At 41.0% G+C, this 144179-nt stretch overlaps 9 protein-coding genes across 10 annotated transcripts; 6 read left to right on the top strand and 3 right to left on the bottom strand.

Annotated features, from left to right (window-relative positions):
• Positions 1-1228: 1228 nt before the first annotated feature.
• Positions 1229-7066, bottom strand: rpusd4 (RNA pseudouridine synthase D4). The gene is made up of 7 exons (XM_036530298.1): positions 6677-7066; positions 6201-6366; positions 5376-5580; positions 5162-5255; positions 4663-4813; positions 3078-3175; positions 1229-2824 (listed from the first exon to the last, which is right to left on the bottom strand). Exons 1-7 carry the CDS (start codon positions 7001-7003, stop codon positions 2624-2626), a joined length of 1242 nt encoding a protein of 413 aa, XP_036386191.1. The 5' UTR covers positions 7004-7066; the 3' UTR covers positions 1229-2623.
• Positions 7067-10307: 3241 nt separating this feature from the next.
• Positions 10308-14593, top strand: LOC118778679 (transforming protein RhoA). The gene is made up of 5 exons (XM_036530300.1): positions 10308-10394; positions 12961-13118; positions 13434-13554; positions 13671-13801; positions 13931-14593. Exons 2-5 carry the CDS (start codon positions 12963-12965, stop codon positions 14102-14104), a joined length of 582 nt encoding a protein of 193 aa, XP_036386193.1. The 5' UTR covers positions 10308-10394; positions 12961-12962; the 3' UTR covers positions 14105-14593.
• A 3088-nt stretch (positions 14594-17681) lies between these two features.
• Positions 17682-24596, bottom strand: LOC118779444 (transmembrane protein 43). The gene is made up of 12 exons (XM_036531567.1): positions 24331-24596; positions 23661-23810; positions 23430-23564; positions 23066-23160; positions 22708-22757; positions 22559-22628; positions 22379-22449; positions 22120-22247; positions 21465-21539; positions 20498-20599; positions 20193-20310; positions 17682-19323 (listed from the first exon to the last, which is right to left on the bottom strand). Exons 1-12 carry the CDS (start codon positions 24340-24342, stop codon positions 19121-19123), a joined length of 1209 nt encoding a protein of 402 aa, XP_036387460.1. The 5' UTR covers positions 24343-24596; the 3' UTR covers positions 17682-19120.
• A 3651-nt stretch (positions 24597-28247) lies between these two features.
• LOC118779236 (rab GDP dissociation inhibitor alpha-like) lies at positions 28248-34041 on the top strand. Its single transcript, XM_036531223.1, has 11 exons — positions 28248-28289; positions 29117-29224; positions 30142-30238; positions 30492-30626; positions 30727-30925; positions 31090-31221; positions 31327-31426; positions 31702-31873; positions 32472-32616; positions 33124-33178; positions 33898-34041. The coding sequence occupies exons 1-11, from the start codon at positions 28248-28250 to the stop codon at positions 34039-34041; spliced, it is 1329 nt and encodes a 442-aa protein (XP_036387116.1).
• A 2487-nt stretch (positions 34042-36528) lies between these two features.
• On the bottom strand, positions 36529-40851 carry ndufaf3 (NADH:ubiquinone oxidoreductase complex assembly factor). Its single transcript, XM_036531895.1, has 5 exons — positions 40740-40851; positions 38924-39119; positions 38715-38781; positions 37854-37954; positions 36529-37497 (listed from the first exon to the last, which is right to left on the bottom strand). The coding sequence occupies exons 1-5, from the start codon at positions 40826-40828 to the stop codon at positions 37402-37404; spliced, it is 549 nt and encodes a 182-aa protein (XP_036387788.1). The 5' UTR covers positions 40829-40851; the 3' UTR covers positions 36529-37401.
• Positions 40852-40963: 112 nt separating this feature from the next.
• LOC118779337 (NCK-interacting protein with SH3 domain-like) lies at positions 40964-55257 on the top strand. Of its 2 annotated transcripts, none has more exons than XR_005005030.1 (13): positions 40964-41337; positions 42713-42825; positions 43689-43899; positions 46386-46458; positions 47208-47776; positions 47897-48067; positions 48270-48356; positions 49044-49182; positions 49456-49536; positions 52143-52271; positions 52924-53016; positions 53649-53710; positions 54228-54299. XR_005005030.1 is itself a non-coding variant. In XM_036531390.1 (13 exons), exons 1-13 carry the CDS (start codon positions 41167-41169, stop codon positions 54768-54770), a joined length of 2226 nt encoding a protein of 741 aa, XP_036387283.1. In that variant the 5' UTR covers positions 40964-41166; the 3' UTR covers positions 54771-55257. The 2 variants fall into 2 exon arrangements, 1 of the variants encoding a protein (XP_036387283.1); XM_036531390.1 differs by lacking the exon at positions 53649-53710 and adding an exon at positions 54555-55257 and having other exon boundaries at positions 54228-54400.
• A 2517-nt stretch (positions 55258-57774) lies between these two features.
• Positions 57775-70546, top strand: LOC118778983 (solute carrier family 26 member 6-like). Its single transcript, XM_036530787.1, has 18 exons — positions 57775-57881; positions 58781-58920; positions 59436-59546; positions 60656-60831; positions 61258-61422; positions 61707-61859; positions 64190-64272; positions 64674-64821; positions 64998-65111; positions 65705-65782; positions 66126-66221; positions 67408-67514; positions 67637-67706; positions 68122-68214; positions 68512-68622; positions 69391-69534; positions 69674-69728; positions 70434-70546. The coding sequence occupies exons 1-18, from the start codon at positions 57799-57801 to the stop codon at positions 70544-70546; spliced, it is 2040 nt and encodes a 679-aa protein (XP_036386680.1). The 5' UTR covers positions 57775-57798.
• A 3386-nt stretch (positions 70547-73932) lies between these two features.
• Positions 73933-84216, top strand: mgll (monoglyceride lipase). The gene is made up of 7 exons (XM_036531962.1): positions 73933-74248; positions 78465-78571; positions 79160-79296; positions 79904-80014; positions 80820-80909; positions 81443-81658; positions 81761-84216. Exons 1-7 carry the CDS (start codon positions 74139-74141, stop codon positions 81863-81865), a joined length of 876 nt encoding a protein of 291 aa, XP_036387855.1. The 5' UTR covers positions 73933-74138; the 3' UTR covers positions 81866-84216.
• A 4090-nt stretch (positions 84217-88306) lies between these two features.
• Positions 88307-135271, top strand: LOC118779104 (cAMP-dependent protein kinase type II-alpha regulatory subunit-like). Its single transcript, XM_036530997.1, is given in 17 exon segments — positions 88307-88399; positions 88504-88613; positions 90005-90097; positions 90378-90505; positions 91492-91582; positions 91939-92056; positions 93727-93805; positions 103597-103847; positions 127186-127221; positions 127791-127927; positions 128046-128152; positions 128564-128717; positions 131315-131416; positions 131581-131655; positions 133070-133135; positions 134488-134626; positions 135050-135271. Coding segments are annotated over 16 exon segments (1806 nt in total). The 5' UTR covers positions 88307-88399; positions 88504-88508; the 3' UTR covers positions 135175-135271.
• The last annotated feature ends 8908 nt before the right edge of the window (positions 135272-144179 follow it).

The raw sequence follows: 144179 nt of genomic DNA, 5'->3' as shown, positions 1-144179 counted from the left end.
TAATTGTTTTGCACTCAACATTTTCTCATGATGTCATTGTATTTATAAAATGCAGTTTAAAGGCAGCTTTTGTACCATAAATCACCTCACCCCTTCATCCAATGAACATGCATGTCATCACTTCCTCATCCAACTCATGTGCATGAACTCACGCAGGAGCACTGAAGCGAGAAAAATGCTAATACACTTGCTAAGTCACACAGTACACCACAATGAGGTTTATCACTTATGTGACTAATTTCAATACCCACCCCAATCCCTCATAGAACCAATGTGGACTCCCAAGCATCACAAGCTGACAGTGCTGGTTTCGCACAGCCTGCGCCCCAGAGGTGCCTTAACACCTGAGCCACCCACATGCTTCTGCAGTACCTATAAGAGAATCAAAGTACTTGTACCTCTTATTCTCTCGAACCATAGGACAGAAATTACACCTGTGACAGGCCTGCAAGCGTTGTCAGGGCTGTATCTTCCAAGCTGCAGTTGTAGTCACTAGACACCAGAACAAATGACCATTACATTACATAGCTGTAATGGTTTGCATCTTTATTCTTGGTTGTTGTTACACAACACATCACTGTGTGGAGCATGCACAATTAAAGTGATTACCTCACTCATACATATCAACTGCACTGGCTTCAGTTTATTTTTAAGAATATACTTTTCATTCCTTAATACATTTCCTATCTAAAATGTCAAGAACAGTATTCTCTAAGAAACCCATGATGTTGTTTACCTGAAAGGCTGCATCACAAATTTGAACTGGCTTTCCTACTGGAAAACTGGCTGTGCTACTGACAAAGTGCTCTTAGTAAATGCTAAAGTGTTTTGGCTAACTATATGTATGGCTATACTATACACCAGCATTTTGTGTTAAATTTAGTTCTCCAAAAAATATCAATTCTAAATTCAACGAGGTTGTATTATTGGTATACAATGCCTATGTGTGTTCAGTACTAGGCACTGCACTATAAGAAGGAGGAAGCAGCTCATGAAAAAATAGACGAGGGCCACAAGGTATCAGACATAAATTACGGAGGTCCACACATGCATGTTGTGGGTCAACAAGTGTAATAGCTAATCCTACTTGATGTTGTTGTGTGATGGTCACATGCATAGGCTAATTTGGAACCAGAACACTGACAATTTTAATGAGGGAAAGCACTCACTTTATGTACTGTATTTTACTGTGACTTACATTTTCTACAGCAGAACAAAGCCAATTTGCTGGCAGAACAAAGCCAATTAGCAAGTGATGTGGCCAGTTTCAAACCCAGGCCATAGTGCCCTCAAGATCACCGCCTTACCAGCTGAGTATGTTGTAAGCGCAACTGTATTATTACCAATAATTACAGGTCATTGCACTCCATTGTGTAGAACAAATTATGAATGAGCTCAAATTGACTCTTCTGGTGCTGCCCAGTTGGATATTATCTAGTCTGAATAAGATGATTACAACATACAATGAGGTACGGATCTGCATGGTATAATACAGAGGTTGGTACTCAGCTGCAGAATGAAGTAATACACACCTCAATTTCCCATTGCAAAAAAGAAAAGCACAAGCCTGAAAAGCACATCAGACTACATACACCTAGCTTGAAACAAAGTTTCTGCCCCCTATAGGGGATCCAGTGACTACCTTAGATCAATGTTTCTCAGCCCTGGCTCTTGGGTCCTTGGTAAGGTGGTTTTCATTCAAGCTGTAGCTTTTCATGAATTCATTTTAGTTGGTCAGTTGTTGAATATTGACCTACATCTGATATTTCCACTGTTTATTTCCCATACACTTTTTGAACAAATTGTGTTGCTTGAGGTGTTTGTGTGAGTAAAAAGTAAAGATATGTTAATAACTGTCCCTCAAGCATAACTGTCCTACTTGGCTGATTAAACAGCTGCTCTCAATCAATTAGTAATTGGAAGATATCCAGCTTAATTTCTAAGGGGAGGAAATGCAAAAAATAATCACCTTAATTTGCACCATTTTATTAGCACTAACATACTTAAACTGATTTTTTGACGCAAGGGACTGGATATTCAACTGTCAATTGATGACAGTGCTAAATTAGTATTCAATTATCAGCTCATACTAATTAATTGAGAACATAAACCTAACAAAGAACCCCATTTCTTCTGAATCAGGGCTGAGATATGTTTTTACCCCACTTGTTTTGAGAGCTTTCTGTGTACTAATGTGAAACATACTGGTCCTCTGAAGGACATGAACAAAACTCCTAAGTCCAGACCTTCAATCGGCTTTTCGCAAATTTAATAGCAGGATCCATGTCTAAAAGTACTGCTCTAGCACAGCTGGACAGCTGTGGAAGTCTCGAGGAACAAGTTGTCTGTGTTGAGCATGACCAAGACTTGGTTATTTCTTTGGTATACACAAATCAGTTTGAAATAGTCCATACGTAACAGCCTAAGATAGTTTAAGCTGGGTTGTCCTGATGTCCACTCCCACAGAGGACCACCACAATCTGATGGTACAAGGCTGTAAGTTTAGGCGGTAGTCACATTTTCTGCTTTAAGGGTGAAAATGTGGACCACAACCCACCTGATTTCCATACACTCCTGGTAATGAAGGTTGAGCTGGGTCGAGGTTTGTGTGTGTGAAGCCTTGTCATGACGTTTTCTCAGGCAGGGGAATCTGTAGTCTGTGCAGAGTCTTGGTGAAGAATTTTGGCAGGGGACAGTGGAGGATGATGTCATTGTGTTCCTTCACCCCTGGCAGAGTCAGCTGGCGGGAGTGTAAGTGGAGAGGGAGGTACCGAGCTTTACTCTGTTCCAGACCCAACCTTCGCAGAACCCCTTCAGGTAATTTCTGGGGGGGGGGGGGAGGGCAACACAAACTTGTGTGAAAAGTCATAGCTGAGGCAAAAAGGTACGGTCATTGTTCATGATTGACTCCTCTTACCATACTAAAGTGTACTGTGAGAGTGGAAAAAGTGTGCTCAGCTCAGCTGAGTGGCTACTTATGGACCCAGCGTCTGGTTAACTGTAAGGTCAATGTGTGGTTACCTGTGAAGTAGGTACAATGTGTGGTTACCTGTGAAGTAGGTACACTGTGTGGTTACCTGTGGGGCCAGTTTGTTCCAGTGGGAATACTTGTGATCCCCCAGGATTGGGCAACCAAGGCCATAAGCCATGTGAACCCGGAGCTGATGCTTAATCCCTAAACAAAGAGGTGGGAAGGGGAATCACTCACTCCACCAGGGGGTTAATGTGCTGCTGCATGACACACACAGGCGCACACACATATGCATGCACGCACCCATACACATACACACGCACATGACACTCGCACAAATACAGGTGTACAGAATCACACACATCACACCTGCCTATGTAATTATTCATTTACATTTACATTTATTCATTTGGCAGATGCTTTTATCCAAACGACTTACAAATGAGGCAAAGTACAACACAAGAAAATGCACTGTAGTCACTTTCAGATTCGCACACACAAAGGCACAATCAGATACACACAACCACAAACAATCACATTCTCCCACACATACATTTTAAAGCTGATCTCACAATGTAGCTACATGACTCAGTCACGTGCTTATTAAACTGTTGTATACTGCATAACATTAATATCAAGGCTTTTGATCTAAAGCAGTTCGGCAAATTATAATGATCTATCCAAAAATAATGTACACAGTGCAGTAGGGCAGTTATCAGTAAGGGGAAGTAATCATAAACACTCTGAGAACACTCTTAAATGACTGTGGGCCACATGTAACGGTGCGTACGCACTAAAATCGTGCTGAGCACTTTTCTACACATAAACCGGTATTTGTGAAAAGATACTTCCCGGGAAAACAAGCGTACCTCCGCACATGGTCTCTAGGTGGTGTACGCATAAAATTTGTAATTTGCAGATTGGTGACACCAAGAGGAACTAACAGCGATGCAAGTAAACGGGTCTTGTGTCAATCATTGATGAGTGTTATCGCGCCAGGTCCCGGCACCAGGATGATGTGACTGAGGGGGCAGTTAAAAATGGCGAGGGGGTAAATCTTTTTATATAGTAAAACAGTAGATTATCATCCTGCTATTGCCTATTTCTGCATTTTTTTCATCCTGTGGGTGGCAATAGTGGCGTTTTGACTAGATAGGAACAATTCCCTACTTTACTTTTTCCATGTGCATTATGGCCATAATATGAAATAGGAATATATGGGGCAGATTGCCAGGTCACCACCTAAAATTGGTCTGGTGGTAGGTTTAAGGAAATTCATTGATTTAACTACGCAATAGTCTCTGAAAGGCTAAAGAACAACACAAGACTACTGTTTCAAAATCAAATAATACATTTATTTCACAGCAGTGGTGAAGCCAGTATTAAGAGAGAGGCCAAAAAACGAATAAGCGTGCATAGGAGCAGTGTATCTGCACCCGGCGCCACGAGGGGGCAAGAGAGGGCTTTCAGTTGTATTTTCTGCCCCCCCCCCCCCCCCCCCTTTAAGTTTTATTTACCCTATAGAAAAATAGCGCATATGGCTGTGTGAGAGTGCAAGAGCAATCGGGTGTGTGCGTATGCTGATGTGAGTCCGAATGTGTGTGCAAATATGAGTGTGTGTGTGTGTGTTCATCTGTGTATGTTTGATCGTGCATTTATCTGTACATGAGAGTGTGATAGTGAGTGTGTACCTGTAATGGGCTGGAGTTCCACCAGGCTGCAGCCTCCAGAGCTAGCCAGAACCCGGTACTGGGTCACAGCACTTTGGGCCTGCCGATTGGCCCGAACCCGGATCATAGCCTCCCCTCCTTCACTCACCCTGTATACTGGGCTGAGCACCATCTGGGGTGGAATATACACTTCAGTGAGGCATTATTCACTGCCTCCACATAAAACTGCGGTGACAAAATGTAAACAAAACCACAATATGCTGGTGCGACTGCCCCCTGCAGGTCGACAGAAACCTCTGTAATGCTACCTGCTATTACTGCCGTGTACTGATGAGGGCAGCAGTTTCCTTGAGGTTAATGGCCTACCAAATGTGGACAGTGTCAGTGCCCTAGGTGTGTGTGGATAGGCCAACTCACTCTTTTAATTTAATTTACGATACTGGATTAAACATGGAGGCTGAATATACAGCGGGCTTCAGGGTGTCTTCCTTGTTTTACCAGTAGGGGAGCCCTGACTTACCTTGTAGTGTGGCTGGGAGCCAGAGACCTCCTTCTCCATGATGGGGATGTCAATCACTCCCTCGGAAGGCACAGGCACACCCACAGTTACAACCCTGAAAGAGAGGAGGACTGGATTGTGAAGCGTTATATATATATAACTTATGCAGCTCCAGAAAATGCTAAATTAAAAGCAAAATTCATCTTAAACCTTAATCTCTTCATTTCTCTCTCACCAATACTTTTTCTCCACTTGATGAGTTCTGAAGAGTTCTTGGATGTGACTGGCTGCCTCCTCGCTCCTTGCCAACAGCATTGCACCAGTTGTCTCCTTGTCCAATCGGTGGCAAAGGTGCAGCCTTGATCCTGTGCTCATTCCCTCAATCATTTTGACAAGGACTGGCAACACATCAGTGATGCTGTTTGTGACTCCCGGCCCACCTGCACGAGAGTTATTTTCTCCATAAACCTCTGAACCATGACAGGCCTTGATCAAAGACTGAATCACACTGGGACAAGGTCACTGATCAAACACAATTTACGCCTACATACAGCCTGTGATTTAGTCTCAGTCACTGCCTACTAAGTGTCAGCGTGTGTTTTTTTTCCTCTGTCAGAAACTTAAGTGAATAGTATGTTTGTGTAATGCAATGCAAAAGTACATCTGATCATGTTCTTTCTGTTTATGGCCAGTACGTTGTCAGTTGTCAGTTAGCAGTCTTTTTCCCTTCTTCCCTTTCTAGTGGGTGATTTCTACCACCAGGAATTTAAAATCATTCACTGCTTTGGGGCGAAAATATGTTGGTTATGAAGTGAGGCACAAGACACTTAATCTCTTTAGTTTCAGGAGAAGGACTTAGGGGAGATTTGACTGAGTTTTTAAGGTATTAATAAAATTATTAAAATTAAGGATAAAGGCGTGACTAACTTTTCACTTACTTTATATGTGTTATTTCACAATGACTTGTGCTTACTTTGTGTTCTCCTATTCTAAAATGCTTAAGTAATGAACCTACATAAATGTGTGGTATCCTAGTTGTTAGAAAAACGGTACTGCATACCGTGTGCAGGTACTCCATATGGCTTATTGATAGCGAGGATATCCTGGTTCTGGAACAACAGGTCCTTGCGTAAAGCTTTAGCCAGCACATTCGGGTGGACGCTCTGCAACTGCTGCGACAGCTGCCTTAGTTCCATCACTCTCTTTTGTACAGGAGACAGCCGCGGCTACAGTGCGACAACCCGGAAGCCATCCACGGTCAAACACAGAGTGCGAGACGGTAAAAGAGACACCCAGACGAAGATATACATCGACAGGCGAGGACACAAACAAGAAGAAAACACGAGCAGACACAGACACACACTGTCATTAAATAAACACTTTCTGACAATAGACTTCTTTACTACCATTGACTAACAAATAACAAATTTACCATAGCTAGCTCGCTAGGTAGACAGCTTGGTTGCTAGCTACTCTAATGTTGGTTGACACAAATGTTTCACTGTTACTCTTTTGACTAGAAAAATAGCAACAAACCGTGTCTTTCTCCTCGGTTTCCTTCTTCTTCTCAAGCCGAATTTTCTGAGCCAAATCATCAGCTTTTAAGCCCGTCTTGCTGTCCACACCAGTACCTGGCGACTTCAACTGCCCAACTGTGGCGTACGCCCGGGTAATCACACGACCTGACCCCGGCCAGACGGCCAGACACCATCGTCGCATTTGGTCAACGCGCATAGGGTGCAGATGAGTACAAACAGGATCACAACGAACAAATTGGGTAAACAAAGTCCTTACACCCTTCATAATCTTTAGAACACGACATCCACGCCGGTCGATAATCACAGACCCTGCAGTGCGGAGCATGCTCTCATGTGACGCTCCTTTTGGACGTCATGTAACAAAAAATTCTATTCCAGTTCCACTTCATGTCGCTCTTCAGTGAATGCTTTGATGACCTTGCTGAACACCCGGAAGCAGTAAAGTAACATTTGTGGGTTTTTTGCGATCTGACTATAAAAGATGTTTTTGATCAATTACAGAGGAATGCTTTTGTTTGGCAGCCTCAATGAATAGAAGAGAGCAGTCACACTGACCTCTTGATCATCGAATCTACGGGTCATAGGTGAAAGAGCAGAAACGCAGTTCTGACCATGCTTGCATCACTTCCTATTGAGTAGTAGCCTTCGTGAGCTGTAGTATGCATGAACTGTCAGATGTTTACATGTTTCAGAAAAAAACAGAAAAACCTAAACACGTCAATTTTTATAAGGTGTCGTTTTTGGTTTGTAGTTAGGTGAGAATTTGGAGAAAATCAATTGGGTAGTTTGGTGTGTTGGTATCAGTGATTCTAATGGCGAGATGGAATGTTTAAAATAGTCAGATGACATTTGTTTGCTAGTGACGACAGCCGCATGGTTTTAGACGACTGCTGTGTGGAAATGCTCGAAAATACTGTGAGTCGTACAGTGAGGAATGGCCAGTTTCGACGATGATGTGTATCCACAGCGTTAGGTCCATAGGTATCGAATACCCTCATGTTCAAGTGACGCTCCTCGGCTAGGATTGGAACGCACTGTACTTAAGTAAAGTCACACTACGAGACAGGAATATTTATGGACCCACACACAGTTTTCACTAAATGATTTTCCCTAACAAGCAAATAACTGTTAGCATTTGTTGACTATGACCGAGAGTAAACATTTTTGTTGTACAGTTGCGCCGCTTGCTAACTCAAACATTTTAAAGCTGTGAACTTCGTATTACACGTTGTACTAATATGTCAGATAAATATAGATTACCGAACACGAAGGTTAGGGCGTTTAGGGTTTATGTAGGTACGTCTTTTGTATTTCTCAATTTTTGTCTATCGATTCCGCCCATAAAATCGTTATATTCCTACACCTCTGCGGTGGATGCGTGTTTATTAGTAATGTGCAAAGAGTGCATTGCTAGACTTTGAAAGAATCTGTATTTCTGGATGTTTTGTTATCCGTTATTAGAAAGTTGTACTGATAACACTAACATTTACAACCGACATATGTGTGGTCCCCGTTTAAACTTTGGGTTTGTGAGCTTGTCATAGACAGTGTAGACCAGTTGCAGTGATCTTAGAGGGGGTTTAAATCTCAGGTTTACACTGCAACACCACTGAACTCTATTAGGCCTGGAGGGGTCATTCCTAGTCTCATTTATTAAGAGTACCCTTTCCAGTTCTAACAGAGTGCAGCGGCCTCATCGTTTAAACCTGAGGGTGAAACCCCTACAAAGTTTGTCGCAATTGACCCTTTGTGTGTTTGACATGAGAGAGTTTGTATGATAGTCTGTGTATGTGACATGTCAGAGAGAAACAGTACGTGAAAGATGGATGGTGCACATGTGTGAAAGAGAGTTGCTGTATCTGTGTTTGTATATACAGTGCAGATTGTATTTATGTGAGTGTGTGTATGTATGTCACATCTAGATGGTATTTGTGTGTGTTTGTGTTTATTTGCTCCATCTGGGTGCTGCAGTAGCTGGTTTGAGTGTGGCCTTGCCAGACTGTGTTGCATTTGAGCAGAAGCAGCTGTTTGTAAAGTATGAAGGTGTGTGATTCTGCACCGCCCAATGCCTTTCCCCTGACAAAGCCCCACAATACATGTTCTAGAACACAACCAGCACCTGAACTGAGGGACACCCAACACCCCAACTGGCCATGTGCAGGAGGTGCCACAGGTGGATCAGTATGTCCCCATCTCCCTATCTTGGTTGACTGCATTCTGTTCTCATTTAACCCAGTGTATACTGTTCAAATTGTAAACTAGAATGAACATATCTGTAGACATCTACCTCCATGATAAACAAGAGCATCCCATACTTGCCTTGACACAGGAAGAGGTTAGCCCAGCATCCCCTACCCCCTACAGTGAGGTTCAGTTTTTTTTTTCATTCATCATTTGGATGCGACCCTGGGGTGTTCACTTTACAATTCTGAATTATTTTACCACCCCCCACTCCCAAACGTTCAGTCACTTGGCAATAACACATATTTTGTCAATACAGGTTTACAATATCAGCCATGATTACAGAAAATTAGCTGTTTGAAAGGAGCTGTTGAAACGGAGACATGCAAAAATCTTTCCAACATGATGGGTAATAAAATTCATAACTTATTCCACTTAGGTTTTGTGCAACAACCACTCAAACCATGAATCATTTCACATTAGAAATAGTACAAAATGAAAGAAATCCTTTAGCTAACTTGAGACAGGCAGCAAGCTAGTTAAAACAAGCCATACTGGCTGACTACAGTATTTTACAGAGATCTGGACAATATTCTCTTGGCTTTTGCTTCCCTTTTCAACCGATGACTCATTCTGAGTCAGTACGTCACATGTTGGAAATCATTTATTTTCAGTAAATGGTTAGACATTATCTCAACATTATTTATGCAGTAGTGTAATTTACCTAGCAGTGCTGTGGTTGAGATACTGTTTTGCAGTATCTCACTAGTTCAGATCTTGCTGAGGCAGGTGGTTTCATGTTTAACTGTAAGTCTACACAGAAACATTATTTATTTGATTTTTTTTCCCTTTTACTTAGCCTCCTAATTGTGTTCTGTTAAATGTAGGAGGACACACACCTCTGGTGTGAGGCACCCTTCTGTTATACTTATCCAAGAGTAGATCAGTAGCTGAATCTTAAATTAAACTGAAACCGAACTGATGATGGACTACAATCAGTGTCACATTATTACCAATCTAGAACAAATACTGTATTGATATGAAGCTGGAACCACCCACAGGCCCAACATTGCCGTTATTTGTCTATTACTAATAATTTGCTAATGATTATCTCCATAATAATCATCGGTAAATCATACATGTTCGATATCAGGTACTTGTCCGAGTAGACGCTTGTATAAAATCGTAGTGCACAGCATTATCCAGATTAGATTTTTTTCTCATATCGCTTCAATTTAATGAAATTGCTGTGTGGGAGTCGTGGCAAGTCATGGAAATGTGACATCCTCGCAACTACATGCGCTCTCTGTCAGCGTGCACTGCAGGCGTGGCTCGGACTCGTCGCCGCTATCCCGTCTCTTGATTCCCCGGCTCGTCCTCGCGACTACCTTCGCCTGCCTCCCTGCTTTTTATAGCAGAGACCGTGGACGCGCCTCTCCCGATGCGCGCTCATGTCAGAGGCGGTTTAATTCTGAGTGCAGGGAGCCGACTCGGTAAGGAATCATTCACGGTGGAAAACGGTACCTAAACAGCAGGTAAGATTACTTTCTTTACAAAGCCAACGTAAGAGGTTTGCGGAGGATCTCTCGGTGTCTATAAAAAAATGGACAAAGAGGCGAGGGAAAGTTTCATTCTCGTCGAATCTTTCCGCATCTTGCTCGCTATTTTCCTCTTCAGTGAATGCGACCTCTTTGTCGCTTCCGCCCAAAGGAGTCGGAAAAAAATGAGCTAGCGAGCTTGCTAAAACAAGTCGTTCCATTGTTTTCTTCAACAAACTTGCCTAATTATATAACGCTAATTATGACCCCACCTGCGATTCAGTTAAAGATTTTTACTCATACGTTTGTAGCAACAAAAGTTTTATAAATCAACCACGTGTTATCATCTGGTATTTTCTGTTTGGAAAGTGTTTGAAACCTGAAAGTTGTAGCGTTAGCAAGCGCGCTAGTCAGCAAGCTGGCCATATTAGTTCCCGTGTAAGCTAGCTAGTCTAACATCTAACCTTCAGGATTGTAGCTAGCTATCTTAAGTTGGTTTGTTCACCATTACCTGGCGAGTCTACAGCTTTCTTTGAGTACCCACACCTAAATGATCGGCCAGGGTGTGAAGTTGCCTAGTTTGAAAACTTCATGTCATGGCTAGTTAGTATAGCTAACGTCCAAGCCATGTCAGGTTAGTTAGTTGGCTTGGTAGTTGCTAGTTGCGTCTTTCTGTAAGAGAAAACCTTGAAGAATGTAAATAGACAAGCTGTGCTAGTAACATCGTAGTCAAGTAGGTAATTACCGAGCTGGCTAGATAGCTACCCACGCTGGCTTCCTATGAAGTCTTTGATAAGAAATATTCTCAGTACAGTTTAGGAGCTACCTGCAGACAGCAGCTAATCGTTCCCTAAACACTGCCCAACGTTAGGTAGTGTATCCCCCCGACCACACTGCTTCTAGGATTGAAATAATTGCGCTAGCAAACTCTGTTTATATCGTTGCCATCGAGAGCAGTCGCTTTGAATAGTTACACTGACAGTGAAAAAGTAAACATTTTTTACTAGTTATAAATATTTTGTTAGCTAACGTAATAGTTTTTATTACATGTGCGCTAGAGCTTGCCCAGATTGAACAGGTTAAATACAGCATGCCTAGGACGAACAGCTGGCTTCATTGCGATGAGTGACACAGTTTATTACAAATATACCGATTCGGGGGGAGTTGCGACAGACGCCCTGAAGGTTGCCCTGGCAGAGTACAGTAGAGACCACAGCCATCTGTTGATATATATGACGCCATCTTTGCTCGGGGAGCACGACCCAGTCCTTTACAAACTGAGGACAGATAATCAACATAGTGTCCATTAAAAACACTTTTCCACCAGTTCCCTTTCTTACAGTGAGAGAGGAAGTCTGATTGCTACAAGGGAACTGCCGTATTCACCCGAAAGTGAATACGTCTCTGTTTTATAATGGAAAAATATAAAAATCTATTTAACCCCCCCCCCCCCCCTAAAAAAAGTCACACAGTGCATTCTGTATTTAAGACAAGAATGAGCTGTATGTAGGAATCAGTGCACAGCAGGTACATTAAAATTATTTTATGGGAATCATTTAAAGCACTGCATAAATACTGTGCATTCAGATTTGAGGAGTTTGAGGTGAGAGAGGGACCTTATGTTGGGGCCAGTATGGTATGCACAGCAGTCATTTGCCCTCACCAATCCCAAGTTTCAAATGTTTATTTCATTTTCCAAACAATACTACACCAAATGTTTGGGGACTCCTCAATTTTCTTTGGAAAAGCCACCAAGTAAAAATTACCAATCTCCCTTTCAAGTAACAATTTATTTTTGGTACATGGTGAACTTGTGTGTCTATGTGCCAAACCATGTGTGTCATACTCATAAAAGTGATGGGCAGCACACAGCAGGCGTGCCTTTTTAGTACCATGGTCAGTACAGTGACACAAACTGATAAAGGGTCAATAATTGAAAGACCTTTAAGTTGAAAGATTTCATTTTTGCTTGATACTACTGACTGAGTGTATTAATCTGGACAAGTGTAAAAAAAAAAAAATGCATGCCTGTATGCCCATGTGTGTAGATGGGTTTGTATAATGGCATCTAGTTGATGAGTTGGACTTTTACCCTGCTAAATAGAGCCCTGAAGGTTTGCTGGAAATCCTTGGACTGTAGATGTGGGTGCCTACTCGTGCCAGAGGTGGTGTGACAACCAAACCAAAAGAACAGTTTTTGTACAGCCTTGTGTAAACTGAAATATACATTTTGCACAATAAAACAATTTATGCAAGAAAATGCTGCAGTTATTTGCTAGCTTTTACCTAATTTCCAGAATCTTGCTTGTCGTGTACCAGACAGGTCATTGATAAAAGGGGGAGAGTTCATGTAACAGTTAACACTTTAGATTGCATAATTTCTCATGCATATTGGATGAAAGTTATAGATCGTAAAAGGATCTCACTTTTTTTTTTTTTTTTTAACTGAGAGGGGTGTAAAGGACTGTGTCACGGCTACCAGGCAGATGTGCGTGTACGTGTGAGTGGGTGTGTGTGTCGGCATGTACACTGCATCTGTGTCTTTAACTGTTCTTGTGTGCAGGCATGGCTGCGATCAGAAAGAAGCTGGTGATTGTGGGTGATGGAGCCTGTGGAAAGACCTGCCTGCTCATTGTCTTCAGTAAAGACCAGTTCCCTGAGGTCTATGTGCCCACTGTCTTTGAGAATTACGTAGCAGACATTGAAGTCGACGGCAAACAGGTGAGCTGATTCCCCGCTCTCTGTTAGTCAATACATGCGCATACACCTGCTTTGCATGTCTACTGTTGAGGACTCTGATGGGGAACAACAGCATGTAACTTAAGGATTTTACAGTAGTCGGCTCCCTTTAACTGCATGCCGGGCTGTTGTATCCTCTATTTAATTACAGAACTGGAACTCTCAGTAAATTTGCTCTGTGTGCTATTTGTAGGCATCTCAAGTGATTTGCTTGACAGAATAATGGTGACTGCACTTGTGGCCAGTCAGTCATGTGTGCTGCTAAGGGTGTAGTCAGTCACAGGTGTGCTGTTACAGGTGGAGCTGGCACTGTGGGACACTGCAGGGCAGGAAGACTATGACAGGCTGCGCCCCCTCTCCTACCCTGACACTGATGTCATCCTCATGTGCTTCTCCATTGACAGCCCGGACAGCTTGGGTAAGCACCAGGACACCTGTAAATGTAGCCCCTTACCCTGTCTGATATTCTGCTCAACTGCACAGAATCTTCTGTCCTTCCATTCAGTTGTCTTTCTGCTTTCTGCTCCTGTACAGAGAACATCCCAGAGAAGTGGACCCCTGAGGTCAAGCATTTTTGCCCCAATGTTCCCATAATCCTTGTGGGTAACAAAAAGGACCTGCGCAATGATGAGCACACACGCCGGGAGCTGGCTAAGATGAAACAGGTACAAACGCACTGTCCTACATCCACTCCCTAGCCCATCATTGGGTATAATGTTAACCTTGTATTAAAGGCCGATTTTGCAGGATGTGCTTGCTAATAAGTGTCTCCTCCCCACCATACCACACCACAGGAGCCAGTGAAACCAGAAGAAGGGCGGGACATGGCAAACCGGATCGGTGCTTTTGGCTACATGGAGTGCTCAGCAAAGACAAAGGATGGCGTGAGGGAAGTGTTTGAGATGGCCACCAGGGCTGCACTGCAGGCGCGGAGAGGAAAGAAGAGCAACAAATGCCTTCTGCTGTAAAGGGCTGGAGAGGGCAGTGCCCCCCCAGACACAAACTGACTGTGTCCCTGGCTCCTGCTCAGGGAGATTCATCACACAGACAGTCTTTTCTTTCTTTTCTACCTGTTTTTAAGATGGTCATGGAAACGTTTCAGTATTTAAAGAAGGGAACTGGAGAAAGACGTTTTAGTGCTTTATTGCGTATCTACCATACAACGTGCCAACCTGCCTCGTGTGACCTGTGTGGTCAGGTGACCTAGGCATGGTGGTCAAAGGGGGCTGGCCCAGTGCCCACTGATGTCAGATCTGCCAATCAAGTGCTTGACCCTGCCCCTGGCTCCTTGGAATGTTTTACTCAACTAGTATTGTGTTTCCTGCTTTACCTGTAGTCTTTATGTACGAACACTTTTAAAATAGAGGGATCAGATCACAGATTTACAGGAACAAATACTGTATACAAATATGTATGTGTATATAAAAAGCATATGTGCATATATATACATATGTACACACAGACATGACTGGAAACTAGATTTGTAAAAACTTGGTAACTTTGTGTAATAAATAACTTTATAGAACAAATCTGTAGCAGTTTGAGTTGTGGAGTGAAAAAGCCCTTTGTCAGTGCACTCATGGCAGGGTTGCATGAGTGATGGAAGGACTGAATACATTTATATGCAGCACATTGAGTGCCATGTCATTAAGACTGTTGTACACAATCTCTCAACTGTCACTGGTGCATTCACCTCTACATTGAAAAATCGGGGAGCCTCTCGCCTCATACAGACGGTAGGAGTGTGCCTTTGCAAAGCTGTTTTCACTGTGCTATGTTCAATTGAGGCTGATCCTGCTCCTTTAAGGTGCACCCAGGCTTGTCCTGAGGAAGCTGGGATGTGCAGAATTTAGGCTGCATGAAGTTCCAGAGGATGAGCAGAAGTTTTCCTCTTGTGTTCATGCTGGCTGAGGACTAACTAGGCATAACCTCTGAAACGGTAATCCTTCTGTTACTTAGTCCTTCTTCATGCTTTTCTATAGCTAACCAGTGAGCTTGGGACACATAAATGCAATTCAGTTCACACTATCCCTCTGAAATGAGCTATGCCCAAGTGACAAGAGTCTGCGTTTATTTTGTTGCATTATACACAGTGTTGCAGGATGGTGTTTGCTCTGGCCGTATGCTCATCACGTTGGCAGATGGTAGCCAGTGGTGGGGCTCAGTAAGGCTTCCGTAGGAATCTGCAGCCACAACTTCAGCTGACATTGTACTGCTGGACACCCTTGAACTGGCAGCAAACATGGTGACTCAAATGAACATTTGTAAACAGACTGCTGTCATACACCTGGGGCTTCATGTATCAAGCATGTCTATAGAGAAAAAATGATTTATCAATAGGAAATGTTACGACGAGGTGGGAAATTTTTCAGGCATGCCTCTGCACAGTAGCTTGAGAGAAGTAGGTATTCCAGGTAGGACAATCCCTAGTTAATGGCTCATCATATGTGGTGTAAGTTTTTTTTGTGTGTGGGTTCGACCTTGTTATGAATGGGAATCTTGAGGTCTTGAAATCCTACGAATAGTTTCACCAACAGAGAATTTGAGTAATTTACCTTAATATTGTAGTAGTGCAAATACATGGCAGTCATATGTGTCATGACATTGGCAATCAGAAGAGATCGATCACTTCAAATCAGGGTGCATTTTCTTATCATTTATTAGCCATAAGTTTAAATACACTTCAGTGAAACAGTAACAACATTGTTGTGTTCCATGGTATTTTGTCAGGTACAGCATCAGGGTGTAGGATTTGTACCTCACAAAAACTTACTTCATTCCATTAATTAAAAAATATAGCAAATTACAGATGTTGTCAGTTACAACTGTGTTCCCAATTACCCCTGCAGAACATTCATCAATGGCTGTCAAGTGGAGGTCACGAAGTCCGCCTACATTGGCAGTCCGGCTGCACTTTACCGCTGCAATGCGTTACCTTGTTGTTAACTTGAAGTCGTACCATGTCTGGTTCTCATTAGTGATACATTGCCAGTTTGGATTTTTCGGTCGCCCTTGTTTGCCAAAGCAATATTTTATCACTTTGCAAAGACAAATATATCATTCTGTGTCTGTGAACACCTGTCTTTCTTTTCTACATTTCTTAGAGGCAATTTAATATGGAAAAAAGATTAACCTGTTGACGTAGTGCATTACCTTAAAATCGAGTACGAGCAATACAGCGACAGTCTGAGATATATCAACGTTGATTTTAAACCCCTGCGTGACCTGCTGTACACACGAATGATAAATCAGGAGTTTTTTCTTGCTACGCAGTCTGGCCTTGAGTCTGATTACAGGATCAAATAGATAATTTGATCAGGTTGATAAATGTGGACCGTGGTGTCCTCGCGCACGTTTTCCTCCCCATTATATTTCCATTAAAGTTATTACTACTATTTTTTTACTGCGTACTTATTGTCTTGCGTTCACATCCCAGTGAGATACGTTTGGAGTACTAATCCAGTTTTAGAAATGGCTTCTGCGATTTTTGAGGTTTAAGCATTAAGTTAGCAATGATAAATACATTCTGATAGAAATGACACGATTAATACGAGTTATTGCTTTGATCGACAGAAAACCAGCCCAACTATGCAGTCAGAGCTGTTGAACTGAGGTTTCCGTGAATAGGGAGTGAAACTGTGCGAAACTGGCACGCGTATGAGAGCTAAGCAGCTTGGATCTTGCAATGTCTTGAGGTCAAAAATATTTTGAAGTGGATAAACAATAGGTCGTGCAAAAAGTATGGGCCAGTTTCAAACGCTGAAAACATTGGGCGTAGCACAACACTGCTGAGAAGTTAAAACTGTGACGTGATAAGAAAGGACATGGTCGCAATAAACTCGTCGACCAGGGCACACCCCGTTTACACAATCCTCGACGGGGTAGCGATTTTTTTTCATTCCTTGACCGTCCACGGCAGAACAGTTATCGGAAACGAAAGCCGGGAACAACCCCTAGGATCTCCGCTTCCGCCTGGCGTGTCTGCTGCGGCTTGCGCTGTGTTCAGTGAGACGATCCGCACAGCCCTGCTCTTATATACCTAGCTATTTTTAGACGCAACGAATGAACCTATTTTTAACCAGTATGAGCTCATCGTAAACTGAGCCGCCCAGTCAGAGTGGCTGAACGAGTGAGGGCGGGCGGCGGAGGAGACACAGCTGGCTAAGTGCGTATTCGCTCGTTTAGCCTTTTACATATATCGACGAGGTGGGGCTGAATTTTCATGCGACTACCCGGAACTACCGAAGACGACCGGAGCTTTTATTACGTCACACAATACAGTGGCTACCAGGGAGCAAACAAGTCAAAGATTTCGAACGTGAAACTCAACATTAACCAAAGGACTAATAACCCACCCTAGGCTGTATGTTTGTGAATTGTGTATTTGTGTGATGACTGACGTTCTTTCTGTGTCATATTATTAAACCCATCAAGGTAACGTTGCCATCGAGCAGCATAAATGCAGACTCACACACACATGTCCATACAGTTCATTTATTTGCATGCATACAAATACTATGCATTTTTACAACACCGCTGACAGGGTACAGCCTTTCCTAAAGGAACGCACAGCGGTGTGCAGTACGAAGACTGTATCTTCAGCCAAATGTCCTGTATGTCCAAATGTCCTGCGAACACTGTAACCTAAACACACACACAACACACTTTCATAAACAGAATAAAACCACCCTTGCCCAATGCTCCTTTGTGGCTCTGTTGGATATAGCCCTTTTTCTGAGCAGAGACGGAGTACTACTTCTCAGCCATGGCATTCGCTGACAATGACTGGGAGTCCAGTAGTGGAACTTTATCGGCTTTGCTTTGCCAGGGAAGGGTGAGTTTTGATAGCCAGGGTTCATTCATCGTACCACTGTGGCTCGGCAGGTGCCCAGTCACTCAGATGACATCAGAGAGACACACCTATCCTCCATTTGGCGTTTGATTTCCTAGTGCACTGTGACTTGTAATGTGAACAATTATGGTGGTAGGCATGCCTGTGTATTGGAAGACTATGTTCATTAAGCCCTTGTTCCTGAGCAAATACAAAAGACATTGGTGAAACAGCCCCACATACAACTAGTGATCCCACAGTTAGAGGCGAAAAAAGGAAAACAAAGCATGTTTCCAGTGCCCTTTCTGTAATTGTGAAGAGCTAGCACCGTACAGCTATACCACACAAGACAACAATCAAATGATATTTCATAAAACATGCAAGCCTGTCACCACACCTTCTACAAAGCCAAAGCAATCACAGTCCACTTTACTTAAAACAATAATTTAGATATTTGTACAATGTTCAGAATGTTACAAATACTTGAACCTTTGTAAACAGACAGTATGTTTATAAAAATGTTTGGTCTGTTGCCATTAACGTGTCTCACTAACGTATCATGAAGTTTTTGTGATCACACTTCTTGATCACTTAATGTCTGGTGTTGAGCCAAAAAGCAAAGAGAATCATTTGCACATCTTTACCAAAAACAGCATAAATGAGAGCCATGTATAATTCATTCAGTATGAATAACAGGATGTATCATTTAATGCAATCCAAACACCAAGCAAGTTCCACTCAGTCATTGTGATTCAGACCCAGATGGCTGGACAGTGACCTTTTTTGCTAAAAGTTGTTGTGTTCAGAAGCTGGGCCTGATGACACTTTCTGTTCCAATAAATCATCTTCAACTCTTGCTTCATGAGATTCATCAAAATGTCAGACAGACTGAGGCAAAATGTTGAAGACTGTCCATTTGGTGTTCTGCACAATAAACATCCGCTAACATTTGGCAGCAACGTTAAGTCTGCATGTAATATTGTTTTTCTCTATGCATATAACTCACTGGGATTGATGTGCTAGAGGGAGGGGTAAACAGTACAGAAAGAGGCTGACACACCATGAGAAGGAGCTGATAGCACAGGGGTGAGGATGATCACAAGACTGATGTGCTCCGTGTTGCAAAATCCATTTCAAATCCTGGGGTTAAGGGTCACTGGTGCTTCTTGGGTGGGGTGCGGGTATGAGCAATGAGTATAGGCAGCAAGGCGAGTACAGCAAGCACTCCAGCCACCAGGGGGCGGTAGAAGAGCCAACCAGCAGCAATGGTGAGGAGGGAGAGGGAGCAGGACACACAGAGAGCAAAGAGCTTGAGCCCCAAATTCACAAGCTCCCTGAGTAACGGCACCCAGTCCACTGGAAACAAACAACATATTCAAAATCTGTATCAGCAACAACATCACTAGCAACATCAATATCAGTATCATTGACCACATTAACCCAACACACTAATATCAACAAAAAGTAAGCCACACACCACATGCATAAAACATCTTAAACTGTATGTCAGTGCTATCTTGCCTCAGTTGGATGATGTCCACACTAAAAAGGATGTTCATACTGCAGACCAGATGAGGGTGAGATGGGGCTGAAAAGGTGGCCCTACAGATGTATGAATAGAAAGTACTCTCTGTGCCCAGTGTATACTTACACTACTTTAGAGTGAACTGAATGTGCTTGACAGAAGCAGATGTTTATGGAACTTAAGCAGGAGACACAATGGCATACAAACTGTGTGACATCCCACAAATATAAATCATTTTAACAGTAAGTATTGAACATGTCCAGTCAGACAAAGTGTTGGAGAAAGAGGGAGAACTTCTGTTTTCATTTAAGTCAAACTGCGGTCTTTTTTATTTGGTAATTTGTTAGCTACGTGTGGATGAAAATGGCAAAACATGAGAGGAGTCTTATTCTGGCCGCAGGCTGAGCTCTCTGGCCCAAGACATCACAATGTGAGTGTGAAAGTGTTTATGTGTGTATGTAAGCCTGTGTATCGGTGTATAAGACAGACATATAAATAGTATACAAAGTATAGCTTTGTTAGCATGTGAAAATGTGTACAATATATTTAGAGCTCACCCAGAGTGTGAGTTTGTGTGTGTACATGTACTGTATACGGTGTGTACTATACTGGTGTATTAGAGACCACGCAGAGTTTGAGGGTGTGAAAGTGAAAGCGTGCGCGTGTCTGTGTGTGTGTATACTGGTCTATTAGACCTCACCCAGTGTGTGGAAGATCCTGATGGTCAGGCTGATGCCCAGGAACATGAGCGCCCAGCCTGCAGCCCTGAGAGCCCAGAGTCTCCTGGTGTTCATTTGCTGCTCCCGCTCAAACACCTCCTGCAAAGAGACAACACCCTCATACAACTGCTGCTCCTGCTCAGACCTCCTTCAGAGAGACAACATCCTGAGACACACACACACACACAGGAACGTAAAGCGACACTATACAAACGTGTAAGCACAAGCACATATGTATGCACAGCTACACACATATGTACAGACATGCACATAGACACGTGCGCACCTGAGCGGACAGCTCTTCCAGGTACAGAATCTCCAACTCCTCTCCAGACTTGGTTTTGAAGGGCCTCAGCTGGTCACCCCTCTGACTTGCGACCACACTGACCTGTGAAAAGACTGCAGACTGAGCTAATATTGACTTGATACATATCCTAACCACTGTACACAAATGCTGATGCTAACTTAGCCAGCATAAACACAAGGATCACAACCTAGCTAGTGTACACAACCACTAACCTTGACCAGTGTATACACACACACTGACCACAAGCTAACCAGTATACACAGAGCACTCCACTTATAAGAATCTCATCTGTACAGAGCAATTTGATTCTTAAAAGCACAGTTTCAAATAAAAGGGTAAAATGGATGTTTATGTTATAAATGTCCTTAGCCACGTTTGTCAAATATGGGACAAAATGTGGTTGGAATGCTCTGTATTTTCATCCAAAGCGTCATTAAAAAACTAAAAATGATAAGGTTATTTATCTGAATGCCATGCTCTAAACTTGTACTGTGCCTTCACCCACTCAATATCATTATCTAGAATACAAAATAAATCAATTATGACAAATTTGTACAATGTTTTTCTCAAAATATTTTACATGCTTTATGTGCTAGGTGCTTTGGAAATTAAGCAGGAGATAAATTCTCTGCACTTAAAAGGTGTTTCTCATGAAATATATGCCACTGCGCTCCACTTGTATTGTATTACATGATGTAAGCAAGCCAAAATGTATTCTGGTAATTGGTTGGCTTTTTATAATAGTTACAATACAGTTAAAACAGAGTTTTAAAATAATATTATGGAATGATTCTGTCCCAGCGTTTGTGATTACTAAATGAAGTTGATTTTTATGTCAGTATTTCTTAGCTAAGTGCACATTAAACATACTAACCATCACCTAAGTACAGTACACAAACAATGGCCACAGACTTACTGCTGGAGAACAGATATTCCCTCTACTCACCACCTGAGCTGGTCCTGGATATGATCCTTCTCCACTCAGACCAGCATAGGAGAAAGAAACTCTAACATCCCCTACCTGCGCAGTCAAAGCGGACATTATCAGAATCTACACAGTCTGCACAGAGCCAAAAGCATCAGTCTGCACACAGTCTGTGCAGAAAGAGCAAACAACATGCTTTAATTCTGCAATATGTATGTGTGTATTCATTACAAATCAAATGAGATTAGATTAATGTTGTACAATGCCTGTGTCAGTCCACATTTAAAGTACCGTGGCCACTCCTGGGTACCATACTATAAGAGCTATAAGTACACAGAAGCCATTGTACAAAAGCACAGAGAAGAACAACAAGGCTAGCTCCGAGTTTCAAACATACAATTTAAGAGGAGAAATTCAGTACACTTAATGTCTAATCTCAACAATAGGAGAGTCAGGGAAGATCTGACTGATGTTTAAATTTTTTAAAAGCAAAAGGGATTAATAAAGTGAACTACAGAAGCTATTTCAAGATTAGTTCTGAGCAGAACAAGAGGACATAAATGGAAATTATTAAAAAGTAAGTTTCACACTGACATTAGGGAGTATTTTTTCAAATTAGAGTTAAAATACATGTGTGAGTGTGTGTTTAAATATGTGCTTATTTCCATACACTGACCTCTGGCTGGCGGGGATGTGGCGTATGGTAGAAATAATCTCCATCAACAGTCAGGAAAGAGTCAGATGCCGGGGTGGGGAGACCCTCCAAACTCAACCTCTGGAAGTTATCGATCTTCTCCACCAATCCTGAGGAGCCAGGACAGAATTAGACTCTCTTTCATTCACACGCACAGTGAAAAACGAGCATGCGTACGCACACACACGCACATGCACACCGACCCACACAATCTAGCACATCATGAGTATTTGGATCATACCTTTGGAGAGAGAGAACTGGCCTACCCAGACATCTGGAGCAACAACAGTGACTGCCTCCACTGCCATAGCACTGTAACAGAAATGTAAATAAGGGATTCGAGTTAAAATTTCAATTGTTAAAAAATATTTGTACATAATTCCTGAAAACAACCAAACAAATCTTGTTTGGTATATGGTACCTTGGGTTAATGTGGCCAATCTCTTTATCAAAGTTCCTGCTGTTTATGAGCTCTGATCTCCATTCTGTGTCTAAAAGAGAGAAAGGAGAAATGTGCTTATGCACCATATGCATATGTGTGTGTGCATGCACATGTCAGTGTGTACTCACTGTAGGAGTATGTAGTTTCAGTCTTGGTCTCTCCATCTTCCTGGTAGTCTCTGTGGGGAGAAACTCACTCTGTGAGTGAGATTGTACGTGCGTGTGATTGCATGAGTCTGCAAATGCATGCAAGTGAGTTTGTGTGAGGGCTGAAAGAGCGTGTGTCACTAAATAAGCATGTGCATGCATTGACTGAGTGTGTATGCACTGAATAAGTGTGCATGTGAGTGTGCATTGAATGAGTTCATGTATGCATGTGAGTGCATATTTGTATGTATTAAATGACTGATTAAATATGGTGATCAAATGAAATGGTGATGAAAACCCTATCTGCTCTCAGTGGTCTCTCTCCCTGTAGTCCTCCTACCTGCTCTCCTGATACTCCACCCACTGATACATCTCCACCTCCCTCTTCAGCTTGACTGCCTGCAAAGCCACTTGGTAGTTAGGGTCATACAGAGGCTAGAGAGAGTGAGACAGAGAGAGCAAAGAAAGAGAGAGAGGTGTGAGAAAATGATAAAGTTAGTGTATGTCTGTGTGAGACTGAGCAAGAGGAAAAGTATGGCTCTGTGGTAAGGGTTTAATAGAGTGGCACACCTGCAGGGGACAGTAACAGTGCTGGGATGGTTTACCTGCATGGAACGGGAACACTAATAGGGCGGTATACCTGCAGTGTGTGTTAACAGTACTTGAGTGATATACCTGGAGGGGACAGCAACAAGGTTGTATACCTGGGCAGTACGTAGAAGGCCAGACAGATGGACCAGTTGATTATTGTTCTGGAGCTCCGGAGCAGAGGAGGACTGTAAAGGTACCACTTGGGAGAGGCCCTCATCTAGAGAGGAAGCCACGCGTAGCGCCCTGCCCTGCAGCAGGAGGGATGTGTCACTGAACATATGCACACAATGGCTACCTACTACACAGCAAAGATAGTTTCTAGTGTTAGTTTTAACTAGTTGTACCTCGTTCGTGAAAAGCACGTAAAACGAGAACGCGAATATGGCGACTCCCACGAGCATCCCTCCAGCCGTTTCACTCAGGCGCTCGAGGAATCCGGGCTTCGCCTGGCTGCTGACGCGCGTGTGCGCGTTCCTGCGTTCTGAGCCGGAGAGCTGCGGTTAGAAAAGCAGAGGCAGGTCACGTCTGAGCCAAACACACACTTTACAATCCAAAGATTAACGTGCCCTTTATCAGGCCAGACTGAAAACGCACTTAAACTTAATTCTTAAATGTTCCGGAGAAGGTTGGTTCAGACATGAGTAAACTGTAGTTAACAAGCAATAAAACGACCAACTTATGTTGCCTCTTAGCTGATAGACTGTAGATTTTTTTTCCTAGCGGAATAACTTATGGGTCATTTTCTTTCAAGCAAGCTACTAGCTGCTAGTGTGTATTAATTTCCAATTCTACAGTGAATAGCGTAACTTTACTGTCGAAAAGCAGCTGATAACATCTCCCAGCAGCTACTGATGGCGTAGGAATAACGAGCAACTTGAGTAACGCCAATTGTTAAGCAACTGTTTTTACTGTCCCTGAACTCTGATTTGACTGTAGCTTAGCAGTCAGATTGCTAACGTTCATTGCACTACAGAGTGTGTAGTTTAGAAGCTGCGCGGAAACGTCCTGCCGTACCGGTGCAGACATCGTCTTCACTTTAACGCCCACTTCACTTTCACTGTCTGCGGGGAGTCCAGTCAAAGAGAGGTGCGGTAGCTGGCTGATCACTGAAAACAGTGGAATGCAGTGATCCCTTCGGTCTAGTTCGATCTTCACATCGAAATTCGCCCTGATTGTATTTTCGTGAGTAGCGTTCTGAACCAGGAAACAACTGCCTCTTTCGACTACAGAAATTCAAACTGTACGTAGTTGCTTCGAACTTCCAAAAAACCGAAACTTAGTTTGTTGTGTGATTTGATTGGGTGATTCAAACATCCGCTTCTCCTGCCATAGTTCATTAAAGAATTTTGGGAAATGTAGTCATCGGAAAGTCCTGTCAGCGTTCGGCTCGACCAAGACGTTCTACCGACAGACCAACTTTCACATTTGTTAACTTTCGTGCCTTGATCACACAAAAAGCTGATGAGATCCACTTCTTATAAAAAATGAAGGTAGTAGAGAGTTTGTCGCAACATCTGATATGAAGCAGGGAAATTCTACAGTCACAGAATTATGCTGAGACCCAGTTTTAACTTTGAAATGTGTGCCAAAAAAAAAAAATCCGTTGCAAGGTTTAAGAAACCATACAATTCTATGCAGAAAGGCTCTGCGTTTTACTTTTTTCCTTTCAACATTTTACAAAAACATACTTACTTAAAGAGCTGTACAGATACAAAGTTTGGGTCTTGATCAGTCTTTCATGTAACCACATTTTCCAAGAATTCTGTTAAATACCTGTTCTGAATTAAGGTTCAAAGATGTCTGCGACAAGAATGGCAGAAGAGCGTTTGCTATGACATGAGACATTGAGTTTAAATTTGTTTAACTACAGTAAGTAAAGTAAATTAACCTCCAGTAACAGAAGGAGGAAAATGGAATGATGGTGTAGGTCCCTGATCCACAGTATACAGAAATGCATAATTAAGGATTTGAATGTCATTCTGTTAAACATGATACAGCCTGAATAAGCACACAGGGATAGAAATATGTAATATATACTCCCATGAAGGCAATAATGACTTCATTTAGCAACCTGTATGGAAATAAACATTGAAACAGTCATTTATAAAGCTCACAAACTACAAAAAACATAAATCTGCCTTGGAAGCTCATCATTTACCCTTTTTTCTCAATTGATGTGGTACATTTCTGTCTAAACTATTGATAATTTTTGTATAACTAATAGTACATTTTCATTGTTTTCACACAAATTATATAACTGAACACAATTTTACCCAGCACCTCATACAAAACTCTACATTAGGGCTCAAATTTCAATTCTGTTTGACGTCTTATTTACATGCTCAATTTCCATCATACTGATATCAGTTGGGTTAGAAAAATGGTCAGCTTAGTGTTAATGATGAATTGTTCACTCACCAATCAGCACACCATTATGTATTAAGTAATTGTTTAGTACAGTAAATGTTTTTTGGTTGTCTTTTTTGAAATAAATTGTGATTTAATCAAAGTCTGTTTTTTCTCCCAATGGATGTTCAAGCAAACATAAAACTGTCACACATTATACAGCTCTTCTGATAGCGACAAACTTCCACAAAGCAACATGTAAAAACTACATTTTACCACATTCACTCCCTTTTCACCGCTTCCAAAATTTTAAATATGTTTTTTAAAATGTTGCGTTGTTTTTCAAAATGTGTTTATAAATTGAGTTACGTTTTACATAAAGAACAAATTTATCCTTCATCACAAACAAAAAATTAAACACACACACACACAATTGCCACTGCAGTTTGAAAATGTTCTTTATTGTCTGAAACCTGTATTGGTCAGACCCTGAGAATCTGTCTTAGGGAAACCACACAATATGTGTCATTGCACTCTTTACTGATGGAGACAAATCCCTAGTTGTCATTTCTGTGGAAGTGCACAACATGTATGCCATCAATGGCAGTTACTTGTGGTACAGTTTTGTGTGATTTGCTGGCTTTGCTTTTGCGAGGTTCCCCTGCTGCAGGCCTGCACCCAAGTGAAGGGAAGACAGTAGCAGGTGACCCAGCTGTGCTTTGTGACTATTATGATTTTCCATTGTAACCAGTTTAATCACAGTAATTCTGTTACTGATTCTTTTGGTAATTCTGTGGTAACAAATTGTACATTTTAATCACTTAATAATTCTTAAAATTCATATTAATGAAAAAACTGCAATTTGTTTCCATCATTCTACTTGTTACTTCTGTGAAGTTCCATTATCCTCCTCCCTCATGAAGATGAGGAAAGGAAATTAGAAAATATCTTGAATATACAGTATGTTGGCTTTTTGGTCATAGGATGATGTGACACCAGGCAATGTTTCTTAAACTTACGAAAGTTAAAAAAAAATTGTAAATGAAATATGTGTTGTTATTTGTCTTTATGGGTCTTTATTTGATGTGCTCCTATGAACTTTACATTTTGGTCCTCTTGAATACTTTTACATGGAATTGCTCAGCAGCTTAAATACCCTTGACAGAGAATGCAATTCACCTGGACAAAAGCTATGAATTTAAGGGTATTTATTTGCGGAAATGTACAACATTATCTGAATGGGAAGCAGGTCTGCTCGGATCTCTGGCTGGATTTGGAGTTCAGTAGATTTGGAGGGGAGCAAGAGGTAAAGAGAGGGGAGAGGGTGGGATACACAGCTGATCCAACAGGAAGGAGAGGTTAGTGGGCTGTTTGTGCGTTGTTTGGGGATTGCTTCAGGGAGAGTAAGAATGGATATAGGAATTTCCTGTCCTCCCAAATTTCAGTTATTAAACTTTTATTGATGGTGGGCAGATCAGCTTTTTGTAACGATAGTCAGCTCTACATTTCTGTGCTACCCGGTGATGAATGTGCTGTCAACTTGCTACAGTACTATCTTATAGATATTAAACTATGGATGTCAAAAAACTTTAAACCATGACAAACTGGAGGCTCTAGTAACTTGTCTGAAAACACAGAGACAAACTATTCAAAAACCTAGGATCTCAGGCTCCAAATATCAGACATTATGTGAAACATCTAGGGGTCATATTAAATGCTGACTTGAACCTTCAGATATGTGTAAAAAGTATTACAAAAAGGTCTTTTTTCATATAAGAAACATATCCAGTAGTAGGCCATTTCTCACAGAGGCTGATTCAGAAAGGTTTGGTCATGCTTTTGACACAAGTATGTTAAACTACTGCTCTGTGGTCTGCCTAGACAACCCATTGAAAGCTTCCATTTGTATAGAACACTGCCATCAGAATTATTATCAGAACAAAAGAGTCCACATTATTATTATGAAGTCCTTTTATTGGTTTTCAAAGTACAGAATACTTCAGAACCTCAATATATAAGACATCTGTTGAAATGCCAAAACACAATGTCAGATCATCCAAGCTAATGTTCTCTGTGTTCTACAAGTTGATGTCATCGGTGTAGTGTTCTACAAGTTGAAGTCTCATGAGAAATAGGCAAGTAGTATTCTCTTCTCACACCCTCTCACTCTTGCTACACATGTATAGTATATATGTGTACTGAAAGGAAGAGCTGCCTGCCTATGAGCTCCACTCTCCTGCAGACACCAGTCTCTAGCAATGGACACTGTTTGCCTGTCACTCATATTCTTTGAGATGCAGATCTGAGAGGATTATCTCAGACCCACATGTCCACCTATGCATGGAGAAAATGACTCACACACCCTCTACCTCGACGTGTGTCAGACATATAGACACACGCTTTCTTGCTTGACACGTGCCGCACACACACACTGACGCAAACCTTCTTGCTTGACGTGTATCACACTCACACAGACACATACCTTTTTGCTTGATCCTTGTGGAGGTTCAGCTGCAGCGTTCCAGTCGCAGGAGAACTGTCTATAATTTGGATACAGGACCCCACCCCTCCAGGGACCCGTCAGCATGCAGGAGTATGATATCATCGTACTGGGGACAGGCCTGAAGGTGAGAGTGCTTTTTGTCTATGCATAACTATTTATACCTGTCTTCAGTTGTCTGCACTATTCATGAAAAGTATAGTGTTCAGGTCATAGTTAGACACAAACTACAATTCAGGCAGAAGCCTGATTTTGATGAGGAGTTGTATTTTACTGTCAGAGATAACTGCAGTTTAGCAGACAGCGATGACCAGAAATACAATAATCCACAGTTCATTCCATCTCAGACAGGACAGACGAGAGATGGGCAGAAAGGGAGATGGTGAAAGAAAGCAGAATTCATTTTCCTTAACTTCAAAGAAGAGATGAGGACGCAGAAAGATTTCTGAATTGAAAAAATGAATTATGGAAGATAGAGGAGCAAAAGCAGAGAGGTGGAGGGGGGACCAGAAATGAGAGAATGAGGAGAAACAACCTGGATAATATAAGAGAGATAAACTGGGTAATATTATATGAAGTAAACCTGGTCTTGACGTGTATATATAAAGCTATTTTGGATTATATAAATGTACACCTATTTTGGATTATTAGCATGTGTTGGGGAAATCCCCCCCGAACATATGGGAGGGTGGTGAACCCTCCAACTCTCGAGGGATGTTGGAGGATCAGGAAGCTGTTATCAGGATTAGCAGTAATCTGTCTACTGATATGCATGCTCCTCACGCTGAAAATACATGGTACAGTTATATATAAATATACAGTATACATATATATATATATATATATATATATATATATATATATATACACAGACACACACACACACACGCATGTCATTCTACACAACACCCACATAAACTACGTTTCTGCCCCCTCTCTCTGTCTCTGTCCCAGGAGTGTATTCTCTCAGGCATAATGTCAGTGAATGGGAAGAAAGTACTTCACATTGATCGGAACCCATACTATGGAGGAGAGAGTACCTCTATCACCCCACTTGAAGAGGTATGTTTCCTCCTCCACACACATACTCACACACAAACACACACAAAATCTTCAGGAACTTTCAGTTATTGAAAGCGAACAATTGCACATAATATGGAATAAATAAACAACATTCATTCTTTAAAGAACTATACACACATATATTTCTACTGTAGAAGGTGTTTTAAAATCAGTGTTGTAACATATGACTTTATAAAGCAACATGAGTGATCTAACAGATTTTGAATGATGTCAAGACATGGCAAAATTATTTAATGTGTCAAGGGAAACCGTGTTAAAAATCAAGACAGGGAATCAAACAAGGAGAACTGTTACAATGGCATCAGAAATGACCACAGAATTGACCCAGTCTTAACAACAACTGTATGTCATGAGCTTCACAAAGCTGATATTTATTGTAGGGCTGCCATTTGGAAACTGATTGTAACCAAGGCCAATAAGCAACAATGCACACCCTGGTACAATAAGCAAAAAACCTGGACTTCTGAGCCATGGAAGAAAGTCTGACAAGTCATCTGTACTCTTTTTCCTACATGTGGATGGGTTTATGTTTGAAAGAAACCCAAAGGAAGCTTCCAACCCACATTGCCTCTTTCCAGCTTTTAACATGGCGGTGGATCTGCAATTGTACGGGCAGCCATCGAATGGGAGTCATTGGGTCAGATTATTACTCTGCATGTTAGCATTACAGCCAAGGAATACAAACCCATTTTACACAGCCAGGTACATCATATGATGCAAACATTGTTTCCTCAAGATGTTCCAATATTCCAAGAAAATAACACCTCCATACACATTGCTCTATGGACTCAAGAGTGGTTTCATAAATACCAGGACACCTAATACAGCCTCCCTAATCACCAGATCTAAACAGTGTTACAGTGCTGTGTTGCATTTATCTGTCTCTCTTCTTCCAGCTGTATAAAAAGTTTCGGGTGTCAGGTCCACCCAAGTCGATGGGCAGAGGGCGAGACTGGAATGTGGATCTTATCCCCAAATTCCTGATGGCCAATGGTGAGGTGTCTGTATGAATATGCTTATAGTTGGAAAGTCATAATGTTGAGTTGTGTGAGAATATGTGTGGGAGAGAATGAGACAGAGTTTATGTAACAGTCTATGTCAGTAACAGGGCGAGTTGCTCTGTGTGTGTAAAAACCTGTGCGTAACAGTGTGTGCGTGAGTAAAGGAGTGTATGTGTTTGTGAGTGTAACAGTGTGTGTGTATGTAGCAGTCTTTGAGTGTGTAACACTGAGTGTATGGGTTGCAGGGCAGTTAGTGAAGATGCTGCTGTACACAGAGGTCACTCGTTATCTGGACTTTAAGGTGGTGGAGGGCAGTTTTGTGTACCGAGCAGGGCGAGTCCACAAGGTCCCGTCCACTGAGACAGAGGCCCTGGCTTCAGGTGATACTCATTACTTTCACTTTTCATACCTCTTGGCTCTCTCCATGACACCCGCTGATGGCCTGACTGACAGATGATTGATGGGTGCTGTTTCTATCAGATTTGATGGGGATGTTTGATAAGCGACGATTCCGGAAGCTGCTGCTGTTTATACTGAACTTCGAGGAGGACGACCTGAGAACTCATCAGGACATGGACCCTCATCGCACTACCATGAGGGAGCTTTTCCGACACTTTGACCTTGGGCCAGACGTCATGGAGTTCACTGGCCATGCCCTTGCTCTACACCGCAGTGATGAGTCAGTACTTACCTCTCTCACACACAGGCATACAGTCACACATACACAGACATACACACACACACACACACACACATATATATATATATATATGCACTTGCAAACACAGTTACTCCATAGTTACTGATCTCTCTTTATGGTGATGTTCTTCTCTGTATGTGCAGTTACCTAGACCAGCCTTTTCTCCAGACGATTAAGCGGATCAAATTGTACACAGAGTCTCTGGCACGCTACAGCCACAGTCCTTACCTATACCCATTGTATGGCCTGGGTGAGCTGCCCCAGGGCTTTGCCAGGTAACCTGCACTCTCAAGTTTATAAGACTAAAAAGCTCTTTGTCCCTTTCTCATGCTCAATTCAATTAAATTCTCTCTGTCTTCCTGCTTCCCTCTTTCTTGCAGACTCAGTGCAGTGTATGGTGGCACCTACATGTTGAACCGTCCTGTGCAGGAGATAGTGATGGAGAATGGCAAAGTGGCAGGCGTAAGGTCTGAGGGAGAGGTACGTGAGAGGAAAGCAGACACAGCCTTCACAGATTCCTCTGAGAGGACAACATTTCCATCTGGTTTTACTTGTTCTCCCTTCCCTCTCTATTTTTCCTTCTGTAACTTCTTTCTGCTCTGTTTTTCTATCTCACTCCTTCTCTTCCTCCTTTATCATTCTTTCCCCCTTCTCTTACTCACACTTCTTTTTCCATCTGTGTCTCTTTCCTTCTCTCTCTCACCCCTCTCTGTCTCTATCCTTCTTTCTCTTCTCTTTCTGCCTCTGTCTGTCAGGTCTTTCGCTGTAAGCAGCTGATCTGTGACCCAAGCTATGTTCCCGACCGGGTGAAGAAAATGGGCCGTGTCATTCGGGTCATCTGTTTACTCAACCATCCAATCAAGCACACCAATGATGCCAAGTCTTGTCAGATAATCATCCCACAAACACAGCTCAACAGGAAATCAGGTATTAAACTACAGCTCAACAGAAAGTGAGATAGTAAATTACAAGTCATTAGAAGGATATATAGGAAGCCACAGGTCCACTGGCAGCAGGGTAGTCATATTGAACTTGCAAATTAAGTCACACTGTAAATTAAGCTATGTCATGGAGAATATTAAGTTCTCCAAATTTCCTTAACAAAAATGTCCCATTGGAAACTCCAGTTTATTGCCCAATTTGAAAGCACTGTTGAACGTATATTTATATTTTTCTGTCTCTGAAATAGAAAAAAAATAGAATTTAGTTTTGAATTTACAAAGTTCAGTAATCAGTGACAGACAAGGTCATCAAAGTCAGGTATGACATCATGGAAACTTAGTTTTGCTCACTCAGTTACTCCTGTCCCTCTGTACTAAATACCAGCTATGTAAAGGACACTGCCAAATACTAACACAGAAAATAAGCAAGCACAATATAAAATGGAACATGTTATACAACGCCTTAAAAGTGAACATGGAACAATCTTAACCTAACAAAAGCACAAAGCCTTAGTGTGGCAATATAAAATCTTAATCTGAATGTCCCTCCCCCTTCTATCTTTCTCTCTCCCTTCCTCTCTCAGATATCTATGTGTGTATGGTGTCCTATTCCCACAATGTAGCTTCTGAGGGGATGTATGTTGCCATGGTAAGCACCACTGTGGAGACTAGTTTCCCTGAGATTGAAGTAAAGCCAGGACTAGATCTGCTGGAGCCAATTCTACAGAAGTGAGTCTCACAGCATGACAATACTTTCACAATCACAAATTACAATGATCAACATTACCACACTACATTATATCAAATATACCATCTAAACCAGAAACCACAAACCATAATCCAAACACAAACCGCAGATAACCATCAAAATCACAGCCTGAACCACAAACCATGATACAACCACAATCATAATCCATAATGCTATCAAAACCACAACCAAGACTACAATCACAATAACAAACCACTATACAATCAAAACCATAACTAGAACCACAAACCACAGTACAACAATAAATATGACCACAACCACAACCATACCAAGAAAACCACAGTTAGGTTCACAAACCAAAATGCAGTCACACCCACCACCAGAGCCACAAACCACCAGAACCACAGCCACACATCAAATACACAATTTAAACCAGTGGCATAGACACACAGAACAAGAACTACAACCATAAAACATGTGAATACATGTTTGAATACATTTTCATATCGACTGTGTTCGGTCCACAGGTTTGTCTCCATCAGCGACCTGCTGGTCCCCTTGGATGATGGAAGGAGGAGTCAGGTAATGAGCGGATTTGTTTGGTCTTTACAAGAATGACAGAGCTGTCTTTTATCAGGATGATCAAATTAAGGTCATGGTCAATGTAGGAAGTAATGTTCAGTGACCATAATTGCCAAATGGATTTCATACAATCGATAATCAATCAATCAGGAGTCTTTACTCAATGTTTGTGGTTGGTTTATTTTCAATTAAAATAATGAATGATAATGCTAAGATTAATGGATAGTGCTAGGATAGGATAATGCTAAGATTGTGATTAAAAATAAGAAATCCCTCTTGCCTACAATGTACCCATTATAATTATTTGAAGAGCAAAAACATTTGATTGGAGCAATGTTCCAACGGACTACATTTTTACCTAGAAATCACATTACAAATTTATCTGCAGTCAATGACCTGTCATTAAAATATGGACACAAAGTCTAAATGACTGCTAGCTGCTGCTTAGTAAGACTACAGTTTGAAAACTACAGCCTATAATTGTTCAGGAAGGCAGTGAACACATGCCCCGGAGATGACAACTGTACTCAAAATGTAGTTTGATAGCTGTATTTACTGCTCTTGTTTACCTGACTACATAAGTTAGAAGTTGTGAGCAGTGTAAATTCTATTTACAAAATAACTACAACACATTATGTTAAGCAGGTTGTGTAAAATTTCATACAGAGCACATGTTGGGATTGGCTGATCATTTCAGTGAGAGCCTTGTCTTCCCCCAGGTCTTCGTGTCCAAGTGTTATGATGCCACCACGCACTTTGAGACAGAGTGCGAGGACATAAAAGACATGTTCCGTCGCATCACAGGGTCAGAGTTCGACTTCTGCAATCTGCGCAGAGAGGATTGTGACGTCTCTGACGAGTGATTCACTTAGTCGGTGAATGACTGATCCCCGCGGATTCAGTGACAGTAGACTAAGTGACAGACAGATAAGAGATAGACCGATTCCCCCTTCCTCACAGATCTCCCAGCATGCACAGCTTGTGACTGCTATGTGAAGCTACATTGTCCCTTCACTCCTGATAAATAAATTCACATAAATAATTTTCAACTTCTCAGATTTTTCTCTATACATTTCAGATTGTGTGTGGTTACTGAAGTGTGTGTTTGTGTCTGTGTGTACTGTTGTGTGTGAGAAGGTGATAGACACATAAAGTTACAGAGAATCACAGTGAGGGATTAATGAAGATTCTAACATAAGAGCTTATGTCATAAGAGCTTATGAGAAGGATGAGGGAGGGAGGGGGAGGGGACAGAGACAGGGAGGAAAGCTAGGGGGTGGGGAGGGAGGGAAAGAGAGACAGAACCACAGGGAGAAGAGGAGGGGATTAACTGGATTGTACAGGACAGGCGTGACCACCTTGACCAGAATACTGAAACTGGATTACTCACAAGAGTTTCAAATCAGGATTAGAAAGACACATTTAAAATGAATTATATTCTACACAACGAGGAGAAGCATAAATGAATTAGTTGATAAAATGAAATTGGTTATAGTTAAATAAGAAAGTCAAACATTTACTAGATTGGACTGGCATGATCAAGAGATAACAAAAATACTTGCATGTATTGAAAGGTACTTACATGTATTGAAAGGTCCATATATTGTGTAAATAAAGTTGTATATAATGTCAGTGTAGGCTAATATGAATACACATGTGCATGTGAATATAAATTTGTGTATTTTGACTTCTTATCTATCATGTGTTTAATAAGTTAATATTAATTTTTCATGTAGCATTTTTCATATTACATTTGGGCCTCTGGTTTCGCACTGTTGTAGGAAAGTTTTAATTGATTTTGCTGATGTTTTGGGGCTACACAGTATTGAATGAATAAATACATACATAGATGGTTTCACCTTTCCCAAAAACTGGAGCCCACTCCCTCAGGAGTTGGAAGGGACACTTCAAGCAAACAGTACTACATATAGAGCGTCTGCCACTGATCTTGAGATAAACAAACCAGAGTAATGGTGCAGGACCACTGGATTATGAAGAAAGATGCTATTATTAAGTGGGTCCTTTGCCCTTAATTAAAAGCTCCATCCTAGCGGGAGCCAGAAAACAGAGATTTTGGAGATCAGAACTGTAGATGGTACTCTGAGTTAGAGGCAGGGGGGAAGAAAAGAGGGTGAAGAGGTCCCCTTTTACTTTCTAACACAGCCTAATGCATGTTTAACTTTTGTCTGTTGCGGGAGGATGTAGATGGATTCCACATCTCATTTTCAGTGTATCAGACAGATTATCTTTAATACTAGACTGTAGCAGGTCCAGATAAGCCTTAATACTTAACTGCACCAGGTTCAGAATATCTTTAATACTGGACTGTATCAGAGACTGTAAGCTCTCTCCTTGAAGTATCTGTGTACATGGAGACCTAGTGATCTGGGGGGGGGGGGGGGGGGGGGGCATGCCCAGACCCCCCGTCATGTCTCATGCTTTCTCAAAGTGTACAGTCAGAGTTTTACAATGGTGGCTATGGCTTCTCTGTTGAATGGAGTTTTATTGGGGGATGATGGTGAGGTCAGTTTTTCCTCTCTAGGAATTTGACTCCCGTTCATGACCTGTTGCAGTATGATGTGTGAGATGAGTGAGTAGTTTTTCCTCTTAGCCTCACAGAGACTTCTTACAGTTTGCTCATGGGAAAGGGGGCAATGGTGGTGTCTATCATTTGTTGCTAAGTCATCTCACTATATACCCCACCAACTTCAACAATTACTGTTCAAATAATATGCTTTTCATTCTAATGGCAGCCTGTTGGCACTGAATCAATGCAAGGATCCACAGTGTTCTGCAAGGTTCATTCTCAAGTCCTGTGCCATTTACAGATTAGTTTTGATTTCTGTTCTGTTCTTATACTCTTATGAACATGTCTGCAAGTTACACAGCTGTTTACACTTGGGAGCACCTGCTGCACCTGTGGCTGACCCATCCCATCCCAGTTCCTCATTCCTAATGAAAATATAGCAGAAAAAAGCAGAACTGTGAACTCTAAAAATCTGACTACGGAAACATACATGGACAACTTGGCCAAAACACCAAAGCCAAAGTTCAGCTTTTGAAATAAATCTTGCTCATATGTTGTGTGCAGACAGTTCTTATGCTGCTGAGCTTAAAACAAGTAGCGATACACAGCTTCCTGCTCATGTTGATAGGTCTCTTTGGTGTTTAAATCTTTTTGTTAAAACCTGTTCCACCATCTGATAGTCATTTATTAATGCTAACAGTGTCCTTTATGGGTTTCCTTTCCTTCAGCTTTAATGGAAACAGAATGAATGGTGCAGCATCCCACAAGTAATAGCCAAGAGCAAATCACAGAAATAAAACACTGAACAACAAACCTATTGCCATAAGATTTTATATAAATACAATACTGTATACAGCAGAAACCCCTTTTTCAAAATACATCGATGTCCTGAGAAGCGGGGCATTTGAACACCATGATCAAGCATCGACTGCACATCCACACCATCAGAGAAACTGTGTGAAAGTTTGGCTGCTACAGCGATACTGGGATGTTGTTGCCCAGGTAACCACCATGTCTGCTCCCTGCCCAGGTATTGGTAAGCGCCTGTCTAGAATTGTATCTTCACCATCAACACATGCCCACACAACAATTTAAAGAATAAGTCAAGCTGGCTAATTAATGATAGCTAACTCTCCAAAAGCTACATATATCGGATAATAAACAAGCTGGCTGGGGCTCAGGAGTGTCTCAGTGGTTACGACTATCATCTTCAGTCCCACGGCCGAGGTTCAATTCCAGCTGTGTCATCAGCTGATGACCAGTATCCCACAGTGGCAGAGTTCTGGCTAATCTGCCACTTAATTAGTGGCAAGCTGGACTACTTTACTCTTATTCATGTTATGCTCAAATTACATTTGCATCAAGGTAACCAGTTAACTAACTAGCCACCATGTCATTCAGCTTGCTACACCCTTGCAGTGGTACATTGTTCCCCATTTGAAACTTCTAAAGTTCTGTAAGAATGTTGTCACATAAAAGATGTGTGTCTCGGATTTCTAAGTGCATTTCATGGCTTTTGATTGTTTCTTTTCAGTATGGCATGGCCTTATGGAAATAGAGTCAGTGGCAATTTGGAACTGCAAAAGATGGGGATTCATCACTACAAAACATGTAACCCTTCAATCCAGTGAGCAAGTGCAAGTTGATCACTGTGTTAAATCCATGCTGTCTGTGGCATCACTTCCTGTTTGAGGTACTACTCCAGGATCACGCTGCGAGGTGGTGGGATCAGGCCAGCCGCTGTCATTCGACGCTCGCTAACCAGGAAGTTGAAGGTCGCACATGCATTGGGCTGGGATGGGTGGGGAAAAAACATTTATTTATTTTTCTATAATTTTCCATATTTAGGGAGCACACTGAGGCAGCTTTGATATGCTTTGAAAGGCGACTTTCAAGTGGTGTAAACAGTGTTCTATTACATTACATGCATTTAGCAGACGCTCTTACCCAGATCTATCATATGTAGATGTCTACTTCAAAACATTTATACACACAACATAAATATATGGGTAAGTGATCACTGCTGTGGTGTGCCCAGTGAGAGAGCTCTGAAATGCAGTCTGGTAAGTAAGTGATTGGCATAATCCTCCATAAAGCGGAGGCTAGTGCAGGGAGCTACTAGGCTATGAGAAGGAGTTGCATCCTTACCGTGTCCTGTACCTCTACGGCAATGCCCTTTGTCCTCATGAACTCTAAGACTTTCCCATCAATCCGCTCCACCCGACCTCCTGTGCCCAAAACCAAAATCTCTGAAGCAAAGGGAGAATTATGAGAAATAAATATTTGCTTGCTTTACAGATATTTAGTTTACTTTTTTTATATTTATTTAATTCACCCCTTCCTTTTGTCCAGATGTGACATCCAGATAATAGTCATTTACACAGTTTATAGTTATTATTACTGCTCCCACTTTAGTGGATACTTTGGTGCAAGATATATGTAATACAGTTGTCTTGTTTTCTTTGTTTTATTTGGGAATGCTGTACATGAAGTTGCTAGGCTATTCTTCCTGCTTGCAGTAATTTTTTTTATGTTTTGATGTTCTTCCTGCCCAGGGACTGCAAATGCAGATTAACTATATAGCTAAATCTGGTGCAACAAATGCATTGTGCTTGGTCCCTGCTAAATAAACTAAAAAACTAAACTAGACATATGCAGAAAGCCTATATTAATTTAGGTATTTGTTCTGAAAGTAAAGTGTATGTGTGTTTTTACATGCACACACCGTGTGTGGGTATGTGTGTTTATGCGCATATATTCAGTGTGTGTATGTTTATGTTTGCTTATTCAGTGTGTCTGTGTGTATCAGTAAATGTCTGTTCGTTGGATATGAGCATGTGCTCATTAAACATATGATCACATGACCATATTGACAGTGTGTATGTGAGCATCTTCAGTCTGTGTGTGAGACAGTAAGTATTTGTAAGTGTTAGTATATGTGTGAGTGTCTGCATACTGAGTCTGTGTATATGTTTATGTGTATATCAAGTCTGTGTGTGTGTGCCTTACCGATGCGGGGCTCCAGCATGTAGAAGAGAGCCAGGCTTTCCACAGAGATGTCTTTATAGCTTCCCACCTACAGGAGGTAAGACACGACAGGCTTATGTGTGGGTAAACATACACATGCACATATTTGTGCACACACACACACACACACTCTCTCTCTCTCTCTCTCTCTCTCTCTCTCTCTATACCTAAACCTCACCCCGCCAACTTACATTCCACTGCAGGATGCTGGGGGGCAGGACAGCACAGGGTCCCATCACCTGGTTGCCGTCAATGTTGAACCCCCGGGGGCTGTAGCTGTGGATGAGGACTCCACCTGCCCCCTCCTTCTGCATGACGGACACTGTGGTGCGCTGATACAGCTCATCGTCACTGGGACTCAGCCTGTGGGCACGTGACAGGAAGGGGCTGTGGGGCACACAGATGTTATTTAAAAGCCTGCCAGGACAATTACACACTATACTAAGAATTATAAGTAATAATAATAACTTGAAATAATGCTACTCAAGTGCAAGCATCTAAAGACGCTTGAATAAAATCACAAATGTACAAAATTACTGTAAAATTACAAATGATAAGGATTAATCTTCCCCTTTTGCTGACTTTAAAAGTTTAAAAGATTTTAAGATTTTAACTGTACATTAATATGTTTGGTGAATATCTGTGTGTTTATGAGGATCCTTGTTTTCCCATTTGCAACAGTATCAATTAAAGCTGATAAAATCACTTCACTGGCAAGTTGAAGCTCTTTAATTGTAATTATTTATTTGTAACTGTTGTCATAAGGAATGTATATGTAAGAAGAAGTTTATTGGTTAGTGATGCTCCCTCCTCTAATTGGACAGACTGCAGGCGTGTGGCTGCTGAGGAAGATCAGAAGTTGGTAATATTGCTGAGGCTCTAACCAAGCACTGACTTCTGGTCTGTGTTGCTTTTTCTCCACAAATTATCTGTTTCTTAACTGCAAAAGTGCTCCTAATCATTTCAGACGCAGTGCACTGGCCATCATCATAACAATACACTACAAACTACAAACAGGACCTTCACTTCATATAAATACAGTTACAAATGTAATGGGCGGCAGTGTAGCATAGTAGTTAAGGAGAGGGACTTTTAACCAAAAGGTTGCTGGTTTGATTCCCCACTTGCGTACTGCTGCTGTACCCTTCGGCAACGTACTTAACCCACAATTGTCTCAGTAAATCTGCATAACCAGCTGCATATCCAGCTGTATAAATAGATAACATTGTTAAAAAAAAGCTGTAGCCAGCATAAGTTGGTCTGGGTAAGACCGACTGCAAAATGCCAATAATGTAATGTAATGCTACCACTACATAATGCTGCAGTGCATTAACAAATAGCACCCCTTCGTATAAATACTAGGCTACTTTACATAAATGATAATGGTTGGGAAATCCCGACGTAATGCTGACATCAGACGTGAGCAACCGATCGACGACGTTATGCAGCTACCTAATGGCAGGCATGTGTCCCTTGAAGTCTCTCAAATCCAGTCACCTGCGTACGCCTTATCAAACATAATATTATTCGCGAACTGTAGATCAGCGACCCAAAGCTAACAGACCATGAGATTTTGGCTCTCCCATGATCCCATCGGACGTTACTTAATGAGTAGCGATCTTTAGATTTTTTTTTTGGAAGCTAACTAACGTTATCTTACTATTACATACATGCACACCATTAGACAGACAATTTCCGTGTGATTCTTGAATAATGTGAACTGTTTAGCCAATTAGACAGACGTTCTAAGGTATCTACTATGTAACAGGCCTAATTAATGTTATCTCCATCAACCTAGCTAGCTCCACGTAAGAACCAAGCAAAATGTTTCACAGTCATCAACATAAAGCGACGTTCAGCTGTTTAGCTACAATACGACCTTCCTTGCACCGAGACGAATAAGAGCCGTTGAATAGTTAGGTAGCTCGCCTGATCGCAAATGAATGACCAGACTAAAACCTTTGGTTAAAACCTTTTTGTTCTCAGAATGATAGTGAACATCGATACCTTGTAACAACGGGATATCTGAGCGGGCCCAGCCGTAGGCTGTTCGGCGTTCCCCTGAGGAGAAGTCGAGCACAGTTCACCACAGCCATTCCTACAGCGGGACCAGGAACAGATTGCGCAACTCGCGAGATGCGAGACACTCTGTCATCGATTATTAACCCTGCATGTTGAAGGGGCGTGCCCGTGTGTTATTTTACGTGTGCGCCCCCTGTCGAGTATTGCACAGGACACATAGACTGGATGACAAGCGGCGACATGAAAAAGTGCAATGGTATCAAAAACTAGCTTGCTAGCTAGCTACCCACGGGGCATTTTTAGGTCAATTTTATTTCTGATACCAGTCTGGAAAAAAGCTGGACAGCCCCTGAAATTGGAGCCGGCACATCGAAGGCTAGCCTGCTAAGAGCGGTGCAACTCAAAATCAGAGATGTATCGGTCCCTGTACGCTTTCCGATCCAAGGAGCCGAACTCCCTCCACTTCGCCGCAGGAGAAACCTTTCTGATCCTTGAGCGAAGTAATCAACATTGGTGGCTTGGATCGCGCTGCAGCTCGGGTGAAACCGGCTACGTACCTGCAAGCTACATCGAGAGAATCAAGGTAAACAGATATGTTATGCATCTGTCAAACGAACGTGGATAACAGCTAGCTAGCTATGTTCGCCAGCCGACTTAACGTTAGCTAGCTGTAGTTAGTGGTAGTGGGAAAAGTGACCCCGGACTGCCGTGGATCGAAGCCTTGTCTTCAGCTCGAGTGTAGTCAGCCAAAGAACTAATCCAGGAATGTATATTTTTTCTATTTCTAACTTTTGCACTGGGGTGATACATAATGTCAGTTTGACGTCACTGGTGTTCTGTGTCTCAACAGGACATTCCTGCAAACATCTTGTGTTGTCAGCTGTGTATATTCCTGCCCTGAGTTGGAGCTAGCTAGCTAATCGCAAAGATGCAAAACAAGCCCTCTCCCCACACCTTGCTGTGAGATTCATCCATTCTGTGCCCTTAATTTGTACTATGGACGCATTATTACAGTTATTGTTTTAGGGCTTTGGATAGCTCATTAACTTATGCTACTGCGTAGTCCTGACTCATACGGTCCTCTTGCTCTCCTGTTTGTTTTCAGGCCGCAGAACTGTCTAAATTAAAATGCTGACGTCACTCCACGAAACCAGCCAAAGTGGCAACATGTTTCTCTGTCGATATGAAATCAGCCTAAATTCGTTAGTTATTCTTGCGACCTTTTGCTGCGAGTGGCTCATGCGCATCCCCAATGCGATGGGTGGCGCGGACTTGACTGCAGAGATCACATCTGGAGGTCAGGGATTTCTAGAACTCTCCTGGTGCTGATGCAGGCGGAAAACAGGCAGATTGGATTTATTTACACTGTCTTACCACGAATATAGTTATTTTTTCATTTGGGTGCCAAAATAATTTTTCACTGCGGTGCTCCTCTTTCATTTGGGTGCCAAATGCCAATTTCTGTTATTACTAGTGTAAATGTGGTAAAACACTGTGTGTAAAATGCCACTACATCACACCAGACTTGATAGAATAATGCTGATGTTTTGCTAGTCAGGCATGGTGTGAGAGGGGTTGGCATTCTCTCTCCTCCCTGAGCTTTTCATGTTTTTGAAAATAATGCTGCAGTATTACCCTGTCTTGCAGTGATCAAACATCCAGTCTGCTTTTGGTGACTGAGATTCTGTGGCCACATAGCCAGACTGTTCTTGGTGACTGAGACTTTGTGGTGATGTCCAGTCTGCTCTCAGCTGAGCGTCTTTGGTGATGGTCATCTCTGCTCCATGTAAAAATGGAAGGGGACATGTTTGAAGTTCAGATCATGTTTGAATCATGCCACATCCCTTTCTGAAGAATTTTCTTGTAGTTGTTGTCAGGCTGTAATCCAAGTTTTTGAATATGTGGATTACCCCTACAACACCGCATTCTGAATGTGTGCTGGCATTCTCTCCCAATAGGCTCCTGAGCAGGATGAGGTTCTGCAGTCAATTGATCGGGCCATTGAGGGCATCCATAACACAGCAATGAAGAATGGAGGCAAATACAACCTGGAACAGAGAGATGTGCTGCAGTGAGTCTCTCTCTCTCTCTCTTTCTCTCTCTCTCTCTCTCTCTCTCTCTGTCCCTTTCCCCCCTGCAAATTCCATTACATTCTGTTCAGTTGAATTCAATATGCTTTTGAAAGTTTGTAAATTTTGCCAGTGTATAATATATAGAATGTAAAAGGCACATTATGTATTTAATAGCAAAAGCCTATACAAAGCACTGTCCTACTACTGCTGGCAGTAATAAAAATAATAATGATAACTGTAATGTTAAAATGATACAACTGAAAACAAAGAATTAAGCAGAAGTAGAGAAATTTAGACTAAACAATCTGTCAGTGTAGTCATTTATTTGTCATAAATGACTACACTGAGTACCAGGTGCTTACTCACTGTCCTTCAGCCTATGGCAGACTGATACTGTACTGTGCTGCATTGCAGTGGTATTCCAGAGAGGATTTGATTTTTTGTATTCTATATAGCAGCTGCGAAGCAGAACTGACCCAAAGCTGGTTTGTGTTAGTGTGTGTTAGTTTAGTGAGGTTCAGGACCAGCTGGCTGTGGAGAAACTTTTCATGACTGAGCTGTTTGGTTTGCTGGCCATGTATTGTAAAGAGCCTGTTGGACTTACTTTTAAATTCCATGAAAGTTGGTGCCCTGTTCTGAATTTCAATAAGAAATGGATATACACCTAATTTGGCCTCGTCTGTATTTTTAGTGGTGTCTCTTTATACTTTGAAGTATATTTTGACAGAGCTCTGCATGAAGGATTTTAAATGGATGGTTTTTCCCCATTTAGCACGTTCTTAAGGACTGTCTTTGTCTCTCCCTCTCTCTCTGGGTGTGCATTTCACGGTGCTTGGCTGTCTTTCCATCTTTGTGACCACAGGAAGTTGATCCACCACAGGAAGGAGACCCTTTCTCGTAGAAGCCCAACTCCTGCCAATCACAAACAAGGGCTGCCCTCATCCAGCAGTGACCTCTCACTTTGCCACACCCCACAGCCACCCAATGGACTGAGCCGGCCGTACGGGCGCCAGGCCAGTGAGCCAATATCGGAGACACCGGAGAGCGCAGAAGGAGAGCAAGGCCTATACCAGGTACTGTGCTCTGGCTATACTGTGACTTTCTCCATGCACAGCAGTATTCCACCAAAAAAGCTGTGCTGCATGGTCATCCTCTGTAGCTTGCACTGTTAATGCTAAATAAATATACACATCCAGGTGCTCAAGCACAAATACAGACTCATACATACACAGACATTCACTTGTGCACACGCTCTTTCACGTACACAGACATGTGTGCATGCACATGCACATACACTCTCACAGAGAAACACACACACACAGGAGCAGGGAACAGGATCAGCCCAACTGGTGCATCAGTGGTTATTTAGCACACACTGATTTGAAAATGCGAAATAATAGCGTGACGTACTTCCAGCATTTTACCCAGTCTGGATCAAACGTCCTGCAGTATTTGAACTGCTAATTGCAAGCAATATTTATACCAAGCTTGGATCCTATACCCTTGTAGTGAAGGGTGAGAGCAGTCACCCCACCCGGCCTCGAACCCGGGTCTACAGGGCACCAACCATGCCACTTTGACTGCGACGTCAAAGAGCCAGGCTCGTTGGTATGGCAGTGAGAGTGCATACTCAACCATGGTGACGGCACTCCGTCACACTGCCTTCCCCTTCGGGAGGTGTGCCCATGCGCTTCACGCACCATGGCATCCCTCACGCATTCCCCTGCCGTACTTCTCCCATCCCAGGGTGCCCCACTCACTAGTGCTTCACCCATCTCTGGGGTCCTTCACACCGGGGTCAACCTAACCTGGGGTCCCTCATACGGCTCACACACTGGGCACGCCTCCGATGGCCTCGCAGCCAGCCAGCCATCCCACTGCTGATACCATTTGTAGCGAAGGGCGAGAGCAGTCACCCCACCTGGCCTCAAACCCGGGGCTACGGGGCACCAACCATGCCACTTTGACCGCGACGCCAAAGAGCCAGGCTCGTTGGTATGGCAGTCAGAGTACATACTCAACCGTGGGGACGGCACTCCGTCACAGCCCTCTGTCATCTTTGGATTGTAAAACACCTAACACTTACCAGCTGAACCCATTGGGAGAGCAGTGTATACACTGAGTAGGGGTGTGTGGATGGATGATGACACCAAACATCGGCAATGCCGTACCTGATCACCAAAGGTTACATTCACATCTGTTACCAGCTCCCCAGTTGTTTACAATGTTGGCTCATCAGCCACATCATAGGACAATTGTCATTACTCATTTGGTCTCTGTTGTGATATTTGAGAAAATTGTGAGCTGCAGTCCAAAGTTAAGTGCTATATAAATCCATTCCCTTGTTATTATCATTGAGAGAAAATATATTCTACAGTGATCAGAGAATGCTGTGTCAGACAAATCTCTAATTGTGCTTTTTGTAGGTCCCACATTTTCTGCCAGCTGTAAGCAAAACTGGCAACAATAAACCAACAGACACCAAATGCTCAGGCAGTGCCTCTTGTGCTTTGTTTCCATTCGGAGTTAATGAAGTGCACTGTTAATGATAGATGTGGCGCTCCTAATGATATATATATGGTGTCTAACTGCCTTGAATGCAAACAGAACACCACACTTTTTTGTACAGTTCTGGAATGGGAGTCTGGGTAAAGTATTTCCTAATGTTAATCTGTCAAAATACTTGTTTTGCCCTAACATAGGGAGCCTGTGCACAAAATGGGCTATAATTCCTAAACTGTTTATCCGGTAAGGATGAAAATGACCTCAGATTAAACCTGACAGTATGCACTTTAATCCCAGTCTTTGTATAATTTCAAATCCAAAATGCTGCAGTGTAGAACCAAAACAAAACAAAATGTACACATACTTTTTGAATTCACTGTATATATATGAATTGAGAATGTTTTGAAATGATGAACAAACTCACCATGTTTGTGAATTTAAGAAACAAGATACATTGAGTGTAAAACCAAAAAACTTAACACATCTAAATGCACAATTGAGCACTCCATGTTTTGTATTAATAATAACAGAGCAGTAATTGACTGTTATTGCGTGCTGTTTTAAATATGCAGCTAAAATTCCTGTGCAATTTATCCATGCATGCTTTGAGTCCCTAGTATATATTGATATTGTTTTTATAATTAATTATAAAAACTGTAAATAATGTTCTTATTCTCAGTTTGTAGATCTTAATGTATCTTGTAATATTAAATGTATTTTACTTATTTATTGCTATAAATCTCGTATTATTGTAATATGTTTGTCTTTTAGCAGCTGTTTGCTTCTCTCCCTCATTTCATCAGAATATTTAGCTACTTCCTTCTTCCTTACCAGCATTACTCAGAACCTCATCAAATTGCTACCAAGAAGTTATTTCTGTGTAATAAAAACACATTTACCACAAAAAACACATTTTAATGCAGATGGGCAAAGGCTTTGTTTACAAAGGGGCCCACACTCACCCACGGGGAATCTCTCTTTCTGATACAGGCCTGTTCAAATGAAGCCTCTCGTTGGTGCCTTCAAAATTGACTGTCTGCTTTATGTTTTGCAGGTGCCGCCCCAGCCTCGCCGCGCTGCACCCATAACGCCTCCTCCCCCAGAGAAACGCAGGGGCAGACCCCAAGGTTAGAACCAACACCTCACCTGCTCTGAGTCTGTATTCACATACTCTTACTCCTTACCATACCTGATAAGATTACACCTCACATACTCTGACTGTACACCTCCTCTTCCTTGGACTCTACATTTCATGTGAACTTCATCAACACAGGCAGTTTTGTGAACTAATGAATAATTCGCTAAGTGACTGACCTATCAAGTTCCATTTAAGAATATTTGAGGTGGCTCACATTTGGATAACTTGTTGTAGAATATGATATGAAGCATATTCCTCTTTCAAAGATTGGAATTAGTCAAAAATACAAAGGGAGATTAAAAAACCTGTGCTACACTTACTGTTAGCGATCAAATTCTGTTGATAACTAGTTTAAAATGCAGAGTCTTTTTGGTTTGTTTGCTGACGAGCTGAGGACTGAAGACTGTCAAATAGGAGACTGTTTGATGAATATTTATTCCCCCCCCCCCCCCCCCCCAATTTAATTTCTTATTTTGAATTCCTCTGTTGTACTTTTGTAGTTATTTGATGCTTATTGCCCTGTATTGCCAATTGTTCTTTTTCTTGATGGCTGGGTAGGAATGACTTTTTATTTGCTTCTCCTTCCTTATTTCTAGTCCAATCAGAGGTTTCTTTTAGTTTAATTTTAATGTAGTTAAATGTCAATTTGTGTTACATCAGCATTTGAATTTACTCAGGATTAATCAGTGTTTGTTTTTGCAGGAATTCTTTCTTACTCCTGTGTTCTTCTCCTTGTAGAACCAGAGGTGACAAACAGCAGAGTTGCCTCTGCTGGCCCTGGGACTGTCCCTCCCTCGAGTGCTGGACCCTCCCCCTCAGTCAGCTCTGCCTCCCTGGACTCCGGCTCTTCCCACTCAGCTGTGTCTTCAGACGTCAGCCTTCCTAGTGTCGCCAGCACCCCGCCTCCAGTACCTAGCCGTGCTAAGGCCCCGCCCCCACCTCCCCCTGCCCAGTCCTGCTCCGACTCCCCCCAGCCTCCAGCCAATCCTACTCCTCCTAAAAAGGGCCCAGCCCCACAGCCCCAACCCCCCCCCTCCTCACAGTCTAACTCTGAGGATCAGTCAGAAGAGGCGTGCCCCCTGGCCCCACCCCCTGTCTCCGCCAGCCCCTCTGCCAGCCCATCCCACGCTGCAGATGTTCCCATGACAATAGGGGCGGAGCTGATAGAACTAGTCCGTAAGAACACTAATCTGAGTTACGAGTTGTCACGTGTGGCGGTGGGCGTGGTTGTGGGTCACCTGCAGACCACCCTGCCGCAGGCAGCTCCTGCCTTGGAACAAGTTCTCCTCTCATTGGTTGAGAGTAAGGTCAGTGAGCCTTCCCTGTCATTATTGGGTAGCAAGGTCCATGTTGTATTTTTGACACATTGCAGATGTAATTGTGCTTTCCATAGAGCTGACATTGAGACTGCTGTCCTGACCCCTTAGGACCTGAGCGCAGGTCTGCCCCAAGGCCAGGTGTGTCATGATGAGCAGCGTCTGGAGGTGATCTTTGGAGACCTGGCCCGACACCGTGAGGATGCACAGCAGCGCAGCTGGGCGCTCTATGAAGACCACGCCCTCATCGCCTGCTACCTAGAAGAGCTGCTGCAGATTCTGGTGAGAAATCCATGAACTCTCCAGGTGGTCAGCTGTGTTAATACGTTTGCTGATGGCGTTGTCTGCATGAGCCGTGGTGTTGTCATGGTTACCACCGGTATTGTCTGGGTCAGACGCCGTATTGTCATGGTTAGCGGCAATATTGTTTTGAAGGGTTATGTTGTTGTCATGCTGAGTGACAGTGTTGTTTTGCCGTCCACAGACTGATGCGGACCCAGAGGTGTGTAAGCGGATGTGTAGGGTCAACCAATCAGAACCCGTGCTGTCACTTGTCTCCTACTACCAGATGGTAAGACGGTAGTCATGTTGTGCTAGTCATGTACTCTGTAGTACTAACAGAGCTATGATTATGTGCTGTATCAATGCGTTGTTATACTAATTATATACTGTGTAAATGTTATTAATATACTCTAAAAGTATGTTGTAGTAGATATGTACATTGTTAAAATGTGGCAGTTGTATTGATGTATTACTGAAGGGTTCAACCAGGGTACAAGCACATTGCTAACTGGCAACATGTTTAACCACAAATATACTGGGCAATATCATCAATTTCCCTGTGAAATTAACAGATGCTGTCTGACAAACTTTCTAGCACTGCCGCCATGTTTGCTTCCACTGAAGTCTTGCATTAGTACGACTCAAGTGATACTCTGAAATATGAGACTTCTGTTCCTTGTAAAATCTTGCATTGTTGCAGCTCATGTCTTATTTCTAAATTGCTAAAGCAAGTCCTTCTCTGTGCATGTGGACAAGTATACAGTAGTGCTGAGCCACAATATGTGAATGTAATGTTAGCTTTAGTCAAGTGTGTAAAATCTTTTTAAAGCAGAACTTTCACTGTGATTTTATTAAGGTGAACAGTCTTGTTCTGTGGCTGTGGGTGTATACTGTATCAGTTTGTGACTGTAGTTGTATGCTGTACCAGTATTTGGCTGTGGGTGTATACTGTATCAGTTTGTGCTGCTGTCTGCAGGAGCACCGTGTCTCCTTGCGTCTGCTGCTGTTGAAGGTGTTTGGGGCGATGTGTAGCCTGGATGCTGCCCTCATCTCCACTCTCCTGAACTCTGTCCTGCCCATGGAGCTTGCCCGTGACATGCAGACGGACACCCAGGGTGAGCCAGAGAGGGGGGGTCTCTCTCTGCCAGTTTGCCCCCCCTGAGGTTGCTTTAAAATACAATTTCTAACAAAGTGTTGCATAAAACTTAAGACAAAATTAGGAAATGTCAGAACAGAAGAAAAAACTATTCACTTGAAAGAATTTAATTACAGTTGAAATAACAAATTGGGAACAAGCTTGGAAAGGGGGTGATGCTGTCTGTCTCATGCTGTCTCTCTGTGCCTCATGCTGTGTCTTCTACTGATTCTGTGTCTGTGTCTTTCTGCAGACCATCAGAAGATGTGCTACTCAGCACTGGTCCTCTGTATGATCTTCTCCATGGGGGAGCAGGTGCCATACCACCACTACGGTACGAGATCCTGAGTAGTGGTGTGGTTGAAGCTGGACAGAATGTGTGTGGTGCAACTTAGGCTTGACAGATTGTGTGGTTTAGGCTGGACAAATGACATCTTATAGTGCATCTAGTTTGGATAGTATAACCTTTGTTGTTTCTAGGCTAAGTACCACTCTAAGCTTGTTGTTTTTATATGAAACTGTGTTGTGTTTTAACTGTGTTTGAACTTGCTTAGCGCTGCAGGAAAGCTAGCACACACATTTGCGATCTCAGTACTATGTTTAGCACCTATATTCATTCAGGTGTGGTCAGTGGTGTCCTGTTTGTGTAGATTTTCATGCCATTTTATCAGATGCACTCTGTAAGTCCGTCTAGATAGGAGCATTGGTTACATGACTGTAATGTAATGTAATGAGATGATGTGGTTGAGGCTGGTTTATTGTAACAGAAAGTGATATTGGCTCCCTGGCCATTTTCACAACATTCACATCTCAAAATGCACGTAACACCATATACATTGCAAGCAACACCCATCAGCCTGGCTTTGTGATGTGTTACTTCAGTTGGTGATGTTTGTTAGCCAGACTTCTTTCCCAGGACAATGGGAAGGATAGCAAAGTGATTTCTTGGTCAGATTGGTCAAATTCTTAAATGCTTGCATGAATTAAAAGTCTGTGCATAATAGATATCCATGTTATTTCTCATATTACACAGATTTGCATAGAAATATAGTCTTCCAATTATAAATATTCATTTTCATTTGAAGGTAATGCACTAAAAGGTGAAGAGAGAGTTAAATCACAGATAAAAAAGTGATTTAAAAAAGTTTAATTGTATCACCAATGAAGGATTTGGTATTTATATACACAGTATGCACTATATGTGTAGGTAACGTGCGGTATATCTGTTTGTACTTATGCATATATTTATTTATTGCTGGTGGATGGTTCATTTTATGAGTTTATCCACCACCCACCAGCAATAAATAAATATATGCATAAGTACAAACAGCTGGGGCAAAATGCTCAGCGGTGCATTGTGTGATACAAGGTTGTGGCAGTGAAAGCTTAGTGGCTGAAACTTTGTGGTTTATAGTATATGGCTAGATGGCTCATGATAGCAGTATCTGTGATTATAGCAGTGTTTCCTGCAATGGCAGAGTATTTCCAGGATGGTACTAATGATTCAGGACCAACGTGGTGAGTTGTTCTGGATAAGAGCAACTGCCAAATTATTCTTTGTGTTCAAATACATGTATATGTATATGTGTATGTACATGTATATATTCTTACTTCTTCATTTTCTTATATGTTCATGTATACAGTGCCTATATATGTAATATGTATGTGTGTGTGTGTGTGTGTGTGTGTGTTTGGGAGTACAGAGGAGGGACTGATCAGTCCTTTTATGTACCAGAGGAGGTCGATTAGTCAGTCTTTTCAGTGATGCAGATCAAACAGCTGCTGAAATGCAGAATCAAGCTTTGCATGAAGAAGGTCACATCCAAATGTGCACTGCTTTCCTGGAAAGCTGTGTGAATGAACCAGAAGACATTAACAGTTTCGTCACTGTGCCAGAATGCATGTGTGGCACACAGTTACATTTACTATAATTAGTTGAGATAAGTTGCTAATTTAAATTAATATCTATGTGTGAATTTGTACTTGGATTCTTTTTGTATGCTTGAGGAGGGATACAGGAACATAGATTTTGTCCAAGGTATTACACACAAGAGGTACCATTATTTTATAAGATATGTTTATAAATCTCAGATATCTTAGGTTTAATTGATATACAGTGGGTCAGAACCATGAAGCCAGGACACAAAGATGGGGTCTGTTCCTTCTATGGTGAAGAAGTGAGGATATGCTATGCTGAATTTAAAATGGTTGTCTTATTGATAAGTGAGGACACAGTGTACCTTATTTATTTGTAAAAGTTGGGCCAGGTGCACCAATTTTGAGTCATGATGAAAAATACATAGGAATGCCTTCAGTCCTAACCTAAGTTATAATAATGCAGGTTGGTGTAGCACATGACTTCTGGTGGTCCAGTTCAGCATCACAATGGTTACATTCAGAGCTCTGTAGAGTACCCTACAAGTCCTGGAAGGCTTCATTTTTTGAATTGGGGTCAAAGGTAACAGTCAACGTTCCTCAGAGTAGCCTTGCTTATGTGATCTGACTGTTCTTATTTTTACTGCTGAACAAGTTAAAATATGACAAAAAAAAAGTGTGACTGAGATTTAATGTGACTTTTGCTGTGGAGAGTCTCCATGTGATCCCATTAAGTGACCTCTGTATGCATTTGCACAATGCTCCACCTCTTCTCCCCGTTTTTTCTGTGTGCCTCATTTATATAAGAAATATGTTGGTTCCAATTTTGATGCTGCACTTATTCTCTGTATATGTCAGTTTGATGATGTCCTAACTTTACGCACCACACTAACATTAAGAAAGAAAAGGAAGTTTAAGGAATAATCATTATTGCCAGATACAATCAAATAACATTCTAAAGTTAATAAGGCAGGGAAATATTGTGATTTTTTTTGTGTGTTTGGTGGAATTGTTTGTAGCGGTATGGAGTGTGTAAATCTGAAGAGCCCTTTCTCTCTGTTACAGAGCAGCTGAATGGAGCGTTTGTGAACTTCCTGTTGGAGGTGATTGAGGAGGGTCTTCCCTCTGACTCCACAGAGCAGCTGCCTGATCTCTGTCTGAACCTGCTCCTGGCCTTCAACCTGCATCTTATAGGTGAGACTGATGGGAACACCAGGCAGAAGGTACCTGTGTATCTGACACTGTGTACCCTCATAAAGAACATTTAGCATTGCACGTTTAGTCTTGGTAAAAATAAATAAGAGTTGACAAAGCAAACTGATCAAAGCAAAGCCTATATTCAGTTCTTTTGGGTATGTAGGTTTCTTGAGCATTCTTGAACCATGAGCATGTCCTCTTGTCTTTGAATGGGTCGCAATGTGCCCTGCTAATCTAAAAATGTGCTCTTAACTTGTTGAGGAAAACCTCCTTGCTGAAAGTCTGGAAAAGCCTGAGTCAGAAAGAAATGTACAATAACTCGTACATCTAATGACATGATAGAGTATGCTAATTGAATCACTGAAATGCAGCTAATGGCATCACTGGGTATGCTCATTGCATCACACTGATGCCTCCAACACTCCCCCACACCTTGCTCCAAATGTCATGTATAACAGTGTTTTCCCACAGTCATATGATTCTGTCAATTGGATGTCAATAAAACCTCAACTACAGTCTGTAGGTAGTATTTATACTTTGCCCCTTAATGCACTTATGATCTGTTTCCCTGATAAGCACTCACTGGAACACTCCTATAACAGGAGATGGTTACCAGGGTGAAGATGTCTGTGTTCTCCCTTTCTCTCAGCTCCAGACACTAATGTCATCATGCAGACACTCGTAAAGAAACACAACGTGAAAATTCTGACAGAGAAGATCTTACTGCTGCTCAACAGAGGAGGTGAGACCCTACATGTTTCTGTACATTTTCCATCTCCATTTGCTTCCTGTCATCATGCACATTCAGTCCCTGTACACTCCTGTCTTCTGTGCCTTTTTTGTCTTCTTGCTTCATAAGTGCTGTTCTTATTTAATGCTCCCTTGATGCTGCACCTGATTAAGTCAGTTGTTGTATTGTTGGACCTTGTATTGGAAATGTTCCTTAAGAAGCATTTTTTTTCTGAAAAAGCAAACATAAAACATTTCAGATAACAATTTGAAGATAACACTTTAATAATAACCATACACTGAAAAAAATGTAACCCTTTTCTTTCCTAATGTTTATTATGTTGTGAACAGAGGGGTGAATAGAGTTAAATGTTCCTTACATCATTTGTCTTTCAAAAGTAAAAAAAAAACCCTCTACCTTAAAAAACAAGGCAGGGGACATAGAAACACAAGTGTATGTAGGTGTGTTTGGATAGAAATAATCCATGCTCACTTGAAACAGGATCAGTCCTTTTTCTCAATTTAATGATCTAAATAAAGCTGTGCTTTTTACACCAGGTAGTTTTAGTTAAAATCTGTGAAAATGTTTTTCTATAACTTTTTATAACTGGACAATGGCCATGAACAGGCTCCATCTCACTACAGGGTTTCCTTGATCAGCTGGACCTTCATATTTGCCACAAATTGGTAAAAGTGATTCTTCATTGGTGAGGCAAACCTGTATATAGCTTTAAACTTTATCTTCTTTTTTTGGGGGGGTGAAAAACAAAAATAGACTTAGACCTTTTCTGTCTGCCTACTTAAGCTCTTTGGCTCTTATGTGCAGTCTGTGATTTAATTAAATCTGTCCTTTAAATCCTTGTCATCAGTTATATCATCATTTAGGCGGTTGCCTCTCCTGTTCACATTTTGTCTTTTGTGTCTTTATTTAAGTCATCTTGTGTTGTGTGAATCTTCACTTGTCTTATATAATATTTTGTAAATCACAAATTAAATATTTATTGGTGAAAATTTTGGTCATTTTTCAGGAGCTCATTTTTAATGTTTTTCTCCCATCATCGTTTCTGTCTTTCCACCTACCCTCCTCTCCCTCACTCTCTACTCTCTCTCTCTCTCTCTCTCTTTATCTCCCCATTTCTTTTTCTCTCCTCTCTCTCTCCCATCCCTACTTATCCCCCCATCTGTGTCTCTCCTTCTTTTCTCCCTCTCTCCCTTTCTCTCCAGATGATCCTGTGTGTATGTTCAAACATGCCCCACCTGCGCCCCACTCTGTGTTGAAATTCCTGCAGGATATCTTTGCCAGCAGAGACACTGCCCACATTTTCTACCACACTGATATGATGGTGATGATTGACATTGCTGTGCGGCAGATCTCTGACCTCTCTCCTGGGGACAAGGTGAGCTGGGGACATGCTGAAACGGACTTAAGACAGTGAGACACAGAGGTTCACACACACACAGAGAACATTTGAACATTGTGCATTTGACTGTTCATGAATGTTCATGAATGAATCCTTGTTCTTTGTGGCAAACCTTTCTGTTCCCTTCCAGCTGCGCATGGAGTACCTGTCCCTCATGCATGCCATCATCCGCACCACAGACTACCTGGAGCACCGCCACCGCCTGCCTGACCTGCAGAGGGCGCTGCGGAGGATCCTGGCAGAGGAGGAGGGAGATGGGCAGGAGGCTGCAGCCAGACATATGGACAGGCTGATAGTAGAACAGATCTATAAGGAGTTTCCTGAGATCAGTCTGGGGCAACAGTGAGGGAGAGGAACCCCACACACACTGACAAGATAAACAACACACAAACACACACACATGCTGACATGACCACACAACACACAGGGGAGGAATTCATACGCATGGATACAATAACACACACACACACACATACTTGCACTTGAATACACGAATACATACTCACATACACTGACAGACACACACATATATTAAGGTAAAACCACAAGAGCATTGCATAAACACAGTTAACACAACCACACTGATTCCCTGCAAAGTACTGTTTGTGTTTGTATGTATGCGTGTGTGTGTGCCTGTGTGTGTAAATGTTGTTCCATACTGTCCCAGTCTGTACAGTCTTCCTAGTTGCTAACAGTACGTGGTACTTGGACTAATGAAATTAAAGTATATTTTCCCAGTAACTGTTTAACAATGTATGGGTATTCAGAAAGGAGAGAATAACAAACTGTATTTTCTTAAAACAAAACTAATAAAACAAAGGAGTCATCTCAGTCACCAGTACTTCCTGTCTTGAGTTCTTTTGTATCATAAGCACAACTCATACACTAGAGGGACTCTTAGGGCAGCAGACAGACTTGGGATTAATCCACACTTCCAGTGATATGAGGACTACTTGTGTGGTGTAGGTGTAGGTGTGCGAATGTGGGCAGGTGTGTGATAGTATTGGCAGGTAGTGAGTATCTGCGGAATGGAGTATAACTGTGATCACTCTGAGTTCAGTGCCCCCTTTGCAATAGTCAATATGATGGAGATACTGTGAAACTGAGGGGGCAGTTTCACCCTTACACTAGGTTCAGGATAATGTTGTCGCAGTGGTATTTCGGTGAGAACAGAGGAGTCAGGTATCCAGTTTAGGGCTTTATTTAACGTGTGTATGTGTGTGTGAGGTTTCATGGGCATAGACTCACACAACAACCCAACAGTCTGTCCCATGGAGTTCTTTGTCCCCAGTGCTTAACCCCACAGGAACTGGTTCAGCACTGAAGTGGAGGAAGTCACTATAACTTGTATAGTGTCCAAAATCCTTGGCTCTGTTGGGGTTGCTATTGGTAGCCAATGGATATGGAAAGGTCAGAGGGCAAATGGTGACCTGGGGACTGTCCTTGGGGGTGTGCATGTGCTTAGGGTTATGTGTGGGGGTGCTGCTGATAAGGGGGAGCAGCAGGACAGGTTTGGGCTGGTTTGAACTAGTTTATCAAAAAGGTCTGTGAGGGGTGGGGGTAGTGTGCACAAACTGAGATGGACAAAGGAATGTGGCCCTTTGTAACATACTGCGTTCCACTTGACATTTTGAATGGTGTACATGTCCTTGTCTTTGCGCAACATTTCATGCCGTTTTGTCAAATGCACTTTGTATTTGCACATTGGAAGTCACTCTGGATAAGACCATCTGTTAAATGGCAAAGTGTGTTTGTTATCTAATTTTATTTAGTACTATGCTACTCACAAGTAAAACTACCACAAAGTTCTTCCGAGTGGGCAATTTCCAGGTGGGGAAAAAGTCCATTTTGTGACTTACCGCTGTCCTCAGTAGAAAGAAACCAATTTCTTCCACTGAAGTGGGCTTCTGGTTTTTCCAGTTCAAACATGGGTTTCAGGGCTCTACCTACTCCTGGAGTACGCTCCTTAACTGTCTGAACCATTTTTAACACAATTAACAGTTTGACACAATTAACATGTTAACGCCACATGTGTGTGCTGGATCAGGAGTGATCAAATGGGTGAGTGCTTTTGCGTCTGCTTGTCTCTCTCCCTCAACCCCTTCTCTTATCACCCCCAGGCCCTTAAATATGTTTTAAATTACCAGTCAGGTATCACCAAATATAAAGTTAACTGCACCGTTATTAGGGGTAATGAAGTAGTACTTCAGTAGTAATTCATGTACTGAGCAAAGAAAAACAAAAAAAGGAAACTTTTGCCTACATTGTAGGGGTCGCTTAAGTTCTTCAAGTTCCCCTATTGAATGTGGGAAGGAAACAAATTAACAAAAGTTAATTTTCTCTCAGTCATTATTCCAGGCACAGTTCCTTCAATGAGGTTCTTCTCAGTTCAATCCAGGTGATGACAATAATGATTGACAGGACAGGTAAAACATTCTCAGCTTATGCTACACTGTAACAGAGACTAACGCATACGTACGCACATGCACGCACGCACACGCAAGTTAGGTGACTAGGGGATGCCACTGTAGAGAAGCTGGCCAACACTTCTCTCACAAACAAGTAGAAAAGAGCAACAGGTTAAAAGAGACCAATAATTTATTTTAAAATACAAACCAATGACAAAGAAACCAACCTATGCACAGCACCAGCAGGGACAAAGTGAGCCTCTTCCCTGCTTCCCAGCCACACCTGTATCCATCAGGCATCCATTAGTAGGCCTATTGGCCGATGAGCCACACCCATTTCCCTTACAAATTAACACAGGTGAACACAATGACAATGAGTGACAATTAACATTTAGGTTCAAGGGAGAGGTGGTGAAGACATTTTAGACATTTTAACTTAAGAGCTTTCTTCAAAAGTGCTTAATCACCCCCTATTAATGAATGATAGATGGTCCCTTGCAGGCTGGAAGCTGTGTAGTCTAAAGTTCAGACAGGCTTTTTACTAAAAATACTGCTGCTGGCCTGAGCCTCTGGAAAAGAGCGTGGCTTAGTCTGAATGAATGATGCTGTCAGACTGGTTTTGTGGATCAGTACAGTCTAGCAAGTTTTTGTGTTAATGAGAACAGGATAGTCTTTCATTTGCAAATTTATCAGGACTTCAGTCCTGCCCTGGAACTTATTAGTTTATTCACAGATGATGTTTCCATGTCTATGTTTTTAGTCGAATTGTACATTTGTTTCCGTTTGTTTCTGTGATTAGGGATACAGCTATCTCCTTATTTCCGTCAGTACGGAAATAGCTATTTCTGTGTTTCTGTGGTTGCAAGAAGGGGCAGAGAAAAACCATTATTTCAGCAGAAGATTTAAACATATAGATCCGAAATGACGGAGGCGCTGGCTGTCGGCTGCAGAGTTCAGCAGGAGGTGATGAATGAGCTTCTTCTGGATGAAGTGGCGGAGAAAACTAATGTTAAACCATCACTTACGAATAAATTAAGAGAATCGCTGAGGTAAGACCGGCGCAACCTGTCAATGTGCCACATTCACCATTTATACCTACGAGGGACTTTGTGCGTATAGTGCGCGCACGATCAATCTGGCGATTATTTTAAAAATCTGTTCTTTGCTGGAATTTGTTCGAACTATCTGATCGGTGCTATGTAGCTCCGTGCTGAAACCCTGTCAGATGACACTGCTGGTCAACCTGCAGACACTGTGGAAAGTTGCCTATAACCAGATCTTGCTGGGTGATGGAAAGCTCTATCGGTGTGCTAAAATGCCGGCGGATGCGTTTAGACACAGCAGATGGCGCGCTTTTGTACACAGCAGAGAGCGTGTTTAAGATCACGTTGGACTGCTGTGTCCTCCACTCTTTCGCCACCCGATGAATGGCAATAAGAAGACCTATGCCCGAATCGCTCCAGAGAGCAGGTCTACGTGTCAGCGTTGCATCGAATAAACTGAGTGTCTTTGAGTCAATGTATGTCTTATATATGACCGCGCACCTTTTAAACCCCTGGCTTAAATCTGTAAAGTCTACTCCCACATGCTATGTGTCGAATAAAATTTCATTCTTAGAAAAGATGACAAACTTTTACATAAAAAAAAAAGATTTAGGCCAAGATATGGGAGTACTTTCAAAGTCATGCTTATTTATGCCAGTGCTCTACTTATTTTGTTTTGATTTTTTTTTTTCTTGTATCCAAATTTCAGAATTGTTTACTTCTCTCCCTCCCTTTGAAAAACTGACATTTATTGTTGTTCATCTTTTTTTGAAACTGCACATTCTAACTTCTGAGTCGCGTGAATGGCCGATGCTGCCAAAAGGTTATAAGGAAGATATTTTCTCTGACTTGGAGATGTAGACTGTGTCTCCGTGTCAGCGAGACTCAGTGTTAGTGTGTCCCAGGTGCTCTGCTCCCATGCTGAAGCGCTTTGTGTTGGGGTACATTCCTGTTCTCTCCTGGCTGCCCCACTACTCCATCCGGGACTGTGCTGTGGGGGACCTGGTGTCTGGCCTTAGTGTGGGCATCATGCACCTGCCTCAGGGTGAGTCAGCACATTCTCCTGCTCTCTCTCTATCTCTATCGCTCTCTCCCTCTCTCTTTCTTCTGTTCTCTGTCGTTTGCACTCTTTCCGTTGCACTCTTGTGCACCGGCTAATAATAATATCTGTTTAATGTCAATAATAATGTCTAATAAGAAAATGCCACAAGAATAATATATGATAGTCGACAGCAAAAATATCTCTAAAATAATAATTAATTGAAATAAATGTAGAAGGATAATAAAAGGCTGGTAGCTAATGATACGATTAAGTTTAACATGTCTGTTTAATAATCTTGATCTGAGGACACTTAGGGTCATTGGTGTCATTAGAATTTGCCTACTTAATGCCCCTCAGGCTACTATATGTCGGGCAGCCAGTGCTGCGCTCAGTCCGTACCTTATTAAAACTGGCTTTTATTGCTGTTCATTTTGTTGTAATTGTGGCATGGATATTTTAAACGTTATATATCATTTAACTTAATATAAATTTAGGAGACGTGTGTGTGTGTATCTTAGGCATGGCATATGCCCTGCTGGCTGCAGTTCCCCCAGTGTTCGGTCTATACTCCTCTTTCTACCCCATTCTGGTCTACTTCATCTTTGGGACATCCCGTCACATCTCAGTGGGTGAGAATTTGCTCCTCTCCTGCAGCCTTTACATTACATTACATTACATAACTTTCATTTAGCAGATGCTCATACCCAGAGCGACTTCCAGCACAGTAGAACATAAGTATATCCATTCAACTTGAATGAGCAACGGTGTCAGATCAGGCTAACAACACTCCCAGACCACTGAGTTTGAGCATAACGCTATTCAAGCTCCACCCTAAATTAACTTGTGCAAACTGACTAGATAATGAAAGCCAAATATACTACCATAAATCAGTCACTAGATCACAGAATCCAAAACACATTACAATACTAAATGTAAAATAAACAGCAAGTACTACAAGTAGCAAGTGTTATGGGGTGGGGATTTGAGGTGGAACCAAGATGCAGCCAGAAGAGGTGAGTCTTCAGCCTGCGTTGGAAGATGGCCAGTGATTCCGCTGTCCTGTCCCCATTCCACCACTGAGGGACCATTACAGACAGGGATCGTGTTTGAGAGGGGCGACGCCGTAGGGATGGGGCAGACAGTTGCCTCTGGTCCATTCTGATGTCTGAGTGTCTGATCAACTGTCTGCATCTGCCTATATCTGTATCTGTCTCATTGTCTGTCTACTGCCCTCTTCCTGTTACACTGCATTTAAGTGTAGCTGCATGTTCCATTCAGGCTGGCAAATGCTGGCACACCAGCGTTCCCGCTCACATTTGGCTTCAAATATTCTAAATATGCAATATATAACTGCATCTGAACTATGTATTAATCACCACTGTTCACCACTAGCACACTTGTGAGACTCATTGATTATTCTACAAATTCATCTGCTCTGTGCATCAAAAATATCACATTCTTGTGTTTGCTGGCCCCTTGCAGTTATAGAATTAGTGATATAGTGGTATAGATATAAAAGTATTCCTATACTAACTATCTAGACTCTATCTATCTAGACCTGCACTTCTTGTCTGTGGTGAGGTATACCTGAGTGGCCAATGAAACACGTCATCGCTGTATGTCTCTGTTAGCCTGGGCAGCTACATCACTACTCTGCCTGTTATTGTGATCACTGCTCCACACTGATCACTGCTCAACAGTGCTGCCCTAAATGCTGCCCCACTCCCCCCACCCTCAGGTACTTACGCGGTGATGAGTGTAATGATTGGGGCTGTGACGGAACGATTGGCCCCGGACTCCGACTTCTTGGTGCTGCGCAATGACACAAACATGAGTGTGGTGGATGTGGTGTCTCGGGATGCTGAGAGGGTCAAAGTTGCTGCTGCTGTCACCTTCCTGTCTGGTCTCATTCAGGTGAACACAGTTATACCACGATGCACTGAGAGACAGTGACAAAGTGAGACAATGTACTGCGGATATGATGAAATGCTGACGTACTGAGATTGTGATACACTGATACATTTTGGTTCTGACGCACTAATACAGTGTGGCTCTTACACACTGATCCACTGTGACACTGACACACTGCTCTGATCCCCCTACTTCTGTATGCATTCCCCAAGTGTAGCCAAAGTGTTAAACTCATGAGGGAGCTGAAATCTGTGCAACCTTTTAATGATCTGCTCAAATTTTTTTTTTTTTTTAATTTGCCAACAATCCATGAATAAATGTAATCATGTTTGTGTGTATACATGTATGTATACAGATGTATGTGTTTGTGTGCATCCCTGTGTGCATGTGATTTTTTTCATGTATGTGTGTTTGTGCATGTGTGTATAGGTGCTGCTGAGTCTGATACATTTTGGCTTTGTGGTGACCTTTCTTTCGGAGCCCCTGGTTCGAGCATACACCACTGGAGCTGCCATCCATGTCATAGTCTCCCAGCTGAAATACACCTTTGGTATCTCCCCCCATCGCTACAGGGGCCCCCTTGCTCTGTTGTATGTGAGTACTGCAGTGCCCTTTCCCTGCTGTATTTGAGTACTGCAGCTCCCTTTCCCTGTTGTACGTGAGTACTGCAGCGCCCTCTTCCTGTTGTATTTGAGTACTGCAGTGCCCTCTCCCTGCTGTATGGGAACACTGCAGAACTGTCTCTGTGCTGTATGTTATAGAAATATTTTTTGACTCATTTTCTTGATGGTGATTGATTGATTTCATAGTTAAAAATATTTCTTTATGAACCCCTTCTCTGTCTTTCTCTCTTTCTCTGTCTCCAACTAATTCCCCAGACGGTGCATGAGTTGTGTTGCTTGCTGCCCGAGACAAACAATGCAACACTGATCATTAGTGCTGTGTCAATAATCGCACTGATTGCTGTGAAAGAACTCAACACCCTGCTCTTCTACAGGCTGCCCTTCCCTGTCCCAGTGGAGCTGCTAGCTGTGAGTGTGACTATTTCCACTAACTCCAACAAAATCCGAAAAACCTGGACAAGCACTTCATCAGATGGCTAAAAATATACTATACAAAACATTGAACAGCACCAATATCCTGCCCCACCCACCTCCAATGAAAGAAACATAAAAGAAAACCAGACTTTCTCCAGAAATGATGGCCATGAGATAGCACAGATAGCATTCCCGATACACTACTTCATCTGGTATATTCCCACTCCCTTGGCTAATTTGTTGTAAACATGTTAAACTCTAAGGTGCACTATGATGAAAACCTTTGTAGGCTCTGGATCTCATGATCCTCCAACCTGGATTTTGATCCTGTAGGTGATCCAAATTGCTCATTATGCCTGACCATACAAAAGTTAAGCAAAGAGAATCTGTATCACTGTTTAAATGAATATCTTGGTCCAAGTATGAAAGCCCCAAGAGAGAAAACCCCAACACTTTTTCAAGAGTTAAAGGAAGCATAAAACAGTGTTGTGCAAGTGTCTGTAATGTTGTCCACCACCCTTTTCCTGGTAGCTGTAGACAGGATGATTTGAACAGCCAGGCCTTCACAAACTGTCCTTGAGTGAATGGTGCATGGGCTAGAAGGCAGATCAGAGATGAGGTCCCCATCATTTTCCAGCACTGTTATATCATCAGCATAAGCTTTTTTGTGTCCAAATATGTTCATTGGTTTTGGCCATTTGAACAGCAACAAAGCAACCAAATGTTTGGACTGAAATAATTTGACTGGTAAATATTACATCATCAGCATAACCTGAGACAACAGTAGTGGAACTGAGGCTATATCTTAGCACACCAACCCCCTGCATACAGTTCCAGAGAGAACAAAGGAGAGAGTTCAATAACCAGGGTATATAGCTATCCCAACAATGGACATCCCTGCTGAATTCCCTTCCTCACTCACAATGGTTTGCTCAGCGTCCACACCCTCTAACCAAACAGGATACCCCAGCAAACAGGAACATCATGTATTACAAATTCTCCCAAAACTCCATACCATTCAAGGTATTGAACCTAAACATATACATATGATCAACCTGGTAAAATGCTTTTTCTTGATCTAAAGAACCAAGGCATAATTTGATCAGGACTTGACAGGTAAGACAGTATGTTTGGTCTTGATGTGATCAAAGTCAGGTGGGTCCTTAGTCTGTTAAATTCTTTGAAAAGGTATTTTAATCTGAACACAACAAAGCCACCAGCCCCCAGGTCTGTAGTGGACAGAGGTCCCCCTTCATAGGGAAAAGAGTTGAGTCAGCATGACAACAGCTAAGAGGAAATCCCCCCCATCTCATTGCAATGCAGCAAGACCTCACAAAATTTGTTGCAATGGGGCCCAAAAACTCCCACCCCTGGGGTCCAACCTGAGGCCGTCTGCTGAACAGCCTCTGTTAGCTCCAGCAGGATGACAGGAGTGTCCAGCTCACTCAATATAATGCTGGTGTTAATGTCATCCTGCATGACCAGAATGGACAACATGGTCATGGTCAACAATGATCCCATTAAAAGAATCCTCTAAATATGCTGCTTACCTACATTCAAAATTTATTGTTAAAATATTGATAACACCCTCTGACAGAAACATACATAGCAACTGGAAGTTCTGTTTGCTCAGAATCAGATACATCAAACAAGCTACCGATGACTAGATTCAGGAAATCAGTAATTTTATAATTGCACTGCAGATTGGCATTTCAGCAACTTATTGAGGGTATGGCATAAATACTTGGTGCTGCTGACATGTATTCAATAGTTTCATTTGGAACAGTAAGATGCAGAAATTAAGATATGTGCCAATGCTCACAGTTATAAATAGTTATTATGAATAGGGTTTTTTCCATTTCTTAGAAATTGTATGTGTTACTTATTTATGTTGTATATTCCACACCACATATTTCATATCTTAGGTTCAATTCTCTTATTTATAATATCACCACATCTGCAATATTATTACATTACATTATTGGCATTAAGCACAGGCTCTTATCCAGACCCGCTTACATAGGGTACAACTTGTTTTACATGTTACCTTTTCATACAACTGGATATTTAGGGAGGCAATTCTGAGTTAAGTACCTTGCCACTGTAGGGAATTGAACCGGCAACGTTTCAGTTATGAGTCCTGCTCCTTGCCACTATTCTACACTGCCGTCCCCAATAGTATGAATAAGAAAAGTGCATATAAACATGGCTCATGACTGATTCTGTCTATCATTTTCAAGTTCCTAAAATGGGCAGACTGGCCTTCTCTCATCCATACACTCTTAAATGTATTTCATATATGATACTCTTGTTTCTGCTCCCAGATCATCATTGCCACACTAATCTCCTGGTATTTCAGTCTGAACTCAACATACAAAGTGGATGTGGTGGGAGAGATCCCATCAGGGTGAGAAATTCATTCATGAGTATGTTTGTATATATATGTGTGTGTGTGTGTGACATAGAGGGGGGAGTGTGTGTTTTAAACAGCTCTCTGTTAACGTATTAAGATGTGTGTGTGTGTGTGTGTGTGTGTGTGTGTGTGTTAATATGTGAACATGTGTTTTTGTGAGTGTGTGTGTGTTAGTATGTGTGCTTATGTGATTGTGTGTGGCACTGTGTGTATGTGGGTGGGTTTGCATGTGTGGAGTGTGCATGTATGTTTGTGAATGAGTGGGTGTTTATGTAAGAATATGTGTGTGTGTGTGCGTGTGTGTGTGCGTGTGCGCCTGTGTCTGTGACTGTGTGTACATGTGCCAGTGAGTGTCTATGTGTGCACTAAAAGGTCCCTCCCTTGCATTTCTACAGCCTCCAGTCCCCAGGTTTGCCCTCTGTTTCAGTTTTTGGGAGTGTTTTTGGTGATGCTTTCGCTCTGTCTATCGTGGGCTACAGCATTTCCATCTCCATGGGCCGAATTTTTGCTCTGAAATACGATTACAAGGTGGATAGCAACCAGGTATGAAGGAGTGTGAACCCAGACGAGTGGGCCACTGTGAACGAAAGAAATTCTATGAACACGATTGGCTCTCTCTGCTAAAAGAGTTGTTGGTGTGTGTGTTGGTATTGTGATTGGTTGTAATTGATGTAGGAGTTGTTGCTCTGCGAGAAAGTGATTCGCTTTCCCTGCTGTAGGAGCTGCTGGCCTTGGGTCTCAGTAATGTGGTTGGGGGGATGTTTCACTGCTTCGCTATTAGCTGCTCAATGTCCCGCAGTCTGGTCCAGGAAAACAGTGGGGGCAAAACTCAGGTATGGCCTCCTGTATCTCTCTCTCTCCTTTTGGCTGTATAGAAGGATTCCTAAGTTTATTCTTCCTCTTTTATTGGGAAGATACATCATTTATTTGCATCCCTCAGACAATGTGTAAATTTGATTACAAGATTACCAGAATACTGTGGTAATAAACATGTAAGTGAGATATATTTTTCACAATGTTCTTGACACACAAGGGAGCATTTTTGTGTCCAAGTGCTTACTATAGGGAAATTTGGTACAAATAAGAAGTGCCATGAGCAACATACAGTGCATTTCCAAAGACATTACAGAATAAAATGTATGCATCAAACTGTTTGGTCCAATTTTGTCCCTGTCACCAATTTTTTGCATCCCTCAACCTGTCTCTCAAATTCAAAAAGAAATATTTATGGTTATGAAAATTTAAACATATATTCCTTTATAAAGTAAAGAAATGGGAAATAAAATAATACTTGCTGAACCTCTTCTCTGTGTTGTGGTGGTGGTGTGTGTGTGTCATTCCACAAGGCATTAGAAATGATTTTAACAATTCATCATGTGAAATTGAATAAGATGCCTTTTAAACTACATCTATAGACTCTCTCTAGATGGCAGGTGTTGTGTCAGCTCTGGTGATTCTGGTGATCCTATTGAAGATAGGAGAGCTCTTCCAGCAGCTGCCAAAGGTGTGTGCGTGTGTGTGTGTGCGTGTGTGCGTGCGTGTGTGCGTGTGTGTGTGTGTGTGTGCGTGTGTGTGTGTGTGTGTGTGCGTGTGTGTGCGTGTGTGTGCGTGTGTGTGCGTGTGTGTGCGTGTGTGCGCGTGTGTGTGTGCGTGTGTGTGTGCGTGTGTATGAGAATGTGTGTTCAGTTAAATGTGTAAGTGTATTTGTATGTGAGTGTGTGTTCATGTGTTTGTGTGAGTGTTAGTGTACGTGTGTGTGAGCTGTAGAAACTGTAGAGCTCTTAGGATTCAGTCTTTTTTTGCCCTCTCTCTCTCTCTCTCTCTTCATCTCTTTATCTCTTTCTCAGGCAATATTGGCAGCTGTGATCTATGTGAACCTGCAAGGGATGGTGAAGCAGTTTACTGATATCCCCACACTGTGGAGGAGGAACCGAGTGGACATGGTGAAGGAGGGGGAGTTGGTTGCGGGCGGCGGGTGGGGGGTCAGCAGGACATTGGGATGTTAGAGAGATGGGTGAGGGACAGGACATAGCCCCTTTCTCATTAAAGAATCACACTGAAGGAATGAAATTTGGAAGCCCTGGTGCTTCTCCACTTTCCAAAATGAAAACTTACACAGACTAAAGAAGCTTGCTATATTGACAACTTTACCCAGCTTAGAAAAAGACCATGCTGGACAGAGTGCAATGAAAGCACTGTCTATCATCAACCCAGAATGCAGGTAATTGAGGTATGTTCCAATTACAACTTCACTTGTGTTCAATGAATTGATGGCGCATTTTGTGACAGACATCATTTTGAGCTCTTCAGACCCTCAACATGAAAAACGAAGACAAACTATCTAGCTAGATGGCTAATCTTCTTGGAGCTGGAAAGGGCAAATTACAATGATTGCATGAAAAAAAATAAAGTGCATGGATGTCACTTAAGAGAGGATTTGATGTTGCTGGTGAAAATATAAACCTGCTAGCTAGTTAGCTGGCAAGATAAGCAAGCAGTGGTCCCAATAGATAGCTAACCTGCCATCACCACATTTCTGAAATGCATACATTTGTTTGGACATCTGTTATGCATACATGTTTAATCAGTTGGGAAAATATAAACTTGAATATGCATTTTTTGGAATTGCGAATCGCCCTGTAGGTGTGTTTCTGTTTTCTGTTGTTTTTATTTCTTTTTCTACTTTAAGTAATTTCACATGTAAAGCTGTGAGAGGTTACGCATTCTGAGATAGCTACCTTGCTATCAGCTGAATAAAGGTGTCTGCACTACCTAATACTGTTAACAGGCAATGGCAGTATTATGCAGCAGATATGCTCTTAGATGTCCCTTAGCCCCACTGTACCCTCTTGGGGGAGGGGCATGAGTGAGCCCACAGGATGAGGCTTCAACCCTCTCTCGTGGTCTTACTAGGAATTGGAAAAGACTGTGAAAAATGTCAGTGGGTCATTAACCCTACATCCTGGAAGTTCCAGTTTCTAAAAAACTGGTGCTGTAGCCTCATTACCCTCAATAGCAAAATGGTGCTTTTGAGGGTAATTATAGTGGACACAGGATGAAGTAATAGGTATTCATTGGCAAAGTGGACAATGGTGCCAGATCCTTAGAAGTGCTTGACTCTCTTTCTAGCTGGTGTGGATAGTGACCCTGATCTCCACACTTCTGCTCAACCCTGACCTGGGCCTGGTTGCCTCCATTGCCTTCGCTCTGCTCACAGTCATCTTCAGAACTCAAATGTGAGAATTACCTCCTAACCCTATTGTATACTCGCCATTACAATGTTCCTACTGACTAGTGTGATATTATTCACAAAGTCATTTGTTACCTCACCAATGTCACTCTGTGTCTTGGTTATCAGGCCACAGTACTCCATTTTAGGACAGGTTCAAGGAACTGATATCTACAAGCCTACAGAGGAGTACAATCGGGTAACCACAACAACAACACACTTACACATGCTCGTGTGCACACACGCACACACACACATACACAGTGAAAAACAAAAGAACACTAAGATACAAAAAGTGACACAGACAGAGGAAGACATAAAAACAGGAAGACCCAACAGCAACCAATACCACTAAACACAGGAAACATCAGCCTGAACCCCTGACCTCTTAGTTTCTAGTTCTTGACTTCTCAATTCCCACACACAAATGCCTCTCTGATATTTAACTCATACTCCCTAAACTCTCACCCCTATATTTCATCTCATGACCCTTAACAACTAAGATAACTAATGGCACTAGTTAGACCACTAACCTTTAACAATCAATAGAAGCCATCTAACCTCCCTCTAATGTATAACCCCTTACCCCTTTTTGGCTATGCTTTGTCCTCCAGGTGAAGCAGGTGCCAGGCTTATTGATTTTCCGCTCTTCTGCCACTCTCTACTTTGCCAATGCAGAGATGTACGCAGATGCCCTTGCACGGACGGTGAGCATAAACCATAAACCACAGTTTACTGCTCCATGCTCCAACTATTCTACAATAAATCATACTGTAGGGTACCTGTGCTGCATGTACAGTGCAATAGAAAAAAAAAATTCTCATGTTTAAAGTGGCACCATAAATAAAACTTTCCATACATATCTTAAATTAAATCACAAATCTCAACAGTCTCCACAATGAGACATACTGCAGTGCACATACTTTTAGTAGCTTAATACTACATTAGTACACTGGTAGAACAGGTGAAAAGTTCTGAGACTGCTGTCTGCTTTGTGGGCCCAGAGTGGGATTGATGTCACAGAGATCCTGTCACTAAAGAAGAAGCAGAAAGAGGATACACTGAGGAAGGAGAGGAAGGACGCTGCCAGAAATGAACATGAGATGGTGAGGAGTGTGTGTGTGTGTGTGTGTGTGTAGTGTGTAGTGTGTGTGTGTGAGTAGTGTGTGTGCAGTGTGTGTGAGTGTGTGTGTGTGTGTGTGTGTGTGTTTGACTGACTGTGTGTAAATGCTTGTGTGCACCTGCGTCACTGTTTTTAAACATTTTTTTAAAACTTATAACAGCCGGAGTAGCTCAGTGGTTAAGGTACTCGTTTTGAGTGCAAGCTGAGCTCTATTGCTTAGGTTCCATGTCATCAGCTGACAATGACCAGGAGCCCACAATGGGAGAACAAGTGTTCCGGCGGGGATAGGAGTGGGTATGTCAGTGGGAGTTGCTTGTCCTGCCACTCTTGATACACGTCAACGCAACCCAAACAGTTGTGTTGACGTATATCTGAGGAGTGCATGCACTATGCCCCAGACTCCCAAATGAGTCTCTTCTGAACTTCAGGGTGAGAAAATGTCCAATTAGCAATTCCAAAAGAGAGATACCTATAGGGGGAAAAAAGCAAAAACAAAAATTAAATTAGTCTTACATTAGATGTAATCAGATTTGATTTATAAATCATAAAGACTTAGTCTTAAATGTTATAATCCTGTGTGTGTCCTGTGGAAGCTATAGTCCTGTGTTTTCCCTGCAAAGGCTGTAAACCTGTGCTTTCCCTGTGGAAACTGCAGTCCTGGGTTTGACCTGTGCAGGCTGTAATTCTGTGTTTGACCTGTCGAAACAGCACTTCCCTGTTTGTCCTGTGCAGGCTGTAATCCTGTATTTGCCTTGTGCAGGAGCCGCAGTCACAGTCAGAGGGTAACACTGAGGTGAGAATGGGGGAGGGGCCTCAACCTGACCCCACCCCTCCACACACCATCATCTTGGACCTCAGTCCAGTAAACTTCCTGGACACTGCGGGAGTGAAGACACTGAGCAACGTGAGAGAAACTGTCCATCCATGTGTCTGTCAATCTCACTTCTGTCTGCTATCCCTCGGTTTGTTAGTTAGACTCCCTGTCACTCTTTCTGTCAATTTTTTTTTGTCTACAAGTCTGTCTTTCCTTGGTGCTATTTCAGATCCAGAAGGACTATGGGAAAATTGGTGTGGAGGTATTTCTAGCTGGGTGTCAGAGTGAGTATAATAATAATAATAATAATAATAATACATTTTGTGGGGTTTGCCTGTTGTTAATTAAACAGACTTAATTTTCTTATAAAAGGATATTTGATGAGACAAACAATTAAGAAGAGTTGTCCCTGCTGATGCTGTTCAGCACTTCTGCCCTTAACACACTGCATCATATAATGGGTAAAACAGATCTGACAAGTTTTTCAAATATTTATGCTTTCTCAATGTGACTATTTTATTGCCAACAGTTCAGTAGCTCAGTCCTTAATAAATTTATATTTATAACTAGATTCCTTCCATAACACAAGATAGATGTATGCTGGCAACAACAAAGCAGCATAAATATTTGGACCAACTGAATTCATGCTAACCCATGGGTAGTTAAAGCCAGACTAGTTGATGAATTTGAATACAATTAATAAATGCGTAAAACAATAACTGTAGTTGGGTAGGGAATATTATTTATTTTGCAAATAGCTGTATAAGGAAGCTATGTTTTATCTAATATTTCTTTGGTATGCAATACATCTTACTTATGTCTTCATCTTTTATTTATGTGTTAATCCTCCTGTGTGCATGTGTGTGTATGTGTGTGTATGTGTGTGTGTGTGTGTGTGTGTGTGTGTGTGCGTGTGTGTGTGTGTGTGTGTGTGTGTGTGCGTGTGTGTGTGTGTGTGTGTGTGTGTGTGTGTGTGTGTGTGTGTGAAGACTGTGTTATACAGAGTCTGGAGAGATGCGGATTCTTCAATGAAACGGTCACCAAGGCTCGGCTCTTCTCCTCGGTGCATGACGCTGTTCTGCACAGTCTGTCACTCCACTGACTCAGTGAGGAATCCTCATCTCATCTAATGCTCATTGATGTCTCAGCAACAAATACAGCACATTGAGACATACAGACCGACCAATTTCAGTGAAGAAACCAGATAAAAGCTTTAGCTTTCAAGCAGCATATTTATCCACATTATGTATTTACTTGCTGAATTTTTATTAGAGTCATACTATATCCTGCAACAGTATATAATCAATATAATTTTATACCCTCACTGTGAGGGCATGAATCTTTGAAATATGAATTCAAAAAATTAATCTGAAATCTGAAAATGATTTCTGAGGTCCTGGTCACAGATTAATGTTGCACTTGTTGACCTCAGTGGGCAGTTGTAAGAGTGTTACATAGTAAGGATGGATATGGTTTCCATATTTTATTGTTTAACTCAGTAAATCTTTTCTTTAATCAAATCATCTGCTTGCTGTGCTGTTATGTGGTAGCTTGTATTTGTAATTGTGTTTTGCAGTGTTGTCTACTGCTTGAGGATGTGAGATAATTGAGTGCAGTTCCTGCTCAAATTACACGCATGGTTTCTGCTATGAAATAGTCCTTGGGGAATAAAATGGTTTTATGGCAAATCAATCAGAAGTTCCATTTCTGTATTGTGTGTTAATTAGGAATAATTAGGAATAATTTCCTGTTTACATTCAATATGTTGCAGAAAAATCATGCCTAGTCTGCCTGGCGGTAACTAAAGTCACTGTATTAACAAGGAAGACCCCATCTTAGGGACAAGTAGAGAGTTCACACAGCACTCAGTGTAGGTGTATGAGTCTAAACAAAGAATAGCAGGATATATATGTACTTAGTAAACACCATCAAGGTTATACAAGGACAGTGATTTGCCTACCAAAGGGAAACAGATAATTAGACTTCTTTAATGAGGGAAAGCAGATTTTGCCACTGCTTCCTTGGTTCACATGGGAATGTATCCCATCCTTTCCATCCTGTAACTTTTCACAGAGCTCAGTAATTTAGCAGTTTGTCCTGTCCAGCATTTTCTCTTTTAATTGGAGTTAATTGGAGTTCAACAATCTTCCACTTCCACTTTGGAAAATATTCTACATTGATGCATCTAGAACCAATTTAAACAGCCTTGTTGACTCAATTGGAATACTCAATTCAACTCAACTCAATTTTTATAGAAGATTTTGTACAGAAAGACTCGCAAAGCAAGGGTACAAAAATACATCGAATAAAGTCAAAGGAACAACGGTGCACACAGAACACTGCAAACGACATCTGAACATGCGTCAGTAATCAGTGCTGTAATAACTAGCACCATCATGTTTAAACTAGTTAGGAATCAAAACTATTAAGTAGCTGAACAGCTGTTTAACTGTATCTATTGTGGAACTGTTCAAGGGCAACTATGATTTGATAAATAAAATATCTTTTATTTAGTGAGGGTCCTCCCTTTCATATGATATATTAAGCTTTATTTTATATACAGGACTGATTAAATGACTTCTTTTCTATTGTGGTCACCTACCATCTGAAAGCCATACCCTGACACATGCTGCATTTGGATGAGTAACCCCTATGGATTTCAAATGGAGGTTTTCTAGTACAGTGTGTAGACGAACCACACAACACACAATCCTGTCATCTGCACTTTTCAAAGGATGGCAGGAGATGGCCAATTACATTTCCTTTCATTATGTTACATTCGCTTAGCAGATGCTCTGATCCAGAGAGACATGGTCAGCTTACAGTTTCTACACGTTATCCAATTACATAGCAGGATTTTTACTGAGGCAATTTGGGTTAAGTACCTTTGCCAAGGTTAAGTACCAAGGATACAACAGCAGTGGTCCTTCTGGGAATCAAACCCTTTGGCTTAGAAGCCTGCCTTCTTGCTGCTATACCTATTTCTGTAAAAGGATATAGTAATGCCAACAGACCACAGCTTGGATGATGAATTAGTACATTCAATTTACAACAGTGACTGGGACCAGTGTGGTGTAATGGTTAAGTAAAAGATAACCCAACAGTTGCCTGTTCAAATCCCCAGTGGGGCACTGTTGTATCATTGAGCAGGGTTCCTAACCTGAACTGCTTGATTAAATATCCAGCTATATTGATGGAATGTAAAACTTGTAAGCAATGCAACCTGCTCTGGATAAGAGCATCTGCATTGCAGCTCTAATGTGATAATGTAATGAAAATGTTAATCCCTGTGTACTACTACTTGATTTCATGTGAATGTCTGCTATGCATTTAGTTTGGATTTCTCTTTATTTTTAAGACACAGAAGCCTGCATTTTTGCAGACTCACTCAGAGGGTGCATTTATGAGTGTGACAAAACCCCTCCCCTTGCTCAGCTGGGACACCCTCAATAATGTGTTGTGCTGCCGGGTATGCTCCTGGGCAAAGGTAGTTAGCAAGCAGGTGAAACAGGGATGGATTGGGGAGCCTCCTATAAGTCATACACCCCCCCCCCCCCCCCCTTTACCATTTACTACTGGCTAACTCCAGTGATGTCAGCCAAACTTCACTGTGATGGGGGGCCTACGGTGATGCAGATGGGGAGAGAGTGTAAAAGGAGACACAGCCCATAGATCAAGCTTGAATCAGCTCTTGGGTTACTCTGCAGCTTTTTTGGACAAAGTGACTGCGGAGCACACACATGCAGGCTAATCAGTACAACACCTCTCAGTCCAGAATGTCCAGGTCTGAAACCCCTTGGGCACTTAAGTTAGTTGTCCATTAGCAGGTTGTATACACTATAGGAATAATGCAGAATGGAGTCATACTCTCTTGTTATGTAGCAAATGGTGTGTATCAGCTTTTATCCTTAGTGTCATATTATCTCACCTTTGAATAAACTCACTTTTCATACTGCAAGTAGTTTATGTTATCCATGTCTGTTGAAAGCACTAATAAATGTCACAGAAGCTAAACATTTCACATATCATTACTGTGTAGCTAGATGTTAGGGTACTTAAGCTTTTAAAATAAGTTATCTGCTATTTTCAAAGTGGGTGAATTTAATTTGAAAACGATCAATATTACAGACTGTCCTCAAATTGATTAAGAACCATTATTTAGGCTGGAGGAAGATTAAGATGCATGCCTTTGCAAGCAAGTTAATGTTGATAGGGGAAATCAATCAAACAATTTGACATTGTTTACTTACAAAACACTAGGATTTCAGAAGTCAAATAAATGAACGAGTAGATTTGTTTACGTACACGGGTAACACTTTATTAATGAACAAGTCTAAGTGGGTAGTGTAATTACTAATAGTGTATCTGGTCTCCGCTCGATTACACAAATTCACACTGAAACTCGTTGTTTTTTCCCCTTTAACGATCTGTGATGACGATGTATACGAAGGTGGGCGTGATCGAGACCTGTTCCGCTCAAATCAAGAGGACAGCGTGGTCCAGAACCTTTGACGTGAGGGCCATGAAAACATCCCTTCGGAGGTTGTCCGCGGAACTTGACGACTATATGAACAAAACTTTAAGACTTAATGTTTAGGTCAGTTGCTTGATAATTGCTACACTGACATGTATGTAATATTGCTATACTATTCGTGTTCCGAGTATCTGTTGTAGAGAGAGACCGGAAAACCGGTATGTCTGAACGCGGAGCCGACGATGTCCCCAACCCGGACCAACAGCACATTGTCAACGCTGATGGCCAGCGCTTGTTCTGCCGCTACTGGAAGCCTGATGGTCCCCCAAGGTTAGTTGCAAGCGCTACAGTAAGAAATCCGGACCAGTCAAAATGTAAAAGAAAACTTCACATCCAGCCCATCAACTGTTATTTTACTTTTCATTTTGACGCTGTATGCGATGCTGCCGCTGCTGATGCCAATCATTGATGTAAAATAAATTAATAAATAAAATATCATCGTTTACATTAGCGTGTAGGCTAGTCAGTTTACTTGCAGGCCGTTTATTTACGTCTAGCGTGTTTATTGTGGGTTCACTTGTAGTAGCCTTGGTGTGTACACTGTAAATTGTAAAACAGTTGTACGAGGGTCAGACCGGTCGGTCAGCTACAGCGAAGACACGAGGTTATGAGTAATATTAAGCACTTTTAAGTTTAGCATGATCACAGATTGTGTAACAGAACTCTACTTGACTCTACAGTCTGTGTCCTACATTCTAAAAAACTGTGCTGCTCTGTTTTCCATACAATCGAACTGTGAAAGTTGGACCGTATGACCTTCACATTTCTACTAACACTCTTTGTGAGAGGCAGTGTGTTGGATTTGTGATATATATATGCTTTCTTGTGTGAATGTGTGCGTCTGATTGCGCGTGCGTGCATGCGAGCAGGGATGAAGCGTTATCGAGAGCGCTACCTTACAGCCTACCTCACGTATGAATAAACACAAGCGAAGTCATACATTAATTTAAACCAAAACAAGACGAGGCAGTGATTAAACATTAACATTTTGAAATTTAATTAACGAGGAAGTGCACGAGCACGAGTTATAAACCCACTTCCAGCCCAAAGCAACCGCCGATGTCATTGCTGATGAATTCATGCGTATGACTTCTGTCATCCCCATCCTCCCGTTTGGATGTCATACCGAGCTAGTATGCTGCTCAGCCGCCTAGGTATGTAATAATTAATTATCCGGGTCAAATAATTCATTAGCTAGGTATAATATCCAACTGGCTAACCTATAATACGGATTTAGATGCAATAACTGTACAGTTTGGTACACCTGCAGATAACATTGCAAAACAATCCAAACCTTTCTTGCCAGTAATATAGTTACCAAGTGCTGGCATGCAGGTCAATGATTACCCGTTATTGATTGCTTAGTTGAATATTTTCTGTCTCAAATGCGACCAAACACATTACACTTACAGCGCGTTTCCTCTCGAATAGCTCAGCCCCCGAGTCAGAGATGACAACGTATGTTCATGTTGAGGGGGTTCAAGTACCTCCCCTACGGTGAAACGCATAAGGGGGTCACAGCCTTTATGTATTCCTATTATCACGCGCCTACATATTCCCAAATTTGCAGTGTATATGACAGCCGATTTGAGATTACAGGAATTGCGGTATATGACAAACATTTTCCTTTAGCCCATAGGGTGATGGTCTGAAAGTGCCTTGCGCTCTCCGCCATAATGTAGCATTGTCAACTAAATATGTATGAAATGTTTCTGTTGGAATTTCCGTAACATGTCCTAGTATGGTAGGGAGATCGCGAAGCCGTGCATCTTTTACTAACCTAAGATCTCACAGGGACCAGTCCCGGTCCTGAGCTAGAACTCCAGATTTCACACCAGTCTTGAAAAGTCGGGAAGGTTGAACAGTAAAGTCGTAGCCAAGTCGTGTAGTCTAAACTAAGCAAAATTTGTTAATTCAGTTGGTTAGTCAAAATTTGGATGGGTAAAATGTAATACTTAATGCTAAATTTCAAATCTCCTTTCAGTGGATCTAAGTGGATCTAACCACACTGTAAATTAAACGGGTGTGCTGTTTTATTCAGTGTTTTAAATGCTTAGTGCTAGACTGTCCTCATATTTTACTCCTGCCAAAGCTGTTATACTTGCTTTGAAAGAGGATGTTTTTGTTTCAGTGCAAGTAACACAGATGAAGAGATATTTCACTGGGCCATAGGGTACTGCATATGTTTCAGTTGAGTGCGTGGGTATGTTCACTGCAGTGAATGTGTCAAACAGGTCTTGTACACAAAGGCATGCTTTCAATGGAAAGCAATGCATACCTGGGTGTGTTACTTATCACCCATAGCTTCATCGTCCCATGCCCTGCATCTGAGTTGTATTATTAAAAGGGAACACAGAGAGAGGAGGGGCAGGCAAACATGGGGCAAGGAGTCTGGTTAGTATTAAAATATCATTAGGCCTGCCTGTCACATGGTTTTCAAAGCAACAAACCACTTCCTTCTTCAGTGTTCCTATAACTGTCATTTTTTGTTTAGCTTTACTAAAAGAACACCTTGCATTCCCCCACACACATATTCACATGCACACACACACATACACACACCAAATGAAGAACGTGCTCATACTCACATACACATAGACGCATATGCACACACTTCCTCTGATCCCCCTAGGGTAAAATATATGTGTGCATCATAGGATGTGATGTAGCAGTTCGTGTGTCACTAGCAGTGAGAAATATATATGATTACCTAAAATGCACATGGTGTAGCTGATTAATATTCAGCAATAGAACCATTAAAGCATACTCCAAGTTGTCATAGCATATCCTATCAAAACACCCTCATCCCCTTCTGCAGAAATCTGCTACTTGTGCAAGCATGTGTGATTGTGTGCAGTATGTGTATGTGCTGGACCGGCATGTCTATGTATGTACTCTGTTTGTGTTGTGTGTGTTTGTGTTTGAGCAGGTGTATATACTATGTGAGTGTGTGAGGACATGTCTGTGCCATATGTGAATCTGTGAGTTTGTGTGTGTGTGTGTGTGTATATATATATATATCTTGCTCTGTTTGACTGATTTTCCAGATACAGTAGAGCATACATGTCTGTGTGCCTTTTTCACGACATACACATTATTTTTGGTTTAGATTAATCTAGGTCTTCAGTTTGGTTTTACTTTCTGGGTCATTAAATTCTCAAGCACGTGCATTCTCCTCAGGGAGGGAGCTGCTTCAGTCCTTTGTGTTCACAGTGTGAAGGCTTGACACACTCTCTAAGGCCCCTCTGTTCTTGTGACTGTCGCCAGCTGGCTGAGCACCCAGAGAGCCCGGAGGAATTTCTTGATCTTCAAGTCTAAATGGCTGGCCTTGTAATACTGCATTGTTGGAGTTCCAGGAATGTGAGAGCATCACTAGGGAAGAGATTACAAATAAACTGAACTAAGGGAACAGGATGTAATGGAAAAATAAAATGTATTATTAACTCAGCTGGCCCTGATTAGGATGGCAGGCAGGCATGCCATTCACCAGACTGTAGGCTGGGAGATCATACCTCATGCATATACAGCAGAGTTAGGCCCTTTTTTGGATGTCTACAGAAATAGCCATGTTTACCCTGTGCTCTGACTACCATAAACATTTACCTCTGAACCATGTAACCAAATTTACACTCACAGAATTGGGATACAACGGTCACATTATAAAACTTATACTTATACCAAACTTGGTCCATTTTCCCCTATCTTGTTCTTCTGTGTCTTCTTCTGCATGTTCATTTTCCTTCCAGGTCACTTGAAACACTGGGTAGCATTCATATTAAACACTGCCTTTACAGTTTTTGTGAGATGTTAGCTGTGGGTTGGCTGCTTACTCATAGCAGTGCCTTGAGTGGCAGAGCCATTTGTATACATGTGTATGTACTAACATTTATTATTTGTACCTTTGAAACAGTTGGCACATTTCCACACTGAAAACATTTGTTGGAGATCCATCACACCATTAACAAACACATTTCAGCCATGACAGTGAAAGGTCATTAATTGCATTAACTTTCATTGTTGTCATACATGCAGACATCACATTGTTCACAGTCTATATCAATGTTTAAACCGAAATGAAAACTGTCCCAAATATATCCCACCCTCTTTATATAAGAGAAGTCAAGATAAGAGATGTTGAAGGGTTGCATTGTACATTAAGTGCAAATGTATAAAGCATGCGTAAAGCCATAATTGTGTATGATACATGACACACGTTATCACATGTCATAATGTGTTATGTGGAATGTCATTTCCAACTTCCAACTCTGCCAACAATGTCACATGACATTGGGACATTTCTCACTCTAGCCATGTCATGTGTGTCGTGACGCTGTTGACGGGCTTGTGTGTGAGTGCGTGTGTGTATGTGCACATATGTATGTGTGGTGGTGTGTGTGGGTTTTATATGTATGTAGGTTCATGATTTTTTGTGCATTGATGTGTCTGTGTGTGAAAGAGAATTTTTTTGCCCTCTTCTCTCCTCTAGGGCACTGGTGTTTGTGGCCCACGGGGCTGGGGAGCACAGTGGGAGATACAGCCGCCTCGCCCAAACTCTGATGGAACGTGCCCTGCTGGTGTTTGCACATGACCATGGTGACTAATGCCAGACCTATCGCATTTAAGGCCAGACCCTCTCTATCAATTTCTTTTACCACTGTGTATTTCACCGGTGTAGACCAGAAGTGAAAGGAGAGTTTAAAATTCCATTTAAAATATTCTCTTTGGGACACCCTCTTTACCTAGTGGCATTCTAAACCAGCATTATTTACTAGCTCCTGCAAACATTTTAAGAGAAAAAATACTACACTAAGCTGTCACCAACTAGCTGCTTACAGTCTAAGGTTCCCATTGCTATGTTATCCACTGGCATAATTAGATAAATAGCTAAATCCTTCTTGATTGTTGATTCAGATGGATTTAGTTTTTCTTGGATATGTTCCAGATGTTCTGTGGGAATTCTCTCTGTTGGATTCTAAAGTAGCTTTTTAAAGTAGCAATGTTTTGGGTGTTTTCGTTTTTTAATAAATACTGGACTTTTGCTTTCTGGCTAGAGGCTGAGGAGCACAAACCCAGTATATTCCATGAAGTGACTGAAAGAGATGTCATTGTGAACTTTTTCAGAGTCAAACTATGTAATGAGTTAATAATACTTATGTTCATATATTTGTGTCTCTGTCTCAGTGGGTCATGGTAACAGTGAGGGGGAGAGGATGTCAGTGGTGGACTTTCAGATCTTCATCAGAGACACTCTGCAGCATGTGGACATTGTGAGGGAGCGACACCCTGGCCTGCCTGTCTTCATCCTTGGACACTCCATGGTGAGAACCGCCCCCCCACCCATGTTTGTTTCTGTATGAGAGCTGGCCCTGTTGCAGTAAACATTTTCATAGGACAGCTTCTCTGATATCAGCCTGTATCCACAGAATTCAGGCTTGAAAAGGTCATAAATTTTTCCCCTTCAGAACAGTTGACACCAGCTGCTTCAGACAGATATATATTGTCAGTGTCCATCAATGGAAACACCGATCATTAGTTAACTATTTATGGCAGCTAGCTAGCTAATATGTAGCTGTTTAACTATCGTGTCATACTGGCAACGCTAGAGGTGCAAAAAGAGGAGAGAAGCATTTGTCAGTCATGAATGAAGTAGCTACTAATTCAAGATCAGTGCCTGCTTCTGTAATTTTCTGTTGTTGCTCTGGCCATACTAACATGAGCTTTCTCTTCTGGCTTAGTAGTGTCCGATCATCTGCTTACTACTAAATATATGTAAAAAGTATCAACTTTTCCATTACTTCAGACAATTAAAGTTGTTATATTAAAGTATCTTTCAGCATATGCTTGGATCTGAGTTAACTATATTATCAGCATTTCCAGCACAGCCCAGTACTTCAGTCTCTCTTGTAATCTGTAACCTTCCCCCAGGGCGGGGCCATCTCCATCCTGACAGCATGTGAGCGGCCAGATGCTTTCACCGGTGTGGTGCTCATTGCACCCATGGTCCAGGTTAACCCAGAAGCGGCCACACCTTTCAAGGTAAACCCAGGCCCGCTAGCCTGTCTTCGTCTGCCTCTACCCCCGGTAACTTGCCTCCTTTTGGCTCTGCCCCTGGTCTGTGGTCAAAGTGTAGATTAGTTGACTTTGATCTGCATTTACCAGGCTCTGTGTTCGCTAAAGGAAGAAGCCAGAATGTGCCACAAAATTAACTGAAAGGATAGAGGAAATTCCAATGCTGGACTTGAAACTGTAAATATTTTAATGTTGATGTCCCTTGTCACATGTAATTCTGCCCCATTGCAGCAATTGAGGCAGATCTCATGTACTGTTTTTTTTTTTTGGTAACATCTCACCTATTATGATCAGTTTTTCCCATCCATAGCCTGTTATACTGGGTAGTTAACTGATGAGCTCAACACCCTCTCTTTCTCTTAAACACACTACTTGTTGTATTCCTTGTTGTATTTCGCCGTTTTGACCAACAGGAACCACAGGCCATCTGAACAAATATAATTGGGTAAGATGTGACAGCTGGTCGTCACTGTCCACAGTAAAGAGTAATGATTAGACACAGTAGTATATTGTTGTAAAATGTGGTTGAAATATACATGTAATGATAATTTGATAATTTGACAATGTGATGATGTAATGATACAGAAAAAATACAATCCAGCAACAGCTGGTTTATAGGCTGCTAAGTTAACAAATAATTTGCAGTTAATCAATATCATAGGATGTACAACCACATAATAAACATGAATATACAAAATGCATTTATAAATATAGTCATAAGTAGTCATATAGTCATATATATAATTGAAACTTAATTTCTGTCTCATGACAGGTAGTCTTAGCAAAGCTTCTGAACCATATGCTGCCCAAGCTGTGTTTGGGTGCTATTGAGTCAAAGTGGATCTCTCGGGACCAGAGGGAGGTAAGACCAATGTGTATGTGTGTGTGTGCATGTGCGTGCACATGGTCTGTAAATCACCCTGAGTATGGGTAAACACTCATACCGAGGGTGATTTGCAGACCATTTGTGTATAAAGGTACAGATTACAGTACAAAGTATAAGCGAATTATGCTTAAAACAACATGCATGTATACAGTTTCAGTATCATAAACAAAAAGTAGTCAGGTCACAGGAGTGCTAATTAGGCACTAGATTTAGTGCATAGTTTTAGCACGGATCCATTCAGACCCCATAGAGTGTGGATATTTGATGATGGTCAGGCATTTTTTTGCCACTGGTTCCACCTTTGAAGGAATCTGAAATGAGGGGGCCCTGTCAGTGGGGCACACAGAGGAGAGGAACAGACAGACAGGCCGACAGACAGCAGTAGCAGAGTGCAAGCCATGGGCAGGGTGTAAGAGAGGTGAGGCTTTCTAAGTGCGCAGCCGCAGAGGTGTTGTATACAAAGAATGCCAGAACTGGTCATTAAACACAGTACCATTCTTTTCTGGCAGGTGGATGATTATGACCAGGATGAGCTGAACCACCACGGAGGTCTGAGTGTGTCATTCTCTGTGAAGCTTTTGATTGCTACACAACGGATTGAGAAGGCCATTCCCACCATCACCTGGCCGTTCCTGCTTCTCCATGGCGATGTGGACAAGCTTTGTGACATCAGAGGCTCACAGATGATGTTTGAAAATGCAAAAAGCACTGACAAGAAGCTGAAGGTGGGATGTGTGTGTGTACACATGTCAAGCATACTGATCAGTGCTTGTGTGTGGTATTTTGCATGTGCCCCAGGTGAACTGATCACTGTGTGTCTATCTCAGGTATATGAAGGAGCATACCATGCTCTTCACCGTGACCTCCCAGAGACAGCTGACTCTGTTCTGGAAGAAGTGGGCACATGGATTGTGGAGCGAATTCCAGCCTAGCCAGCATCTGGCCCCTGCAATGCCTCTTCTTTATTCTTGCCTGTCTACTGTCTGCTTCGATCTCTTGACTTTTTAGTTTTTATTTTAATTATCCTTTATATAACCAGGCAGATAGACTAAAATAAGGCATCTGGGGATCTGGCCAGGAAGGCAGCTAAAAAGTTAAAAAGGCAGCTAAAAGGTTTTGGGCATTTGCATAGTATACAAAATTAAAAGAACCACCTGAAGAAAAATCAACAACTAGGGCTGTTTCAAAGAAGAGAGAGACATGTTTCTTGGAGTTTGTGAATTGAGCCAATCAACGTGAGAATTTATCTGACAGATTTATAAAATGATGTAAAGATCTACTGATGTCCTCAGACAACGAAATATCATTTCTTACCCCTCACCTTGTATCTTTTTTGAAGAGTGTTTACCTTTAAGTCTTCGAAACAGTGATTGAAACTAGTAGTAGTTCAAGATAATTTGACGTTTGGGATACAATATTTTCTTCATCTACAACTGAAATTAGTTATGTAAAATTTCTTATTTCAAGAAGAGACTTTGGATTTGCCATTTTAGTATCTCTTAAACCAGCAATCAAATAATGACCACTGATGTTGTTACCTGCTTGTAGTGTATTCATAATGTGCATTTGTCATCATTAGGTCAATTAACAATGATTTGCAAGGGTTTTTAGTATTACATGAGGTGAATATTTTTATTATCTTAGATATAGAACATTGCAAATATATTTAAAACCCTCTGAAGCAGATGTCCAATTCATGTGCACTTCATATCAGTGATAACAGTGTTACTCATTGTTACTCAAAATGGCCAGTGATTTTGACAAGGAAAATGTGCCAGCACTAGTCAGTGGACACCTGTATCAGACCACCAAGGTAAAAGAAGTATTCTTAGACATCTACATTTTAAGAGGAAGCATCTTGGACTGCCTGGATAATGACTACAACTAATAAATGAGTGAAATTACAACACCTCCACCTTGCCTGGCCCTATCAGCAAAATGAACTGCAAACATGATCTAGAACATATTAATTTAACCAGGTTTTAGATAACACAGTGAAGTCTGAATCAGCTGTTTGAATCCAGTTATTCAGAAAATCTAGTTTGGTAACCACACTTCTGCTACTGGAATTCAAGAATTTTAAACCCTTGCTTTATTTAAATCAGAGGGATTTAAAAAACATTGAATATTTGTATCTGGACCTGAGTTCGATGGATCATTACATTATCAGAAAAGTAAAAAGAGCAAACCAGTTAAAAAGTTGGACACACATGTAGGACACACATGCCACTTAGTAATCTGGTGGAAATATGAAAGTGTTAAACACAATTAACTGCTGAATATAATTGAGGTTTGCTGTTTTAACCAATTATTTCCAAAATAATCCAGGCATATAGCCAGTGGAATCTGGTTTGTCCAGTAGTTTTGGGGGGGAACCGGTCATGTCATGTTCTGCATTTACCAGCGGTTGTGGCAAACCTGTGTGTTTAAAACCAGCAGTCCACTACTTCTACTCAAAACCAGTATAAGTAGAAGTAAAGTAAACAAGGTCATTGTTGTGATTTCCTTGACATTTCACACTCTGCGTCACTAATGAATACAAATGCTGGTCATGCCAACAGCAGTGGGTCAGTGAGAGTCAGGGCTACAAGCAGGATCCACATGCTACAACACCCCATGACAATCAGTGGCAAGATTGCACAAGTGCAGCCTAGAAAAGGCACTGTTCCAAAGGATTTAAGTGCACCAGCAAGTGGTGAACAGGTGCCAATCCAAGCTCACCAGCAGATTCAAGATTTAGGTTTTTAGCATGGCTGCAAGATTGAAAGCACCTTGACCAATGGAGGTGGTAGGTAGGCGGCTTTTCAGATTGGTTTAGGGTTGGTGTAATCATAGTTTGAGTTTTTCAGTTTTAAAGATTATATTTACAGTAGGGTAGCTGGAAGATGGTTCCACTGAATATTTGAAAAAAAAAAAAGGATTAAAAAAGGGATCCTGTTATATCAACCCAGTCTCTGGAAACTTAACATACAGGTACAAGTCACTGGTGCAAATGAGTATTTTTGTGTCTTTCAGAATTAACATATTACATCTGCCTCAACAATTCCATCAGGTTCTCCCCCTGAGTCATGTTGAGACAAGATGTTCTATTTCTATTATTCTACATCTATTAGACTTTATGTTCTATTGTGATGGAAGTCACTCTGGATAAGAGCGTCTGCTAAATGCATGTAATGTGATGTAAACGCCTTCCCAAATGGTGCTGGTGTTGGGAAGACATGAGTATTGCCTTTTTACACAGTCAGCCTGATTGTTCATCTGCAACATTTATATCAGATGGTTTCAAGTGAGCCTAGTTGTGGGAGAATGTGGGTTCTCATGGACTGGTCTTTGGTGCCCTCTGGTGCCCAGAGAACATCTCTGCATCATGATTTGTGCGAAGGAGTTACATTATTATAATAAAATATACTATAAAAAATATTACATTATAAAAAATATACATTATTTATCGTTCAGCAAGCATTGGACTTTGCAATTCTGTTTGAATAACTTTTTTGTCTTTTGTTGTATTTTTCATTTACTGTTTACTGTTGTAGTTTTCATGTACTCCCCACCCCACATATATACTTCATCACAATGTGATTTGTATCCAGCATATCGGTTTGACTTAGGAACGCCAAAATGACTGACAGTATTTTGAATGTAGTAATTGGGCAAGACAGGTCTCCTGATTATTTTACCCAATAACGTTAGCCATGGTTATGTAATTTAATATTCAATGCTGTTATCCATACATCGGGACAAGTCTGCTTGGTGTAACAGAGGCTTTCTGGCAGATGGAATGTTGCCACAGTTTACCACATGCTTATTGAAAATGTTCATAATTTAAGAGAACCACTTTTTCAAAGGCAGTATTTGTGCAGGTGAATACCTGTCAAATTGTGAACCACATCCCACCAGATCTCAAAGCATTCATTTCCCCAGCATTTTTGACAGGATTCCATCACACCCCCATCAATCTAAGACTTCTGTTTTTTCACAACTTGTGCAAAATAAATTACCCCCCTTGGTATGCTGTGTTTTAGGAGGATATTGTTGCAAAGAAAGAAATACTTCTTTATGTTGTTTGTGCATCCATGTTTCATTTCCTCCTCCTTCCTTACTTGTAACTGCATCATTGTAATTGTATATTTTGATGTGACTGCTTTGACTGGAGTGCCAGCAGGGACACCTGGAGGATGAGGATTGAAATGCAGGTTGAAAGCCCCACAGGTCAAGTCATTGAGAAAAAAACCAAATAATGACTTCAAAACTGACAGAAAAGATCATAATAGGCTCTAGTCAATCCTAAAAACCTGGAACATCGGTTACCATGCTGTTACGTATCTCAAAAAAAAAAACAACAAATAAAAAAAAAAACAATTGTAAAATCCCCCATGTTACTTCAGACTGAATGAATTAAAAAAACAAGGGTTTTACATTACCATCTTGTGCTTATTAAAAAATTAATTTTATGTTAAAATTAACATGATGACATGTCTGCACTGAAGAAGAAATGACACACCTGACACATCAGGTGTAGGGTAGAGCTGTCACATCTGCAAGGTGACACACCCCACACAGGTAGAGTAATAACATACATGTGCAGGTACACCCATAATGCCTAAAACTGGAAGATGCAGAATTTTACAAATTCAGTAAAATTAGCACAACAAGTCAAAGGAAGATACTATTGTATAATTGAAAAGGCCAATATTATAATATTAGACCATATAACACATCTGAGATGGTGAGGGATGCCCCATAGCGATACAGCACCAAGACCTGGACCTCTTTAGAGTTTACTACAGAAATAACCACAAAGACTGTGATGCCTGACTTATTTCCATAATTAATTTCTAAGCTATCTACCTTCATTTTAACAGACAGAATTTGCATATAATCTTACATGGCCACAAAACTGGACATTTTTCCACTTTCTTTCTTTTTGTCAATACTGTCTTATTTTTCTTGCTGCATAACATAATCTGTTACACTCCTGACCCCCAATTTATGCTTCTCACCATTGGTCTCTGCCCATATTTAACCAAATGCCACATCTGCTCATTGTAGCTGGTTGTTAGTCACTTTCTGTCCTTGGCAGAAAAAATGCTAACCATCTTGGTTATACATGAACGGAAGCTAGCCAGCTATCTTACTAGCCAGAAGGTTAATAAATTATAATTATATTGTTGAACTAATATCACTGTAGCTACCTTCATTTACAATTTTACTATGCAAGAAATTCTTCTTCAGTGTTTATGTAAGACAGATGGTAGAGACTGAGTCACACTGCACTAAGATGTAATATGGCATGACATTAGGATAAGAAGTTCAGTCTCCAATGGTGAGATGAGTTTGTATGAGTCATGTCCATTGGTTTAATCAGCTTAATACACGGCGTTATTCTTCTCATGGATAAATGTCAAACTGGACAAGCACTATTCCAGAGTAAATCCATCCAGTGTTTCCTAATTGTTGCTTCATAACTTGATCCTGTATTTTTTATTCTTACCATCTTAAGAAAATACAGTCCTCGTGTGTCAAAACATACAATAACGCCCTGTGCTTAAATTGTACCAGTGCCTTGGTGATGATGTGTCCAAGTGAAAACATCTAACTATATATCAAGAACAACAGCCTGCATTTAAATTGTAGTAATACCTCAGAATTTTTATTTTCCTTTTTTACACACCACATGGGAAAAGTCTCATGTGAAAGTGTCACATTACAAACTGTGAAAGAATTACTTTACTTTATCTTATTTGTGCCATATACCATGGTTGAAAAATTACCCTTCAGCACAAATATATATTTTTCCTTGTACATTGCACTGAAACACTGAAAGACCTCATTTTCCTCCATTGGTAAGATTAAACAAAAACATGACTAAGAAACTGAGGAAACATTGGATACGTTTGCTTTGGAATAGGCTTTGTTAGGTTATGTCACCAAACTTGTGTTAACTTTGTGAGAAACATAGGTATTAGTAGTTTTAAGAGCGGATATATTTTGGAAGTGTTAGAACTTTTTTTTGTTTAAAGAACTTTATTTACAACAATATTATACAAAATATGAACATGAACAAAGCAAGAGAGTAAAATTAATCATTACATAAGATTGTAACTAAAATAAGTGTTCAAAGTCCTTTGTGCTTTCTTGTTTTTTAAACTTTTCATTTCTGTGCCGTGATCCTTCAATTCCTGGAGAAAATGAAAATTCGTCTTATAATCAGTCCATCTCTTCTTGTATATATGAAATTTCCCTACAATAATTAAAAATTGAACAACATTTCCTTTCACATTCATGTTGTCATATGAAAAATAAATACAAACATCTGACAGGTGGATAATTGTTTCTTTCTCTAATTTACAAAAATTACAAGACTATTCATTAAATATCCTATATCTTTCTAAGACTTTTTTTAAAACTGTGTATATATTTATACCATGTAAAATTTTAAATGTCACATTTTATTATTTACACAATAGTTATCACAAATATTCCAAGCTTTACTCCAATTTAAATTCCCAAAAATAAAGACCAATACATTACTTCACCTGATAGAACTGTTCTAATATGTTTATTTGTACATCTGTATTTGAGAATGTCAGTTTCCGCAATAAAAGGACATCAATGGCGTGATAGCGGTATAACATCAAAGATTATGGCATATTCTTTGGGTATAACTGGTATTCCAAATTTATCCAGAAATTCACTATATGTCAATAAGTATACATCAAAAGTAGTTTAACTAAAATAATATTATTATCAAACCATTTTAATGAAGATAGATTTATTTTTTTAAAAATAAATTTCCCTATTATTCCAAATAAAACATCTATTAGCGGAAAAGTTATGTTTATAAGCCAGTGTCCGGGCTAGCAGAGCTTTTTTAAATGAAATTTGGACAATTTAACAGGTAATTTTTCAATTTTATAATTGCATCTCGTAAAAAAAATTATGCCACCGTTCATATTAAACTAATATTTTGGAAATGTATTCCATTTGTATTTTTTCTTTAATGACTCTGATGAGCCAGTTAACCACCATAACTTTTCTTATTACTTAAAATATGTTTCGAACTGGCTCCTCGCGAACAATTACATCGGACGTGTAAGTAGCGTTTTGCGTGCATGTTTCGCATGACTTTTTGAGGACATCCAGATAACATATGGAAATACAAGCAATTGTAAGTAACTTGGCTGATTGTATGCTGAAAGCGTGTTGGTAGCGATATTAATACTTGTCAATACGAATGGCAGAATTTATGATTTATTCATAGGAGTACTCGGCGGTTTGTAAGCGGAAAGCGTTAATTATAGAGACCGAAGTTACAATTTAAGTTAACTGGTCACATCGGACTGTAAATGAATAGGTACGAGGGTGCAACAGTGAATTGAGTCCGGGTGAATATTTAGGGGAAAGGTCCCCGGCAGGCGATTCAGCGGGTGACTCGTAAAACCACTGGCTAGTAATTCACTAAGGTGATCGCTAATATTTCAGCTCAGTTTTATATTCTCGCCTGCTGCAGACCGATACTTAATCGTCTAGGAATTAATATTACGATATCCTGTATTTTTTCCAACAGTGAGAATGTCTAAACAACAGCAACCTATCAGCCCAGCGAAGAATTTCTTCGCTGGGGGATTCGGAGGCGTCTGTCTCGTCTTCGCTGGACACCCTCTTGACACCATAAAGGTAGATAACTCGTTTATTAACTTTGGTGGCTAGTTATCCATGGGGCGTTTGATTACTCGTTCACTTGCTGAGTGTGTCTCTGGCTCCGCTGATTAGGTAGCCTTTCTATAGCTAGTCTATTGGTCTGGAGTAGCTAGCTGATTGGCTAACTCGGTAGTATGGCAAAGTTAGCCAGTGAACTTATATAGCTGTAGTACCAAACTCTTGCAGAACGACAGCCCTCGATGTTGTGCAATAATTATACTGTGTAAACATAAAATATATAATGACAGCAACAGTGCATTACGTTTCTACTGATGCAGATCTATGAAGTATTCTAACTTTTCTTTTATCTAACTTTCCCATTATGTTTGTCTCGTTCTCGGGGGGTTAGCTACCAAGTGCATAAGGCCAACTACCAATACACTAATAACCACATTAGTATTCTAGCAGCTGTCTGTAATTCACGTAGGTAGGTAAAGTTTATTCTGTGTGTTAGCTAGCTAGTTTGATAGGAAGCCAGGAAATTAGACACCATGTGATGACTGCAATGAACTTTTGTGCGCGCGCAGCGCTACCTGGCATGCTAGCCAGCTACCTTCGGCTGAGGTCAGTAGCTGCGCAATGTCGACCTTTGACACAGTTTTGGTCTGCATTTACAACATCGTTAAGATAATCAGGTTGTGCAAAGTCACCCGAGGCGACTGACAGCAATTAGCTAGCTTAGCATCCATTTATATTTTGTGGGGTTCTTATACCGATTAGTTTTAGTTTACTTTCTTGTCTCTGCGTAACAACCCATAGGGAGAGGGGAAGGTTATGTAAATACAATTGAAATGACATTGTAGTGTTGACGTATTATATTAGCATCTTAGCAAGAAAAAAAACGCCATCATCTTACAAAAACGCAAAACTATTCATATGTGCTGGGTGCATCTGTCGGAAAAAATGAGCTCATTCCATTATTAATCATAACCCATCTATGTCAGATTCCTAATGAAAACCTACTGTCTTTAGCTTTTGGGCCCCATGAATGCATAATTGATTGTTTACTTGATTTACTTCAAACGTCCCCTGGAGACCAAGTTAGCTGAGAGCAAAAAAATGACATTGCTTAGAAATGTTGAAATTGCCATTTTTACTTTCAGGGGGATTTGTGTGCATCTTTTAAAATGTAAAAATATGAACATGTGAAAAGTACCACTTTCTGCTTTTTGTGATGTTTTGGCCTGATATTCGTCAGGCTCTGTTGTATTAACACAATTATAACAGACCAATGAAGAGTTTTTTGCACTGTATAATTGCTCTGGTTGTATGTCTGAGTCCTAAGGTACAAAGCATGTAAAGATTTATCCATGTCCTTTTCAGGTATGCGTAAAGTTCTATATTAAAAGATCTCCTCTGTCCCTCAGGTGCGCTTACAGACACAGCCAAAACCCAGCCCTGGCCAACCTCTGCTGTATACTGGAACCTTTGACTGCTTCAGGAAGACTTTTGTAAAGGAGGTAGGGCAGAAAGACAAATAGGCAGAGCAGATGGTGGGCAGAGGGTAGGTGTTGTGGAGATGGGGACAGAGGAAAGGTGGGGAGGTTGCTGACTGAAAAACTGAAAAATAAATTCACTGTTTAATTAACATGGCAAATAAGACATCTGCTTTGTTGAGGCATTTTTGGGCACATGTAAGAGGAAGCTGACATTTCTACTCATCTCTGTTTGTTTTCCCTTCCCCTTTGTTCCATTGCTCTCCCACCTCTCGCACCCTGTCTCTCACACGTCTTCTTCTAGGGAGTGAGGGGGTTGTATAAAGGCATGGCTGCCCCCATTATCGGAGTCACACCCATGTTTGCTGTCTGCTTCTTTGGTTTTGGCCTGGGAAAGAAACTGCAACAGAGGACTCCAGAAGACATCCTAACGTGAGTATACAAATTGTTTGTGTCTGTGCCCGAGAGTGGTTGTGTGTGCTTTTACGTGTGTGTGAGAGGATGTCTGTGTATTGTTGTGTAATGTGTGTATTGGTATGTAATGTGTGTGAAGGGGGCTCCTGAGAGGCTCAGTTGGTAAAAGCACTCGTTCTGAGTGTAGACTGAACGCTACGGCCCGCGTTTGAACCCGACCGTATCACTAGCTGACAGTGACTAGGAGCTCACAGGCGGAACACATTGGCTTTGTTCCGCCGGGGATAGGGGTGGGTACATCGGCAGGGGCTTTGGTCCCATTAGCAACAGCGACCCCTGCTGGTCGTTCAGGCGCCTGTGGTCCACGTGCCAAAGCTGCGTACGAGATGTCTTCCTCTGACTCATCTCTGTGCTAGCTGAGCTTGTGGACGGCAGTGCGAAAAGAAGCAGCGGCTGACAGGAGGGCACGTGCTTGCCCACGCTCTCCTGGATTGACAGTGGGTGTTGTGCAATGGGACCAAACATCGATGACAAATTAGACATTCCAGAATTCGGGGAATTGGCCATTCCCAATTGGGGAGAAAACAGAAAATGGGGAAAAAAAAGAAAGCAACAAACCTCTTTTCAGTTTGTTTCTGCACTGTACTGCCAAGGAAGAGTGAATAATGCACTTACTTCTTTTCACCTTTCAGTTTGTAATTCTTGTATTTCTACTTTACAACGTTTCAAGCTACAAAGCTTAAAACTTCAAGGCATTATTTGGATAATTTGTTGTACGTAGGTTGATCTTTAAATTAACAGTTGAATTGAGAGCCTTATCTCAGCAAATGTATGCATACTTTACCTTTAAAAGTGCAATTTGAAATGCTGGGTTCAGGTCAAATATTTCAAGTGTGGGTCAGGCTTGGGTCAAAATACAAAAGACTCACGCATCACTGGTGTGTGTTTGTGTGAGTGCATGTGCACATGTGTGTTTACAGTCTTCCTCAACATCTCTTCTGTAGATATCCTCAGCTCTTTGCCGCAGGGATGCTGTCTGGTGTTTTCACAACAGCTATCATGGCGCCTGGAGAACGAATCAAGTGCCTCCTGCAGGTAACACACCTTTATGCTCGGGGCTGTTGTATCGTAGTATACTTGGCTTCCGTCAGATTGCACAGATTGCACAAGTTAACATGTGGTAGGGCTGGAATAGTGTTAAGCTCACACTCACTGGTCTGGGAGTGTTGTTAGCCTGGTCTGACACTGTCTCTCATTAAATTGAATTGAGCGTCTGCTAAATGTCTGTAATGTAATGTAATATGTGTGAATTTGTGAGTCTTTGTATTTGTATGTTTCCTTGTTAACTGGGATCTCTGTACATATGTATGTTTGCATAAACCTGCGTGTTAGTGTGAATCTGCTTGTATAAATCTGAGTGTATGTGTGTAACTTTGCATGTGTATGTACAGATCCAGTCTGCCTCTGGGCAGATAAAGTACGCAGGGCCGATGGACTGTGTGAAGCAGCTGTACAGAGAGAACGGCATTCGGGGAGTCTACAAGGGCACTGCTCTCACCCTTATGAGAGGTACTGACTCTGTCTGACTGTGACTCTGTATGTGTACAGGGGTATCATTGTGCAGTGTGCAGTTTTTTTTTTTTTTAATTTATTTTGTTTTAATTTTCAAGGAAGGTTACCTGTGACCTTATTTCTTTTTCACAGAGGCAATATTTATAAGGGAGGCAGAGAATTCAAGGGATTACATAATTAGTCACCTGTATTGAGATGCGTGCCTGCAGTAAGGACCTTTTTACACAGTCAACTTAGAATGTGGCATTGAAACTTTCTAGAGAATTGGCCTCAACCACACATTATTTGATATGCATAGCTTTTTACAGTATATGAAAGGTGATGTTTGGTAGTTATGAATGTCAGTGTCTTACATTTAAGTTTACATTTATTTATTTAGCAGACGCTTTTATCCAAAGCGACGTACAAAAGTGCATACAGTAAGTATAGCGACAGTAACTTAAAATGATGACTCCTGTGTATTGGAAATGAAGCATTGTCTTGAATTTTGATGGAGCAGCCAATAGTGTTTGAGTGAGCCAAATTCAGAAAGATTTGCAAATCTGGCATGCCAGAAAAGTACCAGTGAGTGAATCATGTAGAATAGGGGGTCTCCAAGGACACCCTTGGGGTATTTATTTATTTATTTATTTATATATATCAGTGTAACCTCCTGTCCCCTTAACATGTAAGCTAGGGTGACCATACGTCCTCTTTTTCCCGGACATGTCCTCGTTTTGGGACCTACAGCATGCGTCTCTAAACGAGGACATGTCCGGGAAAAAGAGGATGTATGGTCACCCTATGTAAGCCTCATATCATACAACAGCATGTCACTCTTTTTCTGGCTGTAATGTTAAAGAAATGTTTTTTCAAAGAAGGAATGATACAAATTTCAATGAAAGACAGAAGGGATAATGGATAATAATGGCAGTTGATTATTCCTTTGTTAGGAAGGGGTCAGAACACATCACATGTGCACACGTTTTGTTTTTTTTATCTTTGTTTTGACACTTGGGGCTGATATCATCAAGCAGCTTGATGCAGCCTCCCTTCCAGATAAGCCTATGAAGGTGAACTGCTGACTGGAAGAGGGCAGAGAGACAATACAATTCCACGATGGCAACTTCGAACTTTTTGATCATTTTGATATTACTGTTTGTTTTCCCTGGGACACCTGTTGACAGCATTTGTGTGGGGCCTACAGTGACTACAGTGCATGGTAGCTTTGTTATGCTTTTGTGTCTCTGAGACTTGTAAGACAGCATTTTGGAGACACCGATTCGCATTAAGTTCTCTGGAGCTGAGAGTGAGACTATTGCCATTGTGGCAATGATTAAAAAAAAAAAATTAAACTAAACTGAACAAACCACCACTGTGGCTCCAGTGTCAGTAGAGCAGACAATACAGCTGGTCTGCGAGGAGTTCCCAGGAGTCAGTAAGTAAGTAAATTCACCTTGGCTATCTTGCAGGGAGGTCTGCCTCGTGCCACTTTGTGTTTGTTTGTTTGTTTTTGTGCATACACTCAACACAGCAGCAATAAAGCATCATTTGGTATCGAGTCAGGGAAGGTAGTTGTAATGCCTTGTATTCAACTATCTCAATATCAGCTAGCTAAGATCAGTAGCTTGGGCCAAAAGCCTGATACAGGGAAGCAAACAAGCAAAAAACAACTGTCTCTGTTTCAGATGTGCCTGCCAGTGGGATGTACTTCATGTCCTATGAATGGCTAAAGAGCATCCTCACACCAGAGGGTAGCAGGTGAGTGTGTGTGTCTGTGTGAGCAAGATGGTGTGTGTATGTCTGTGTGTGTCTGTGAGTGTGAGTATGTGTGAGAGTTATGGTGAGTTTATGGACATATCTTCTGTTCACAATATTTAGCAGGACTTGTCATCCCTCTGATTGAGTTTAAGTAGCTCAATAACTTATTAAAGACTACTTTTTATATTTTGCCTTACACATTGCAATATGCATACACGTAATCAAATGTTTTGTCAGAAATTCCCTTTCGGAACAGCTGTTATAATATTCTTCAATTGTACGCATCAAGACATCAGTTGTCAGGTACTGTAGTCCTAAGTGACCCACCAGGAAGCAGTGCAGTATTTAGAGATGCAGCCTGGTGGTCCTGAGTGGCTCAGACAAGGCCCCCTCATTACACTTATCGAGTGTGTGTGAGTGTATTTGTCAGTGGACTAGTGCCCATCCTCCAATCAGAGCCCAGTTCATTGTAGTGCAGTGTGGTTCTTGCAGTGCAAAAATAGTTGCATTACCATTCATCTCACCCTGCTCTCCCATGTAGTAGTAGAGGTTGTCATGGTGAGGTGAGCCTAAGGTAGTACAGTTGTTGATCACAGAAATAGTTGGGTAGTTATCGAGTTTCCAATTCAAAATAAGAATCTTTTGGGTTGTCGGTAGTTTATACTGAATGGAGCATCATTTCACAATAAGAGTCTCTGCCCTACAGCCCTTCGGATCTCAGTGTTCCCAGTATTCTGTTTGCTGGTGGAATGGCTGGAATCTTCAACTGGGCTGTAGCCATCCCACCTGATGTGCTTAAGTCCCGCTTCCAGACAGGCAAGTATATAAGTGTGTTTGACAAGTGTGCATGCCTGTGTGTGTGTGTGTGTTTGTGTGTCTGAGGCTTATGCAGGTAGTGGTAGCTTTAGATTCAGATGCAGACACAGGTGTTACCCCTGCTGCCAAAGTGCTCTGTCTTAACCAGTTTTGGTATTTTACCAGTCCTAGTGCATGCAGCACAAGGCAGGTGGTGGGGGAATTAGTCTTTAATGAGGAGAAAGTGTGACGTTGCACTGCCACGTAACATTTACATGAGTGTCTACCGGTAGACGACGTGGATCTTGAATACAAGCATTACATGTGTTATATCGTAAATTTATGAAATAAATACATATATTAAATGTAAATGCTTGCTCAGACATTCTGGAATCATTTCAAATAATTGCATTGCACGAATTGTTTGTATTTTCATCATCCGTAAAACCATAACTGCAGGCAACTCAATTAAAAAAGCCTGTAAAATTTTACACTATAAATTAGCTTATTTTTGTGTGTTTTTCCCTGTATATGAGTTTGATTTAATCATCCATGTAATAATTGCATCATTGCAATGGAATGCTTGATAGAATACAATATTATGACATTAAAAGCTTGTCTTAGGTTCTTTTTCTCTTTTGAGAGCCTGTGATTATTAATTACCAAATATAAATATACTGTTTATAATGATGTTATCTAATTTTTTCGTTTTAAGGAATGTAGGCTTAAATTTTTGTTTGTTTCAAGAAACTTCCTGTATATTTGAGCACATCAAGTATGCTAAACTCTTCTGTAAATTGGTTAAACTACTTGTAAACTATGAAAGCAAAATCATAATCTGTCTTGCAAGAATAAGTAAATTCTCTGATCAATTAGGATTTTTACAGAAACAAGGCTTTAAGTGAACCTAGGTGAGAATAGCTGCAGGTGTAAGAGAAACTCAACACTACATAAACAAATCTAAGGTGTAACTTAATGCAACGTTTTAAAATACAAATTATAAGCTGCCATTTGTCCCTCAATATAATACGTGAATGTCACATCCATTGTGAAAACTGTAAAGCAATACATTTCATAAGTTTTCCTCACGAAGTGCAATTAAAAGAAAAAGAAAAAAAACATGAAATATAATATACACTCAAAGAAATTAACGATGTCAAAAGTGCAGTATTTGTTGTTCTGAATGAAATGAGTTCAGTGATGGTAGCGTACCTCTCCAGCTCCTGAAGGGAAGTACCCCCATGGCTTCCGGGATGTGCTGCGCGAGTTGTTGAGAGAAGAGGGCGTGGCCTCTTTGTATAAGGGATTCACTGCTGTCATGCTGAGAGCGTTCCCCGCCAACGCGGTGAGTATCATCATCTTACGCATTGCTCACATAACACTGACACATGGATGGTTTGTCTGCTTGTCAGTTCAGATGTTCATTTCATTGTGTCATTCAGGATGGACATATTGTATCACAGCCCCATTTTTTCCTCGTGCCAAGTCAGCTTCAGAATAAAATCGACACTTCAGAACACTTAACCCCCTTCAGCCATTCCTTCCACTCTGTTCTGAAGTCCCATCTCTGTTTATCCTCAGGCCTGCTTCCTGGGATTTGAAGTTGCCATGAAGTTCCTCAACTGGGCTGCACCAAACCTGTGATACAACATGCAACCACGTAGAATAGCTTGGGACAGTACACATGCGGCACTGACACTCAGTGCTGAAATTCACAAGGACAGTACACACATACAGCACAGACACACTGCACCAACATTCATAAGTACGGGACATACATACAGGACTGACACACAGTAAAGACATTCACAGGGAAAGCACACATATATGGCACTCACACAATACCGGCATTCACAAGGACAGCATACACATACAGCATCTATTTTTTGACAATACACATGAGTAAACAGAACATACATAGTACTGACAGAAGGTAAACGTACAGCACTGGACAGACCATACATACACCCACATTTACAACACAAAGAAAAGCAGAGGATGGAGGCCAGACACAGATCCATTGCAGAACTAATCTGGGATGCACTACTTTGACATTTTAATTGTTAATTAAGGCATTTGTTGATGCCTGAAGAATTGGACACATGTGCCTTACTTTTCTGAATGTGAATCCAGTCTCTGCTCAACAGAGAACAGGTACCTTTCTGTATATTTTTGTTGCATATGTGTACAACCCCTTATAAGTGCTCATCTACCCTGCTGTAGAGAAAAAAACTGCATCTCTCTCACAAGCTTGTCTTGACTATCTCTGACAACGTGTGTCCGTCTCAGCTAGCCAGGATTTGTGATATAGCATCTTTTACAACAAATTTTCACTGAATGCTTCAAAGGAAATCAGTTACAGGGTCAAATTACATTCCTGTTCATAATTAAATTGCTGATCAAATCACATTTGGAAATGTAATTAGGAGATTCAGTTGGTCCAATGTAAGTTTGATCCACTTAACCCCAGTATATGCCACCAAAAGACAGATTCATACATTTGCAAGCAAGTGCCACGTGTCTATACATGTTTTAATAATTTATAAATAAACAAATGTACATAATTACCCATTATGGATTTTTTTTCTAATTTTTATTGCAGTCTTGTTTTCTTATTGTAATAATAAGCCTGTAGTCCCTACGTCCCCTGTGGCTTGAGTCCACAGGCTGAGCCCTATGCCTTAGGTTGAAGTCCAGCAGTGTCATGACTGTCACTGGAAGCTCAGAGAGGCTGAGCAAACACACTTCATTTCCATGGGGTAGCAGTGGGTGCTTTGGCCAAAGGTCCCTCAGTGCACAGCTCCACTCTGCATTGTTCTACAGTTTCTTTCTAGTGCACTGTGGGACTTGCAATGTGAAAAAGCCGTGATCACTATACCATGTGCTCCTGTGTGATTAAAAAGGTTTCGGTGGGACAAACCTAATGGGAACGGCAATGACAAAAATGTTGACTGAAAAAAAGAGAAGCCTGCACTCCCCAGTCCATAAAATAGTACAGTACAACACTATTGGTATTTTTATATTATTTTGAATGTCTTTTGCACTATGAATGGGATTAACACATTGGATGGAGCAATAGTACAATGAATCTGATGGAGTAGTGGCTTTAGAAATAAAAATTGACTGATAGCTTAATGAACTCAGTTTTCTTCATTGCTTCTTTCAAATTAAAGCTAAATGGCTGGGGCTGTTGATTTTAGTATAGATTAGATTGTCTATGCTTATTGTTCTGTATAAGTATATACATTAGGATACTTTTGTCTGAGTACTTTCATAAATATACGCATGCACACGAACGCGCACTAAGTGAAGAGGGAATTTGTTGCCATAAAAAAGCATATATGTGATTTAAAAAGATAAAGTGATTTAAAAGGCAGAGTTTACGCTTGAGTAAAAGCTCTCTGAATCTTTTAGCTGATGTTTCAGTACAGCGGTTAAAATACACCTGATGCAGGATGACTAGAGTGATGTTTAAGGCTTTAGCAAGAGATCTGGACGTAGAGCTGGGCGATTTTACCGATTAATTCAGTTTATATTTTAAAGACGGTTTTAAAAACAGGAAAATTGTTAAAATCAATTTAAAAAATGAACTTTATTAAACGTTCTATAAGTAAGCGGCAGCATGATAAATGATAAAACGATAAATTTTTATTTCATTCCGCGATTCATTTATTGGCTAATACTTGAGGTGGGAGGCGGTGTTCTATTCGTCTGTCGGTCACACTACGTCTTGTGTCTGTCGCGCGTGAATACAAAATCCCAACACAGCAAGATGGAGGCAGGTAGCAATTCACAGCGGGTAACAAAGAAAGGTGGAAATATTACGTCGGTGATGGTGTGTCCAAAGTCAGTTGTAACCAAAAGTGCTAGTACGACAAAATTTGTTCCAGCAAATTTATAACAAAGACACCCCGTGGAATGGGAGAAATGCGTAAAACAACGGGATGAAAAAAGCTGCCCCCCGACCCCCAAACCTCCCGCTAAAAGACAGCTAACATTAGCTGCGTCATTTTCTGGTGCTGGTCCGTACGACAAGGCGAGCCACCGGTGGAAAGGCATTACGGATGCGGTGGCATTTCATATCGCCAAAGACATGATTCACATTTCCACTGTAGAGAAAGAAGGGTTCATTAAATTGCTGCAAACAATTGATCCCAAATATGAACTGCCTAGCCAAAAGCATTTTGCGGATGTAGTAGGTTACTACCCCGTCTGTATACTGCTACACGCGAACAAATAGTGGAGAAGTTGGAAAAAGCATTGTTTTACGCTACCACGAAAGACCTTTGGAGCAGTCGACTCGTACCGTGCACGATGCAGCCCTAACGGTACACTCCACCGATGAAAAATAGACACTGAAAAGTGTTTGCCTCAAGACATGCTATTTTCCTGATTACCACACGGGCGAAGTAATAAGCCAAGCTTAAAGACATTTTCGCTTCTTGGAAACTCAGGGAAGACAGACAAGTCTGCGTGACTACTGACAGCGGCAGTAACATGATCAAAGCTTTGAAGCTGAATGCGTGGAACCGTCTCCAGTGCTTTGGACGCAGACTCCACAATACAGTTGGTAAGTTATATTGAATTCATTTATTTATTATTTTAGTTACTTTTTTACATTTAATTTAACAGGTGTAAAAATGTTTACCATAATCTGTTTATTAGCCACATATTTGGATATGAGAGGATATGAGTCAGTATATTGTATAATATATTTAAAGTTTGAAATTAAATATAGTCTTTTTAGTATGCATTAGCAACATTATGTGTGGTACTAAGGAGTTGTTTGAAAATGAGCGTCACAAAGTTTGAATGCAATCTGTTTTTTTCTTTTAACAGAAAATGGTGTGGAAGATCTGTGGGTTGACCATGCAGTTGGGGTCTGCAAGAAAGTTATAAGTGCATTTTCCTTCAGCTGGAAGAGAAGAAGAGACCTGGCTTCTGTACAGGCTGAGTTGGGCCTACCCACTCACCAGCTCATTTCAGAATCCCCAGCCAGGTGGGGTTCCAGACAAAAAATGATCAACTGTGTTTTGGAGCAGGAGAAAGCCATAGCTTGTGTACTGGGTTCAGACAAGAAGTCTCAGCAGCTAAGTACATACATGGCAAGACATAGATGTGTTGGAGAGAGTGAACAAAGCTGTAAGTCCACTGCAAGAATTCACTGATGCATTATCAGGTGAAGAGGATATTAGTGTGTCCTACCTCAAACCAGTGCTTCATCTGTTTAACAACAACATTCTACAGTCAAAGGAGGATGAGACAGAGCTTACAAAACAGATCAAACACACCACACTTAAGTACCTCAATAGCAAATACAGTGATCCTGCCACAGACAAACTCCTGTCTATTGCCTCCTTCTTGGACCCCCGGTTCTGCACTTCCTATGTAGAACATGACAAAGTGGATGGAATTGGAATCAAAGAACAAGCTATTATAGACCTGATGTCTCTACCGGGTGAGAAAAACACAGATCTGCCAAAACTGTTCTGATGCAAGCAGCAAGTAGCCCACCATGCAACCAACAAGATAAAGCTGAAGTTGTGCCAAAGAAAAAGACATCACTAGCCAGCTTTTTTAGGAAGACCGTGCCACACCCATCTACTCCCCTGTCAGAAGAGGACATAATCAAAGCAGAGCTGTCTGCCTATCTGATGTTCCCTCACACAGACCCTGATACAGACCCACTTGGTCTTGGTCCATTGGTGGAAGCAGCATGAGTCTAACTTCCTAACTTGAGTCGAAATGAGTGACCTTCCTAGGAAGGGACTACTAGGCGATCAGTGGAGTGGAGTGGTCTGGCAGGAGTGTAGTGTGTGATCATAGGTTGTACACATGAGGGTGCAGTTTTTGTTTTTGTTTGGCAGACAGTAAATGAGTTATGTTGTCTCCTTCAAAATTATATTGTAGTGGACACTAAGAAATAAAGTCTTGCTGGTTCAATTATTTTTGGATAATGGACCAGCAGGCTTACCTTGACCAATATTAACATTTTGTAAGGAAAACCCAATCAATGAAGTCAATGCCTCTACAAAACAGAGACCTGATCTGATCATTTGGTGTGCAGTGATGACTGGAACAACAGTATAAAATTTGCCATGGAATACAGTATATTCCCTGTGTGCTCATACAGGAATTTATTATCTAGCAATTTTGAATGAATGATTATAAGCAGAGATGGGCCAGCAAAAGAACTTCCTGTAAAACATGATTCTGAGCATAGTCTCTTGGCCTCAAAAACTGCCTCAAGCATTTTCCAATATAAAGCAAGGGGAATAATATAGTCATGCCCAATACTATTGTTAAAATGTTTGTTTTCATTGGCTGCTGCTAGACCACGTGATCCCTGTACCTCACCAACCTTTGGTGACTTTGCCTCTGGCCCAGATTATTTAGATATGCTCATATCAATTCAAGTGCCTAAATGATTTGACAGGCTGTCAATCATTATGGTGTAGATTGCATACCCCAGCAGTCTGGGTGTCACCTTTTGTCAGCCTTCCCACTGCTGAAACCATTAAAAACTGGCCTCTGTTCTAAATGGAGCCTGTCCATCATATCTCCTGCATCTCACTGTTTCTACTTTTAAAATAAAGTCCTCCAATAACACACACAAATTGGTTTGTAAGGCCTCATCAGCTAAGCAGTGATTGGCAGAAGTACTATCCATCTATCCTTCTAACCACACCTCTGAATGGTGTTGCCATATATAATCCTCCATTTGGGAGGAATTATACAAACTAACACTGAAATGAACATATTATTTCAGGTCATTTATTTTGGGAAACTCTGAATGCCCTCCCACAAATTATAACATTTAAATGGTTGTGTTAATGTTTGCAGATGTGGTTTTCTGAATTTTTCTCCATGATATTCCTAGATCACTAGTTGCTGCCAAAATATAGAAAATATACTGCAAGCTTCCAATAAATACCTAATTTCCCCTTTCTTGCTAGAACATCGACAGACGCAGAGACCAATCATGGCTTATTCATTATAATGTCACTTGTAACATCATACCAGAATCCCCCACAGCAAGTACTCCACTGATGAGAAACCCACATAACATAATCCATATACAAAATGGAAGCCTAGGTAAGACTGTCTGGTTATTAAATGCAAATGAAGAGTCACAACATAAGGCTTTATATCTCAGAAATATTACTGCAGCATGACCTTATCTGATCTTAGTAAGTGCTAGTCTGTTAACAGGTAGTTATAACATATTAGCTTGTACTTTTCAACTGTTGCCTTCACAGACAACAGTATACAGTATTCATAGGAATTGTACTAGTTAAAATGCCATCCGTTTTTCTCTACCCGTTTTTAAAATAACAGTGCACTTCTTATCGCAAGTTTATAATACGATACAGCAGTGTCGCAGATTGGTGATCTAATTTAATTAGATTTTGAATTAGGTAACATCAAGGTTGTGTCCTCAGCACCTTTCACCAACGCTAGTTGAACACTTACGAAAATGATTTTTGTCTTAATCTGGCAACCTAACCAGTTACAATGCACCGCTCACGAAGGAGCAACTGAGAAAGGAGGGAGCCTCGCCGGCAGACCAAGTAGGACTAATCTAGCTAGCAAGCTAGCTACTCACTCTTTATGACTAGCTATAAAGAATAAAGCTAGCTAGTTATCTAAATCTACTCGAAGACACGCTCACCCGAGGATCGGAATCGGATAGCATTAGCTGCTTAGTGTGCTTGCTAATTTAGCAAGAGTGGTTAGATCTACCGAATTAAAGTTAAGTAGCTAACTAGTTAGCTAGCTAGCTAACGTTAGCTAGCTAGCTGAGTTTATTAGCCAGCTAGCACTCTAGATTTGTAACCTTACACATACGCGGTTGTTAGGTTTGCATAAGGTTAACGTTAGCCGGGGTTTGTTTTTCGTCGATTTTTCGCTAGCAACCGAATACACTCCTATCTAGCCAGCCTGCAGCCTAAAGAGGTTAGGTAGCTGCGTTGGGTACACCGCCTACCGTCCCTTACCTGATCAAATACTTCCTCGTTCTCAGCAGGCTGGCAGTAAGTAGCAAGTTGCTGGCTTCTCAGCTAAAGCCAAGGGCTGTAGCTACAACAGGAAAGAGGTACGGTAGCTAGCTAACTGGCTTGACGCGCCCTGTCAAACGAAACGGAATGTGGAAGTAACTACGCTAGCTAGCATAAGCACTCGTTGTGGTTTAACAATTAAAAACGTGACTACTGGATTAACATTAGCCATAGCTATCTACCTAATGTGTTACCGAATTAAACTATTAAAGTTAGCTTTATGAGAGTCCACGTTAAGGCAAAGACAATTTGATTTTCTCATACTTAAGTCCAACACTCCCAAGCCTCTCCGTTACCCCATGTGGCTGGCTAGCTAACGTTAGCATATTCTAGCTGTAGTTAAAGGCCGAGCTGCCTAGTCCTCTACGGATTGGCAAAGAAACGTTTCGATTCATCGTTTGTCTAGTTAGTTGCGCATAACTAAACATTACGTTCATGTTTTATCCAGGTGTATCGATAATTAGCTAGTTACATTAGGTAGCTACTTGCAGCGTCAGCCGAAGTGCTGGACGGTCTAACGTTAGCTCACCGCCTTACTAGAGTTAAGATAAGTCCAAAATAAAAGTTCGCTAGCTAGTAGGAATTAAGAGACAGTAGCTAAGAGGCTACGTCAACTAACTGGCTAGTTGGCCCAAAACGCCTCCGTTTAAGACACTGTGGTAGTTAACGTTAAATACAGCCGTACGAATTTTCTAACGTTAACAAGTTAGCTATAAACAGCAACAAGTGAAGTCAGGAGTAGCTGGCTTGGTAGCTAGCAAAGAGTAACGTTAGCTGGACAGATTCCGAGCGGAGGTTTGCGAACGTTAGATGTACTCATAGCCAGAATCAGTTTTTCTTTAAATTTGAATTTATTTTTCCAGGTAGCTAAGTTAGCTATATATAAAAATACATTGCATCTGATTTATCCAAAGGAAAGGGAATAACGAATACTGTGACCATGAGTATCGAGATACCAGCCGGTTTAACGGAGTTGCTACAAGGCTATACTGTGGAGGTACTCCGACAGAGGCCCCCGGACTTGGTGGAATTCGCCGTTCGATATTTCACTCGTTTACGGGAAAGCAAGACCACAGGCGGGGTCGGGTCGGGTACCGCCGGCAAGCCTGGTGGGAAAGGAGTTATGTTTGATGGGGAGCCAATGCAAACTGAACCAAATGGAGACGAAGAAGACGACGACGATTCCGACTTCGAGCGTGAGTAACCCAGTTTTCTAAAACGGGCAGTCCGGTGCTCGGTCGAAGGCCTAGCTACACCGTAATCAGAAGCGTTTCCTAGCGACAGCCACCTAAATGTTAATAAGACGTGTGGCAAGGTGTAGCGTCGAAGACATTGCAGTGTGTTGACAGTTTGCAGTTTTGATTGGCCCACGGTTTGCGTGTCACATAGCAATCAGGTAGACCAATTTTTTTTTTCTGAAAGCGCTATGAGACGATTCTCCAAGTGCCTCTGCGAAATACACCTGGTATTTAATTAGTTACAGGTAACATACTGACCACGGTACACCTGTACGTGTGCGTCAGCCACTCTATTAAATACTTTCCCAGCGACACTGTCCACATTTTGTGGTCATGCATGTGACCCGATGATCGTGTGCGTGACGAATCCCGGTAGTCACAAATACCCGCATGGTTAACTGACTTCAGCGCATCTGAGAGGGTGGAAATTGTTTCCACTTAGAAATCAGTCTTGTTCAAAGTGTGCGTTCATTACTTCAATGTGTGTCCCCAAAGAAATTTGAGTGGGCACTCAACTTAAAAACGATTAGCATCTAAATAGTTGTTAGGAAAATTGAAGGAGTATTTTTATATATCATGTATTTTGAGCAAAATCCGTAATAAATGTAATGCATGTAATATATTGAAATCATAGTCAAAGATTAAAACAAAAAAAAAAATCGCAATTTCTGCACAACTGACCGACTGAAAGAATATTGGAAATGTTAATGTCAAACTTAATAAATTTCGTCTATTATTAAACATTTGTAAGGACTTAATGCAGTTTTTACTTAATTGGTATTATTGAATGCCATTGTCAGTAGAAATGTATTCACACAACCAGTTTCTCATTGAAATAAAGCCTTAAATGTTTGAATGGTTGGACAGCATCTTTGGAGTGGACACATGTCTTTTTGCAACAGGATGTAAGTGCTTGATCCATGTGTAGGGGGCAAAAGAGGAATTAACTTGTATTGTTGGCTAGCTAGTTAACCGGGAATATTAGATTCTGTTGAGTATGATGGGTCTTCAGTTGAAATTCTCCAAAATTGGCAATACATAGGCTGCAATACAAGTGGCAAAGCAGTAAAAACTACAGCGAAGAGACATGCAACTTTGTGTGAATTACAACAGATGTATGCTTACTGTTAAATAGTGTAGTGTTTTTGTTCAGTGATCTAGAGAGAAGTATCCTTCACCAGAGTACACACCAGCTGATTCCTAAATGCAAAACCTCTGATACATATACTCAGGTCAGGGGTGGGTATGGAAGTAGGCAGACAACCTCCCTGATATCTAAGTTATCAGTCAGCCATGATCACTGTCCTCAATCTCTTTGCACACATGTCACTGACGTCGAGGCCAAACAAACAAAACCATAATTTGAGACCTACTGTTAGCATAGCATTCTGTCTTCCATTACGGTGATATTTGCAGTGTCACCTTGAAAGGCAATATGTCACAGTCCCAGTTCATCACACAGTGGTTCATAGTTTTATTTAGTCTGTTGAACATCCAGTGAAGAAAAAGTTGTTCAACATTGGAAAAAAAAATCAAAGTGCATAATGGGAATATGCCTGCATGTTGCAAATGCATACATACAGATTAATACCCGTGTGTCCATGTTAGCATGTGGGTGTGTTTATGTGTAAGCTGAGTAAATGTGATAGGGGTGGGCAATATTCAGCATAGTTTTTAACCAATCTACTGGCATGATTGCCTTTTGCTTCGTTTCTTGTCTGAATTTATCATTCCTGAGATACAAAGATTCAGTTTGAGTTATGTTTGTCTTGTGTGGTTGTCTTTGCTGCTGTAGTAACTGTCTTTGATTTCTGATTTCAGTTATATCTCATATCTTGCCCTGTGTTTCTTCTGGGATCTACTATTTCTACTGGACTATTTTCCAGTCATTCCTTCCCAGGTTGACTCTTTAAGTGTTGCCATTGACTCTGTCTTGCTGCTTCCTCACTATGCCGGACCTGGTATTTGTCAGCTAATGTTGCTGTGAATTCCTATGTGGTCTTTGTGTTTTTCATATAATCCACTTTGTGTTTAGATCTTCTTGTTGCTGTGCCAGTTCTTCTTGATCTTGAGTTTGAGCTGTGTCTTTTAAAAATGGTGTCCTGAGCCAGTGTCTGCTTCACTCTCTAAAAGATATGACCTTAAGTGACTCTTTTTTCCTTGAGATGCCAAGATGGACAGTTTGATTTTTGGTGGTGTGGTGCAGGAAAGGCAGAACATATCTTGTCTGTGCATTTGGGGTGGAGTATGCTTCCTCCAGTGATGTTGTTCAGGGTCCATAGGTCAACAGACTTCTCTCCATTTTGTTCATCTCTCCCTGTCCTTGTGTACCCATCCCTTCTCATATCTGGTGTTGTTTGATGCAATGTTCACATTAAAGTCACGCATCAAAAACGTGATGTCTTTATCATACAGATAATTTATAAAGTCCTTATAATGTTCTTGTTGTTGTTAATCTCATTTCGCTTGTCATTTACTAGGGCAGACCACTGTATTATGAACATCTTTGCTTTAAGTGTGGCTGTCACTATTCTTTATTCTACTGCTACCTATCTCAGTAGTGCTTTCTGTGTTTCTTCTGATAGCAAGACTTCTGCTGCCTTACAGTGAGGGTCCTCATCATCTCTGTTAGCCAAGGTATCCAAACCTGCCAACACATGTCTATCTGTTGCTATCCACCTGGATATAGTCCTAGCAGTGCAAGGCTGTAATGTTTGCATGTTGGCTGCACCCTTAGCAATCATTCATTCTTCATACATTGATCTGTTGTTCCAGGGGCCAGTGATTAAAGTCTTGGTGGACAGAAGTGTTTTTGCTTCCTCTACAGTACTTGTAGTCCTCCATTGTAAACTCCCTCTTCCCATGTCTTGTAGGGACTATTTATAATTAATGTTTCTGTAGTAATGGGTGTTAACCCCACTCCTGACCCCTCAAGGTGGTGTGTGTGGGATTGAACGGAGGAGTTGATCTGCTAGTCCTCTTCCCTGGCCTTAAGTCCTCCTGGCAGTAGATTACTGCCTCATGCCATATATGAGACCAGATAGACCCAGATTTGTGTATGTGCTGTCTTGGCTCAGGTCCAGCTACTATATGCTGAAAGCTCTTCAGGGTGTTCACACCAGTGATGTAACACGGTGTGATTGCTTCTCAGCATTATGAAATTGTGTTGCAGAAAAGACTCATTTTAAGCACTGAGAATTCTAATGCCACATTGAAAGCCACACAGTAAATACCTTAGTTTGGACCATTTTGTTTTTCTCTTTCTCTCTCTTTCATCTTATTTTCATCTCCATTACATCATCACAAACATCCCAGTGCCTTTAACAGTACCTGTAACCATTGTTCACTCTTGAAATTGGCTAGAATTAACAGTTGTTGCTATTGGCTTACTGTGATACATTTCTGCTATCTATACAAAGACAAAGTTCACACATGTACACTAGCTAATTACAAGCCTAAATGGAGGGACTTAATAATATTAAAGTCCATCATGCAAATCTAGCTCCAACGGTTCCACTAGGATACGTTTTTGTCTGTTGTAGTGATGGACAGAGTTGAAATATTTCTGCCATTACAAAATTTTGTTCATCATTGACCAAGGTCAACAAATACAGGTTTTATTAGTATCAAGTGATGTAGCCTATCACCAGAAAGACAACATAATACAGATAAATTTTTTACAAACCCTTGAAAAGTCTTCTGAATTGACATGCTTTACAAAGAATATTTCAGTTAGGCTATGGCCATAGCATTCATTGAATTTTGCAATGAGTTCTGCAAGCAGATAGCACACACTGCATAAGACAATAATTCAGCAACAGTAAAAGATCTAAAAACTGTCAGTGGAATCTGACTTAAATAATTTTAACATATTTCTTAAATATTTATGGGACATTAAAAAGAAATGTTCATTTGGAAAGTATGAAATGTTCAACATTTGTGCCACTATGCATGTAAGTCACTTTAAATGTTATGTAATACGTAATATTTAATGTGTTGAATCTGTCACAGGCTGTTTGACATAAAGTCAACCAAGGCTGTTGTAAACTGATAAGTTGCTGCCCTTCAAACGGTATAATATGCCCTGTTACAGTTTTGGTAACCATGTTTAGTCCGTGTTTTGGTGTGCTCGTAGTAAGGATAGACACTGTTAACTAGTCTATGATTTTGGACACAGTCTTCGAAGTATCCCTAGCAGGTCCCTTTTTCTGTGCCTGTAAATTGTTGCTATGTGAATAAACAAAATGTGAACATGAGTAGAGTAACAGTACAAACATTTAAGGGGGTGGAACAATGCATATAGACACTTAAAAATGTTCAATTTTCAGTCATGTGCATAATGGTAATGATATTGTTCATCCCAGAGACATTCCATTCATAGTCTGCACTACCAACTGCAGGTGTATTGAATGCTTGTTATAGTTTAAGGAGTCCTTGCTTCACGGGGGTTTCTGGATGCTATTTAAAATATCTGTCCCTATAATACCAGAAAATCCGATATTACAAAGGTCATCAGGCTTTCTGGTTCCTCCTTCACACAGAACAATAGTAATTGTGTTGGCCCTGCATGTGGCTGAGTAACATTTATTTGGTCAAAGGACACATTTCTTCCTCTTTCACCAATCTTGTGCTCGTGCTTTCTGTGAATGCTGTGCAAAATTTCTTGGAGTTAATTGATTCCTGTTTTTGCATTGTTATCCTATTGAAGCTTCCAAATCTAACAGCCTCAGCAGCCTGTCTGTAGTGTGGTCCAGCATGGTCTTGTCTGGCCATAAATACACACTTTGCTTTTTTGTCAGATGTACAGCATGAGAGAATGTTATCCCCTTGACTGTAGACTTTCAGATATATCTATTAGAGTTATTCTAGGGCATCAAGCATAATACCCAGATTCTTTATGAAGTCACAAGTCACCTGAAATGAGTTTTGCAGCAGGTCCCTCACGCTTGCATAGATCTGTCATGGGAACCATGAAAATGAAGAGCACTATGGCATAGTCCAAACAGTGTTGTAAGATGATGCTACCCATTGGACATCCAAGGACTCTGGGAAACTGTTTATGAGGCAGATTCACATTCTCTCTTGGGTGACTGTTGGTAGAGGGAATACAGTTTGTTCTTAAATATTGTAAAAACAATAAAATAATATTTTTTTTATTTTTAGTACAATGTCAACCAATTGGACACTTGTTTCTGGTCAAATACTTTTTTTTTTTTTTTTGTAAAGACCTTTTCCCTCAACATAAAGCTCCATCTGAGCAAACCCCAGTCAGACATTCCCTCAGAGAACCATTGTCAAGGCCACTACTGTGTTGTAAGCAGATTAGTAGAAGCTCAATGATTCCTTCTGTTCTGGTAGAGTCAAATTCTCGGCATCTTATATTGCTCCAAGTCATGCTCTCGTTGATAAGAATTGTGAGTTTTGGCCTTGTGGAGTTTGTTGGCTATCAGTGTTTGTTTTTTGAAATGTCTGCACATGTTACATTACAGTGAAGTACTCTACCAGTGTTCACACTTTTTGCGTTTTGCAAGTCCAGGAATTCTAGATGATCTGCGTAGGCCCTGTTGTTTTTAGCAATGTAGTAGGCAGAACACACACTGTGTTGAAGCAACAGCCTCCTCTGGTGCCTTGAGAAAACTTGCATCTAATGAACATTTTTTGTTGAAGACAAACTGCCATTTTTTGAGTTTGAGAACTATTGTGACCATTCATCTTCATCCGTAAGAATATCATATGCCTCTCTTTGATTTCTCCTTGTGGAGAAATTCTGCAGTTCTGCCTTTTACTAAAGAAGCTAACTCAGGGAGCCCTTTCTGCAAGCACCTTGTGATATGACGTCTTAAAAAAACAGACAAAAACTAGGCACAAAAATGAATGGTTGAGTTTCAGTACCTACTGAGAAAAAAACAAAATGGCAGATTATGCTCCATGACTGCTAGTGCTGCTTTAGGCTGTGTTGCTATTGCTGCTCCTGCTTTGGGCTATGCTCTGGTAATCGCTGCTGTTTTGGGCTGTACTGCTGTTACTGGTGCTGCTTTGGGCTGTGCTATTGGTACAGCTGCTGCTTTGGGCCACACTGCTGGTCTTTACTGATGTACCTAATTCCACTCTACAGTATATTTTAGGTATTTGAAATTTTAGGCTGCTTAATCTTATGTTCCCAAGCAAGCTGCAAGCAAGCTACCTTGCTGATTGTGCTTGCTAGCTAGTTAGCTAGCAAATGTCAAGGCTAACCCGCACTATTAGTTATTATTACAATTAATAAGTTAGTGACCTGACATGAGTACCCCCCCCCCCCCCCTTATTTAGTGTCCCATTAAATGGGCATACTCTAATAGCCTAATTTGGATTTTTTTACTGATTAGCAGAAAGAATATACCCCTTAAACAGAATAAATTGGAATTGGAAATTGAAGACGATGATTTTGCTGTTAGCTGTTAATTTGTCCATCCGTTGAATGCCGTTCTGAAGGTTTTGTGATTTGAGTAACATGTAACTTGGCATTTTTGTATGTTGAAAATGTTTTTGTTGTGATTGAGAGGCTAGTCTATTTGGCTAACCCCATACCAGTGTGGGGGAGAAATTTATTTAGCTTCAAAAAATTTTACAGAAATAAGTTTTTTCTCTCCATTGTGACTGGTTTGCATTAAAAAACAAAAACTTAAGTGATGACAGAACGTCTTTCATGATAGAATCATTTCATAAAATGACTACTGAGTTCAATTCAAGTGTTTTTTTTGTATAATATATAAGAGACTACTTTGTATGAGCACAGCAAATTATAGTGTGTGCACATAAATGAAAAACAAACCTCCCATGTTGGTTAATTGTTTTAATTGGCACCACAATGCATCAAAAATCAGAAGTTACAAAGCCTTATATTGAAGGTTGATATGACTTACACAAAAGATGACTTGCTGTTAATGACATCAAAAGAAAAGATAAAGGATTTTACCTCAGGATTTTCACTGCATTGGAGATATGTCAGCACATGGTGTTGACAAGGTAGATGAATTTACTGTGTTTGTGTGTTTAAGGGAGATGTGCACGAGAGATCGTTAAGTGTATGCGTCAGTGTGCGCAGGGGAAATTGAAATGAGACACAATTAAGTGTGTGCCATGAAGTGCTGTAGAAATCGTGTGAGTAGAACAGGGGGGGGGGATGTGTTGCCAGGGCTACAAAATGCAAGTAGAACCCTCCTTTTTGCCCTAACAGCTCCCTCTTCAATACCAGGTCTTAAGTGTCTAAATGACATAGCCCCTCCATACACATCCAGCAATTACAGAGGACCATCTGATAATTCAGTAACATTTTCACTGTTCTGCTTTCTATTGTTCTGATTGTCTAAAATAGGCTATATCATATTCAATCTAGGGTACTGAGGAAGAGAGAGGGAAGGAAAGAGGAAGACAGGGGAGGGGGGGGGGGCTGTGTCCCAATCCAAGTATGTGAGGGAAGGTCCGTATTTCAGACTTTGTCACACAAGTACTCGAGGAAGGAGGGGAGGGATATTATTTGGGAACACATTTAGGGCATGCTCTGCTGTTATCCTTCCACTGCTGTGGCCTGTGAGGAAACAACAGTAACTCAAATATACAAGAAACCACAGAAATGGCTGAAGCTTCAACGTTGTGTTGGAATCATGCTGCTAACAGTGTTGGAAACCATTAAATACTGAGTGGCCACTTTATTAGGTATGGCTGCCCTTTCCATGAAATAGACTGCTCAATCAGTGGCAGCATCACATGTCCAGACTATGCTATTTAATGCAGGTAGGCAGGTACCTATGGATTGTGTGTGGGTGCAGTTCACAGGGTGGCTGAGCAAGACAAAAGATTCCAGTGTATTTGAACACAGCATGCCAGTGGGTGCTGGTATGAGTATCAGAAGGAAACAGCAACACTGCAGGGGTTTTCACGCATGACAGTGTCACGGGTCAGCCACCCAAGGAAACATCCAGCCAGTGGCAGTCCTGTGGCTTGAAACGGCCCACTGATGAAAGAGGCCGACGGAAGCTGACGCGGCTTGTGTACGACAACTAGCCGTACCTTGTCACGGATGGGGTATGGCAACCAACGACCTAACAAAGTTCCGCTCCTGAGAGGGAAAAACAAAAAGCTGCAACTGAAGTGGGCTAAGGAACACAGACACTGGACAGTGAAGGTTTGGAAAAACATGGCCTGGTCTGATGAATCTCGGCTCCTGCTGTTTCATACTGATGGGAGGACCATGACATCGTGAAAACCACATGATTCCATGGATCCATCCTGTCAGGTGTCAACAGTGCAGGCTGGTGGTAGCAGTGTAATGGTGTGGGCTGTGTTTGTGTGGCACACATTGGATGCCTTGGAATGAGTAGAGCAACGTTTGAGTGCCACAGGATATCTGAACATTCTTAACATTCAGGTACATCTTGTCATGGCAGTGGTGTGTCCTTCTGCAAGTGGTCTTTTTCAGCAAGATAATGCTCCATGCCACAGGTCTAGCATTGTCCAGAAACGGTTCCAGGAACATGACGGTGAATTCATCTTAATGCAGTGGCCTCCCCAGTCACCAGATCCCCATCCAACCAACTATCTGTGAGATGAGATAGAACAAACTATTTGGAATGAGCTGTTTATTCCACCACCAGCCAGTCTGCAACAGCTTGGGAAGCTGTAGAGTCCACATGGGCCAGGTTCCCTGTGCTACACTTTCATACCTTGTTGTGTCTGTGCCCTGATGAATTCGGGCTGTTCTGAGGGTAAAAGGGGGACCAAGTCGCTATTAGGTGGGTGTACCTAATAAAGTGGCCACTCAGTGTATGTGGATGTCTTCTCCTGCACTGATCTTTTCTATTATTTATGAGTTTGGAGATTGACAGATAGCTCTGAGGTAAAGTTCAATCAGTCTGCAAGAAGCAAGGTTAGATGTGGAAAAGATCTCAGTAAGGAGGCAGTGATTGCAAACTCTGACCCCTGTTAATCTTCCTGCTATAACAATGTAACACATGTAAACATTACCTTGTGTGTCGCTGAAGTCAGTGGGCTAAGTTGGTCACTTTTAAATCCGGCTTTATTACAGAATAGTCTAGTGATGGGTATAAAACATTTTATTTTTCTAACTCTTGACAAAGCCACTTGTTAACCAGATAAACATTATGGTGGTTTAGATGAGTTTGAGCCTTGAAATCTGGCTGCAGGCCTTTTGGGCGCTGCTCTGGCTGAAAGCGTGTATGAACCAGTTAAAACATAATGCAAAATAATTTCTGCTCACTTGTAATTAAAATGCACTGCAATTGTCAAGCCCAATTTTACCATTGTTTTAAAAGAAATACTCATTCATACGGTAAAATTCAAAACTATCTGTGGTAATTTTTTAAAAATGGATTTCTTGGTGTTCCTGCACTTGGTTGGGGCTCTCATAAAAATTCCAAAAAGACATGCACAAACCAGGGGTGGACAAATCAGTTACCTGAGGAAACCCCTTTTTTTCCCTGGGCAACCAGAACTCAACATCTGGTTGCCCAGTGGACAACCAGCAAATAATGGAAGAAAAGTTTTCTTCTCCTTTCATCTTTTTCTTCCCCACATTCAGTTCAGTTGGTTGAAAGTAAATGTTGGGGTTCAGGAAGTCCACTTCTGAATTATTACTCATTACCAGTATTACGTGTGAATTTTAATTTTCTGTCCACTGTTATGCTGCCCTTCCGTTCACACCTGCACGTGTGAACGGTGCTGGAGAATTTCTACTCAGTGATAGCTACACCTATGTGGATATCACACATTAAAAAAAGTTAGACAGATGAACATATTAAGTGTGTAATACAGCTAAACACTTTGGTAATTTTAGCAGTGCTTTTGCATAGCGAAACTAGGAGACAACGACATGCTGGGCATTTTGGGGAATTACTGGTTGTTTGACTAGCTTAGCTAGCTTGTTGAGGTTGGTTAGCTAACACTGGTTGGTCATATCGTGTGTTTAAAATTAGCAAAGTTTACAAAAAAATAAGTTGGGGACTGCTTGGCTAACATTGCATTCTCTTTTCCTGAGGAATTTTTAGCTATGAGAAGAAGGCTGCACAGCCAGGAAAATACAGATGAACACACTAGTTACAGATGGATTTCAAAAGTCAGGAGAGTTGAGTGCCAGTGGCTCAGCAATGTATAATGGTTCTGGGTGGATAGATATGATTTTGAGATTGTTTTGCCATTTTATTGTCAAGCGTTTGACCACACAGGTAGAAAATTATTGTTTATGAAAATGTACAGGCATACATATTTGAAATAAACTGCAATATTTGTTTCATTTTCTAAATTGTATTCCTTTTTTTCTACATACTACTCACCTTTTTGTAAAAGCACAAGTGCAGATAATTTCAGGTGTATTACTAAAGTAACTCAAAAACTCAAAAATCTGGGCAACCGAAGTGTGATCCTGTGCAACCAGATTTGGGATGTTGGTTGCCCAGTGGACATCGACATGAATTCAAGATTTGTCCACCCCTGACAAATGGGTACTCTGTGATGCTGGACAGAATGGATCTTGAGATATTGCCCCAAACGTGAAGGGTACATGCATATGCACTGGCTTGACAGGAACAGCTAAGTGAATATGAGTATCTTGTACAGGTTGGGATACCCTCAACCATGTGAGTTGTGACACGTACCTTTTTGTGCTTTGGGCAGGTGAGCAAAAATGCAGGTTGGCACAAAGGTGAAGTTGGGCAGGGAGGGAGGGGGAGAGGAGTGAGGAGGAAGAGAAAGGAGGGCCGTTGGCTGTACTGTCAAATCAATCACGTATTCAGCCAAAACGTAAGAACAAGAGCAGAATTCACACTCGGGAATGCTAGGACTGATATTTACAATCAGTTCATGGTTTAGTTTTAGTCCATTAGTTCATGGTTATTTCTGGTGCCTTCTGAGTTGCAAAGACTTACTCAGTAGATGCAAGATATTCTTCAATCTCACAGAAAGCATTGGACTCTGCAGTTCTGTTCAGGTCACTTTTGTGTCATGTTGTATAATACTGGGTTTTTCTGAATTAGGTCCATTCCCCTTCTCTCCCAGCCCCCACGGCAGAACATGATGGGTCGATTTAATTGGACTTCTGTGTTTGTAATGAACATTTCAGTCAGACCATATCTGGCTTTATGTGTGCGAACTCCATTATCTATTGACCAAACTGTCCTCTGCTGAACCACTATTCACAGCAATACATCATGCAACTATATTAATGTAATTTAGTAATCGCAAACCCAGGTTTAAAACTACATGCCCCTTCTTTCAGTTTTTGTAATGTGACATTATGAGCAGGTTTAAAAATGTAGAAAGTCCTTAAATAGAAGGAAAGCACAGGTTTGAAAGACAATGATCGGTTATCAAAGACAAAAGGAGAAATGTGTGGAAAAATGGAGGTCAGTGCTCCAACTAGGAAGAACATTTACCTGCTTTAAATACAGTGAATAGTAAAGTTGCAGAGAGATGAGCCTACAACCTTTTCATTTATTTTTCAGCAGTTTCCTGGATTTGCTTTCTGGTTCTGGTTTTGCGCTCAGCCCCAGTGATAGCCTGTAGGAGCTATGTGTTGGCCAGCCTTGCATATTTCAGGGGAAGGACTTGTAAGAGCAAAGTTTCATGAAGATGAAGGAAATGTTGGAAAACGCTGTCTGGTAGGCAAAGGGAAACGCATGAGCTAAATGTATAGGTCTGAAAATGAAAGCCAGTTGGTATGTTAGTCAAACAAACCTGGAATTTTCATGAGAAACACTGTCCCTGATTATGCAAGTGAGTCATTACTTACTTTTTCTTGTGCCTTGTGCTTACATTATCCTGATAGTGATGGTCACCAGACCTGTTATCAGACATGACATAGTACCAGTAATTGATGTATGATTTAGAGAGCAGGGAAAAGCCCCAGTTCAGTATGTACAGAGCTAACAGAGCTAAATTGTCACTGTTAACTAATATTTACATAAATCACCCCTGTTAGAGGTAGGCCATTCCGGCCATAAATACCATGCCCGGTGAACAGAAGGTGCAAGGTGTAAATTTTTCATAGTAATGTCAGTGACAAGAACTTTGAACAACATATTGCATGCAATTGTTAGTGGAAAATCACCACCTTACATGGTTTTTGAAATGGTGTAGTGATGCCACACTTAGTTGTTTTATATTGTTTTGTTGCAAATCCAAGAGAACTGACTATGTCCTTGCTGTATGTCCCAGGTATGTGAAGCATACTGTGTGAAACAGATTTTTAAATCACTTCTGATTTTTTTAGAAGCGCTGTAGGGAAGTGCAGTGCAGTGGTCCACTTAGTTTGCTGGATACTTTGGACATGTAAAAGCCGGCAGACCTGCAGCGTAAAGTTAAGATGGGTTTATTGCCATGGATTTTACATGCAGGTGAATTGTCATGATTGGAAGGCAATACAGTGATCCACAGCCCAGTATAGGTGCTTGGCATGAGGTTTATAAGCATGCTGGCAACATCAGTGTTGAGCAAAATTTTTATATTTAAAATTTATTTACATAATTTATATGTATTTACATATAGTTAGATGTTTTTAATTTAATAATGGTTTTACTGAGGTAAATTTATAATGGTTTAATCCCTCATACAGTAGATGATTTTTCTACTGTATGAGGGATACAGTGTTTATGATCTTGGGTTGTGAAATAGAAAAACATCTGCAGTGAATTTGCATAAGCATGAAGCGATTATCCTGCGGTTGCATGAAGCCTCACAGTTCGCCCTCAGGCAGGCATTCCTTGTCTGAACTGCATTAGATGAGCAGTTAATAGATACTCTCTGACAAAAAAAAAATGTACTTGTGGAGGGTTTGTAGTACCACAAAAGTGTAATTAGGAGCCTAATTGTGACTGGTAGGTGACAGATGCATTGTAGTCATTTCTGTATAACTACTTGTAAGGTGTTAGGGAAACATCTGAATAGCATGATGGCTAAGTCAGAAAGACAGTGCGCTACAATTATAAGAATCACATTCATCCAGGGTGACTTGATTCATAAACAGTTGTTACTTAAAGGGGATTTCCAAAACATTGATAAAATTGACATCACTGTTTTTACATCTCTGCAGGAGGGCATCTACTGCAGACAGAAACATTGAGCTGATACTTTAATAACTACTATTGAGTAGTTCATGCAGTGTTTTATTGTTATATTATTTTTTACATATGTCAGTTATGCATGATTCCACCTTATGAGCACCTCACTTGGCCACTATGAGAGACGTACTACGAAGAGGTGTTATATTTAAAGGAAGAAAGATGGAAATTATCGGTGTAAATGTTGCAAGCTGCTGTTAAAAGCCTTTTTTGGTTGTGAGGTTGGGGGTTTGGGGTTGTCTGGAGTCATGGGTAGTAGAGGTAGGCCTGGTAACCTTTCACAAGATCAACAAATGTCATAGTATGAGCAATGATAACAAGATATACTCCAAAAGAAGCATGAATACACAAATTGTACACCATATTATACATTGTACAACTGGTCAGTGTTATTCATTCACAACCTCAGATGAGCTGCATTCAAATAAACATCTGTTCCTGGAGTTGAAAGAGTTCGGTGCAGATATCAGGTGCTTCTCCAAGAGATTTGCCATGACCCTTAAGGACTCACATAATACTTGCACATTCATAGAATAAGTGTGCTTGTGGTTTCTATGCATATTGTCATTGAAAGGAATGTGGACCAGTTGCACTTTAGTTAATTTGGAAGCCTGCTTGTTGTAAAATCTGGGTTTTAACTCATACAGTACTTTATGATTGTTGGGAACTTGAATGTATCTGTGCCCTCGCCATCACATTGCATTAAACATAAGGGACTGCAGAGGTTCAGGGCAGCCTGTTAGGTATTGTTGGTTTTGTGTGAAAACATGAAAGATGGATATTTAAGTGGAAAATAATCACACACTAATGCTGTAACTGTTGTTCTATAGCTGCAGTTATAGCTGTGACGATCCTTTGCCTGAACCAAAGAGAGCACCAGCTGTCTCCATATGTTAAGTTGCAGAAGGTTCATGCATAGTAACCTTTCCCACAGCCTGCCTTGAAAAACTAATTTTTATATCATTCTACAGTGTGATTAAATACCACAACATGGTTACAGCAGAACACATTGCAAATAGCACTTTGTCACCCTTTATTTTTGTGATTGCCAATTTTACTACTTGGCTTGTCTTACTATGATAACCTCTGCACTTGTGGGAGTGCGCTAATGGTTGAGCAGGGCCTCGCCAAATATTATGTTCCGATACGCACGCACACACACATGCATGCCAATGTGACTATTTTCTGCTAGGTAAGTCCCTCAGTACACTACGGTGAGGATAGGTCCTACACTTTCGTCACCCAAGCAACTTGCAGGCACCTGACAAGTTTCAGGGTGCCAAGAGCAATGTGACAAGGGAACCTGGCCGAGCTACCCAGCCCTGTCCCCAGCAGAAAGAAACCAGTTTGTTCTGCCTGTTGGCTCCTCGTTTTTAGATAAACTAAATATGTTCCAAGTTGAATGTAGAGATATGGTGTTAACATTTTATGAATTCTTTGTTGGGATTCTAAAGATGCCTAAAAGAGATGCATGTGTTTAGGGCTGGGTGATATGGGCCAAAAATCACATCTTGGTATTTTTAGGCTGAATGGCGATACACTATATATATCGCGGTATTTTCTACGAAGTGGGATAAATGTTCAGTTGTAAGTCAAAGCCACATGTGAGATGTCACAAGCACCTTTATTAAAACAGACTGTGATCAAAATAAAATGCAAAGACAGGGTTTCCTTCCCTGTTTGAAAATATACAGCTGCAAAACATGTAAATGAATAATAATTATATCGGCAGTGTGGACTGGCGCTGTGTCTCCCTCCATGTTGTAGGAGAACTTGTGTGATCGAGTGGGGGTTTGTGCACAGACGTAGAGGGAGAGTGGGGCCAGGGTTGCGCAGAGAATGTGACGGTATACTTTCGCTCTCATGTCTGCCATTTCATCACAGTTGACTGGTTGACTTCACAAGCTAGCTGAATCGCTTGCCACAATAGCTAGTTAGCTGGCTTGCTGGCTACAACAGCTTGCTAGCTAGCTAGCTTGCCAGCCGGCTCTGTCACTGCACCACCACTACACTTGCTACTAACAGGATAGCCAAACTTGCTTGCTGTTTTCGCGACCAGGCCCCCAGAGCGAAAAGTTGTAGGGCAAAATTCACAAGGTGTTTCATTGTGTGGAAGCCTAGCGTGAGAAAAGAGAGATGCAAACACTGGCATGGCTTTATGGAAGAAATGGGTTATGTAACACAACATCAGACTATATCGATACAAACAGTATTGTCTCATCCTATATCTCATTTGAAAATATATCGATATACCTTAAAAAGTTGATATACTGCCCAGCCCTACATGTGTAATGTACAGTTGGCTATGTACTGAAGCAGTCATGATAGTTTTCAGTGAAGTCAGACATACAGACTGATACAAGACTCACACAGAGTCAGACATAATTTTAAAGAACTTTTAAATTTGTGTGTCAGTGAATCATGATTATTGAAGTGCAAGCATTGACAAGTATTGGAATTTTGCTCAAAGAGATTAAGGTTAAGTTTAAGATTAAAAATGGGTAGAAAGACTAACCCTTTTGTGAAGTGGTGGTGAAGCTTTTTCCCCACTGAAGTTAGACTGACTTAAATAGTGCAACTCACAAATTTTTTCTACTCTAAGGAATTGATTCCAGGACTACACGTGTTGCAGCCAACAGAACAGTAGTAGCCTAAACAAACGCTAGCATTAGCAAACGCACATGTTTAGCTGGTGGCTGTCTCTGCAAGACTCAAGAATCAAAAATGAACATTAGCTACATTTTGACCTTATTCTAGGGTTGTGCTGTAGTTGTAGCTGTAGACTGCTTGAGTTCTGTTCAGAAATTTTAGGCACAGTTAACAAGCTAAACTGTGGTGGTACAGCTGATAATATCCCCTCACAACCCTCTCTCACCAGGTTTAACTGGCTGTTCACTGCCAGTTCAGCAAACACGCTCAGGCACTTCAGTAAATCTTCTGCTAAATTTCTTTTAATCTGTCCCTGAGACTGAGCCAGTTGTTGGTTGATGCGCTGGGTCTAAAGTTGAAACAGAAAGTAACATATATTTGTTTGGCGCTTTTGATAAGCCACAAGAATGACATGTATCTTGTGTGGCTGCTATCAGCTGATCAGAAGCGGTAGAGCGGGATAAGGGAGGTGAAGTGTGTTTGTGTGTGTGTACGTCAATGACTGCGTCACTAACAGGAAGGTGTGGATACCACACCCTAAGTCTATTATCAGGCTGTCAGTGTCTGTTAGCTCTGAATGTTTATCAGGCATGTCAGAGTCCATTCGCTGTATGGTGTGAAAGTGGGTCACACACACACACACACACACACACACACACACGCATGCAGGCTCTCTTGCTTGTGCATCTCTGCAACTCCTTGCTCTCACTCAGAGCTTAATACCTCATAATAACACAGCCAGACCAGCCATTCTCTCTGCTGTGTACTCATCTCCCCCATGTCTTGATGCTGCAGAGGGGGTGGTGGCACTAGTCTACTTATCTCCATGTCACTCATCTCAAATTTGAAGTACTAAAGATTGTACTTTGTGCTTCTCTAGTGACTACCATGGACCCATGGAAGCTTTTTTGATAAGTTAGGCTTCCTCCTCATCTCTGTTCCAGTAGCTGATACCTGTATGATCCCATTTGGGTGTTTCAGTATCCATTCAAAAACCCTCAGTTTGACATCTTCTTAAAACTACTAAAATGACTTTGCTAATTCAGTTCTGGTACAGTGCTCCCCTACACAAGGCTAGAAGCCAACTTGATGTCATAATCACAAGAGGCTGCACCACCAGCTGCCCCGAAGTGACCCCACTTAAACTCTTTGACCTTTACTCCGTCTCCTTCTTGCTTCTGCTTTCACTGGGGCCTGCCACATAAGCTCCTGCACTGGTGGGCATGTTCTGTTATGACATGTATACCCTCTCTCACACAATCTTCTTAGGTAAGGTGATTTCCTCTGTTTCAACAGTGGAGGCATTTTCTCAACTAGCTGTGGACACTGCAACTTCCTCATTGTCCTGATCGACACTGAAATCATTATGTCAGCTCACCTCGAGGCCTCCAAAGTCACCTGCTTCCCACCAACTGGTTGACTGAGGTACTATGCACCAACAGGACTGAATTGCATTCAGTTGAAAGGAAATGGACGTCAAACCTGCCCGATGATTTGATCAAATATCAGCATCAGTATTTTCAGCATTATCAGTATTTTCCTGTCGCCTGGTCTGATATGTCTTCCTTCTTTCAAACAAAAATTCAGGCAGCTTCAAGTCTACTTCAAGACTGGAGTGACAGACTAATGCTGCTCCCTCCAAATGCTTACACATGGCCCAGTGACACTGTAAATGGTTCCTCTAGCAACATATGATCCATTTCCAATACTGACCTCCTACATCTTTCACTAGATAATAGGCTGATCACACGTCTGCTGGACCCCATCCCCTCTCCTCTAATACAGGTCTTTGCACCTGCTCTCCCTCTATTTATCTCCTCCTTGCTAAATTCCTTCCTGACCTCTGACTGCATTGCCAAAGCTTTCAGAAGGGACCGAGTCAAAAGACTAATTACAGACCAATCTTGGACTGCTCATTGGTCCAAAATTACAGAACTTTCTCTCCTCTCAGTTCCCTCAAAAACCGTGGAACAGGTTGCAGCCTACCATGTATCACATTTCCAGGCTTCCTGGCCTGGCTTAACGTTATCTTCTTGATCTTAAGCAGTCTGGTTTCAAAGAGACCCTCTTAATGGAAGCAGCCCTTCTGTCTGTACCCGAGGTACCCATATCACCTAAAGCTGCCTTCATGTCCACCTTCATAATCCTCTTCACTCTGTCTGTTGCTTTCTATACAGTTGAACATGAGATCCTCTTGGCAGCCCTGGCTGAACTGGGCATCTTGGGCACTGCCATTAAATAGTTATCATCATACCTTTCTCCTTTCTTATCTACCAGGTAAGGTACCAGTAAGGTACACCATGGGTACACCATACATAAGAAAAAAATTAGGAGCACAGAGAAGCCAGATATACATGACTCATGATAGGAAAACACAGTAAAATTAGTAAAAAAAATCAAGGAATATAAATGGGATAAATAAATAACCTAATTAAAAGTTAAAAGAACTCTTGCTCAAAGGCCATCTCAGATGTTTTTAAATAGATTTAAAAACTGGCAAATAACATTTTCTTCACAGATAACAACATTGACACAGCTGCAGATTCCTGCTTTGTAACATTAGGAAATTTTGCCCATTCCTTAATTCCAACAGGGCTCAACTGGTGGTCTAGTTCCTTGTTCTTTCCAAAATAGACTATTGTTTCTCTCTTCTCGCTGGCCTCCCTACAAGTGCCATCAGGTCTCTCCAGCTGATTCAAAACGCAGCAGCTCGACTGGTCTACAAAGCCCAGTACTAAAAACTAAAAACTAAAACAGTGGTTATTCCCTTTTAGCAGTGTTACCCACAGTGAAGCTACATTTCAGGAATGGCTCGGGTGATCTGCAATGCGTAAAGCTTTTTGTCTAATGTTATTGCACATGCTGTTTTGTCTGCATAATATTGTCTCCCAGATGATTGAATGTGAATGTAAAAGTGGATGATGCAATTCATTGATGAATGTCTGCACAGGCTTCTTTGAGATCCTCTGGCTGTCCTACAGTAGTGCATTCAGAGGCCTTTTGCATGTCACCTTAAAATTCTGACATGTCATTTAGCTATCAAAAAAGGTATGAGAAATATCTTTGATTTCACGTTGGATAAATACGGTTTCCCTCAAGGTATATGATGGAGTTTCCATATTAATGTACAGTTCCAACAATGAAAAAGTACAGCAGAATCAGGTGTCTCTGTAATTCAAATGGCATGGATGCTTGGCGAGGCCAAAAAAGCCACATTTTGGGGACTTTGTTTTATCATTGTAGAATATGATGGGAAATAGTGGCTTGCTTATATGTTGAAGGTTTTCATAAACACATTGGAGGTACAAATGAGCTTTCTTCATCCACAAAGACAAGCTCAATGTGTAAAAATAGATTATTTATGGTACTTAACATCAGTAATGAGATGGAAAAGAAAAAAAATCTCACGTTCTTTTGACCTTTTGTGGAGCTTGTGATTAAGGTCAACGACAGAATCTGCCCTGTGTGACACCATATGCTTTAAAAGGATGTTGTTTCCATTGGGTTTGACCAAGTGCCAATGTTAGTGCCTGCAGCCTCTCCCCCGAGTAGCCATTGATCCGTAGTGTTGCGAGCGCTGGCTGCCCATCAGACCAGCTAATACAGTTTGTCTGTTTTGCAGTATATAAAGATGATTAAATCAATTGCCCTGTTGTGAAATGAAGTAGACAGCCATATCGGCGGCTTCATCACTTGATCTATGAGGCGACTGGGATGAATGTACAACATTGTAGCAGAGATTCCACCTGGGTTCTTCATTTCACGCTGTACTTAGGATGCACCCCAAATTCCCCTGGACACCTGTGTTCACTAACTACACTCACACAGGAGCGCTCCACTCACAATATTGAGTGTGTCCCAGTTCCATAGGAAACAAGTGGAGGACGCTTGTTGCACCCTCAGCTTGAAAAGTCTGGAATTTTGTGTGAAAGTCTTGAAAAAGTCTGGAAAAAAGTTTAGCTCATAGTAGAATTTGAGAGTCTGCACAAATGCACATAATACGTAAAATACGTAATATATGAAGAAAAGCAAATAAAAAGTTGATATGATTTCGCTAGCTGGTCACATAAATGTGCTGGAGTGATATCCAATCAAAGCTCGTGTTACCTTGTCAACTTGAGTAGGCCAGTCACGTTATTTGTTGAACGGGCGTCCGAAACTAGGAAGTAAACATCTTGCATGTGTGAAGCAGACAACGCACTCCGTGAGAGGACGTCCAGGTAGAATTTGTTTTATATTTTGTTGTTTCTCTTGACAATCTGATCAATCTGAATGACTACAACCTGTATAATGCACCATGAAGATCGCAGTTGTAACATTAACTACAGCATATGGCTAATGTTACAGCAAGCTGCGTTAGTTTGTCAACTGCTAGGACTTGGTCTGTTTAGCAAATTAACAGTAGCAGAAAAAATTAACTTGAATCAGATTAACTTTATCAGTGTCATGTCATATAAATATGCAATAAGGCCATGGCTGCACGTCCATGATGATGATGTGCAATTGGAGCAGTTTGTACATAGACACGTCTGTGCATGGTAACGTTAGCTTCCACGTAGCTATATGAATTAGTAAACTTTAATCCATCTGTTCTTATGCCGTAAGAACTAGCTTGCCTGCAGTTAGTTAGTGTTTCATACGGAGCAAGCCTTTCCTTTAACAATGAAACTCGCAATGTTGGTCTGGACCGCAGCCTGCTGTTACTAAGTTGACACAGGTACCTAGCCCAGTGCTGCCAGCAGAAATGGGTAGTTGCGTGTTTTCGAACTTATGGCTCCAACACCCGAAGTTTAAAAATTGGATTGCACCGGACCCTAAGTCCAACACAAAAGCATATTGCAAATTTTGTGCAAAAAACATTGACGTTGTCAGCATGGGAGAGGCAGCATTGGTGAGCCATCTCCAAAGCAAGAAGCACTCAAGTCTGGCTGCCAGTGCATTGAGATCACCGCCGGTGTCTAGCTTTTTTCAATCAAGAACTGCTTCACAGTCCAGGTACGATACAGTTCATTTACTTAAAAAATGTCACGTTACTACACTGTAGGCTGTCCTCAAAGATGAGTGCAAACAGAGCTTGTGTATGGCTCTCTGGTGTAACATTATGTCTGACTAGCTGAACATGCTGACTGACTGGGATGTTAGCTGCAGTTACCTTTATGGTAACACACATTTCAGTTGCTAGTTCATTAGTAATACTGTTAAACACACACATACAGCAATCTTGCTGAGTGCCGCGAGCCTCTCTTTTTGCCACCCAATTTCAATTTGTGAGGACTGGCTTGATAAGAAATATTTTTATTTTGAATTCAACACAATTTAACAGTACCACAGTCTGTGGCACAGACTAGCCACCATAATAATCACTCTCTGTCCCAGATTGTTTCAACAAAAGTGAAATCATACCAAACATGATGCTTTATTCCAGCACTATTGTATTACAATAGAATTCATTAGTTTAGGTGTGCCTAGTTTCTGCAATTGAGTGAAAATAGCTAAATCTGATTTAGCAGTGAAACTGCATTGTGGTCATTCATCCATCCATTCATTGATTCATTCATTCATTCATACTTTTATTGTTCTGACTGTGCTCTTGGTGAAACATGTTCGTGTAAAGTTGATGCACTTTTTTGATTTTCATTTTTTGTACGTTTTAAAAACATTTTTGCTAGTAAAACATGATTAACTGTAAATTCTGCATTCATTCCTTCATTCATTCATGCTTTTATTAAATTTAACTTCAACTAAACACAAAAGCTACACTCTCAACAAAAAAGTATGCACGCAAGCACAAAACTGCATGAAGTCAAGGTCTTAAAAAAATAATGATCAGTTTTGAAAAAGTCTGGAAAACATCTGGATTTTTTTATTTGGGAAAAGGGCAAGCACCCTGAATAAGAAAGTGGTCGCAAAGTAAAGGAAGTAATCATTTGTTTCTGCCATCATGCCTTTCATGAGGACAGCAGGACAGTATGTTTGCTCACTATGCTTGTCTGGTGGCTCCAGAAGTACTGCTCCATGTTAATTTTGTGAGTGTGAACGGGTAATTCATGATGACGTGTTGTCAGCTAGCTCCACAGAAACTAATTTATTACACTACATCAACTGAACATCTACAATTACTAGGAGGAGGCAGTCATTGTTTGTAGATACTTCATAGAAAGAAATGGAAATCTGACATTTTCCATATTGCCCTCAGACATCCGTATCTTTTATCTAAACTAGAGTTTCTCAACGGGGGTACCGCCCCCCAGGGGGTGTTCGGGCAATGCTGGGGGGGCGTTGTGAATGAGGTAGCTGAAAAGGGGGCACTCAGGCATAAATTGGGGGCGTTAGTGACAGTTATTCATCACAACTTTTAAGCTTCTGTCAGTACAAACAATGTTCATTTGAGTTTGAAATAAAAGATATTCTGATGTTTTTGTGCGAATGATTAGGCTATGTAAGCGATACCGCAACTGTCTCGATTTGGTTAGCTCCGGTGCGCTCAGGCTCAAGCTGACGTCTCTGTCTCCTGTGGTGAAAAAGCTGGCAGCGAGCCACCAAGCCCAGGGCTCACACTAAAAGCCTCTGCTTTCTTCTTAATTCAGTTCAGTTCAGTTCTCAGTTCAGTTATTCTAATTCAGTTAATTTCAGCCTACTTTTGTTGTTTGTTAGGTTCAGTGAACTGGTCTTCGGTCTTCAATAAAATGACCGTTGGAAATTTGGATGTAATATAAGTTAAAGACAGCGCGAGGGACCGCTGCTTTTTCATTGGCCAGGCAATTAGTTTCTGTTGTTCACGTGTTTGATTCCTAGTCTTGGAAAAAAGCTTTTGTGTGTTTGCTCAAGTAGTTTCTTCTGTTATTCCTGTTTTTTGTTCGTGATCTTGAAAACAAAGTTTTGTGTGTTGTCCTGAATTTGTTTGAATTTTCAAATACATATCTTTACAATATTTTTTCAATCAATTCCCAAAGTGTTGTTGTTGTCGTTATTGTTTTTTCCCCAAAACGGCAAGAGGATCATGATGTTGGCGTTGGTTCAAAAAAGGTTGAGAACCACTGATCTAAACTATGGCATTTGATTCTATTCTAAGTCATGTAGTACATTGTAGTATGTACCATGTAAGAATTAGTGGCACTCATAACTAGCAATCAATGTCTGTGTCTGTAAGTAAATTCACATGTACCAACAAGCATATAAGTATCTATGAATTGTTTTGTGTAATTTTATGAACCACTGTACCCTAGCTGAACCAAAACTGAAAAGCAATATGTATGTAAACCATTCTACAGATAATGTAGATTTTGTAAACTCAGCTGAACCATGGATTATCGGTTTAGTGAACGTTTATAACTTGTATAGTGGTTGTGTGAGCGCATATGTTTTGTGCAGTGTTTGGTTTATATGTGTTCAGTGGAGTATGTGATATGTCTTCATGTAGTTGTTTCATCAGTGAGTTAGTGTGAGTGTGTTTTTGTTAGTGAGATTGTGCGTTTACATTTGAACTTGGTATAACCCTGACATGCACACACATTTTCTCTCTTCTTCTCTCCCTCTAGCTCCCCCGCCCAGTAGATTCAATCGGAGAGTGTCAGGTGAGTTTGTCTTTCCTCCATACATCTGCTCTCCCTCTGTGTGTTAATGTGTGTATGTGCCCACAGCACAGTAATTACTGAGGTATTTCTGAGAGCTTTGGAGCACATTTCGTCATTAACAGCATGATGATGGAGTACAAAGTCAGATCAAAGGTCTCAGTTCTTATTGAATGTGCTAAGTGTCAACTGATTCAATTTACACAGCTCTGGGAGAGCATTAAACATCATTGGACATTCTTAAAAATGCACTCAAATAAATTCACAATCGTGACCCATGACGGGTCACAAAAATGTTGCTACCCTTATCTTTACCAGTGAATGGCACTGCTACAATGTGTGCCCCACAAAACATTTGGAAACTAGTGTTTAATGGTTATACATTCCAAAATGATACCTTTTAAGAGTCATTCTGCCTTGACTGTCCCAGTCAATGGATTGGCATGTTGGTGACACCATGCTGTATTAGGAAGTAAAAGGGCTGAAGGGTAAATCTGGGAACAGTGTGTGTGCTACAGTGAAAGTGTTCCCCAGTGTGTGTTTGTATGTTACAGTATAAGTGTTCCCCACAGTGTGTGCAGAAGCCTATAATCCTGACGATGAGGAGGAGGATACCGAGCCTCGGGTTGTGCACCCCAAAACCGACGAACAGCGCTGCCGATTGCAGGAGGCATGCAGAGACATCCTGCTCTTCAAGACCCTGGACCAGGTGTGCATTCTCTTCTTTGCCCCTCTCCCTCTCTGATACCTACACACACATGAACACATATGTTAACACATGTTTACAGCTTTTCTCATTGACAGACTCGTTGTCTGCTCGGTTTCAGGAGCAGTTTTCACAAGTGTTGGACGCCATGTTTGAGCTGCGAGTGCAACCTCAGGAGCACATCATTGACCAGGGTGACGATGGAGACAACTTCTACGTCATCGAGAGGTGTGTCAGAGGGGATCAGGACACATGCATGTCCGCTTTCAAAGAATCACAGGCACAGACATACAGGTTTACAGTGCTGTCTAAGTACTGTCTTCACTCAAAACCTCTTTTTTTTTTTTTTCTAGACGGCATTGAAACTATTTGATCCAGGTTTTATTTATGGATTATTTTAGAATTTATGGATGTATATGTATTTGTCTGTGGTGGGGAGGTAATTGGGGCAGTATAGGAAACAACGGACCTCTGTTCCAACCTCTTCCAAACTCATCAAACCACCAGTTTTGTTTGGCAAGCCAGGTTTTTTGGAGCTGGTTAGTCTTCAGTACTTTTTGCTAGTGGGAGTGTGGATCAGTTTGGCTTAGATGAACCCAGAATTTGACCCCCCCCGCTTTCTCTCTTTCTTTCTCTCAGGGGAGTATATGACATTGTGGTACAGAAAGACGGACAGGGCTGTTGTGTGGGCCAGTACAACAACAAAGGCAGTTTTGGAGAGCTGGCCCTTATGTACAACACCCCCCGAGCAGCAACAATCATCGCCACCACGGAGGGGGCACTGTGGGGCCTGGTGAGATAGCAGAGCCTGAACACACTCCCCACTGAACACGCATTCCTGAACACACGCACTGCCACAACTGTTCTTACTGTCATGCTGACATGTAAGCTCTCAGGGTCTTAGTAAAATCCACCTCTTTTTTTCTTTTCAAAACCACTGAATTTCTTCCAAACATTAAGTGAAATGATGTATTATAGGAAGGGGGCACCATACTGCATCACCAGAAATCCCCTTCCTTCTAGGGCATGTAGTAGTACTGTATTAATTCCTCTGCAGCAGTCACTTTAGCATGTTGCAGGAAAGGCTATACAACTAAAGCTAAAGCGTCCTATAATTTTACACTGGATAAATCGTTGGAAGCTTGTGTTGCAAGTGTGTTACCTCTGTGCATGTGGCATTTAACAAGTTTGTGTGCCTTTGGCATGTTTGTACATGTGCGTGAGTGTGTGTATGTGTTGGTGTATGTTAGAAAATTTATGACCGAAAAAACCATTCAGCCCATCATTCTGCCTAGTCTAGTGTAACTAGCACTGTTTAAAGCCTGGTCATAAACACTTTAGGCGTCTTTGCTAACATCCCTAGTAAGCTATTCCATAATTTTTTTTTCTCTGCATGAAAAAATAATTCCCTCTGTCATTCTGTATGAATTGACCTTTTACTTATTTCCTCTTGTGCTGACAGAACTAATCTTAAAATAACTTTGGTTGTCCACTCTTTTAATCTCTTTACAAAATTGAGAGCTCATTTATAAGTTTCCAGAGGTCAATTTACACAGGTCCTTGTAATTGGGAAATTATTTGCCCATTGGGCATTATAAGTCAAATATACTGGATGGCAACAAGAGGTTGTGAGCAAGTTGCAGGCGATTTAGTCCCATTGGAGCATCCTACTAAAAGGGCATTACAGTAGTCTAATCTAAATGTTGTAAATGCATTGGCCAGTTTTTGTGCATCTCATATGGAGAGAAAAGAGTTTTAAAAGAGATTCTGGTCAGTTATAACCCCATGGTTTTAATATGTATATTTGGGGTTGTTGAGTGGTGTTATGAGTTTTTGGAGCACAAGACTCTTATTACCGATATGATACAAAGTTGTGTGTCTTTATGACAAGTCTTGAGATCTGAAGATCGTTAACAGGCTTCACTGGTACATACAGCAACATGTTATTGCTGTAGAAATGAAACCGTATTCTATGTTCACTGATGATATTTCTAAGCATGAGTGGCAAGAAGAGCAGCAGCCCAGCAGCTATACAAACTGAAATCTGTCAGATAAGTACAACCTTACCCAAGAAAACTTGCTTCCCTTTAGACCGACAGTGCATTCAGGTCTATTCAAAATGATATGGTGTCTGTTGTGTTGAAGACAGCACTCGGGTCTAGAGGGAAAGTTTTTTTGTGATGATAAAATGATGATTAGGAAAACCATTGTTTGGGAGACATGGTCATTGTTGATGGGAACAAAAAATTGTAGGCCTTGAAAAACATACTGAATTGAAAAACTTCCTCCTCTTTATTCAGGGAATGGGACATCATTTCATTCAATTTGGGAATAATGTCATTTTCTGTATTAATAACTTGTAACTAATTTATTTTAAAATAAGTGCACTTTCAGTAACAGTTGCCTTTTACAATCAAAGTAGTCCCTCTTCATATTTTTATAAAAAGCCATTTATCTGCACTTTTTTGATTTATTAAAGTACATAACTTGCTGGCTAACTCTTTTGCCAAAGATGTTTACACATTAAGTTACATTCTGCTTTGGCCAGGAGCTAGATCACACTCTCAGGAGGTCTTCAGCCTTTTCATGTGTGCATGTAATGTTTACAGCCTCTGATAACTGTCTCTGACAACTACTAACTCTCTCTTCTTGGATGATATGGCCTCATGGGTATCCTTAGAATCACTGCTCAGGTCCTTTTCCTGCAGGGCCTGGAAACAGCTGGCAGCTGCACTTTATAGAATGACGCCCCCTTATGACTTTTCTTACTGTTTTGATCAATAATCACACAGCTCTCTCACACTGACTGCTCCAAAGACTTTCTCTGTGGCTGGAACACAATCTCTCAGTGTATAGTGACCAGTTTCTGGAACTGTAACAATTCACTATTACAATGGAGCACAGCCAGCTAAATAAAATTAGTAGACCAAAAAATATTGAAGTAATGTTAGTTTTATACCAGTTTGGATTGTCAGGTAGAAAAAGCTGGAGGCAGGAAAAAAAAAAACATAATAAATTTTCCCATCAACCGTGTCACTGCAGAATTAACTAGTTTGGTCTCTTATTGTAAGAAATTGCTTCTCGCCCGCAAAAGTTGACAAAATATTACTGTGAGTGAATCCTGCTTGCCCATCCTGCATGTCATAGAGCCTATATGACCTTAACCTTGGTGGATAATATTCAGAGCAAGAAAAAAGCACACAGACACATCTGGAGCACTGAGCGGAACAGGTAGCAATCGTTCAGGCAGCAGAAAACCACAGAGCAAAGGCAGACAATATTGTTTATTGTGTCTATACCGTGTGTGTGTGTGTGTGTGTGTGTGTGTGTGTGTGTGTGTGTGTGTGTGGGGCATGCTCTGTGTGTATGACCTGTATCTGTTTGTCTCAGGACCGTGCCACATTCCGCAGGCTGATTGTGAAGAACAACGCCAAGAAGAGGAGAATGTACGAGACCTTCATTGAGTCCGTTCCCCTGCTGAAGTCCCTGGAGGTACATGTGAACAAGTGAAGCCGTACAAGGGAAACCGTATATTGTGTAGAGAATAAAGCATGGTGGGGAAGTGGTGATGTTTGGGTTTTTTTTGTTTGAATATAAGAATATGTAAACAGTAAGAGTTCAAATTCATGACTACATTTTTCTGAACTCTCTCTCAGTTGTCAGAGCGGATGAAGATCGTTGATGTTTTAGGGATGAAAGTGTTTCAGGATGGAGAGCAGATTATCATGCAGGTATGGAGCCCATTCAGTCTCTGTCACTGTGTATCACTGTGCATACCTGTTTCATGCACACCATTATATATCACCATAGGCATAAATATCACTGCAGGCATGGGGGGATTATTCCTACAGGAGCCCTTCAGTTTTTAGTATCCCATATTTTTATTAAACAGCATTTCTCTTTAGTGTAACAAAAAATATTTCCCATCATCAGTCATAATCACTACTGCCTGTAGTAACTATCATTGTTGCTGATAATCACTATAATCACTCACAATCACTACTCTTACTCATGATTAGGGAAGGGAGTTTTTCAAACCACATTACCTGTGGGGCTTTTATAGTTTAGCCTGTTATCCTTCAGGTGTCCCTGTTGGCACTCCAATCTCAGACAACAGCAGAGACATAAGAAAAGAATTTTATGTAAGAACTAGGGATTCATCACTGTAAAGTAAAAAAAAGATGGCTAAGGGAGGAGGAAGTGAAACATGAATAACATTAAGAGGTATTTCTTTGAGTGAGTGACTATAACAATAGCTGCCTGGTGTGCTAAATAGTAGGCATGAGACGAAATTATCGTAATTTCAAATTTTGTGAAGTCTGAAAATGATGAGATGTTCCGTGGCACTGAGAACGTACAGTACCTTAGAATAAAACTGGCCTGAAAGAAATTATTTTTCTTTCCAAAAAAATATCACCTCAGTGGAATGATTACTTGCTTTACTTGTGTCCATGGGTCCTCAGCAGTGCTATGAAAAAAGTCATTCTTAAACGATTAGTGAAATTTAACGTTTTAACAAAATTTAACGAAAATTAACATTAGCTTCAACCCAGTTTGACGTTAGCATAGTCTAACTTTACTAATTATATGATCTGTAGTAATCTATTCCCCATGAAAATGCAACTGAACATCTCTTTTGAGATGTTGTTCTTGTAATAAGCTAATAATTAAACTCTGCTTTGTAACTTTGAAAGACTGTGAAATAAACAAAGATGTCTCAAAAGCCAGCTTGTTAGCTAGTTTGTTCACTGGCTTGTGAATCCAGCAGCACCATTTAGATAACGTTAGGGAGGTTACTGTAAGTACTGTAACAAGCTAGGTACTAAAATATGGTTTCATGTAGTCAATACAAATTATTAATTTTGGTTTCTCTTGTCACTTTATGTAGGCTTGAGCAAAGTAGAGTTCAGCCAATAATGGATTTGTACCATAAAAGTGATATGTGGCGCTGACACTTACGGTATATCATGAATATTGGTGTGGCTAGGGGCTTGATATCTAAAGAAAGCTGTGTTAATCCCCATCATGTCTGTGTTGCATCGATGGCACTCAGGTTGGTGTAAATATCTGTACATGTCTTTGTAAATGTAAATGTAAAAGTTGGTGTAAACGTCTGTAATATCTGTGCTGTGCTCTGGTTGACAGGGCGACAAGGCTGATTGTTTCTTCATTGTGGAGTCAGGAGAAGTGAAGATTATGATGAAAAGTAAAGTAAGTAACACTGCCTCAGGTAGGCAGCTCATTCTCTGTGCTTTTTCACGCCTGTGGACCAGCATAATGCTCACATCACAAGCTTTTACAGTCTGTATTGAATGTGATGAACAAGCTTTTACAAACATGCCTACATATTTTATTAGTTGTTTTGTAAATAAAAATGAAAATCATATTAGCGAATACTGCTGCACTTTTTTTCTGATGCTGAACATTGTATTTTAACAGGACATGTTGGAGTTTTGTAGGTGTATCTCTTTTCCAGTGCATTTATTTGAGGATATCAAATGTAACTCAGCACCTGACGACAGTACAGTAATCGACTTGTATGTTCGTTGTGAATTTGCATTGATTATGACACAATTACGGCACATCACGCAACTGTGTAGTGATTACCCATTCTCAGTGATGTGCACAGTCCTGTCTTACTAAAAAACTATGACATGTAACATCTTAAGACTTTTGATCAGTATCATCATAATACTATATTCAGTCATTTTACATTTTACCACCGCATGTACTATCAATAGATTACCTCCTCTGAGAGAGTGCTCGACCCCGAGCTGAATTGCGGTCACAGATCATTGGAAACTTTTGTTTCCCTGGTGTGCATGTGATGAAAGCATGATCTGTACATTGGCGCTCATCTAAAACGTCAGAACTGGGGACACGTTTATTCACGGAACTTTGAGTGAAAACAATCGTTCTCCTGATTAGGGAACTGTGCAAAGGTCAGGAAACACCCTCTATTAATCATTTTAAAGGAGGGGCATATCCATACTAAGAATATGTGCTTTCATGTGCAGGATTAAAAAACAAGATAAATTCCCCAAATTTCTCTGATGAAATTCCCATGTAAAATTTCCAAATTTTGAAATGAACCACAAATTTGCCACCCCTTTGCAATCCTACCTGTGAGGTACTCCAGATGTACCTGTCTGTTGTGTTTCTGTCTGCTGATGTTAGTTTAAAATTAGCAAGTTAGCTCCAACACCAAGGTTTAATGTTAGCTTTCTAGCTTCCCGCAAAGTTGGCATATTCCTGTGGCTAGGATGCTGTGAGACTTGAGGAGCTGAAGAGCTCTCATTTGGGACAGACTGCGTGAAACTGAGGGAGTTTCTGTCCTCAGTCTTTGACCCTGGGCTTTTGGTCCCTTCTGTAGCGGGACAGTTGAGCAGTGACAGACCTGGATGGTCATGTGGTTTAGCCTGGCAGTGGAAATGTAGAATATCGTCTGAGCTTTTTTTTTTTTCATGTAATGTTCTGAACACTTTTTAGCCCGTAGTTCCATCTCTCCTGTTTTTCTCTACCTCTTTCTCTTAACCTGTCTCTCCATCCTTCTGTGCCTTCAGACTAATGCTGACAAGCAGGATAATGTCGAGGTAGAAATTGCACGCTGCAGTAGGGGGCAGTATTTTGGAGAGCTGGCCCTGGTCACCAACAAACCTCGCGCTGCTTCTGCCTACGCTGTGGGAGAAGTCAAGTGCTTGAGTAAGACCCTTTATGTGTGTGCGTGCTTGTGCGTGTCTGCGTGCACGCGAGCGAACATAGCTAACTGTACATATATCTAGATATGTGTGTGCATGTATGTTTGTGAGTATATTTGAGAGAATATGATTGTGTTGTACATATTTGTGTATACATACTTGTGTCTGTACATACTCGTAAGTGTGTGTGTGCGTGTGCATGTATGTGTGTGAGACTGTGTTTTACATCAAGTAATGTATCAGTAAAGAGAATGCGGATGTGTGAGTTCAATATTGAGTATTGCATCAGTAAAGAGAATGCAACTGTGTGATTGATATATATATATATATATATATATATATATAATGTGTATTGTATCAGTAAACTCTTGTTCTGTCTATTCCTTTTTAAACCCCCTCCCTCTAACTCTCCCTCCCCGTCTCTCAGTAATAGACGTGCAGGCGTTTGAGCGCTTGCTCGGCCCCTGTAAGGAGATCATGAAGAGGAACATCGCTCACTATGAGGAGCAGCTGGTGGCTCTGTTCGGCTCCAGTATGGATCTGAGAGATTGACAGCCGCCATAAAACCGTGCCTTACTAACATACACACGTACACACACACACACACATACATACACACGCACGCACACATGCACACACACACGCACACACACGCACACATACACACACACAGTCACATTTATATGCGTACACACACTGGCTCTGGTACACACACACACACACATATATATTCTCACACACATGTGCACGCTAACGCACACACACACAGACAGTCGCTGTCACACACAGTGACTTCATACATGCGCACACACACGCTGACTGTCTCGCATGAATACTCACACACTCACACACTTTGTCATTCCCTCGTGTTCCAACATGACTGCGCTTTCACTCTCACCAATAAAAGCATTAAATTCTGATTGGCAGTGCACTGAACAGCTTTGCCTCATGTTTTTTGTCCTCCAGGAACACGACTGTAGACAGATGCAGCGCCCTTATACCCCGATTCTGTGTGTCTTTGGTAGATACATAGCAGTATGTCTATTAGACACAATGCAAATACCATCAGAGCCACAGAGCTCAGAAGGATTTTATGTCAAGCGGGGGTGCCCAGTGTGTGTCGTGTATGTGTGTGTGTGTTGAGCGTGTGTGTGTGTGTGTGTGTGTGTGTGTGTGTGTGTATATATATGTGTGTGGTGTGTGTGTGTGTGTGTGTGGTGTGCGTATGGTAGGGAGGAGGATGTTAAAGCCATTAGGTGACCATGTCATAGATCACTCAAACTACAGTATTGTCAAGTGTGCTCTGGCCCTTCTCTTGCTCATTGTTTAGATTTAAGTTTTGGTGTAGTATCTTTCACATGTAGAAGAATCGCCCGCAGAGGAACACAAACAATCTTAGCCCAGGAGACATATGCATACTCACCCAAACAAATGTCAGAAAAAAAGAAAGCATTTTAATAAAATTTCAAGAAGAAATTTTTTAGAATATTTTTAAGAAGATAAGCTTTGATTTTTTTGTATTTATTCAAATAGTGTTTCCACTGTTGGATTGTGTTGATGAATGATCTGCTGTTCTTAGTTAATTTTGTGCTAGTGATTGTTAGAGACCTGATGCTCCAGGTTTTATTATTATAAACCTAACAGACATATTGAGTATTGTATTATGATTGTTTCTCTCACTTTGACCAATTTAGGAACAAAGCAAATCCAACAACAATGTAAAACGAAAACATAGTGCTTTTTATTCCTTGTGCTTCTGGATGAGTTGTCCTTAAAGAAATAAAGTGCACATTTTGCTAAGGTGCAGTGTTTGTGATTGAGTGGAGAGTATCTTTGGTAGGGATGTTATTGAATCTAATTCCTTGTTCAGGGGAAACAGTTTATGGCATGCAGGTCTGCTGATCCTCATATTATTTTGATGAATCAATGAAGGACTAGCATGATTAAGTACGATCCACATAATATGGACATTAATGGACCTCAGAATTCCCTGATTTAAACTGTAGCCCATGAACAAGCAGGGGGTTCTGCCTTCTCTGCAGCAGAAAGCCAGTGTTACACTCACACTGCTGTTCTCAGCTTACCCAACATTCACTGCTTCGTATTTTAAACATTAAAAACCATGTTTCTCATGACTAGATTTTTAAAGTTTCATGCAGTCATGCTTGGATATCTAAACATTTAAGACACACTATTGCATTGCTGTTATTATGGCATGCGAAGGCATGCCTAGTATCGTTCCTTTTAGTAAGACAGTGCTATAGAATATGGGCTAAAAGGTTTAAAATCCACTCCAAATTTCCAACAGAACAAAGACATAAACATGTTGGATAATGTTTCTGAGATGCATGTATGCCCTAACTTTAATATGTCAAATTGGAATCCTAATAGCCTCTTTCTGGGGAAAAGTGTATCTAAATTAGAATCCTTATATTACATATTTGGAGAAATAAATTCCATTTTGTCATACCTTTTGCAATTTAAAAATACCCAGAATATAACTTTTCAATATGGAGTTATCCATACTGAGAATTATGGACTTCATGGGGTGCCCAAACCCACAATGATCTTGTGGTTTTATTCAAGTATGAAATGAAATGGAAAAGAATGCAATACCTTTATAAGATGTAAAAGCTGTACTGTTTTCTTCTGAGAAAAACAAAATAAATATCTCTTGTACATATGTCCTTAAGTATGTCCTCCTGTCTGTATGCTTTTTTGGCTTACGTTAATCTGCTCATTATTTAAACAGGTAAAGTACACTAACCAAATCGTTACAGCTGCATCATGAGTTTTTATGTTATCCATTCGTGAATGCATATTTACTGAGGCAATTTGGGAAGCGTACCTTACCCAAAAGTACAACAGCATACCTCACAGGGGAACTGAACTGGCTAACTCTGGGTTATAAGCCTTGTTACTTACCATTATACAATACTACTTTCCCGTACGTTCTTAGACGCAGCACTGTAGTGTGTGCAGACTCCAGACCTTCAGTGCTGACATAGACAAATAAGGCAGAGTAAAACAACAACAAAAGCTGTGTTGTGTGGGTCATAGGGGAAAAAAAGATAAAATTGTAAAAATGAATAAACTAAAAACCTTTGTTACTTGAATGAGTGACAACGGTTAGGCAGGACCGCTTTTTAATTACATGAAGTGATGATTCACTCAATTGTTAAAAAAAAAAAAAAAAAAAAAGTTAAATCTGGATAACTGCTTCTTCTAACCCTCACATTGCCACTAGTAACCATTCACCCCTTTGAACTGATATCTGTATCTGTATCTATATATTTGTTTGCTCCCCAAACCCCACAAGTCCTTTAGTGGCATCACCACTGCCAGGGGCAGGTAGGCATTAAACTTACTGAACTACAGTGAGCTGGTTTATGCTAGAACTCTACCAAAGAAAGCTAAAGTGCATTGATGCTAAAAATGAGAAAGCACAGGACCAAGTTAGTTGAGAGAACAGAGGCAACACTGCTTTGCATCATTTGGTATAGTGCCTTGTGAGTGTGTGTGAGGTAAAGCTGGCAAAATTGTTAGTTGTAGATGTAGTCGCTGTACCATTGATGTTGTGTTGATAGAACTGATGTAAATTGCAAGCTGTAAGTTGCCATCATATTCATATCAGTACTTTGTGTGGCAGAGCTGTTCTTTCAAATATACCTGTACTGATTTGTTCCTGTGAGTTAATTGTTGGTGTTCTTAGGAATTCTGGTATTTCTAAACCAGAATCTGTCTGTCTACATCACCATTCCAGAAAAAGGGTGTACCCCAAAATAAATTCTTCAAAGCTATATTATAGTGCTACCAATGTATAAAAAATAACATAGGCATAAAACTATAAGGAAATTCAAATTAATAGGTTTGATATTGTGGTTATAGAGATTATTTAAGGATATTTTATGAGTAAACAAGTGTTTGTAAACCCAGTGCTGTAATGAGGTTTCTAAAATATTCAGTATAAACAAGACTGGAAGAATGATGTGAATAATAACATTTCGCCGATTTACAGTTTGTGACAGAGGTCACATTCTATAGCGTTTTCTAATTTTTTCTTTGTTGTGTCACTTTTAGAACACACGGGGGCGCACTTATACTTAAAATGGTTTATGGTCAACTGCTTTTGCTCAACGTCTTGTGTTAGAGGCCTTACATTAGTAGACTGCAAATTGGAACGCAGAAATTTTTCAGTCATTCTTAGTGTCATTTTAAATTCGTGTAAAGACTGATATCCACTTTGAATTGTGACAAAATTACTTCAATACACTCACATTTTAAATGACATATATAACTTTATATATAAACTTAATTCTAGAATCATTTATACAAATAATGCATTACGTTTTATACGCTGTAATATTGATTACAATTAAAAGTGCTGAAGTGTGGGTGTCTCTGAATCAGTGATGCCAAACAGTGGCATCATTAGCACCGGGTTTCCAGGAAGGTGGGCCTTGTTCTTGAAGAGCTCCAAATCATTTGATGGCTCGAGATTACCCATGACACTAGGGTCAAACAAAGTATGTTTAACGATGGACTAGCCTACGGGGCTGTTCAGAGTGATGATTTAACAGCTGATAAACACTGTGGGGTGATTATTGATGCATGAGTGGGGCATGTATATCCTACAGAAAACCGTGCTGATGATGCTAATCAGCATGTGTTTGATGGCCTGTTGATAGCTTCTGACGCCTTTAATCAGGAAGTTGCCGCATATAATAATGATGATGACGATGCTGCTAATGATGACGATACAGACATGCAAATAGTAAACAGGCCCACTTGTGAACCATTTCCCTTTTTCAGTGTTATTACCTTTCCATCATTTAACGTGGACATCTTACGGGAGAATATTGTGTACAGGTTTTGGACACCTTATAGTGGATGATGCATGAAGCAAAGGAGTTGGCTGGTCATAATGATGTGATGCAGTGAGAGCTGCATGGTGAAATGCTGGCTGACAGTGTGACAGTTTTGCTAAATGGCGGGGAAATTGTTTTAGACCTATTTTGACTATGGTAGAGTTACTGGTTTGGAGAAATTTTAACACTTGAACTGATGAACATTTAGAACTGGTGAATCAGATTATTTCGTAACCCTAACGGTGCAGCCCAGAGAAACCTTTGCCATAACCACACCAGATTTATCATAAATTATATGAATCTGAATGACATTCAGAAACAAAAGTAATTTTTCCATACCTTCCATCTTGTGGTCTCCATGGTTCAGTTAATGATGTATGACTGCTTTGTTTCAATAAACTAAAATGTCATACAGCATGGTCTGAACCAAGAAGAGGTTAAGATGGGTGAGCACTTTTTGTACAGGTATTTGGAGGAGGGTGGTGCGCATAAGGCGTATTAATTTGCAAGCTTTTTTCCACAGCTGTCTAAACTGTAATGCAAACATTGATAATTGTCTCAGCAAAGCTGAATTATGGTTCCATGCTCCACCAGTTTCAGCCAAAGAATGATGCCCTGTGTAACACAACTTGAATGTGAGGGTTATTTGAAGCATGGCTCAGGCCGGAAACTACAGATGTCCTGGAATTTGATTTTGTGGAGATTTAGAACTGTGCAAGGCGATGTTTGGGGGTACGGCTAATGCACTTCAATTGATCTGTGAAGCAGAGAGAGATGAGAAAATTCAGTATTTTGATTTTATTAGGCTGTACCCCTTGGTGGACAACCTAAAAACTATCCTCCAGGGTACCCTTCCATCATTTACCTTAATTTTCATTAGATAATTATTGTGGTCAGATCAAAGCCAGGATATGCCTACCTAGAGGGCTTTACCTCTCAGTGTTACCATACAGAGTATTGGGTAAGAGTTGTGCAACCATTCTGGTCATGAGCACTCTCTTACCGGTTGTTTGGTGCATTGCTGAACTGTCAAAGGTAGTTGAAAAATGATACAGAGTTGTGAAAATCTTTTGTTTATGGCATTTTCCCCAGCCATTCTAACTCTCTCTTTAGCGGCTACATTAATATGCATCTAAAACATAAATGAGAAGTGTCCGGATATCCCTCCAAAGTCACTAATGAAGCCAATAGAGAGATGAGGCCAAGAGAGATGCATATAATTACTGGGAAAAGGATGACATCCGCCTATACTCTAACAATATCTGTCAATAAGCTTTCTGAGCAGCCTTTGAGGAAAATTCAGCCAAAGAACAAATCAGTCCAACACAACTTTGAACAAAGTTTCAGAGCCATTTCTGCAACGTGCTTTCCAACCCGTACAATGTGCCACACTTCATTTTTAGAAGATAATATAGTGTTGGTGCAGTGATGGCACACCAAGTGTTTAGAAAAACCCCCTAGGAACGCTAATGGCTTTACAGTAACATTCACCACTGCTTATGTGTGACTGGAGCTGTACAATGTAATGGACAAATTGCCTCAGCGAAATTTGTATCATGACACACACTCTACCATCACTGTTAACAGAGCTGGAGATGAGGAACCGCCTTTAGGTGACTGGGGGAGCTGATGGTGAGCTCGACCTTGATTATTACATTTTTGTTTGCACCTCAAGAGGGCCTAAGATGTATGATTATAAGACAAGGCTTGGTAAAACCTGCATCAAAGTAAAGAGGGTCATGCTGCATGGATAGGGAGGCGTTCCATCCCCACCCCCTCATAGAGCAGGATCTTTTTTTGGTACACCACGCAAAAATTTTTGGTTTGTGTGTAATTCCTGAGATGAAACCCTGTCTTATCCCTTAAAATCTGCTGCCAGTGGTTATTTCTTTGGCCTGCTGATTTCTTTTAACCTCTTTTATACCTACCTTTACATAAATACACCTATCATTCAAATGATAAACTTAATTTGGGTGTCCATCAGTATGAGTAGTTTACATTTTACATTTACATTTATTCATTTGGCAGAGTAGTTGGAAGCAAATGACTGTAATGGTTTGTTAAGAAACAGTGACGCCCAGAGGAACTATGTGTTTGCAATTCAATATATTTCTCCGATGTAACCATATCCTGGACCAGTGCCTGTCTCTTTTGACCTGCTTTAGGGATTTATGGGAAACTTTAATGTAGGGGGACTTTTTTGTGTAATAAATCCTGACTGTTTTTCCCCATGTTCAATCCAGTCTTTTACAAAGATATTGAACTGGTTTAATATAATCATCTTGGAGCCACAATATGTCACTGTGTCCTGTGAATAGAATAACTGATGATGTATAAGGGAGAGGGAGGGTATCACAAATGTTTACATACATACATACAAATGTGTCTGTGTATATGTGTGTATATATGTGTATATGTATAAGTCCAAGATTTTTGAAAATATCTACTTGTCACCAAAACTAAAGAGGCTATTTGGAGCATCAGGATCATATTTCAAGGATGATTATTCCTAAATTGCATTAAATACTGTGCATGAATTGCAAGGGCTTGGTCTGTGTAAACAAAAGCTCTGCTTTTAGTCCCCTGTGAATGGTATTCGAAGGCTGACCCAGGTTTAAAAATATATCCTGGAGGCATACATAAGGGAATGCCTTGAAGTCATGACGTATTTTACTGCTGGGCTCTCAGCCCCTCTACTTTGTGTAGAATGTATGCTCAATGAGGACCTTGACGTTGCAATTGGTGAATGTTGCATTTTTTCCAGATAAAGCAGAAAAAGACTTAAAGTAGAGCATTTAAGGTGTTTTCTGATGTGAAGACTTGGACCTGTGAGTATAGAATGCATTTTCTCCTGTGAGAGCGTTAATCCAGCTACAACAAAACACCTGCACCTAACACATTGGAAACTTCTTAAAATGAGCCAGGGTATATTCACCCCACTTATCACATGTGCTGTAGCGTAAGGATTTTTACCATATCATCTCCAATCTCACCAATCCAAGTGGCAGCACTGATATAAATATATTAAAAAACGAACACTTTCAGACTGGGATAATCTGCATATATTATAACTGTAATATATTGTGCTTTATTTGATCATGTAGTGTAGTTTACATCATGCCATGAATTAGTTTATTACCTCCTTATAGAGCTCCCTTCAAAAATGAGATAAAACTGTCTTAAGGGGTTTTATTGTAGGAATCAAATTTCTGAATAAATTAAGAGAAAGTCTAATGACCTGATACCTGGTCTATAGAGGGAAACAAATCAGACTTTGAGTAAACTTAGAGGGAACACTCCTCTACTTTGACTCCAAGTATGTGTCTGCACTGTATAATAAACTGCTCTAGTCTTGAAGACCTGTGTTTGCCTGTATCCCTGATGTCTGCCATTCACTGAAGCTCCCGGAGAAAGGTTTTCCTGTAATAACAATAAATGGTGTCAAAATATTGGTGGAATGAATGAATAAAAAAAAAAAAGAAACTCTTATGGTGTAAATCTACTTGACCACGCTGCAAGTATATGGCACTATTTTCAGGGTTAGGGATTTTGATCATTAACTGAAGTTATGAAAGAGAAACTTCAATGATATACACCCAAGGTGCTTCCCAAACAATACCCAATATCCAGGTTTTAACTTCAGAGGCCCAGCACAGAAAGCATCAGCTGACTCTGGGTTTTAAAATAAACGATGAAGCACCTGAAAACGGGCGTGCGTGTGACAGACTGCCTGCTTCCCATGCTTGCTGCTTAAGGTTACTGAGGTATCATGTTCTTCCAGGGTCAAGCCATTTGCACTGGAATGCCATCCATCTTAATGGCAGCATCTGAAAGAGAGCCTGTTGACATGGAGCTTTTACTCCTCGACACGAAACGCACTTTCGTGAATAAAGGCAATGACATTCAATTATCACTTTGATCAAACACAGCAGCAGCCTGTGGGATCTGTGTAAGCAGTGAGTACTGTTCTCAAATTCACTCTGCTCCCAAGGGATAGATTGCCACACCACTGATGTTTGTGACATCTTTCTTTTAATCACTAAAGACACACAAAGAAAAGGTCTACAACATTCTGGCACACACCATGCATCATCCTTGCAGTTATCACTCTTGAGGAGATGCTTGGAAAACACAGATAACAAGGTATTCACATGTCAGCAGTGCCACTCACATCGGTTCCATGAACAAATATCAATCTTTAACATCCTCCATTAAAGGCTCATAATAACAGGGTGATTAGCAGTATAATCATTTTCACCTAACAGTTCATTTTACCTGATGATTTGCACTTTACCTGGCTATTTGCGTCCTCTGAATGTAAGCCCCATATTTAATTTTTATTTACACAGTTTTACATACAGTACCTTGAAATACATCAAATACGTTGCTTTCTGGCGATCACAATAATAGTGATTTTTAGAAATCAGCAATGATTTTTGTATCATAATATTTTACATTTACATATCAGGGGTGGTCTTTTTACTTTTTGGCCCATCATGTCATGCTGACTTTTGCCTTCTTCCACCAGACCATCTGCATGCAAACAAAAAACAGCTTTTTCTAGTTCATTTTGAGCGAGTAGTGTATTGGTGTTCCAGCAAATGGAGCTGATAAGCTAAGCAGACTGTATGCCAGCTGAAGCAGTCCTTGCATGCTTTCCCCAACAGTGCGAATCTGTGATAATGCAGT

Source organism: Megalops cyprinoides, chromosome 6, assembly GCF_013368585.1.
Source record: "Megalops cyprinoides isolate fMegCyp1 chromosome 6, fMegCyp1.pri, whole genome shotgun sequence".
Classification (NCBI taxonomy): domain Eukaryota; kingdom Metazoa; phylum Chordata; class Actinopteri; order Elopiformes; family Megalopidae; genus Megalops; species Megalops cyprinoides.
The sequence above is the reverse complement of the archived record's forward strand: the minus strand, read 5'-3'. Positions and strand labels throughout refer to the sequence as shown.

Coding starts and splice junctions, on each gene's coding strand:
- LOC118778983 (XM_036530787.1), top strand. CDS start 57,799: ATGAATGAGCTTCTTCTGGATGAAGTGGCGGAGAAAACTAATGTTAAA. Junction 64,822..64,997: donor ACAAGGTGGATAGCAACCAG/GTATGAAGGAGT, acceptor TCCCTGCTGTAG/GAGCTGCTGGCCTTGGGTCT. Junction 69,729..70,433: donor ATTTCTAGCTGGGTGTCAGA/GTGAGTATAATA, acceptor GTGTGTGTGAAG/ACTGTGTTATACAGAGTCTG.
- rpusd4 (XM_036530298.1), bottom strand. CDS start 7,003: ATGCTCCGCACTGCAGGGTCTGTGATTATCGACCGGCGTGGATGTCGT. Junction 6,367..6,676: donor AAACCGAGGAGAAAGACACG/GTTTGTTGCTAT, acceptor GTCGCACTGTAG/CCGCGGCTGTCTCCTGTACA. Junction 2,825..3,077: donor GGAACAAACTGGCCCCACAG/GTAACCACACAG, acceptor CCCCCCCCCCAG/AAATTACCTGAAGGGGTTCT.
- mgll (XM_036531962.1), top strand. CDS start 74,139: ATGTCTGAACGCGGAGCCGACGATGTCCCCAACCCGGACCAACAGCAC. Junction 80,910..81,442: donor TCTCTCGGGACCAGAGGGAG/GTAAGACCAATG, acceptor CTTTTCTGGCAG/GTGGATGATTATGACCAGGA. Junction 81,659..81,760: donor GCACTGACAAGAAGCTGAAG/GTGGGATGTGTG, acceptor TGTCTATCTCAG/GTATATGAAGGAGCATACCA.
- LOC118779444 (XM_036531567.1), bottom strand. Junction 23,161..23,429: donor GCCTTCTACGTACTGCCCAG/GTATACAACCTT, acceptor CACTCTCTCTAG/CCTCTGTATGACCCTAACTA. Junction 22,450..22,558: donor ATTGGCCACATTAACCCAAG/GTACCATATACC, acceptor TTTCTGTTACAG/TGCTATGGCAGTGGAGGCAG.
- LOC118778679 (XM_036530300.1), top strand. CDS start 12,963: ATGGCTGCGATCAGAAAGAAGCTGGTGATTGTGGGTGATGGAGCCTGT. Junction 13,119..13,433: donor TTGAAGTCGACGGCAAACAG/GTGAGCTGATTC, acceptor GTGCTGTTACAG/GTGGAGCTGGCACTGTGGGA. Junction 13,802..13,930: donor AGCTGGCTAAGATGAAACAG/GTACAAACGCAC, acceptor ACCACACCACAG/GAGCCAGTGAAACCAGAAGA.
- LOC118779236 (XM_036531223.1), top strand. CDS start 28,248: ATGCAGGAGTATGATATCATCGTACTGGGGACAGGCCTGAAG. Junction 31,427..31,701: donor GCGTAAGGTCTGAGGGAGAG/GTACGTGAGAGG, acceptor TCTGTCTGTCAG/GTCTTTCGCTGTAAGCAGCT. Junction 32,617..33,123: donor CTGGAGCCAATTCTACAGAA/GTGAGTCTCACA, acceptor TTCGGTCCACAG/GTTTGTCTCCATCAGCGACC.
- ndufaf3 (XM_036531895.1), bottom strand. CDS start 40,828: ATGGCTGTGGTGAACTGTGCTCGACTTCTCCTCAGGGGAACGCCGAAC. Junction 39,120..40,739: donor AGATATCCCGTTGTTACAAG/GTATCGATGTTC, acceptor TGTGCCCCACAG/CCCCTTCCTGTCACGTGCCC. Junction 37,498..37,853: donor CCGTAGAGGTACAGGACACG/GTAAGGATGCAA, acceptor CACCCATCCCAG/CCCAATGCATGTGCGACCTT.
- LOC118779337 (XM_036531390.1), top strand. CDS start 41,167: ATGTATCGGTCCCTGTACGCTTTCCGATCCAAGGAGCCGAACTCCCTC. Junction 47,777..47,896: donor TCTCATTGGTTGAGAGTAAG/GTCAGTGAGCCT, acceptor CTGACCCCTTAG/GACCTGAGCGCAGGTCTGCC. Junction 48,357..49,043: donor TTGTCTCCTACTACCAGATG/GTAAGACGGTAG, acceptor TGCTGTCTGCAG/GAGCACCGTGTCTCCTTGCG.